The 144,179-nt window shown below is 41.9% G+C and overlaps 2 protein-coding genes across 3 annotated transcripts; both read right to left on the bottom strand.

Moving 5' to 3' along the window:
- Nucleotides 1-69,231: 69,231 nt before the first annotated feature.
- INHBB (inhibin subunit beta B) lies at nt 69,232-75,032 on the bottom strand. The gene is made up of 2 exons (XM_059476066.1): nt 74,630-75,032; nt 69,232-71,963 (listed from the first exon to the last, which is right to left on the bottom strand). Exons 1-2 carry the CDS (start codon nt 75,030-75,032, stop codon nt 71,188-71,190), a joined length of 1,179 nt encoding a protein of 392 aa, XP_059332049.1. The 3' UTR covers nt 69,232-71,187.
- Nucleotides 75,033-92,104: 17,072 nt separating this feature from the next.
- Nucleotides 92,105-139,498, bottom strand: RALB (RAS like proto-oncogene B). Of its 2 annotated transcripts, none has more exons than XM_059475454.1 (5): nt 139,482-139,498; nt 102,864-103,020; nt 101,563-101,771; nt 98,662-98,839; nt 92,105-96,526 (listed from the first exon to the last, which is right to left on the bottom strand). In XM_059475454.1, the coding sequence occupies exons 2-5, from the start codon at nt 102,975-102,977 to the stop codon at nt 96,407-96,409; spliced, it is 621 nt and encodes a 206-aa protein (XP_059331437.1). In that variant the 5' UTR covers nt 102,978-103,020; nt 139,482-139,498; the 3' UTR covers nt 92,105-96,406. The 2 variants fall into 2 exon arrangements, with proteins under 2 accessions (XP_059331437.1, XP_059331436.1); XM_059475453.1 differs by lacking the exon at nt 139,482-139,498 and adding an exon at nt 118,491-118,643.
- Nucleotides 139,499-144,179: the final 4,681 nt, after the last annotated feature.

The following is a 144,179-nucleotide window of genomic DNA, read 5'->3' as shown; positions in this document are numbered from 1 at the left end:
TGGTCAAACTATCAAATTAGCTGGTTGATTTATTCATGTTCCGTTGCTATTCCTACAGCCGTCAGAAAAGGGTCCAAATGCAATTTTTTTTTCTTGCTGAAAGATGAGCAGGGGGTTCTGGGATGCAGTAGATAAGACAACGGAGTATAAAGTCAAAGGATGAAAGACCCAGCTTTTTGGAAGGTTTAGAAACATTGACAAGTAAAGGACTGCATATCATTCTTCATGAAGGCACAAAATTACCAAAATAAGATGCATAAATTGCTAAAAAAGAATATGCAAGGGTAAAATAAATCAGAAACTGAAGAAAACCTGAGGAGCCACAAAATTGTGCTACTGCTACCACTGTTGAGAGACAGCATTTCTAAAAGAAGTTTATTCAATCTCTCCACTGACTTGTCTCCAGGGTTTAAGAGTTTGCTTAGTGCTAGGTCGATGCTTGGTCAGGCTATAACGCTTCATGGTTCTTGACACAGCTCTGAAATAGAAGCTTTTACTCTGGAGACAGCAAACAGCATAGAACAGAAGTGGCAGGAATTCATATTTCTGTACCATAGGCATTCATTTCTCTATAGTGCTCTGTTTTGCAAATAGTTCAAGATTTTGAAGCTTCAATAAGCAAGTGCCTGGGGTAAGGAAAGAGATGCACATAGGTAGATTCTAATTCTGAGGATAATTTGATCTCTAATGTTTTAATCTCCTCTTATTTGCACCAACCTGAAGTTCTGTTTCCAGAATGTGTATTAAAATACAAGTTTAACCTGAAATCAAAATACATTACTTCTCCAAAACCTTCCTCCACTTGCATACACCCTACAGCTGAATATTCCAGGAAAGTTGCAGAAAAATATTGTTTGGCCTTTTTTGAGTCATACCAGATGACAAGCACTCTTTTTGGTGCATTTACTCTTTTGGGTATTTTTGTGTTTGTATTTTGCTTGTAAAATTGTGTGGTGCAACCACAACAGGCAGCATTGCAGGAAGGGACTGAGCCTCACGTGCCTTATGTGGGCATCATTGCAAGCAGGGAAAGGGAGAGAGACAGCTGATGCCCATGATAGCATCAGAAAAGAAAGGAAAGATAGGATGGAAATGTAGGTTTTGGAAATGCTTCCAATTCTTTGAGCAAGACACATCAAAAAATAACCCTGAACCATTACCCATGCCAGGAGATCATGGAAAGATCTGGGAAACACATGAGAGAGATGGACCTGACTGCCAAATGCTACAGAAGGTTCCTGCAGCCTCCATCTCCATCACCTGAGCGACAGACTAGCAGGGATAGCCAGGACTATTTTTAGCTAACAAGAAACGGGAAGCTGATAATGTGTTAATCACAGCACAAATCACGGATGCATGCACTAGTTCCAAGGTGTCATGCATATGACGAATGCAAGCACAGGGGGAAGTGGAAGGAATCCGTACACTGCTGTGAGGAGCCTCAATAATAAATGAGAGGAATTGGAAGTGCCTGTGGATGCCAGTTTGGAAATATCAGTGTATAAGTGCTATGTAAGTACCTTGCTTAATTACAGCAGTACTTGTCCCTTGTACTTCTGGGGTGCAAACTGAGGCCCTTCTCTTCCACTGGTGCTGCTGCTCATCGCACACCAGCCATCAGCTCTCTTGTAGGCACCCAGAAATATTGCACTGCTTTGCTTTGCAAATATTGGGGCCTTCTCTGGCTACCATCAGGCTGTGAATGGCAGGAGAGCCACCAATTTAATTGAGATCAGGTGTATACATCACAGACTAAAGAAAGGATATCTTCCATTGCAATGTGCTTTTAATAGTCTTACCCAGAGATGGGGGTGGGGGGAAGCGCCAGATGCGTTATTCTGCACCACAGATAAAAGATTGAGCCTGAAGAGATGGACTTATTAAAAACTGCACCCTTCACCTAGGAATCCAATAGGATTGATTGTACAATCAAAATGACTGTCCAGTTACAGTGGAATTATCCATACATAATACCTGAGGGAAAAACTTATCTTTCACACTTCCTGTCTCCAGTGTCCCAGCTTTAATATACCACTGAAATTTGTCAAGATTCTCCTTCAGCATGCTGCATCCCCTGTGACAGAGTGTTTGCTTTGGATTTTCCTAAGGTCTTTGTTCTACAGAAGGCAAGCTGTATTTGAGATGAGCATCACTTTATTTACTAAGTATTAAATAACTATTTCTTTCTCTTTTTTAATTTTATGGTCATCATTTTGGAAAGATGCTTCCACGCAAAAATGAACTTTTTCCTAACTTGTAGAACACTCACCTTTATTCACTCTGGGATGGAGTAGCTGAAAGAGAATTTCCTCTCTGGACACAGAAATGTTGCCTCTTTCCAAGTTCCATTTTCTCAGTTGTTGAGTGATTATCAATTATGTAACAGTGACATTTTGTAAAGTGTCATCTGTGGGTGGTAGTGAATTGGAAGTAAGAGAATGTCTTCCACAGAAATGAACTTGTCAAGACTGGTCATTAGTTGGGTTTTGGGGCCATGGGAAATGCAGAAGCAGTGATAACAATACTTCCTTTTTTTGCCCACCTCTAGAAAATAAAACAATGATGATTATATAAAAGCCTCTGAACCTATTAGCAAAATATTCTAGAGTACAGTATAAAAACATTTTTGTTGCTAATATATCAAGTTACTCAGCAATTAATTTTATTGTTTTTCTCAAATACACAGTGAATAGTTCAGTTCTGTACTGGAGTGTCTCAAGTAGCCAGAAAGTTTCAAATTCCTATTCTAACTCTTACCCAGCAAAGACACTGCACCAGAGTATCTTAAGCCCTGGGTTTATGCCTTAGTCACTGGGATGTCCAGTCTTCCCAGACATGGGGGACAACAAATAAAGATGTGATCTCTGTCCTTGTTTCATTTCTTCCCCAACTTCTTTTTCCATAAATTCCTGAAAATTAGTATTTTCAGCTTTTCATTGGCATAAAAAGCTATTTCGAAAAGCTTCACATCTCACAAATGTTTGACACTCAGCCCTGTAAGTGTCAGACAACTTCAGTCTAGAAAAGCACTGCCACTTTTAAACCATTGGAACAACTTACACCTGCAATGGTTGATATTTCTCTGAAAGATGTGCTCCAACGTCACCACGACTCCTCAACTGGTACCAGTAGCATACTAGACTAATGCAGCACATAATTATTACAGTGACACCCGACAGCTTGTGCCATGCAGAAATTCAGATTAGCTGATCACCCTTTCCCAAGAAAGACTTTGCATATGTGCTGTTCATGACTGAATGAGCAGAATACTTTCCGTTGTATGAAGCAATTACATAGATTTAGCTGAATGCTCAACCTTATGATGGTGGCATATGCAAAACATCTACTGCATGAACCTGTTGCTGGAATGAATCAGGCCTTCAGGAGGTAAAGCACCTTTGGATTGTACTCTCATAGGACAGCACACAGTACATCTAACAATAGCTGTTATGTTTCAGTTCTGCATCTATTCAAATTACTTGACCGTAAGCTCTAAGCGAGGCCAAAATTTATTTCTTCAGTTAAAATTTCCTTTATGCTTTGCAAGACTTGGCATATTCAAAAAGAAGAGAAAAAAAATAGTAACAATCAACACCACCTCCACCCCCACCCCCCAGTTCACACTGTAATGCCAAATTGAGCTGTGGATTCACAAAAAAAAAAAAAAAAAAAAAAAAAAAAAAAAAAAAAAAGTCCTGGCTGTTTTGTCTTTAAGTAACAAGCTGCTGTCTCTCTATTGTAGCCAAGATTGACACTTTACCATTTCCCACAACAGTCTCTCTAGTCTCATTATTTTACCTGTTGTAATTGCTCACCCATTTCTTCTTTATATCATCCTGGCTCTACAGAAGATTCCTGCTACCCACAATTCATTACTCTCAAGAAATCTTTCCCTATGAAGAGTTTGCATAAGAAATTCCTACATGGCATTTCATGCACCTTGATAAGGTCTATTCACATTTCTGACACCAGAGATTGCTCTTCAGTTAAAATCTATTATTGTCACATTATGAGCCTCTCCCATTTGAGAGCTCAGAATACTCTAAACGAATTCCCCAGCTACATAAGGAAGTATTATGATTTTTCTTCCATCTGTGCAGAGAGGGTATCTTCACCATCACCCTACTCCTCCAACGAGCTCCATTTGAATAGAAGCCTCTGTTAGAGTCAGAAAGACACAGAAGCAGTGTTTGTTCAGAGGATTACCCATAAAGCACCTATTCCAGGATCAAGGCCAGTGTCTTTTTCAAAAACTTTCCCATGGTGATATATCAAATCAGAGGCAGGATAAGGAACAGAACTAGCATCTCCTGACCCCTGCTGCTGGGCTCTAAATGCAGGAGGCTACCTTTCCTCTTTTGAAGCAATTCATCACTTCTGCAATGCAATGCCTGTGTAAGGCTGGTGTTACATAACAAACTCGCATCATAAAGTTAAATTGTCATTGTGTAAAACTTACAGAAGATTTTCCTTTTGAGTTCATGCTTAAAAATAATATCAATTATCTTGCCTCAAGCTCTCTCCATTTTCTGATAAATAAGTTTGGCAATCATGATAGAACTGCCAAACAGAAATAAAGAATTCATTCCTTCAGCTGATTACTTTTCTGGGAAAGCATGTGTGCCAGACAGTTTAAGAACTTGAGTGTTTCGTTTATACAACATTGGCTCATCTCTATCATCTTTGTCAAAGACATCTACAATTTATAGCTTACCACAGGTTACCCAGCTGGTTCAAGTTGTTTTGTCTTTTATAAAAAAAAAAAAAAATTACAAAAAAAAACCTCAAACAAAAACCAAAAAAAACACCACCTCTGAACTTTTACACTCCTGTGTGTTTTAGCTGTGAGTCCTAAATGGAGTCTCCCATGAATAATTCAAGTTCCTCAGTTTCTTATTTTAGCATCAAAACTGTAGCAATACGTGACTAAAGGAAGTCTAGCCAAGATACTATGGAGCTCTAAATCAATGCAAAAATGAGATTAAAGATAGATATTTCCATTATAACAATGAATGAAAATATTGTTACATAGCTTGTTGAAACAACCTTTTAAACAGTAGTGCTTTATTTAAAAGCAGAAGAAAAAAAAAATAAAAGAAAAATAAGCCACTTTAACCTATAATTAAGTAGGTAAACTGTGAAGAAGGCTACAGCCAATTTTGGAATGCTACTTATTTGGAAAGGTTCCAATATCAGCAATGGTGAAAGGATATAAAAGGTGATGACTATATTTGTATTGCGTAGCAATTATTTTTTTCAGGAACGGTATCAAGAGACAAACAACAGGTTTTTTCCTCATTACATCATTCTCCAGATTGTACCAGTTTAGCAAGTTTAGTCTGAGGAGGAAATGATTCAGATTTCATCACTGCAGCCTAATTCAGCTTTTGTTACTTGTTTGAAAGAAGAAGAAAAAGCATACATGCAATTTCTAACCACATCAATTGAGTTAAAAGATGACTAATAAAAGGTCCTGAACCTGTTGCTGTTATGATTGAAGGAAATTTTGCCTCAACTTCACTGGTGCAAGATTAAGTCCCTATGCAACTTAGATTTCATATAAATTTTTTACCTACTTGGGGCCTCCTGTTACAGTAGAATATTAAAATATTTTAGGCAATACTTTCTAGCCTAAGAAAATTAATGGGATTTTAGACAATAAATATAACCTATCCAGCACCAATGCAAATCAAGACAAGCCTTCCACAGGTAAGCATTGTGCTTCACCATGGTAGGAGAAAACCCAGTGTTGTTCTGCAGAAGCTCCTGTGTAAGGCCTAGGTGCAAAGCAGAAATAGTGCAGAGAGATCCATGCGTAAACATTGCTGCCCACCTTCCCCACCTCACTCCTTTAAAGAAAGCACTCATCACATTTGCGTCAGCTGGGAAGTTCGGCTGCCTCCCCCTTTCCCCACACATTCTGCAGACCACTAGCATGTTAAGTAACACAGGAGCTAAATCCAACTTGTTACTTTCTTCTGATGAAATGAGCCCTCAAATTCAATTCTTTGCTTTCTCTCACCTAACTGACCTTGGAGCCAAGAAAACAATACATATTTTTTGAAACATTTTTCATGCTACCTTTATTTTAAGACAGAGTTTTGTTCTCAACTACTTCATTTAACTGATAATGTTTTTCCTTAATTTTTGCATTACTCTGTCACCCTCTACTTTGCTTTTATGCACTGAAGGTAATTTAGAAGAGTTCTGATACTTCTTGTTCAGTTATCATCTGTGACTAAAATGCTACGTTTCTCATAACATTGAGTGAACCCCTTTGATTCATTAAAATGTGCTGCTTTAAAACACATATATAAAATATCAAGAAACTGCTTCCATAAACTAATTGAAACTCTTGCAGTTTCAATTACTCTGTATGGGAAGAGACAAAATATCCTTTTGTTTTACTGTCTTGGACCAACTTTTTATAGCCCTCTTTTACCTTGTAGTGCCCAGTACATCAGAAAGCAGGTTTATATGAAAGGTTCCAGTTATGATTATGTCCATATACAATCCAATATTTTATGCTCCTTCTAAACCTTTCCTCTTATTAAGGTTTGTAGAAGACCATCAAGCACAATTTTGCTTTCCAACCTCTCTGGTCATGCCTGGTTTTCACTTACTTTAACTTGACTTCACATAACATATTGCCACATCCTTTTTGCCCCTTAATTTGATTAAAATTTGTATCCCACCCTCTATTGTAATTCTTTGTTTCACCCACATCTTTGGCAGATGTCTCCCATTTGCAAGTTCTTCATTTTCCATCAGTTTCTCGAGATTGATTATTATCCTGATTTTCTTCCTGTAAGCCCTGAAGTAGGTTCTATTTTGATTGGTGCTTCACCCAGCTTTCCTGCACACTCTTCTCTTCCTCAAATTTCTACAAACACCTAACCAAGCTTAACTTCTCTCTACTCTGCCACACCTGCTTAGCTACACTTTGCAGAACCTGAGATTACCTCGCCCTCCCTGCACCACATAACACTGGGAAACATCCAGAGAAAACTATCAGAGAGAGACCTTGTGTTGAAGCATTCAGAAATTAACTCTCTAAAACTCTCACCCGCACCAATTACTTTGCACCCAGCCAAAAGTCACCAAGCTGTTTTGAGATCATCCCATATCCGACTGTAATAACCTAGCTGATGATCAAATCTCCCATTCCTTTGTAATTACAGTGTCTGTGATGACCTTAATACCACATGACAGTTCTTCTAACCAGACAAGTCCCTTCACTCCACCTTATAGCCACCCAGGATTGAGGTGACGAGCAGCAAAGCGTTCCCTTTTACCATGTCTCAGTCTCAGATTACTGGAAAAGCTTTAAAGAACAACCCTATGAATGGCTGTGCAGGACTCGAACAGTGTGGTATGGCAAGCCTACCAAAACATTGGCTAGAAAGGTTATGACTGCTCTTTATAGATAGATCACAGAGACAAGCATCATGGAGGAAGAAGAGCTATTTAGTCAAACAAAAAACTGGGACATGAGAACTGGGTATGAACTTGTCATGAGTTAATGCACGCTGTGAGTTGAAGGTAACTACCCAGCACGTGTGATAGTCCATCACTAAAAGGCAGGAGGAAAGGATTAATTTTTTTTTTTCTTACAGTGTGATAAATAGATGTGGTTATCTCTAAAACAGGAAATTAAATTCAGAGATGCAATAGATATTTCTTCCAGTCCTTCAGTCATATTCTTTGAAAGACAAAAGAAGGGACCTTCAGTATATTACAGAATGTCCCTTGCTGTATGTACATCCAACTCTCCACTGATCACTCAGCCTATATACTGAATATACTTTCTCCCCATTAGTCTTTCTCTAATGCTTACTCCCTCTAGCATAGCTACTGCCCCCTTCTTTGCATGTGAGAGCATTAAGTGGCTAAGAGTTTAATTTAGCCACATCCAAATTTATTTTATTTGACCCCTCTAGCAAGCATATTTCAGATGGCTTCATTCAAGTAACATCCTCTGAAGTCAATCAGGGAACTCCAATGCAAAGAGCAATTTTGAGGTCAATGTTTCCCAACAGACAAGAAAGAAATATCTAGACTGCGAAGTCAATAAGACAATGGAAACACTTAAGTAAAGCCTGTATTTAAATGCTTTTCATTTTTGAAGCCATAACTACTGGAACCCACATAGAAATTTCTGCTTTGTTTGGTTGTGCATTTTTAAAAGAAACAAAGCTTTTCTTCCTTTAAGAGGTCAGGCCAGGATCAAGCTTAATAGGCCACAGACCATATATCAAAGATTTCAGTATACTTTTGAAGTGGAATTAAATCATATTTCTTAGGTTAAATGTAGCTCATCACAAGAGTTGAAGTCATCTCAGACATCAGAGATCTGCAGGCTATTGAGCTTCTGTTATTAAATATTTTTTCCATTTCAGCTGACTAGTGCCTAAAGGCTGATTGCACAGAATAGTTATAACTTGTTGGGGAAAGAAGGGGCAAACTTTGTCTTCTCCCCAGTTGGATTAATGAACTCATTATATATTACATATTTATGAGCATTATCTAAGGACAGACAACATGAATCTAAAAAATGGCCAGTATAAAACTCTAACAGATTTCAAGGAAGCTTACATGAGTCAAAAAATTTAAAAAATCATTATTATTTTAGACTTCAAATATTTATTGCCTATATTTGTACAGAAAGTACTATCAGCTTTTCCTTTATACAAATCTATTCTTAATAGGTACTGACCCCCACAAAAAAATCAGTAAGACAGGACAGCACATGCAAAAAAATCAGCCTTCCTTCAATAAAAAATAATTACAATTGTAGTATTTGGCTTTCTAATGTAATTAAAAGCTAATTTAATTTAAAGGAGGATACTTTGATTTCCCTTGTTGCATTTTTATACTGCATCCTGAATCTCACATAATTAATTTTAAAGGGACAATTAAAGTCTAACTAGCTTGCAGTATTTTTTCTTTTATAGACTACAAGTGCAAATCTAACAGTTAAACTGATAATTGGGGATAGCAGCTGATCACTTGAACTATGCAGAAATCAGCAAGAGTAATTTTATGCATCTGGGTGAAGAGTTGCCCAACTGTCAAACACAAATAAAAGGTAGAAAACATAAAATCATATTTAAAAGGGGCTGTATAGTTACTTCTCTATTAGACTGGCAAGACACAGAGTAAAACAAAGTGACTGTGTTTTCATTCAGTCTTTAAATGATGCCCCACTAGAAGCATTACATAACCAGTCACAAAGTTTTTGCCTTTAGATCACACACTTAAAGTGTCTCATCAAAATTGCATCTTGAAGGAAAGAAAATCACGACTTATTAAATATAAATATATGATGTTAAAAACTGCTTTTAGTGTGGTTATGTAATATTTATTGTTCTGTGGCTAAGGTCATATAAAGATCACATGTGACAGGTGATGTATTTTTATTGCTCTCTTTATGTTAAATGCCTTTCTACTAAGCTAATTTAAATGTTCTTGTCTCCTTGTTCTGGAAAGTATTTAAATCATGAAGTTCATAGGCACTGTTATACTCCAAATAATTCAGAAGCCAAACCAGAACTATTTCAGAAGTTACCTTTTAGAGATACCATAGTTTGGGTTCAGGTAGCAGAATTCTGTTCTTGTTTCGTGTACCAGACTATTATGAAACTGTTACATTTCTCAGTTCTAGCAGGTCCTGACAGGATTTCACACTTGCATAGGGACTCACCAAAACTGCTATTTCCAAGGCTGTATTTACCCACATTGGAAAGCCACTACCCAGTGTGGTATGATAGCCAGATTATTGCTCAAGAGAGTAGGGCAGCGCAGTAGGTCAGTACAGGGTACAACTCCTCCTTGCCTGCTCCTGGTCCTACCTGGCCACGCATGACCCTCTCTTTCAAAGCCATGACATTCATCAGCGGCTTTAATTACCCCAGCTGACACCCAAGGAGAGCTCTGCTCATTCACAGAGCAGGTAGGACAGAAACATGCTGTGAAAGCACAACAAACTCCCCACCCCTGCACTGCTAATGAGCTTCAACCCTGACCTAAAAGCAGCAACAAATATTGAACTCCAGGTCCGTCCAGCCATGGCCTCTCGGGCTGCAGAGGAGAACAGCCATTTTTTACAGGGATTTATAATTACCATTTCTGACCATTGTAGTAGAGGACTCTGTAGGATAACAAAAGCTACTTGCTTCGTTCTCTGCCAGGAATATTTTCTTGCATCACTAGAGAACAAGTACCAGCTTTTACAAAAGAGAGGATACTTTTGTTCATATCCGACCAAGTGATTTCTATTTTCAGGGCAGACAAGCCACTCCTTTGATAACACCTTCGTGTGGCCAGTACAAATGACTGTGCACCTATATTTGCAAAGTGCTGCCTCTGTTTTGATAAATTAAACATAGTCCAGAGTACTTTTATGTATTCTAAATGAAGAGAGGAACAGATCTTCCTTCCTTTGAAGTTGTGGCTAGCTTCCAAGTCACTTCAAAAGGGAAAAAGTTTGGGTACTTGTTCAGAGTTAACAAAGGTGTAACAGTGGAATTTAGCTTAAGGTATAGGAAAACATTCCCATTAATTAGCAAGATAAGAATATGCCATGTTCAACCCCAAACCACTCCACTGCTTTTGAAAGAAGACAAACTTAGGCTGGCCCCATTGATGCATTTGCTGCAGTAGAGTTTTGTGGTCCTACATCAAAGTTTGGGACTGTGATTCAATGAGGTCAAAGCTTTTTTCAACAAGACAGACCAATATGACTTTCATAAGTGTCCAAAGTACCAGTTACATATACGCATCAGTAATTACTGTATTGTACAGTATCACACTCTGAAAACTCAGTCAAAAAATGTAAATAGGCTGTAAGTGTCAATGCAAATTCTCCCGTTCTGAGAATGTGCAATATGCAAGCATGGGTTATTTATTAATTTTTGTCACCACTGATTGATATCTTGATTAATTGCCAGAAGGCATTGGACCAGGTGTTAACTATGTGCAGATTGGATGCAGTGTTCTGTGAACTTCACGCTGTATTAAAGGCACAGACATGCCCAGTTGGAGCAATAAGCCTTTGTTTGCTTTGGCAGGGCTTGCAGCTCCCCGGGGCCAATGCCATAAAGAGGTTTCTGTTAGAAGCCGCAGTGCTCATTGTAGAAAAATTGCCCCTCAAAAAATTAGCATGGTACAATGAAGGATGCATAATGTTACGCAAATGACAGCTGCTTAGCTGAAACAATAGCTAGGAGATGGCATTTGCCAGGGTGCACATCTCATGTAAATTAACTTACTAACTGTTTCAGGAAAAATAAAAGAAGTGAAGCCCGAACCTGTACGACCACTTCATGGATCCATCCTGAGGGCACAGAAGAACTGCAAACTCCCACTAATATCAAAGAAAGTTGGACGGGGCCCTCAGCCCCTGCCCCTCAGATGCCGCCAGGAGCTGAGCAGGCACGGGCTGCCAGAAGCAAAGTTTGCCTTGTCAGGGCAGAACAAAGCCCTGGAATCTGCTTTACAGGTGGAAATCCCGAGTCATTCCCCCCAAAGCAGCAAATCCACAGCTGCTGAGCCAATACCAAAGGGAGACCACCAGAGCCCCTGTCCACAGCAAAGAGCAGAACTCAGGCTGGAGGTGCACGTGAGCTTCCCTGCTTTGCCCACCTTGGGGAACCAGAGCTCCCCTATGGTTGCAGCTCTAATCTCTAACCCCAGGGATGGGTGGAATTTTCCCTGATTTACGGCAAAGGGGGAAAAGGCCCAGTGGAGCCAAAATGCTTCAAGGGGGAGCAGAATCAGTGCCTGGGCCTTTGTATCCTCTGCGCAGCAGAAGGGACATTGTCCTTGTTCAACCGATTAGAAATACTAATCATTGACATCAAAATCTAGCCTCAGAGTGCAGGCTAAACCAGAAAAGGCTATGCAGCACAAAAACAGAAACAGCATTAGGGGAAAGGGAAAAAAAAAAAGGAGAAAAAAAAAGAAAAAATATAGTTGCAATCTGCTCCGAGTTGAGTTGCATTAGTTTTTGCATCTTTAAATCAAGGAAAGGCCTTGGTTTATTCTGAGCATGTTGGTGGAAAATAAATTCACATGAATGTATGGCATAATATGAGGGAATAGAAACAGAACAGAAAGAAGCATGATTTAACCCCAGAATTCTGGGCCGTAAAGAAAATATGTTGAAAGCCAAGAGTAAAGCAACCAATCATTTGTCATTTCTAAGGGAGGAGAACAATCACTTAATATATGGGAGCTGGAAGGGGGAAGGAGGAGAGCACTGAGCACTGGTTTGATTTACATAGGAGTTTCCCTTCATAGTGTAAGGATTAACACAGCCCCTACTGAAAAGGCGAGAGGGCTCTTAAAGCAAACAAGGTGGTGTTTGGGATTTTTTTTTCCTTTTTTTTTCTTCTCCTTCAGAGAGGGCCCCGTGATACTGCAACTGTTGCTCATCACATTAGCAGTGTGGGAACAGGAAAAAACCCATGCCAGGGAAGGGGGAGAGGGGAGGAGGGCTCCAGGCATGGGGGAGGGGGACATCAGTTGACAGCAAAGCAAAGCAATTAAAACCTAAAATAAGAGGTGGTTGTGAAATGGTCTTTGCATTAGGACTCAGCCAACAAAAATGTTTACTTTGTAACAGAACTACTATGATCTGAATGATAAATCAAGACCAAGTAATTACTCATCACCTATTTGGGGATGGAAAAAAGCGATGACGCCAGGGAGGCAGGGCTCAGCGCGGCCGAGCCCCAACAGCCACGCTGGGAACTAATGCCACTGCTACTGCTGGAATTGGGGAACTGCACTTGCATCATGGAGATCCCCAGGTGCCACCCCGACCTTCCAAAACACTTCCAGTTGGGAACAACGCGAAGCCAGCACCGCTGGATCAGGGTAATGAAGCCTATTTCAAAGGCCACATCTGGCATTATGAGCTCCAAATGTTGAGGTGAGTCTTCAAACAATACTGATGTTGAAGGACAACACATTTTCTGTGGAACTGCTCTTAAACAGCCCATAGACCACACTTGATGCAATATAAAAAGCAAAATTCAACTTGCTGAACTAACACAGAAGCTATGACACAGAAGCTATGATTAAGCACAAAAGCAGATTTTTTAAGTTCTTAAAAAGAAGATGCCCTTGTAAAAATGTTACACTTTGAGGACGAAAAGATTTTAAAACAAACCAGAACAACCACAAACCCCTCAGACTTGTTGACACAGTGAAAATTAACAGCAAGCATATACAGATATGGAGACAAAGAGACACGTGCTAAGAAAGCTCCTTTTGGACAACTTCAGCCATAGGTTGCCATACCAACAAGCTTAAAACAAAGGATCTGATCTAAATCCATTATGGATTTAAGTCTGCTAATATGTACCAGCCTATAACCTGGTCTTGTATCACCAAAAAAGCCAACTAATTTTATGTAATTTAGACAATTATTCTTGTCAATGGACTAGATTATTTTTATAGTAATAAAACATTGGTATAGGATATGTTTCTACATTCATGGCTGCAACGAAAAATTCCTTTAGAGTGTGCTGATGCTACATATAAGAGCAGACCAGCTTAATGGTAGAGCCACAACATGAGCATTGGGCATAGGAATACCAGAATCATCCAACAAAACCCTTCACAACTGGACAAGCATGACATAATCTTGCTCATAGTCTTCTTTTACTGCATCTTAAAAGTTGTGTTTGTTGTACTTTTAGAAAGGTTTTCCAGGACTTCACAGTTTTGTCGATGAATAGAAATCTTTCATTTAATCTTAACCATATTGATGACCAACTTAATGTTTTGCTTTGCTACCAACACTGTTCTTTGGATTAACTTTCCCCCCTCCCTTTATTATTTACCCATGTGATTTGCTTATAGACAGCAATTATTTCCCTTCTGTGCTTTCTTTTTACTGAAAGAGCCAAACATTTTTCAGCTCTACTCATAACACAGACTCTCCATTTTCCCAGTCCTCTATGCTAACCTTTCTTTGAAGCTGCTCCAGTAAACCACTCTCTGCTGAATATGGGTGACTAAAAGTTACATCTTATTTTGTGTATACAAAGCCTTATTTACAAGGATTAAGAGCTCATACCCCCACTGTAAATAGTTGCCTGCACTCTGTTTGCCTTTTTCATGGTTGGATCACAAGGTAGTTCATAATGATCATCTGTACAACTGCTGTGCCCTGCAGTAGTTGTTGTACACTCTGAATGTGTAACTATTACTACTTCTATACTCAGTTTCTGGCTGATAAACTCACATTTTACAAAAAGAACTAATGCTGGTGTTCTCAAAGTCACAACAACCATACAACATGAAATTCCTGGTCATTCAAAACCTAGGCTATCTCAGACAAGACAATGCTTCATGCAGCTTTGATTCCAACATGCAGCTCACTGGAATCATTCCAATGCAGCTCACTGGCACTTTGCTTTTTTTTTTTTTCTCTTTTATGCCCCACAATCCTTCGAGTATTATTCATCTGTCTAGAACCAATAATAAAGTTTTCTTCCCATCACAACTATTACAATACCTGTCTCACAATACCAAATCCTACTTTCTCCTCAACTAATACTTTCCTATGGCACACCTCACTAAACGCTTCACTAAAAAACAAATACATGAGACTTAGCTAGCACAGCTGGCTTGCTGTAAGACCAGCAATAACATCAAAGAATACTATAGGATTAGTCTGGCATTATTGACTTTTGTTAAAAATACACTACATTTTTATCACATTCTCCACTATCGTGTCTGATAATACTTCCCCTCAGAATTTGTTCCAAAAAGTTGCATACCTCTCAGGCCAGACTAACAGGTTTGTAGTTGCCTGGATAATTTTTCCACATTTCCTCAATGTCTATGGATAATACATTTGCTATTCCACAGTCACAACATCAACTTGACAAATGCATTAAAAATCCTCACTGGTGGAATTCCACTGCACACTGCCAGAATTTTCAAAATTTTTTTTTGGAATGCAGACTATCTCCTGCCTGCACCTTGAGTGCATTAAGTTCTTCAGTCATAATTCCACCTGAATGTGCCAGTTTTCACTATATATACTCATTCTCATTGAAAGGTTTGATTTTACCTTTACACTTCAAATGATCATATTTATTTAAAAACTAGAGGTAGAGTATCAACTTACTTATTGGGAAACTACTAAATTTTTGTTTGCATCATTGCTGAGTAAGATCACTTCCTCGTTCCTTGTTCTCTTTTATTTGTATGACTAAAGAAAGTTTTACTATTTAACTTCCTTTATAAGGATACAGGTCAGCTTGACCTCTGGCAATTCTGAAAGTAGTACAGAGGCTCAAGAAAGTTTTTAGCAATCTGTTTTATTCATCTATATGTTGACTGATCCACAGGACTTTCAGGTTTGGCAGGACATGTGGAAGAAAAAGTGATTTATAATACACTGAAAAATCAGAAAGATACTTCTAGCTCCCTCAAATTGCACATCTATTCTGTAGAATAAAGATGACAATTTTGGCATCTAAAATGGCATTAAAAAATCTAATATAAATTGAGTATAAAAAGGATTCACTACTGCAATATCTGAGTAGAGCCAAGACCTAAATTATCATTATAACCTTATTTTCTCTCTTGAAATCATGCTTTGACAGCATGCACATATGCTCCCAAGCACTGTGAGCTTGCAGGAAGGAAAGTAATCAGTGAGGGAGGTAGCTTAAGGTCAGCTCCCTTAATGTACATACCCATGATTATAGCATTGCTCAGGGAATACAAGGCAAATTTATATCCAGGACTGCAGGTCATTTTTGCTTGTGAAACTTCAGAGGGTAAGGGTGATAGGGGTTACTCCATCGCACCCACTTCTTCTCTAACTTTCAGCAACATTCATTTGGAACAATCAAACTTCCATTTTATCGTATCACTGAACCAATGTCTTGAATGAGAGGGGAAATTATTTTGGAGAATTTGGAGTAATACAAGTTGACTATTAAAACTAATTGCACCATTTCCATTTGTACTAATTGTACCTTATGCAACCCACTATCAAGTTCCCAATGTACTGCAGCATCTGATGTCCTCTGGTAAAGTGCTAGATGAGTAACTTACTCTGCCTTAGCTTAACCAGAGTCAAGTCTGGGAGAAAAGACACTTCAAAAGGATTTGTCTTTGGATTTGAACAAGGATTTCTGAAATAAGTTTTATCTGTGTACTCTCTATTAGCAAATTTGTTCCATGCTACCTGAACTGGGTACAAGCAAATGCAGGACTATAAAACAGTACAATCTGGTAGGAGCTTCAACACACGGCCCAGCTGATATGACTGACACACCTAATATGTGATGACAGAAGAAGCACACTTTCCCATTTCAGGGAAACAGGAGTGCTTGATTCCAGTATTGTTAACAACAGCAAACATGTGGGTTGTGTGTCTTTCTGAATGCACCCAGAATTGCTGAGAGTGTTTAGATTTCAGCAGAGGAGAAAGGAAGAGCAAAGCAGCTGTTCCCCCTACCTTCCCATTACCCAAGCGGAAAAGTGAATTGCTGTACTCCAGCCTCAAGGATCATAATTATGAATCAAGGACTTTGATGGTGATATTCCAAAATAAGAACCAGCCATTTTCAGTCTCAACATTTATCAGCAGCTTGGACAAAGTCCAATTCTTCTAACTGAAGAAGGCAACATCTGTGGTCACAACATCCAGGTCATTCCTAGCATGGCCATCAGCACAGATGCATTAACACATGTACCAGACTACCCATCACATTTCTTACTCTCAGCTTCTCTCTCACACTGGGTGAAGTCCTCAGTTTGAGAGCCCTGACTGAGACAGCCTTCCTGCAGACTTGGGATTGTGCCACAGTGCTGCCAAACTACTAAATGAAGAGTAAGGGCAGCCTTGCAAGGAGTCTTTCAAATGAATGACACCATGGTCACCTCAGTGAACATGCAACTTCTGGAGGCTTTCCTCACCCTCCAGCATCCTGGCTGCACCTCTCAGCCTGGCATGCCAAATCTGAACACATTCGTCTGAACATGTTAAGGGATATGTGACAGCCTCAGTCGAATCACAACATTACTGCAGAATGAGGTACATCAACACGAAAATACTATGAGGGTGAGATCACCTTCTCCTCAGTCACTTCAGCATGAGTCCTGCCAAATTCTGTGCCAGGCAGCTGCAAAGAACCCAGAAGCCTTGTGTAAAAAAAGGGCTACTGTACATGCCTACATGCTTCCAGTATTTTAGGTGTTGCCTACCTCCAATTTCAAAAGCATCAGATTGTGTTAGCTACAGAAGGGCTATGCCAAGGTACCCAGCCACAGAATCAATGTCCTGCTTCATCTGTGTGGAGTTGCTTGTACAGACATGCCCCAAGTTCAATATAACCAGAACTAGCAATCAAACGGAAGTTGTGAGAAGAAAACATAACAATAGCTGCTCTTGCCTTGATGTGATCACACAAACAGCTACATTCCCACCATACTGGAAAGTTAAACCAAGATACCAGCTAAGTGTGTAAGTGTCTCACTGCACTCAAATGCCTCTAACACAGCCACAGTTACACTTCAAACAACACTCAAAGCATCAGCCTGGAAAGATTTTATTATATTTAAAATATTTTATGTCATTTCTCTCTAAGAAAATCCTGCAGAACAGACAGTAACATTGTTGTATCAGCACATTATGATTTCTAGCTCAGGTGATGGCTGTGTAGCATGGTCAGACATGGCAATCCTATTTTGTCATTTCATACAGAGATATTGAAACCGCTTTCTTGGTTTTATCCACAAGGTAAATTGATCTGGAAAGTCTGAAGAAGGTTTGTTTAATTGTTTTGAGATTATGGGAGAACAAGGAAAACATTTTTCAATTAAAAAAATTTTAAAAATATTAGAATAGAGGGGTGAAGCCTCCAAATTCAGCACAACCCTCAACTCCTGAAGAGAAAAATCACAGGGTGGGGGAGAAGGAAAAAAAGAAAGGGTTTAAGCAGTTGTAATGGAAAAGACACTTGAACCTGAGGAAATCATATCCTGAGCACCACAGCTATTGAGAGAGCTGCCTCTCCTTCTTTTCTAGGCTTAGAGCAATGTTGAGGGAAAATGTGTGAAAAAGGTTGCAATAGCTTTGAAATATGCAGAGTTTTAACCTGAAAACTGCAGAATCAGAACCATTTTATCCTAATATCAGCAACACAGAAGCACTGCTAAAGTTCTCAAAAAAACAAAAAAAAAAAAGTGGATTCCATCATTGGTGGTTCTGAGCATCTGTTTTGTATCTGTACACTGCAATTGTCCAATACCCCACAACACCTCAACACCACAAGTGCAGTCATTGCTACTGTATGGGTAAGAGCTGCAAAACCAGGAGTTAAGAGAAGAAAATATATTTATGGCATTAAGGAAAAAATTATATATGCTATGCTAAAAGGGCTGTTCACTAAGCATTAGACAGACACTTCATTCACTGTCAAAGAATTTGAAATACAAAGAATTGATGTATATGAAATGTAAAATACTGGAGGGGAGGAGGGAGGGTGAGGGATTTTATCCACATATCTTTCTAAGTAGGAATAGTACCTTAGCCTCAAATTTCTGAGCTCAGGGTTTATGAACAGAGGTCATTAGAGGGCTTTAAGTTAGCCTCACTGCTCCCTTCAAAGTGTGAAAATTAAAATGAGCTATATTGCAAATAACCAACCCTTTTCAATAATTACTACCATGCTACTGCATCTGGAGATATCTGAATGACATATCTCTCCATTACCAAAAGGTAACTGCATTTTCATTTTGACTAATATAATTTTTAAAACCATCATTACCAGGTGCCTTATATTTGGAAAATCTTGAAAGCTTTTAGATGTACAAACACCCTTCCCACTGCTCTTGGCTTATCTTTTATTTACCCTACTGGGTATACAACAATTGATGCTTCTTCAAAGCAAGGACTTCCCAGCTGATTAGCTGTGCTGAGCTGGCTAAGCTTATTAAAGGTGATTAATGCATTCAAGTATTTTTCCCCTCACTTGTTAGTTCAATTTCTTGCTCATTATGCTACTGGTCTTTTTATATTAAAACAGACCACCTGGATAGCAAAGAACTTCATAATCTTGGTCCAACAAGATCAACACCTGTTGTACATGTAATTAATCATAAGGCAGCGCATGGCTGTATTCAGTTAAAAAGCTAAGATTATCTAACAACAGAAGCAATACACCACGTTGGCAATCAGCATTTGAATCCTTAAAATGGAGCTTAAAAAAAAAATCAGAGAAGTGAGTCAGTACAAAGGGGCTCATAATTATTCTCTCTCCATATTTAGGAGTCCATATGGGATTTGTGACGTATAAAAGTCAGCATACAATTTTCTGATGAAAAATTCAGTTCTAAAAAAATTCATATTCTTCTCAAGGCTGAGAAAAATCAAATGGTCTTTCTGTCAATGACATTTTCTCTCTACACAAAGAAATCAAAGAGGGTTAGGATATTGTATTACAGAAAGAACCCAGAGGTTCAATATCATTTACTAGTCTGAACATGGATAGAGAACCACAAAGTCCAATCATATCTCTGTCTTTAACTCACTGTGTGGTTTGGCAAGTAGCTTAACTACTTTGACTACATTTCTTCATCTGTACAATGTGGGAAAAATACTTACTAAGTTGATTAGAATTTTACAGGATTTAATGTATGTAGCATGCTTCCAAATGCTAAAGCCTCATATGAGTATTATTAACTTAGCTATGGTGCATTAAAGTGGAAAATACATGTCCTCTTTAACAGTGAAAAATCCGCAAGGAGGAGATTCACTGTAAAAGATAAGACCATAAAAATTACAAGTGTTTGATTTTCTTTTAAAGAATTACAGCAGCACAATACATCCAGGAAAAATATAAGCCGTACAAACACCAGCAAATGAATAAAGCATCTTATACAATTACACAGAGAGAGAAAAAAAAAAAGTGCATCCTAATCCTAAAGCTCAGGCTATCAGCCTAAATACATCCTATCTGCATTTGATTGAATTTTCATACTGGAAGATCCAACACACTGTTAAGGCAGAGTGAATGAACAGGAACAAAAGGTAAATTAGATCTTATTAGCACTGTAAAGGTGGTTAAGACTCACCAAAACCAATTGTACAATCTACAGTTAGGAGTGGGAACTGAATGGTGAATTAAGCTGAACACAGAGAAAATGCACATATTAACAGTAGCAGTTAGGTCTTTTTCAGGGTCCTCAGGGGTCAGCAGCATTGTGGGGTTTATCACACCCTGACCTTCAAGCAGGTCCCTTCAGAGGGACCCATACCAAGGTTGCCGGCTCCTTTATTGCTAACGGCACACAGGTCTGCCACCTGCATGAGTTAAGTTCATAAATCCCTCCTGATAAATGTGCAGCCCACATTGCCAAGTTTAATAACCCAACTGAAAATTCATTCAAACTTGGTCAGACAATACAATATTTAGTGCAAATCAGAAAAGTCCCAAGACAAAATTCTCTTCATCTTCCTGTTTGCTTGTTCTCATCCATCCTCTATCCTGCAAATTTTCTGATCTCAAAATTCTTCATTCCTTCCAATGCTAAAGATGCACAAATACATACTTGTCTAAAAGCAAGTAGCTGATTTCAAATGGTTTGATTTCTCTCTTCCAGACTGAGAGAAAGCCTTTGGGTCATATAATAGTATAGGACATATATCATACAAGCTGAGGCAGGCAGAAGGTCCCACCCATTCTTCCTGAACAATCCTCATTGTTATCACCTGCTCAGCACAGAACTGCAACCAGCTCATTACCACCTCTGCCAAGAGCTAAGGAAGCAAAGGAACCACTGAACACAGGTCCAATGAGAAGACAATTAGCGATACAAGTATACAAGTATCAACCAAGCTTCAGTGATACTGCATCCCACATAATTTTCATAACCTTCCATCTTGGATGCAGGGAAGGGACTGAGGAACTTACAATCAGTTTTCAGAATTTACACACAGCAAGAATAAACTCCATCCTTTCCACATTGTCCTGTTAAAACAGAAAAAAAATCTCCTCCTAATGACTGACATCAGCAGAGACCCTATGGTGCAGATGTAATAAAGATGGCTTCTGATGATCATGTTGTGCCAGACACTCATAGCAAAGATCACATGTGCAGACAGACACACTCCCAAAATCTGACTGATGCAAAAAGTGTCTGGGAATCTAGACAATTCACATCAGTTTCTGCAGATGTCTCACTTGTTATCTTAAACAAAACCATATCAAAAACCTTGGTGTGTTTAATTTGCAGTTGCCAATTTCAGCTTTTTCACTCTCAGCAAGTTATGGCTATGCTGCCAGTGCTGTCTGCTTAATTCAATCCACTACCCGTTCAGTACAAGCTCACCCTTCTGTGTCTGTGAGAAATAAGCAACGTACATAACATGACAGTGCCTTGACAGTGCCTGCACTTCCTTATTCCTCTGGTCTTCTGAGGGAACAAGAATAACACTGCCGTTCAACTCCCCCCCACCTCCAACATTTTTTTATTTTTTAAAACACACACTGTCACTCAATGGTTACTTTTCTGCCCTTCCTGGATATTGTCTCGCTCACCTACGCAGTGTTTCTATCTCAAAGGGACTTGGGCCCCGCAGTCACCTTTGCCTGTAAGCATTGCCAAGCGTGCCAGGAAGCGTGGGTGGACCATGCGCAGATAACACTCAGATCTGGAACGGGACACACGAGCAATTCACACACAGCAATGAATCAACTGCACACCAAACTCCTCCTGATAAAACCAAACAAGAGATTTGTGATATATTACATTAATATATGATCTTTTTAAAACACTTCCATAACATTACATATAGTAAGTGTAATGATACAAGAGAGGGATACGCCATTTGAAGTTTTTCAAAGAGATACCGTTTCCTTTTACAGATGGAACAAGAGTTGTTTAGATTTTCTCTGCATCTTTTCCCAGACAGATTTTTCACTCTTACTGATAAACAAGGGCACAGACAAGGCAAAAAGATGAAAGATTAGTAAGAGTTTTTTGTATTTTCTGCAGAAGTTTAATTTAGAAAATTTCCAGCAGATAGACTGTATAGCATTAATACAGATCTAATAAGTAATAATAAAAAAACCCTTTACTTTTAAAGAAGAACTTTTGGAATAATAGCTGTTTAATTCTACTGTCCATGCCAGCCTCCTTGTATTTACACTCTGCCTCTGGATAGCTCATTCCCACCTTTGATTTCAAATTTGATACAGTATTTCCCTTTATTTCCTAAACTGCTCTAAACCAGAAAATAAAATCCACACAAATTTTCCTGCCCTGTTAACTAGCCTGAAGACTCTCAATTACCATCTCATCTAACCTTCTCACTGAACAACTCCCACCTGCTGCTCACAAAACACACCAGCTCCTACTTTCATGCACCTGAAGCTACAAGAATCTTCTCCCAAGCTGCAGCCTGAATGCCAGACAAAATGATGTGGTTGTAATGATGCAATTGCCTGCACGGATGGATGTCAGAGTGGAATGATGAAGAGGTAGAACACCTTACAGCTGGGGAGCACAGCTCCAAAGCAGACCAGCCTTGCAGTGCCTGTAATTCTGCCATGCATGGGATGATTGCTCGGGGTGGGTCAGAGGAGAACGCAGAGCTGCCAGCGCAGCCAACTCGGGCATGGCTCCACAAGCCACCAGCCGCCACAGTTGCCATTATGGCCTGGGGATTCAGCAGAGGCATCGAGGACTGAGCTACTCCTTCATTTTACAGATGGTTCATTAACTGGGTGGAAGCACATGAGAGCACTTGGAGAGCAATAGGAAGAGGCAAGGGGCAGGAGAATTAGACAAAAGTTGTTTGGCAGCAGCTTCCAGATGAACTAAAAATCACACACAGCAAAAATAGCAAGGGTGTATTTGCCAGCTGAGAGTGGCCACATGCCAAGTCTGAGGTCTTAAAAATTAACTGCTTTTGAACTATACAAGAACAACAACAACAAAGATCTCTTATTTAAGCTCAAAAGATTTTTCATGCCTATCTAAGCTACTAATGAGGAAAAAGGAGGAAAGAAAGAGACAATATCTTCAAGCTGAGGCTGAGAATCAGAAGAGTCAACCCCTAAGCAATATGTTTGATTATATATTAATATTAGGGTCTTAATTACACTAAACAAAAATTAAGCATCCATTTCAACTTCCCTGATAAATAATTCACACACATAAATACAGAAACCTAAGGAGTTCTCACATATCCCTATTCAGACAACACCTCAAAGCCAGTTTTAAGGCAGATCCTCTCAGGTCCAAGAATGCCAAGGATCAATGAGAGCATTCCCCAACAACTTAGTGTCTGAAAACTGGCTTGGAAATCAGCCCTCCTGAAACTTCACAATTGCCAACTTTTTTATACTGCTTATTACAGTTCTACTTAAACACAAAAAAGTACCTGTACAACATTCAGTGCCTTACCTCCAAAGACTAGGGGTAGTGTCTAAAGCTGATACCTTTCCAATGTAAGGACTTGTACAGAGTCACAGAGGAATTCCAAAAACAGTTTAGGAAGCTTCTGCTCCTTCTCCCTTCCCCCCCTCCCCCCCATTTTTTTCTTCTTTTATAACTAAAAATTACTTATGTACATTTTCACATTTATATCATAGAATTATGAAATTAGGTTCATACATGTACCCTTCAGAAAGCCTAAACTTCAGATAATGGATATCATAAATGCTTGGATTGAGGCAGAAGTATGGCTTGAAATACAGAAAGCTACTGAAAATTTTCATTGTGAGATATTTTTTTTCCCTTATAAGCAAACACACAATTTATCTATCATATATAAATAAAAATTGTAGCATCTTGAATTGCTGACCCAATATGAGAATTCCTAGCAGCTTCTCTTACAAAGAATGTTGCAGAGCCCTTTCCATTTCTACTTTCAGTAAATTTTTCAAGCATTCAAGACAACATTTTGGATGCTCAGCTGTGATTACTTTGCTAAAATGTAATGCTACATACATTAACGAGTTTAATTCTTGGAATGCAAAAATGGTTTCTCTTTCTTTTTAGCCATAATTTGACAGTGAAAATTGCGAATTTACCTCTCTGCCAAAATAAGTTTACCTTCCAACCAAACAGGGCGTTTCTTCCACAGAAAACCATGAATGACTAAACTATGAAAAATGGAAGTTGGCAGGTAGCCTTTCTAAACTTATGTGCTTCCTGACCCTGCCAGAGAGAGTTAAGCTAGGTCAATATGCAAGTGGGAGAGGAAGGAAAGGAAAGGATGGGGTGGTTCCAGAAGTGCAGTCTCCTTTCTCCACAGCCAGCAGCAAAGCAGTGCTCCTACAACACATTTTTGAAGATCACTGTGTTGGAGCTGTTTGCGATAGTCAAATATTTCATTTTTCACTTTCATGAGCCCAGAGATGCAAGCATGGGTGCCCAAGCCAGCTTCTACTCTGCCTGGATTTCTCTAGCACATAGCTGATATTCTGCTCAAAAATGATGTGCATGTTGCAACTGCACGACCTACCCCAGCACTGGCTGCATTTCAAAACTAAGCAACAGGAGACATCTCAAAAACCCAGTAATATGAATCTTCAGCAGTCCTTGACAGGTTCTGTTTTTTGGACAGCTTTCAAATGCAAGGTTCCTGGTCATACGCTGGAAAAGAGAATGGATGAACTCTGGAAGTAAAATTCTTCCCTTTCTATAACCTTCTCACCTTGTTACAGCATATAGAGGGTGTCTTCTTTATTCCCATCTACATTGAGATTTCTATCCCTTAAATATCTACTTCACAAACACACATGACTTTGCAGCACATCCCTGCCTCCTCCAGCTCTGACACCCACTTCATCGCAAGCATGACACAGACGTTTAAGGCAAGAGTATATGGGTGCAGTGGGGACAAGAGGCACACCCTAAATTTCACAAGCAGGATGGAGACCTGCTCCTGAGATCCTTTTTCCCCTAACTGTGAAGGACTACATCCCAGAAAGCTTTCAGAGTCTTCCAGAAATGCCATAGTGCTGCTCACAACTCAGAAGTCAAAGGAACGTTTTGATTTCCCGCATAATTGACTTGACCCATGTTGCCCACAATCACAGACTTTGTCAGCTGATTTGGTTGTTGCTTTCAATTATGTATTTGCTGTGGAAAAGGAAAACAAGACTTTGTTCTCACATATCTCTGGTCCTATCATATGAGAGCACTTATCTCTTACCCTGTGCTTACCTAGGCTGCAAGCTAAATATTCAGAAGCATGTTTTCTTCAGGGTTGTACCTCCTCAAGAGCTCAATATCTCCTAGCAGCATAAACTTCTAATGAAATTAATGAGATGGTTTGGAAGTTGCCTGTGAGAAAGCAAGAATCTCACCAATTAAAACTTGCTGAACTGGGACTGTGGTGAGTTACGACCAATGTGGAAACTGCCACTACTTGCAATGCAACCTTCTTTCATTAATGTAAATGCATACATTTGAACCATAGGTTTTATTACCAGGAACAATTGCATAAGCAGAACATTTCACTCTTATTGCACCACCTCAACTGAAACTACATGAAGAACTAAGAAATTTCTTACAGCAAGTCAGCATCTAGAGAAGCTCCATACCCACGTCATGCAACTTAATAAATGTTAGGGAAGATATAATTTATAGAAGAGGATTATAGTCTTCTCTCAAAGAGTGTTTCCATATACCTAGGAGCCAAAGCACTGTAGTAACTTGCAGGTCAACATCTCCAAGGCTTGGCCACCTCAGACAGAAGTTTAACCTTCTAAAAAAGCACCACAATTCTTGTTTCATGTTTAGCAAGTCCCTGGAAAGCCATCCTTGTAATAAAATGGAATAGCCATGGCTAAACATGGTTTTGAGATTAATGTTTCCCAATGTTTTGCCCCAACTCCACCCCTGAGTATTGTGAAAGAGATGGATGTATATTATCTTCAGCTTGGTTGTGCAGATATGGTCACTCTTCCCTCCTCTACAGCTCCTAGAATAAGTTTGAAATATAAGAAATTCGGAGTTTTCCCTTTCACCACAGTCACTTTCCGCACAAATATTCTAAGACCTACCACTGGGACAAAGGATCAGCCACCCAAAAGTGACACATGGCAAGTAGCATTGCCTGGGTGAGGGGAGAGCAAGATGGGCTAAAGCCCAGCTTCATGGACACCTTGCATGACAGTAAGGGAATCCCCTAGATGCACACTATTTTAAACAGTGTCAATCTCTGAAAACATCTCAGCAACGACCTGATGCAGAAATGTTCACATCATAAGAATGTGGCTGCTCTCTGCCACCATTGAAATGCACTTGTCCAAGCATTAACCTGGTGACCAATTCCCTTCTTGCAAGGAAAGGAAACTAACAAACACACTTCCCAGGTATGGAAGAAGTTTTCTGGTATACCCTCAAGATTTTCTACCTTCTTTTTTACAGGTTTCTTTCTCCTATCTTAATCGTGTCGCATCCATTAGTTGGAGACTCTTTTCTTGCTAAAGTGAAACACATAATTTACTGAGGAAGTTTCAGTGCATTGCAAGTTGTCCACAGTCACATTTGTGGTTTTCTCAGCAAATTCTTTACGTGAAAAATAATCACACCCATAGGCAGCTTTTGCGCAGATTGTTCAGCAACTGATACTTAAGTCTTGTTGGTCAGTTTGAGCCGACCGATTTTGCCTTTTTTTTGGAAAGGAAATGTTTCTTAGAAAAAAAACACAAACCAGATTAAAGGGGAATCATGCATATTCACAAGTTCACAGTTTGTTCATAATGAATATTTTATACCAAAAGATTCCACTCCAACCATTCATCTAAACTTAATGATAAAATGAGCCCTTCTTTGAACATCAGACAAGGGCATTCTCCAAGAGCAGGTGAGAATTAAAGCAGCAGGTCAATTACATGGCAAAGGTAAATTTATTTGCCAAACAACAAGAAGCCAAGCTTTCAGAGGAACTTCAGTTTCCTCTGAACAACCTCATTTTATTTGCTATCAACTTGCAGATACAATGTTAGGCCAAAGAGATGCACTTAGATTTTGCGATCCCTTTGAAAGCTTGTTTTATTTTCCTAGCCCCACTTTTCATCTCAGTTCCAACCTCAAATATGTGAGTGCTCTCCCATATCCTCTGCATTCCACTTCTATAAAGCAGGTATTTCAGTTGTGGATTAAATGTTAATACTACATGATCATTCATGTAGAGTATGCACATATAAAAAATATGTTGTTGTTCATTTATCAGCAGTCAGTTAAGTCTGTAAAATATGAGGCAATCCCTTAAGGCTCCAGGAAAGTTCTCCTGTGCTCTGATATGGCAACAGAATGTTTTTGTTGTATCCTGGTAGACAGGGAAGATGTTTCATTGACAGCAAAAGGTTGGTAGTGGTTACACCTTTCAGCCAAAGGCTGATCAGAACAGAGTATCTGCTCTTATCTGAAATCATCAGTTGTAAAGATTTCAAGCATACATGTAATTTTTATGCAATTTGAGCCTTAGCTTGTAGCTATTTTAGCATTGGAAAAATATCCTTTTAAGTGGATTATTTGCAAGGTGGCAGCTGATCAGAAAGCTAGATGCATCCCACAGAAAAAAAAAAAAAAAAAAAACCAAAAACAAACAAAAAACAGGGACAAATAGTTCCCAGCAAAGGTCAGCTTCCTGACCACATGAATGAGATACCCCACCACAGAGCAATTCCTATTGCATAAGTCAGTTTTAAGAAGATTGCCTTGCTGTTGTCAGGGGATGTGCAACAGATTCACGATTTTCTGCGCTTGACAGCCAGAGTACTTGTCACTTAGTTCCATCTGGTAGAGAGATAACATTTCATTAATGTTCATGCTTAACCTTATAGCTCAGAGCTTTGACTCTGCAAAGTCCTGAGCATTGCTGAAAAGGTGCTGAACACTCAGCACCCAACTAATTTGGCAAGTTTCAGCTGCCTGCAGGATCAAACCTTGATTTTCTTGGGAAAGATATGGTATTTCCTCCCCCTACCTCACTCCTGGATTCTTTCCATTTTAAAACTCTCTCACAGAAGAGAGTTAAAATCCATTGTAATTGGCCAGGTTGCCATTTTCAATACAGATGGTGCAAAATAACTTTACAAAAATATGACTTGCTGAGCCAACTGGACAGGAGATGTCAGTGAATATTAAATAAATGCTTACAGGTCTCTTGGGCAGCAAGTTATATATTTTTGTGGCTTCAGCAAATCAAACCCTTCAGTCTTGTCACCGCATTTAGTATGGATTATCATAGGCCTGGACATTTGGAAACAAATTAAGAAAACAGAGCCAGGACTCCCTGGTTCCCTCCCCATTCTGCCACAGCCTTTGGCTCTGCCTCCATGCACAGACCCCAGGTTATCACAGAAACCCGATGCAGGACTAGCTGATCCACCCACATACAAACTATCCACCAAACAGGCTTCCCTCACAGGAATATGGTCTGATCCTGACCTTGGTCAAGTCACTTAACCTCTGCTAATCCACCTGTGAAACGGAACTAATGAAATACAGGGGTATTGTCAGGCTTAATTATTTAATACTCTTTCAGGTACCTAGAGATCCTTGTGGGAGAGACAGTGTACAGCTGCACAGCATTATTATTTTATTAAATGAAGTACCTATCAGTATTTCACCCTCAGCAGAATGACTGCTGAGACTGAATTGCCTCTTCGCATTAGTAGTACGTCTTGATGAACAAAAATGCATTAAGAAGTGGTGCTGAGGGAAATGAACTTATGCTTCACCCAGCACTTCTGCAAAATGATGTCACCAAATCTTTGAAATGAAGCTTATATGAGTTTCTGGGGAAGGGGCTGCAGTTAACCCCCAATTTGGGAGACATCCTGGGTAGGAGAGGCTCACTGTTTCCTGTAAGCAAAGAGCAGAGGAGCAGGCAAGATTTTCTGGTAGTGTCTTGGTGTGCTCAGGTTTTCCAATCTGATAGTGGTCCAAATAAACTCCTGATCCATTAAAGGGAAGAATACACACAGTCAAACTCCAATGTCATTAATGCACAGCATCTGAGAAAACAAAGACTTCTTGGACAATAAGTTACCCAAATTACAGCCACACATGCTGCAGGGGGAAGGACAGATGGTACAAGAACTGGAGATACAAGAAACAGATTTGTGACCACAAGGAAAAAGAATCAGGAGACATTTTTACCCAGCTAGAAATATCCAATATTTAGCAAAGCAAATACCAAGGAATCCTTCTTGAGGGGAACAAGAAAGAAAGAAAGATTGAAGGGTCAGAGAGAAAAAAAAAATCTTTATGATAGGAATTAAGCAGCTATGAAAGGAGGCCTTTCAGTTTTCCTAAAAGGGCAAGTAATCCTCAAGGACTCCACAGGAGGAAATACAGAAAGAAAATTTAGTGACATGCACAAGGACAACAAGCTGGTATGCTCCCTCCCCGAAACACGACCATGAGACAGAGGCAAAACTGAGTGGGAGGATGAAGTCACCTGGCAAATCTCCACTGGTGATGATACCTTTGGAATAAGTGACACAGCATCCCATTGTATTACATGGCTTATATAAGACTTCAGGGAAATGTAAAGCCCAGATGGGGGAATCTTAGTCCACGTTGTTTTAGACCACCAAAACATATCAGGGAGCAGAATGATTTAATCCTTGAACACTTGTTAAACGGTCAGAATTAAAAACTGCAGTTTGCTAGAAGCTGTCACGGATTGTAGTGAGACATTTCTGAAAATCACAGGTAATATTTAACACAACATTCATGAATGAAAACCTTTACACATAGACTTTCTATTTTTTCTTTGCTATAATATTAAGGGTTCAAAATAAACTAGTTGCCAAACCACATACCAGCAGTTCCCAAAAGGACTATTTGGACCCAAACTCATTCAGCATCAGTGCAGGCAGCCCACAGCCTGTAGTACTAAAAAAGTTTTGTTTCAAAGACAGGGATAATGCTTAGTAGATGCAAGAGATATAAAGGAAAATGTGGGTTTTTTTAATGAGGAACTAATCAGAAGGCCATAAAGCCAATGCTGCTTCCTCAAAGAACTCAAAACTGAATTGCCTCTTCTATTTCTCTGTTTCTGCAGTGTTACTGACAATCTCTGCCTCTACTATTTCTGCTGTTTCTGCAGTGTTACTGACAATCTCTGCCTCTACTATTTCTGCTGTTTCTGCAGTGTTACTGACAATTCAACCACCTCCCTGTAGCAACCAGCCTTCAATATTCTTGCAGTTTATTCTTATGTATGTGAACTACAAAGATTAAGTACTTCCTATTAGAAATTAAAACTTCCAACTTTTTCTATTGATGAGGAAGAAGATGCATTACTAAAAACTGTTAAACAATGTTTGTTAGTGAACAGGTCCAATAATTCATAACTAAAAAATACTTAAGATAGTCAGCTGAAAAATATCTTACTGATGTTATCATTATTTTTTTGAGTGGAACATCAAACCAGTTCCAAAACTCCCAAAGATAAGGGTAAGTAAGTACATGAAGTGATAAATATTCGAGTGGTCAAAAAACCTGTACGTTTTTCAGAGTAATGTAGCCAAGTGGAAACAAACAAAAAGCCCAACAGACCTGCTAATAAAAAATACAGACTGTTTTAATCAACACCTGTCAATGTTATTTCAGTGAAAATAATTATATATAACACACAAATATAAAATCTTACACATACATACACACATATATATAAAATATATAAATTCTTTGCAGAAGTGACAAGATCAATATAGCTACTTGCAGAGAAATGCAGGGATTGCAGCATTTGGTCCAGTGTGACATTTTGACATTAGAATGTCGCAACAGTATGAGCAGCACACATTTCCCAACTAATGTATAATTAGCCACGGTACAGAAAGCAATCACAGAGGGGAGTTCTGAGCAGCTCTCCACATCTGAATGCACATCTAGCTTTGAAACTTTCACTGACATAAAATTATCATGTACAAGACAAACCATCATAAAATGCATGAGACACCCCCCTAGGATTGACAGATAGTAAATAACTGTAAATGCAGGGCTGCTGTACAAAATAATTCACATCAGTTGCTAACTTGGACTCACTCAAACAGTATATTTCAGTACAGATATATAAAACTAAAAGAACAAGAAAAATCTGATAGAATAGAGAATCAGGTACTTCTGCAGTTCTAAAAGCTGATGTTAGAGAAGTCATCCATGGGTAAATCATGCTGCTCTTGAGTTTGCGGGGGACTAGTTTTGCATCTGTAATATTATGATATGTCAAGTCAAAAAATACAGACAAAAATGGAAGTGAGATAGGATCAGATTTTCAGATGGTGTCAGCATAGCACTGCTATACCAGCTGAAGACAGGCCTTGAAGTCTGTAAGGGCCTTTGAGCCACTTGGACAGACAATACCATACAAATGCAAAGTGAGGTATCCCCGCACATTGTGATGAATCACTCCTTTGTTCCTCCTAAGAACAAAGATAAAAAAAGTGAGGGACCTAAGTTAATACAAAAGCAAGAAAAAATACATGCAGATACAGTAATGTCCCACTGAAATATACTTAAATGATCATTTTTCCTCTTCTCTTGCTTCTGAACAAAGTTTCTCCCTCAGTCCAAAAGTCTGCAATACTGATGTTGATCTCTCTTGCAGTGGTAGGGAAGTCACGCACTTAGACATATTTTTGCACAAGGCGGCAAAAATCAGTCATCAGTTATTTGCTGGGTTGTTCCTTTCAGCAAATCAACAGTGCCATAAATGCAGAAACATTTTCAAGCTTTATCAAGTATAATCTGACAACCCCCTCTGGTAAAACCACAGATATAAATAAGCATGTTCTTCACACGCATTAGCCTGCTCCTCATGACAAGACAGGGGTGACCTACAGGCTAAGAGATCCTATATATCTTTCTCCTTGGGCCATCTCAAGGTTTTCACTACTGCAGAAGTTGCACTTTCCTTCCCTTTTATATCCATAGCTAACCTCTATTTTCAGTGTAACATTAGGTATCCTGAAGGTTTCCCTTAGTGCATATATTTCTGGTCCTAATTGTTTTTGCCCATTAAAAAATGAAAAAAGCCTATTATTAAACAAACTGCCACATAATATTCTCCCATCCCCTAGTAATACTTCTCCAAGATAGGAGAGAATTGGTTCCTAAACTGTTTGTCAAGGATAAATCATGTAGGTCCTGACACCTACAGTGTTAAAGGAGGCCAAGGACCCAGCTCAAGCATAAGAATCCCAGTTGTTCACCGCAGTCTGCTGTTAGTTCAGTCAGTTTCAGGCCACCTCCACTCCTTCCAAGACAAGCCTGTACAGAGAGGACCACCTCTACAGCTGGAGGGGATCAGCCAGTGATGCTTGAGCAGTACAGTCAGTGAGGCAGTGACCAACCCATATCTGTATAGGAAGCCAGGACAAAGGTCAGCCACCACACCTAGACACACTGCACCTCACTAAGAACAAGAACCACAAGTGGAAATATTTTTTTTCATCAAGTTGAAAGATACAATGAGCTTGGGAAGGGGGAAGGGAAAGTCAATGAAATCTGGCTGCTGCTACCAGTCCAGTCATACTTACCCCCTTTTTGGATTGCCTATATCACTGCCTATGAAAGCAGTCCCAAACTCAAAGATTTCATGACTTTAATATAAATCATCAAATTACGCAGTTTAAGTGTGTATGGCTCCATTATTCCTCTGTGCTCAAAAGGTTTAAGCCATTTACTCAGAAAGAATGAGAGTGCAGCCAGTCAAGCACATCATGAACAAATACCAGCTAGTTACAGAGCAGAGCTCTCATGAGCAACTCATCAGCTGAAAAATGTTCAGAAGCAATTTGGCAGACACTAAGAAGTTGAAAATAGAAGAGAGGACCGGATTATGAAGGATTTTAAAATGGAAAAAAACAAAGATAGGTTTTGCCATTAGTTATTTGATCATCTTCAGCAATATGTGAAAAGATTTATCCATTTTGATGTCTGTTTATTCTTCTATTGTTCCAGAAAAGACATCTACGTGTTGCTACATGGTTTTCAGTAATAGCATTACTCCTGTCTTAATGCATGTTTTTCAGCCAAACTGTACCTTAATTAAGTTATGTTATCTAATCCCAACAGCTGATGAATTATCTGACATATTTTATACCCTCTGGTATTGAATCTGACAGGACAGGATCTATTACTCTACAAACTCCTGAACTCACATTTAAACTTTCCATTGTCCTGAAAACAAGTTCCCTGCATTTATTGCTTGAAACTCCATGAAGAGATGGTAACACAGAGCAGTGTTCATTTCAGGTCAGGAACTACCAGGAAAGGATTACATACAGCTCAGCATGCACTAACCCATACACATCCCAGCAGTCAGTATGTGTAGAAGAAACAGGTTCCAGTCAGTAGAAGAAACAGGTTCCTTCAAGGATGCAAGAATTTGAAATTATTTCTACCTTCATGACTTCAAGGGCAACACAATATATATTCCTGGTCAAACGTTGAGTTTTGATCTATATGGGTCCAGGGCTTCTGTATGCGAGATTCTCCAGTAAGTACTAAACATACATTATTTGGGAAACTCCTTCTGTAGAGCAGAGTTATCCACAATATCTGAAGTGCCCAGGTGCTATGATGAGCAGAAAGCTGGGGGAGGGGGGTGCAATCTATGTGGCTGCCATTACAAATGGATCTTGAAGTGTACAGATAGCATATCTTCCCTTTTCCCAAAGGGCTGTAAGACACTCCACTGCTCATGATAACACATTTTCACAGGCTACTTTAACCCCTCAAGAAGGTACTTAATGAACACAATAACTAGTCTTCTGCTGGGATTTTGGCCTCCAGATGCTGACAGAAAGCCTGGTCTCTCATAGCCCCTTGACTTTGGCAGGATTTCTAAAAGCATCAAAAAGAATGAACAGCACAAACCCAAACGCACATCCAGATCCAGGCTTAGCTGTGTTTACTCTGGACATCTCTGTTATCAACTGTGAGTTACCACAGGAGCCAAGGATATTGCATTACCATCCCCACTTTACAGCAGTAAAGCTTAAGCACAGAGCAGTTAATGGATTTGCCCACGGTCCTGCATGTGACCCGACCCACCCCCCAGCGAGTCCTGCAGCACTGACCTTGCATTCCCCTTCATTCCCTCATCACAGAGGCATTTCTGCACCATCTCCCACACCTTCTCTCATGCTTGGAACAGCTTTCTAAGCTCCAGTCAGCACACATCAGCCCCTCACCTCATTCAAACTGCTCCTGAGAAATCCCTTTGCCTACAAACATCAAAGAGCAGGCCCTGCACTGAGCTCGTCGTTCACACGGCATGAGAATCTGGCCTCCCGTGTTGGTATAAACAGAGGACCCAATAAAATATAGGTGCATCTAAACTCCAACCACAAATCCACAAGCTGCAGTATGCTGCTCCCTCCTCTTCTGATATCTGTTATATTGGCATTTGTCACATCTATCATTTAGACCAGTAATTCATGATAGAGACCCCAGACTCCGCCTATTTCCTAAATTATACCTAGAGCAAACATGGATATTATACAGCAAGACAGAGTCCCGAGTCTCGTGCTGTAACAACACAGTTACAGTTTCAGACAGCCTGACCAAAATGCCATGAATGCATGAACAAAATGGAAACTTTCTTTTGAAAATGTGATGTCTGGGCACTTTCCCCTGGTTGAACTTATTTTTACTGCGTGTTGAGAGAGAAGCTAAGCCTGCTGAACTTTCTCCAAGACTAAAGAAAGCGTATCAGTCCAGACATGAGTTGTCCCACTGAACAATTTTTCTCACTCTGTCCCTGGGCTTTCTGACCTCTTCCCTCAACCAGCAGGGCCATGCTGGGCTGAAGCTGTTCCAGCACCCCAGTCTGTAGGGGTTAGGGGTATCACAGAATCAAAGCTGCTATCACAAACACGTCCCCAGGATTACAGCATCCTGAGCAGACAGGGCAAGAACCCTGGCACTCTCGGAGCTGCTACCTATGCAAGGAATAATGCAAAGTGTCTCTTTCATTACTCCTGGAATGTACCACAACATGCAGGAATCCTTCATTTCCAGCTCCCGTGGATGTTCTCAGAGCTCCTGCTTGCTTTACACAAAGATGAGTCAAACCAACAGCACAGGTTAATCCCAGGTGTAATTCACTGGAATGACTAACAGGTTGGAGAACTGTTTTATCAACGGGAAGGGAGAAAAAGGAAGCAGCAGCTCCCTGTTTGCTGTGGCTTCAGTGCAAAAGGCATTAGTTACTGACACACAAATCACCCAATTTGCAACTCTCTAAAGTGCAGCTGTAAATATACTTCAGAGAATTATAATGGGGCAAAAGGAACCATTTTGGCAGTGCTGATGAAAAATGTGATCTCTTCACCTAGAGGCACCTTTGCTGCCAGGCCATCTCAGCCCAACCCTGACCTGCAGGGCTAAATTTCCCACAGGAGATGAGAGCAGAAGTTGGTATGTGCAGCCTTGATCTCTTCTGAGTTGCTCAGCTCACAGCAGTGAGTTTTGTTAGCAGTGCTGAAGCCACAACAGAGGCTCCTGCAGTGAGCAGTCATCAGGCACACATTAGTTTAATTTACTTTCTTACAGCTGCTGTAAACTGGGCTGGTTTCACACATTTAAAGAAAAAAAATAAAAAGGCAGCTTAATGCCATCCCATCAGATACCCAAGCCAAAAAAATCATTGGGTTTTGGAGAGAGATTTGTCTTTGGAGGGACATGCCAGTATCAAGAAAACTCCAGTATTTTGGAGCTCATTTGAGTTTGCAATGCTGCTCTTGCTGGACTCCCATGTCTCCTCAGCCAACATCTCCACCTCCCTCCACTTTCAGAGGTGGATTTAATTAACTATAATAATTAATCAGGTATCTCAACTCCACTCAGCCTCAAATGTCACCTTGCAGCACATGCTTCACTCTAAAATGATCTTCATAATAGCAATTATTTCAGGACCTTACAGGACTTTTGGCGCACATGCCCCCAAGTGGACCAATCCATAGAAAATACTAAGTCATCACACCATAGAAAATACTAAGTCATCACATCCACTGAATAAGTCTCCCCCACTGCAGCTCATGAAAGGCATTTATCTCCAGGTTCATCAGCCAACACTGGCAGACCACAGAAATCCAGTTATTTGGAAATGACTAGACTACCACTCAATGCCAAATAACCCCTCAACTGCCTTTTTCTTGGTACACAGAATAATCTGCTATCCAAGGAGGATAGCCAGGTAGGATAAAGCTCCATTGCTATCACCTTCAGGGATCACATTTAGAGGGTCTCCCAAATACTGGAAGCACTGTCCATAGGAAAAGGGTTGTCATTGCCTGTTTGTCAATAAGAATATATTAAACATTTTCCTGTGGTTAAATCATCACAGACACTTTGCTTCCTGAAAGCAAAGTGGAAAAGTGGTAAACCTATATTTTTGTCATAGCAGACACTTGGATGCCCAGCCCCAGCCAGTGCTCCCTTCCCAATCTCATATCTGCTGTGATTATATGCAGAAGGATTAGTCGGAAAAGTCTTGAAGTGCACAGAAAGGTTATGAACAGTCAGTAAGGGAGCAGAGATTAGATCCCATGGGTTGTTAGGCACTAGTAGAGTGCATTTGCCTAAGGCTATTCTGTGTAGGAAAGGCTGTGTTGTGCATGACATTTTGCTAGTTGGGCAGGAACACAACAGGATATCTGACAAGAATATGACAGCAGGGTCTTTATATGGCTCAGCAATCTTCACACGGATCAATGAAGAAGCACTGGTCCAACTCAGACTGAAAAAGATGCCAAAAAATTTTAATTACAAAGGTAAGGGGGAGTGTCCCCCTTTTTCTTACTAAGATTCTTAAACCCACAAAGAGCTATCTACCCTATTTTCAAACTATTCCATGGCCCTTGAGGCTGATATTGCAGACAGGCTTAAAAGCTGTCCGTAGTGTTTTGCTTCCTACCCAGCAGGAAGGATAAGCACAACCTGAACCCATGGCCAAACAGCTCAGGGATTCTCAGAAAACGATGATCTGGTGGGTGAAGAAGATAAACAGAACATAAACCCTCAGCTGGCTGCCCCACAGATCAGCTCTGCTGCAGCCAACCATGAGCAGCTTCCCTCAGCATCCACAGCAGACGGCTGACATAACTAGACTGTAGCAGCAGCTCCCCTCTGAGCTCTCTGCAGCAGAAGAGACTGTGCTGGAAAAATATTCTTCATTCTGTGGGTGGCTACAGGTGCCAGCTTCCAAAGACAAACACACTTGCTTCATCAAGGTCAGAGTTCCAGAAACAATTCATATTACATATTCAGTCGATGCTTTTCTGTTGAAACTAGTCAAACACTGCCACTGGTATTTCCTTTTGCACTGTTTAACTTTTCACCTGAGCCCATAAGGCACAGCTTGTGTGGCCTGATCAGAAGGTGGCATACCTTATGCCATGGGGCAAGTCCTGAAGGTAAAACACACAGAGATCCAAAAGATTCTGCCACTCTCTCAAGTATTTCTTCAAATAGAGGCAAGCGGGACCCAAAGACACCAAAACTGAAAGTACAGCTCCTGGGGCTTCGCTCTGGCTGCAAACCAGAGCATTGCTCCAACCTGGTCCCCCTGGAGAATACTGTGAATGTGCAAGTGGCACCACCATGCCCAGCCCCTGCTCTAAAGGAAGATTATCTACCCACCATGGGCTCCAAACACAGTGTAAGTTTCAGTTGGTAAGGTGAACTGCAATAGCTTAGAAGTCAAATGCTGCCAATTAAGTAAAATTCTGGCGGCCCACTTAACCTCTCATTACAAAAAGCAGAGCATCCTTGAAAATTTGGTTTGCTTAAATTAATTCCAGAATTTTTATTATATAACAATACATTTTCCTGTGTTTGAATAAGTCAGAGATGTTGCAACTCCTGTTTTTTGGCTTAAGCTTACAAGAGATGATGTTGGTCTTCAAGATGTCAGTCCTTATTTTGGGGACTTAAACCTGTGACAATACGGAGAAATCCTAAAAATAAGAACCAAATGCAGCTGACACACAGAAGCCTACATGAGAAAGGCTTGGCAACATTCTTGACAACTATTTTATTTATCAATTTATTTAAAATTAACAGGGTTTGATATTGCATGTCAAACTTGGATCTGCCTATTGAAAGAATTGAGAACAACTTCTACAAGTCAAAATGCTGCCTTCGGGCTTTTAAATGAGTTCTGGGTTTGGGGGGAAGAGTTAAAATCCAAAATGGGGCTTAATTTGATTTTTTTAAATAAAACTTAATGAAGGTTCAGATAAAAAGAAATTAAAGACACTGGTTTGGCCAGAAGCAACTTTTGCTTGTGATGAATTTTCACTCAGAAGAATTATGTCCATTTCAACTTCAACAATTAAGTGCAAAGCAAACTCTTACAAGAAGATACTAAATACAGGAGTCAGGGGATCTTTGCTGCACTTAAATTGTCAGCATTTCTATCTATTTCATCTTCCATATTAAAAAGGGAAAAGGAAAAAAGTAATTAAAACAATTAAGCGACTGAGCAAAACTGGACAGTCCCCAGGGACATCAGCAGTGACTGGCTGGACACAGACTGAGGCCAATCCCCTCTACCAGCACATGGAGAGTGCTGGACCCCACAGCAACCAAAGCCTGTCCTCGCTCCGTTCCTGCACCATCTTGGGCACCCATGGCTGTACCAAGCCACTGCTGCAGGCAAAGGCTGGAGCCCACTGCCCACCAGTCCCTCTGCTTTTCCCTGCCAGGGGCCCATGGGAATATCAGTGTCATGAGAAACCAGCCAGCCCAGAGAACCTGTGGAGCGAGCACAGCCATGTCCCACAACTTCTCCCCAGGAAGGCACGAGAGCAGGGCACACAGCCCTTCGCTTATATAAAGACCACGCACTTTGCGCAACAGAAACCACCCCACTGCAGCACTGCCCCCCGGCGCGGAGCCCGATTTCCGCATCTGCAGCTACACCCCTGATCTTGCCCAAGAGCAGCTGCTCCGTTTCTCCGCTACAGAGAGTGGTGGTTTACTTTGGCATGTCGTTCTTATTTTGTAAGAAGTATTTTGTATTTGTATAACCGTATAATTTTGTAGCTGGAACTTTCCCTTCCTTACTTAGCAGGTGATGCCGTACAAGGGCAAATGGCAGTCATCGGTCTGACATGTTGAGGCTCATCAGTTCTCTGCTGGGAACAGTCTGTTTCCAAGGTCTACACCAGAGAAAGACCCCCATGGCAGGGTTAATTCCAGCCTCACTAAACAACAACTCAGAAAAAAAATCCTATCTTCTGTGGGTTAAAACTGTATCTCAGGTCCCTGCTTAGCCTCTGGGCTCTTTGGAGCTGAGAGGCATGGAGCTAAGTCTTGTGGTTCCTTCTGCTCTAAATAAAAAAAAAAAAAAAAAAAAAAAAAAAAAAAAAAAAAAAAAGCCATATTCACAGACAGCCTGCAGTCCATGGTGATGCTGAGGCTACTTCAGCTGATAAAAAGTTCTTAAGTGCATGCACACAGAGGCAGGAAAGAAGGTGACAGACATCTATGGAGAAAGTAAAAAGACAAGAAAACAAACCATACCCAGTTTTGAGAGCTAAAGCCATGTCAAACTCAATCCAGGAACAAGCCAAAAGTGTCCTGCAGTCCCAGTGGAACAAGCACCAGCAAGAGATGTCTGTTCAGATAAATCAGGAGAAAATATTCTCTTCACAGAGAACTGCTCTATTCACCCAAGGACATGGTTCAGGCTCTTCTTAGCAGAGGCCATAGTTACAGGTCTCTGATTTTGCAGGCAACAGAAAGGCACATGAACTTGGGGCTGTGACTCAGCCCATGCCAGAAGGAGCCCTGAGTCACTCTCACCCACACCTGACCTCCCCAAGGAGACAACAGTTCCAGAGCCAGTTATGGCACCACAGGCTCACTCCTAGTTTCTTCAAGCAAGAGGACAGTTTCAATAAAATCAAATAAACCTGCACCTGACACTAGTTTCTTTCATCATAGCTTTCAAACAATGCCCAGTTCAAAACAGTCTCATTTGTACTTGTTGCATAAAGCCATATATTTTACCTACATGTCACTATGCTATGGTGCAGATACAGTTGCACCCAAGGCACATCAAGGAATCTCAGTTTCTGTCCAGCACACAGATGTTGGAGACTAAGCAGACATTATCGCTGCAAAAACACATTAGATCGCTTGACAAAGGAATGACTTAAATCACTCAAAGACCAAGGGGGAGAGTGACAGTCTTTCTAAATTTACATTTTTTACTCTTTAGCAGGAAACGCAACAAAATCTACATTAAGGACGCGATTGAGATTTACAAAGTGTAAGCACTTGGAGTTACAAACTGCCAGAATTTCAGATGTCAGTGTAATCTCAGTTCAACACTCTTGTGAATGCGCACTACGAGACAGGTTTTACTTATTCGTATCACCCACCAATGAATGCAGGCACCTCATGAGTGGAAAGCCGAGCTGCATTACCATAACACATTGACAGAAGTTTAGGAAGGGGAGAGAGGAGAAGAAAAAAAAAAAACACCACTGAAAATAAACTGGGTAGCATAATACTGGAAAGAAACAAACTGAAAATGCATGAGGAGTTACTAGCACAATAGCCCATACCAGACAGACACAGTTAGAAGTCACGCTTCTGCAGCCTACTAAGAGTGATCTTTAGTAGTCAAAAGTAGAGTGGACCTTGGATATTTTTTACCAGGGTTTTTTTGTGCCTAATATAAATTTAAAAAAAAAAACACCAAAAAACCCCAGCCAACAATATTTTCAGCATCATTGCCCCCTAAATCTCAACGAGCATTTCTGTCTGAGCACAGACTTCAAACTAAATTACTTCACAGATAAAGAACCATATTCAAAGCCAAACAAAAATGTACGTAGCCCACAAGTATCTCCTGTGCAACTGCTTATCTTCGTTTTGATCATCTACATTGATGCAGATATGTTTGGAAGTAAAAAGAACACATTGTGTAGCTTTCTGAAGCTTCAGACAAAAAATTCTTCAATTATTTAATATATTATCCATCTAGTATGCCATTGCTTTTTACCTCTAGACTAAGAAGTTTTTCCCTAATTAGAACTGCAGCTTGTTTAATTTTTAGGGCCACTCCTGGACATCCTTCTAAATCATATTCAAGAAAATGCCTGGTCTCAGGCACAATCGACTACAGGCATGGCTTAAGGAAAAGTCCTGAACAGACCAAAAATACAGAGTGTATCTCTAAGGAATAACTGTGTATTCTTGGAACAGACATATTAAACACAAATGTGAAAATGCCATTTCAGGCTTTTTTATTACGTACTTTCTCTGTAACCGAAAAGAAAAACCCGACAAGATGCAGAGGTAAAATAGATTCTGTGGAGTTGCCCAGAAATGCACCCTCATTAAATGTCATTTTAAGTAGTGCTAGCTCTGCCAGCTCAAAGCATTTAAGCACCATCATGACTTTTCAAGCCCTGAGAATCTTGTTATTTGCCTTATGGCTTTTTCACACATTAAGTGCAATCAGATCACAATTTAAGCCTGACTTCATAACCATCTCGGTAATATTGAGACGCAATAACATTTCAGCAGAAACTAAAGAGACAAAAATACAGAAAAGGAGAGGATTTTAATGTCACCATGATTTGATGGACCAGAGGGTGTGAATACAAAATATTGTAGGATAATAATTAAAATCACAGGAGCTGAAAGTTTTTAGGCAACCTTGTGAAATTTATTGCATTTTCTAAAATGGATTGAATCAAGCTCACATACCTTCAAGAGCAAGGGTATCACAGTTTTCGTCAAGGTGTTGCTGTCACCTTATCATCAAGATTTTGGTTTAGGCCTATTTCTTCCCCACAATTCTAGCTCACACATCTTTTTGTTTACTTCCCTCCTCCAGCACTGCAGCCATTCAGATATTAAAAGAGGGGCTTCCTAACTCGCACTCCCTCTGCTGACTCTCCAGTGGTGCAGTGTATTTCCTTTTTTCTCCTTTTTTTTTTAAATTTTATTTTTAACTATCTATACACAACACTCTTGCCTGTAAAACCATACTGGCACTAACACATGTTTTTCAAGCTGAAAACAAGAATACAACATACTGATCTTTAAGAGTTTCCAGTCAGGTAGGTCTGTGGATTTTTTTGGTGACTTGATGCAACTGGACCGTGTCACTGATTTGTCTCTGTGTTTAATTATGTGTTCTGAGCAAACCAGAGACCATTCACAGTTCCTGTAGTATCAGCATAATGTTTAAAAGCAGACAGCTGCTTGTTCTTTCCAGAGACCTTGATATCATCAGTAGCCCTGGATTGCACACACACCACAGCCTTGTTATATATACATGGTGTTGCATAGTGCTTGACCTAATATTATAGTGATGAGCTCACTCTGTATCTAAAGGATGCTGTAGAGAAGGAGAGGATGAGAGGATTTTTGCCTAATGTGCTTGCAAGGTTGTGGGCTTTGTGGACCTCAAATTCAGGTATGGAAGAGGACCAGGAGGTCTCCTGCTCCATCTTTCTTCACATCGTATATGTGCATGTATATAACCAAGTATAGACAGAAATGCATGCATATAGACAGCTAACCTTCAGCAAGATCCTTTGTTTTTACCCACTTTGCCATCACATATCCCACCTTCTTAGATGGCTGTACTGAGATCATACAAGAAGCAGCTGGAGTTTTTTTTCTTGTTCTTTCACCACTTTATGGTGCAACACCTCTCCTTGCTGCATTCCTCTTATACCACACTGGTCACAGCCTCTCCACTTGGTCACCAGGCTTGTGCCACGCCTGTTTACTTGTGGCCACAGTCTAACCTCTCCTGATAACTTCCATCCATTCTGAATTTAACCTTTTCCAATTACTAAACCTTTTTGTTTTCAACCTCCTCTGCCCTCACCCCCCCTCCCCAAGTTAATTTACAATTAAAATCATAATTTGGCATTGCACCATAAATTCAGCAATTCAGTGAACAAAGGAATCACCCAGTACCTTACAAAACGTGCACAGGCCCATTCCTTAGTACAACACAATTCTGATTCAGTAACTGCTATCAAGAGGATTTTACAAGAAGCTGAGCCAATATCAGGGAAAGAAAAGAGATTTTTTTTTTTCTTAGTAACATACCATGAACATTTGTTAAAATTGAAAGGCAAATTTCTGATTAACCAGATTTATGACCTCTTTAACGTTCAAGCATTTGCAAAAAGTGAGTGCAAAGTTCTGTGCTCATGAATATTCTCCTACATCACATGAGCAAACTGTCGCCCAAGGTAAATTCCAAATTGTTTGTGTTTGTAAAATCGGGAATGCTAATTAGTTATATAAGTCATAATGTATTGTTTCTGTTCCTTAACTTGATGACAAAACTACTTAACACGTCTTAAATTGCTAAGTGTGAAAATTACCGATATACAATTTATCACTCATTTTGGATTGGTTAATTACACAAGTTCCCACACAGATTGCCTATGGCATATTTGTCTAATGATCTAATTATTCCCTGAAGAAATTAGTGAATAACTTTACATGACAAACCTGACAATTTCACAATCTGCTCCTGGACAATTTGTAAATAGATAAGTTTGATGATATTTTGATTTTTATCTATTGGTGAACTAGTCAATCAGAATTGCGGGTCTTCATCACCTCCAGAAAAATCAGACTGTTTTTATTTAAAATAACTATTTCTCCCACAGGCGAACTGGGTCTGCCCCAAGCATTACACATTTGTCTGTTTGTTAAATGGGTTGAGAATATGATTAAAGTAAATGGAAAATAACCTACATCAAGTATGCTTTAGAGAGCCAATGTCTATGGCTTCTCTTTGCAGAAAGCTAAGCAGTGTGTACAAAAATAACATATCTAGAGACTCACAAGGACTGTTCAGAGGTCAGCTGGTCTGTCTGCCTAGGAACTCTGTCCCCTACAACTTCTACAAATGGGATCTTTAGGTCCCAGACCAGCAAAGAATTGAGCATCAGTGTAATTTGCAAACTGAAAAAAAACCAAATACTTGTGCTTTCAGAGCTCAGCTGTACCAAGGTTGATGCCTGGTATCAGGGGCCGTATTCAGCACTGATGCTCACAAGGTCTTTATGGGTAGAGCACTATGATGCTCACTGTGGCTCTGCAAAGCAAGATGTTGTACAAAGGGGTCCTGTAAAACCTTCCAAAATCTGATGCCTTCCCCCTTGGATGGACTGCGCTGAGACAGTCAGTGTTACTGCCACCAGGTCAACTTGGAGCTACCAGCACAGCACAGCCTTGCTGTTACAGTCAGCTTACCAAGAAGCTGTCAAGACTTTTAAAAACACGGAGGCTGCACTTCTTACAGTGTCACAAACATCTTAAGAGGGACTTATGACAGTCAGTCACAATTTAAAAGTCTTCAGGGAAGGATAAGAGCTATTTTGTACTGGTCAAAAAAAACCCCCAAAAATCAAAACAACCCCTGTGAGAGAACCACTGAGGCTTCTTTGTAGCACAAACAAACCTAAGACCACATCAACTGCGAAAGGACATGAAAAACTGGCCTTTTGGAGCAAAATTAGCCTGGTTTGCTTACTATAGCTAGAAAGAGAATGGTTTTCCTGAGTTAGCACTGGGGCACTGACTTTGCATATAAAACCTATTTTTACCAAATATCATGCACTTTTTTACATAACAAAGTCTGACAACAGTCCATTTCGGTGGCTAGGGGCATAAACAGCTGGCAATGGAATACACTTCTAGACACGTAATCTCTAGTCTACGTTATCTTCACTCTGCTAAATATATGAAAAACGGTGTCAGAATACTAAAGGTCACCCTGAAATAAATCAGGGAAAGCATATTCTACCCATATGTAGCCCTGCTCAGTCACGGCACAGATCCTGGCAGTCACCACCACTGCACGGAAGTTGTGCATCTTGGGAGTGGAAAAGAAGGATCACATCTGTGATCTCAAGGGGATGTGATCCCTTACCTATTGCTTTTGGGACCTTGTGAGAATGGGATCATTAAACTACAAGGAAAAGAAATTGGTGATGATCTTACTAGAGAAAGATCTCAGAAAAGCTACGGTGAAAACAGGGTGACCTCATGGCGCTCTTGGATGCAAGGAGAAGAGAAGTAGCTGCGCTGCTTTCTCACTGCAATAGTGCTGTTAACCATGAAATAGCAGAAAGTAACTCACAGGCTAATTCCATCTTGGCAGTAAGGTTAAATATTTTGCTGTGTGTAAGTGCTTGTCAATTTTTTAACTAAATTTTGGATTAGAAAGAAAAACATGCTATCAGAACCTGCATCTTTAAGGACTGAAACCCCGGGGGAGGAGAAGGCTGGAAAGCCTTGTTGTTATGCACTGCCAGTTGGAACCAGACCCAGATTAAAGCAGATTTCTCACAAGAATGTGAAGCATTGAGTGATGGCTGAATACCACATGTATCGCACCTTCACCACCAGATCCTTGCTTCTGTCAGTACCTCCACGGGCTACCACACTGCAGTCCCCACTGCAACCAGCACCATTAGAAACCAAAAAATCACTCAAATGCACCAGACAAATCACTCATCTGCACTTACCACGTGGTTATGCAAAGGCCCTCTCCCTTCCAATTTCAACACTTCATCTTTCATACTGAAAACAGAGTCCAAGCCCTAACGTTCCTGTGTGTACAACACCTACTTTTTTCCGCGCTATCAAACCCGCCTGGCAGATCAATCACAAAAGACACATTCTATTCTTCAGCTCAGCACTCCCCTCCAATCACAGGAACAGGTAGCACTCAGGCAGCAGATTTCTCAAAGCGCATCCAGCTGTGCATGACATAGCTGTTTTTCTAAGGAGGATCAGATAAAACAGGAGACAAAAAGAAACACAGAATATTCTTAGCTGGAAGGGACCCACAAGGATCATCAAGTCCAATTCATAAGTAAATGGCCCATGCAGGGATTGAACTCAGAGCCTCTGAGATATTAGCACTGCCCTATAACCAACTGAGCCAATCTCAGGGCCATGACAATAAAAGCACAAGCAAACTAGCAAAGGGATGTGCTCAGTCAGCAAAAGCTGAGGATAAGGTGCTAACAGAACCTAACAGGAAACAGTTTGGGTAGCATGAAGTCCAATTCCAATGCACAAGAGGACAACACAGCCTCTGCTACCAGTCCTTTGTCTGATGCAGTTATCCACAGTGATGAGCCAGGGGCTTAAGGGAGAAGTGACACTTCTTTCAAGGACCAGATTTTTAATATCTGCATCTGTAGCTTTGCTCTAATGAAAACCTTCATGGCTGTGGTAGGCAGAGCATGCTGCTTGCACCATGCACAGGTGTACTGTGAAAAACAGAGTCACCTTCACCCAAAAAGTACTGTACCCCAGGAGATCAGGCAGACAGCTGTTTCCAGTACTGATATATAGGTCTTGGAAAGATAGCAAATTATATGAGGCTAGGGCACATACCCATCCTAAGGGAGTTTGTTGACTTTGATTGACTTAAGTGAGATGAATCAACAGTATTTGAGACTTATATGGAAACTATGTGCATTCAAAACTGCAGATAATAAAACAATAGCCAGAATGCTCCCAGATGCAAAAAAAACCAAGCTACCACTTTACCTTCTCATATAATAGCATGTGAAACATGTCTGCAAGCCAGAAAACAGGAAAATAGTTAATGTTTTCTGCATTAATGCAGCACATGGCTAACCAGTGGAACTCTCTGACACAAGACGTCATCTTTCAAATGCTTGACTATCATTGGATGAAAGATTTTTAAATGGAAACTAATTGTTGGGGCTAGAAAGACCCAACTGGTTTGTGTCTTTTGTCTCCTCAAAGGCCGTTTTTAACTGGGTCTTGCTGCAAATGGGAAGCTGCAACAAACGAACCTCTAGTTTTAGTCATCACAGCAGTTGCATTTATGAGTTTGTGCTACTCTACATTGAAATAGTGTCTTTGGAAAAAAAGCCAAAGTGCATTAAAAAAATATATCTTGGAATAAGATCTCAATGCAAACATCTTAGCCTCTTTCTCACTAATTCAACAGTTACCTATAGCATATACGAGTACTTCTAACCACATGGTTATTTTCATAATTGCAAAGGTTGGAAGTTTAATTAGACAATCAGAAGGAAGCCCTCAAGCCAGCCCATTTTCTTAAACAGCTTTACCTAGGCAATGGGAGCAGCATTGTGTAATGCGGCGATTTACTCTGAATAGCATAATGCTTCCTTATCTTTTTTTGCCCGATTAATTTCCTGACTGAAGTAGCACATAAAACCAAGCTGGTTAGACAACATGTGTCAGGAGCCACGTGTCCTGTTCAAATTGAAATGGGGAGACAGAACTGAAAGCCCAGGTCTCTTACCTTTTCCTTTCACATCTGTTCCAGGTACACTGCTCTTCCACCATGACACCATCAAGACCATCACCAGACCAGAGCTCTGGCAATCACTGACTATGCCTGACTTTTTTTTTTTTGTTTTTTCCTGAGGGAGGTGTGTTAAAAGTTTATGGTCCTCAGGGGCATGGACTGTGGCTGAAGAAGCCCAATGAAGTGGAACTGGGTTTTGTGATGCAACTCCACAAAGCCTTGATGGCCTCATAAGAACCACCGGGGCAAGCAGGAGACCATTGCTTGAGACCCTGGGCTGCCTCCCTTCACCACTTGGTTCTCAGCTTTATTGCCTCCCTCCCTAAACAGACCTGCATGCAGGTACATGCTCACCCCTTTTCAGGAATTTCATTATTGTTTTCAAGACGGAAAAGAGAAAAAAGCGATCCTGAACTCTGCCAGGGCCTCCGAAGCAGAGTAAGGAGGGATGAGGGCAGCACCGCTGCGGAGGAGCGGCGAGTCCCAAGTGACACAATCCCCCGGCCCAGCACCACGGCCTTACCACGGCCCGGGGAGAGCGGGCGGGCCCGGCCCGAGGGCTGCGGAGCGCTGCCGGTTCCCGCCGGCCTCCCCACGGCCAGCAGCCCACGGCTGCCTCGCCGCAGCCGCGCTGTGTGTGCCTCCGTGCCGCGGAGCATAAACAGAAGCAGCTGGGCCCCGCTCGGCTCCGGCCCACACCTCGCCTCGGCTCGCCACGGGCACCCACGCGCCGCGCGGGCCCGGTGCTCCGGCGGTGCTCGCCACGCACGTGAGCGAGGCGCCAACGACAGCCCGGGCGCTGCCACAGCCCCTCACCCCGCCGCCCCCGGGCCCTCTCCTCCGCAGGCTTCTGCTCCTCTCCCGCCTGGCCCCACGCAGAAACACGGCCTCCCTTGCAGGGGGCTTGTTTCCTCCTCCGTGCCCCCTTCCCCTCTCACAGCACCTCGGGGGCAAATCTCTCTTTCCGCCCTCGTTACCTGTTCTGCTCCCGCTGGAGTCCCCCCCCCACACACACAATTTCCCAGGGAATTTCCAGCAACAGTGTTTAAGCTCAGCCTTTAAAATCCCCTGGGCAAAGCCTGACACTGGGCGCACAGACATTCGCCCGACCTCAGCCCTGTGCACCAGGCTACCCAGCATCCCTGACTCGTTGTACCCGTGAGGGTCTCTGCCCCAGACGGTCCCAGCAAAAGCAGCTTCAGGGCTGAATTCAGTAGGGTTTCACATCTTTTTCTTTTGCGGAGGTGATACTACATTGCCAGCTACGCTTTTTTACCATATGCAACACCAACACACTGGCAGTTAACAAGCTACAACACAGAACCACTTGGCAACACAGAGAAAATGGGCAGAAAATCCCCAAGCAAGAGGGAAGGGGGAAAAAATGAAATGAGTTGACAGCATTAAACATGCAAGAGAGAACTGTAAAGGAGAGGCTGCCAGGGACCAAAGGTGCCCTCCCAGGCTTTGCACAGCACCAAGTGCAGAACCTCAGCAGGGGAAGCAGCCACTGCTTAACCATCAGAGAGGTGAAGCAGCTGAATACTTCCTGGAGAGCAACAGAGGTGAGAAACCAAACCCATCCTAGTGTCAGTTTCCCTCTTGAAATCAACTGATGTGGTAGCCTACCATAGCTAGGGATCCAGAAACACACGAGATGCCCCCCAGCCCCACAGGACCTCTGAATTTCACTGTCCCATATATATGTTAGAGTACAAGCAACACTTATTTGTAAAAACTGTGGTGTGACTGTACCAAAAGCATCTGTGCTGGGCAGCAGTGCCCTGGAAGGCAGGGGCTCAGGCAGTCTGGCTCCACGTTGGAGAGCACGTTGGGCCAATGAAGATGAGCTCAGGCAGTGGTGGAGTCAAGGTGGGGGAATGGAGTTTTGCTCCTGCTGCAGGAATGAAGTTTGGAGCTGTCTTCACTTGTAACACCACATAATTCTAGGTGGCTGCAGATTTATTACTGTATTTTCCCAGATTTGGAAGGCTTCCACTTTTGACCACATAAAAGAAACATTTTCCTTTTCTCAGTATGACCTCCATTTTCTATTCTGAGACAAAATCCATTATAGCAATGCCTGGAAAAGCTACACATCTAATCATTTTCTCTGCGTATTCCTCAGAATTTTGAGATGCGTTTAGCTTGGCCAGAGCTTTTCCACCCCCCAGCAAGAGAAACTGCTTGTGTGATCTTTAATTTTTAAAAGATAATGATGGCTGTGTTCACTCCAGGATTTTTCGTGTTACCAGCTTGATTTGCAATCACAGCTGAAGGTCTTTGCCATGAATTATTTGCCAATTAAGCAGTGCTTGCGTGGAGGCTGTGTATTTTACACCTTGACAGCTATTACAGGCAGAAGGTGACAGGAGCTTTGACTTAAATGCAAATTATCAAACACCGAACAGTCTGAAGCAGAGACCCAAGCTGACTTGGACAGAAGACACAACAGAGATAAATTTGCTGCTGACATTTTATCTTGGGTGAGAGTAACAAAGGTAAAGACAAAATCAAAATGTCCATATCTTCCTTGCTCTTTAACAACTGACTTTTTAATCCTTCCTGAAGACATCCAGAAAAATTATTTATGTTGTGGAACAAGTATTGGAAAAGATATCTACCCTCTGTTACAACTAATATGATTAATATCCTTACATAATCCTTTTTCTTAGGGAGAAGAGAGAGTGATCTTATTACTCCAATCACATTGCATTATTATGTACCTTGGAAACAGAAAATCAGGTATTAAAAAAAATGAAAATGAGATTTTATTATTTATTACAGATATGTTCCTCAAATTCAGTTCAGGATTCTCAAAGTATTCCGTGGGTACTGTCCATAAGCACATTTAGGACCCAAGATGTTCTTCTCTATCCCAGCAGAGACAGAGCAGTTGGACTATTTGTTTTTCTGCAGTTAAATCCTTAAAAAAAGGGTTTAACTGCACTCAGCTAAGCGCTGGGAAATGTTTCATTTTGCACTTGTTTCCAAAAGTGAAATAGAAAAGGTCTTTAAGCTGTTTAGTAGATTCCCTTTGCTTGTTTCAGTTACTTCAGATATAATATATGCAGATTTAGGTATTTCATCAGCAACATAAAGCCTATTATCTATTGGATTTAAAGTCTGAGGTAACTCCCAGCAACCAAATACATGATTTAATAATAATTCTGTCATCAAGTGAAATCTTTCCCTGAGATAGATACTGAAAGCAGCCTGCCCACATAGCAAGATATTTATTTTTTCTCAGAGGCTTTCAGCAGGGTCAGACCTGAAAATGGTTAATCACGTTCTTTTTATTTCACCTAAAGTTTTGAGCAAGATGGATTATAGCAGAGGACTGTCCAGCTTCCTATTTTGTTTGTGCTCTTGCCTGTGCAGGATCACAGAGCAGTGTTTCTGTAATCCCCACCTAGAGAACAACATGAAAATATCAGCTTTTCTCAAAATGTGTAGCAGGAGTTGTTGACCAGATGATAAAGATTTTAATATTCATAAAACTAGAATGTCAAAGAAGAACATCTTGTATGAGAATTAATGTTTCCAAGTCATAATCGTCATTCTCCAAATGCATGCAATGCTGCTAGGAAAAGCCTTGCTCTCTCTCCTTCTGACATGTGGAAGTTTAGGCACCCACTAAAGACTGGGAATTACCTGCTAAAATTGTTCACCCTTTTTTTTCTTTATTCTTGTCTCTGTTGGCCAGCAAGCCAAACCAGTTTTGATTTCCGTATCTGTTATTTGTACATTGTTCAATGAGGCATGGGCTGATTATGTATTTAAAAAAAATATATACTTTGTCACCATCAGAAACTGCACTGGCCAAAACCATAACATTCTGCTGATTAAGGCTGTGCAAATACAGCATCCCCTAAAGCAAGAAGAATGGGCACCTGTGCTCATGGGAACACAGGGAGCAGCCAAAGTCTGACAACTCAGCAGTTCTGATGACCCTGCAGAGGATTATCAGCTCTTCCCTTTGCAGTGGAAAGTTCTGAGCCTCCACAGCCTGCAAGGGAGGGGGGAAAAGCATTTCACATATCCAGGTGATGTTTCTAGCCATGGTTTTCCACACTGTGGGGAGAGGAAAGGAAAGAATGACAGGGAAATTTATCAATTTGTAGACTAACAGTCTCTGATGGGAGGTGACAGAGGATGGATCCAAACTCTTCTTGGTGCCAAGCAATAGGACAAGGGGCAGTGGGTGCAAACTGATGCACAGGAAGTTCCACCTGAACAAAAGGAAGAGCTTTTTTACTGCACAGTGACTGAGCACTGGAACAGGTTGCCCAGAGATACTTTGGAGTTCCCTTCACTGGAGATATTCCAGAGCTGTCTGGACCCAGTCCTGTGCCATGTGTTCTGGGATGGTCCAGGTGACCCACTGAGCTCCCTTCTACCCTCTCCCATTCTGTGAAACCTCAGTTCCCCAGCACTACAATATGAATACTTCACCCTGACCTTCTGCTCTCCAAGGGCTAGAGAGAGCCCTCTCTTGGCTCCCCTCATCTGCAGTTCTTAGAGAAGGATATTGCATGACAAAGACCAAAACATTACCATCCTGTGCTGCTGTGCTCTGCATCTGCCCCTCTTGCTCTAATTTTCATACCATAAGCAGTGGGCTTGTGGTGAATGTGCTGAATTAGAAGAGCAGAAATCAGAGTTCAGTTTCTACTCTAACATACATATTTTGTTTATAACTAAAAGCCGCACTAATTTAAGTTGAAATTATTTTTTTAAACTCTGGCAAGAGGTTTTGTACAGATTCGTATTTCTATTTAGGCTAAGCTTTTTCAGGTGCAGATCAAGCTTGGCATAAAAACTTGAAATAAGCCCTATTTACACTACAGTAGATTGCATTTGCAGATTTCACATCTGAATCCATTTGATTCATATTGAATCTATTTAATCTGCATTTTTATGCCTTCTTTCTATGCCTCTAAGTGTTAAGCTCTGTCCTATTCATACAAGGAATTTCACATATTCATGCTAAAACAAGAAATGCAGGTTGAGGATTTACAGCTCTTTCCCTAATTCTACCATAAAACAAATAGTTAAAATCATCACCAAATACATTGATATTGAAATTACTACTTTTTCCAACAACGCATTTCAAAATACTCTACAGTCCTTACAAAAGCTGTGTGTAAAATCTGGGGGAGAAAAAAAAAAAAAGCAAGATACAAAATATTTGTTATAATTTAGTCACAAGCTGTGCTTTCTACTTTAACTCAGTTTCTTTTGTCTGGTTATACCTCCATTGCATTCCTTTCCTTAGGTGCTGGCCACCTGCACCACATGTTCTCCAAAGGCCTCCGGTTCACATTATTGTGACTTGGATTTTCATTTTTGTCCCCATACTTGCTCTCTTGCTTTGCCATTTTTTCTAGGGCCAGCTTTGCTCCTCCAAGGCAAGTGAATCTTACTTCCTGCACTTTCATTGCTTTTCCATTAGTTTTGATACTTCTTCAACTTTGCCTCCATGAATTTCTTTCCATGCCCCTGCATCTTTTCCCCTCAAAAACAGCAAGCAAAGATGCAGTATGGTTTCATCATCTTGCAACACTCTCCTACACTCTGCTGGTCTAAAAGGTAGAAGTTTGAGGCTTGGAGCACCTTCCCTAGGGAAACATGAGTTTAAGTCTTTCCATCCTCAGCCTTGAGCAGTCATCAACACCTGCACAACAACAGATGTGTGTTCTCTTCTGAAAGCCTTGTCCTCCCCCTCTTTAACAACTTCAAATTCATTATCCCCTTCTTTCCACCCTGCCTCTCCATAGTACCAGTTTCTAAGCAGCTTTGCCTGGGCTTCAGTGCCTCTCCTCATGTGCCACAGGGTGATGGCACAACAGGTACGCCCAGACCTACCAAGGCAGCTTCTCCAGCAGCCTTTGCCTGGTTCAACAGAGAAGTGTCAGCCTCTGGCTGGGTGTCTTTCTGTGTAAAGAACCTTAACATGGGTAGAAATACCTGTCAAGCCTTCTCTGAAGGGATTCTTGCAAACTCCCATTTTCAGCTGTCCCTTTTGTCTGATCCATTGGCCTTTAGCTAGGCCTTACTTCATCATTTTAACTCCTCCTACTCACACAAAGTAGTGCTTGCAGGTTCTTTCCAAGGAATCTGGCATACAGCCTGCCCTGAGCCTCTGCACAAGCATAGCATGTCAGTCAGACAAACATGCCATTGTGTGTGTGTCACTGCGTTATGCAGCTTTCATCCACTGGGGTTCTACAGGGTTCTGCTGCGAAGATCAATTGATCATTAACCACATTTTGTTCATAAGCTCTTTGGGGAGGCACCATATTTTGTTGTCTGTCTGTGTAATGCCAGGAGCATTAAGGTCCCTTCACACCACAGCAATGTCGATAATATATACTCCCAACTGTGCTAGGTGCTATACATAAATAGTGACACCTCATAGATTGGCACTACCATTTTTTTCTTTGTTGTCTGCTAGTCTAGGTAACAGATGATCACAAGACAGGAGAATAAATGACCCTGCATTGCATAGTTTCATGTCCTAAAGACAGTTAAAATCAAGGAGAAAGGACAAGGCACTACTAAAGGAGGTAATCTGAATCACAATAGAAAGTACAGTCATTATATCAGCAAATTAATATCTACAGTAATTTTAAATATTTCACAATAAAACAAAGAACGAGTTAGCCTATAGACTCTAGGCATCAAGATATGGTAAGACACCCAAGATACAGGGTCAAAATAAATGCTTTTCATTAGGGCATATAGGACCAACAGTAGCAGTTATGCAATATGAAAAAAATTGACCTTCAGTTTGGCATCACTGGGAGATCACTCATCAGGATTGGAGTATCTACTCCTACCTAGTTTCTCTTCTTGGGCCTCTCCACAATGGACTAAGAAAATAATGTAGATACATCTCTTTGCCTTATTACAGGACAGTGGTTCAGCTTCTTTGGGTTTTGCTGTGGAATAAACATTAATGAAGTGTGCAACCTGAGGTGCCATCTGAGCAGCACACAGGGGTACCCACAAATTAATATTACCTTCTTAGCAATAGCATAATGTTTAGGGGTCAAACACCATCAAACCTCAGCCCTATTTCAGGTTCCTCTAGCACAGCCCATGCAGACCAGGCTGCAGAGAGGCTCAGAGCTGTGCTCACTGCTGCACACACAGCCTGAGAGAGACCAGGAGCACTCCCAGTGTGCCCAGCATCACCTGCTGGAGGAACTGGCCAGCGGTGCCTGAAGCACAGCCAAGTGGCATGTACTAGCTGTTCCCAAGCTCCTCCCAAGCATGAGATCAACTTTTTAGTCTTACCCAATGAATAGATGTTTGCCAGAGGTTAAAATAAACATTTGCTGGGGTTTCTGTTAGCATCAGATCAGGAGAATTGTCAGGGGCTACTGGCAAGTGTGGAAGCCTCTCTGCAGGGATACCTTTCTTCCCATCTAATCCTCATTTCAGGGTATTCTTCTTAGGGCGCTTCCTATTTTTGTACTGCTTTATTCTGTGGTGCCTCTCACCCAAAAGCGTTACACTGCAGATACCAAACCCCCCCTCAATTCCATAGTTCCTGTACTTTGGGGCAGAGGTTAAAAGCAAACTCTCCTGGTACCCAGCCTTTCTTAGCTGGCTGCATGACACCTCCCAAGCTGTGCAGCAGGCACAGACCTGGGATTAACTGTGTCACCAGAGGTAGCACAGGTTTATTACAGCCCCCCCACTCCCCCCATCTGGGCAGCAGGTACATGACAGGTCTCACACACCAGCAAATCCAGCTGCCCATCTGCAGCAGCCTGAGGTAGAGGGTGTGACAGCACACCTCTGCCTTGGGAGCATCCCCATGAGAAAGGCACCTGAGAAAATGCAATTCTCTATTTGATATCCTGATCACAGAAACAAAGCTTTCCTTCTTCTGCACACCCCACTGGCCTTTCACTGTATGAGGGGGGAAAAAAAAACTTATCGGAACTGAAGCAAATGCCAATTCCAGGATGCTGCTTCCCTCAAAATACCCTCATAACACACCTCTTTTAGGCAGGCAAAGATGTTTCACAAACATACAGAGGTCTTCTTCTAAACATATTACATCATTAAAGAGGAATTACTCCAGCAGAGGGAAAACCAATGTAAAACAAGCAGAAGTGGAATAAGAATCACACCCTTCATTTTATTCTGTGTAGCTTTTCCCCCCCTTACATAAGCTTCAACACTCCAAGTTCAAGGAAAATGCTTGCAATATTTCTACATTATCCTCAGTAATGTGACAAGAGGAATTACAGAGTCCAGGGAAGCTAAGTAACACTGCTAAAACAGTGGGTGGTCTGAAGGCTTGAATAGCTCCTGTGCACTAACACTGCACTGGAGTCCCCCAGACCCCCACTTTGTACCCTGGGCAATTCAACCATGCTCTGCAACACTGGCCTTTTTGTCCAGGACATTCTGGCACCAACATTGCTTAGCTGACTTGAGACATACCCAAGTTCTTTCAGGTGGTCTGCAAAGTTAACTCACCCTTAAAAATTTGTCCTTGGTACCCACCACACCTCCTTCATTCTCCATTTCTGTTGAAAGCTCTAGGCAGAGGCAGGCTGAACATTTTGCAAGGAAAATCTGCTCAGAGACAGCTATTCCAGGTGAACAGGCCTTTGCTGAGTACAGCATTATTTGGGGTATTCTCTAAAAAAAATTAAAATCTACTTTTACAGTAAAAGAGCCATTTGCCATGTGCAATGTGCTGAAATACTTTGCCACAGCAAAGTCTGGTCTAAACATGTTGTTGGCCAATAAAAGGGGGGAAACATGCTGCCAGTAAACATTTGCGTGGTATGTCTTTGAAGGCTTCAAGGCAGACTAAGTGGAATAATTGTGAAGATGTATTATTTATAATACAACAAATCTTCCCCACAAGATATAGGTCTCCATTAACCTAGTACCCAACTGCTTTTAAGTGCATTTTTTAATGTGTTTACCCTGCTAAGGGAGTTATGTTTTATTATCTCCATTTTGCATTTGGGGAATTGAGGTACTGGGAGATTAATAGATTTGCTCGAGGTTACATAGCAAATCTCCAGCAAAGCACAAATGCAGACCAAGTGTCCCAAATTGTTCTTCTCCACTGGATGTATCCATCGATATGCCAGGACACATTAAAACATCAAAGGTCTCTTGTGAGGTGACTTTTTCCTTTGTAATAAAAAAGACCGATGTCATGCAAGCAAGCAACATTGTATTGGAGTCAACAGAAGTTCATCTATTTACAGAAAAACTGAAGCAAGGTCTGGAGCTTTTGTTGGAATATTCTCATTTTTCTGGCTGTCCACTGCATTCAACTCAAATTCACAAATACTTTTTCACTGATGAAACCTGATGCATCTGAAAAACTCCTATTCACTCCTCAAGGTTCACTGATAACCTTTACATTTCACATACTACCATTTAAAGTCAGACACTGCTTCTTGTCTCCCTCAAGCCAAGTGGAGCTGCAAAGGGGTTCAGCTTTTTTAAATCTGCTACACAGTGAAGATGCTGAATGTAGCTATGGGACCCTTGCTGTGGTACAATGGTGTTATGGATTGTTAGGTTGGATTTTCATCTTGACTTATGGGAGGAAGTGGTGGAAGACAGAACCTTAATCTTTTACAGTACCTTACACCAGTAAGCCTTTGGGGGAATGGTCTTATGGGGTTCAGTAAAAGACCACCTTTCTCCCTACATCCTCTCCACTAAGTCAACCTCCCTGAAGATGAAAACTGTGCTGGTCTCTAGCCATGGTAGAGTTTGTGGAACTGGGAATCTCACAGAATCACAGTGTTCTGACTTGGATCCTGCAGCCCCCTCTCTCCTTCTCCCCAAACACCAGCTTAATACCCTCTCCCAATCCTCCTTGCGAAGGAAAGACCCCAATGAGTGTAACAACAACGTTATATCTTTCAAGCGGATGATACCTTCATTAATTTCAAAGCTCCTGTTTAAATATAGATCTAAATAAAATTTGAATGAATAATAGGGCTGCTAACAATGCAAGCAGAATACTTTGTGCCACATGTGCCCTTGTCAGCCCACAGATGTCATAAAGCATCCTGGTCCTACCATAAAAATGTAAAAGAACCAAGGGCTTTGCCTAAAATATCTTGACTAGGGAAGGCAGTTATAGGAGCTTAATCACTTCTAAGACTTAAAAAAAATCCCTTTGGTGCAGCAAAGTGAGTTGCACAAAAGGAGTTCTAGAGAGAACATGTGAGACTGATGACCTGTTTCTCATCAGCATGGAGAGTGGGCCCACTTTAGCTCACAAAATAGCAGCAGCAGCAGAGCCCAGTAAGTTTACTCCACAAGACATCACATCTAAGTCAGCCTTATGACTGGAGCAAATGAGATTTAGCCCTCACTGCAAAGCTGCCACCAAAAAGCCTGCAAGTCAGTTTCATTCAGTGAATGGGCAGTACCTTCTCCCAGCAGGGACACGTTTTATTTTCTAGTTAGGATCAGGGACACACACAGGTAAACAGCAGTAATGCACCTCGAGGCTGCTCCATGCCTCAGCTCACTTTAAATAAATCTACCCCAGGGAGGGGAGGTGGTTTTGAGGTGAAATACAAAATTGAGGAACTGGGATATCTTTATCCTTCTTCATGAAGGTAAGCGCGACATGCAGAACACGATACTCCGCCTCCAGCACAGTCTGGGCTGCTCAAGACACGTTTGACATCCCCTGACAAAGATTTAAAGATTATTCAGTATCAAATGTTCACCACTGTTTTGAACAGCTAAACAATGAATTTTCCCAGTGCCTCTCCTGCTAATGATGAGCGAATAAAGAATCCCCTAGGGAATTTCCCTTCATCTGCTCACGAGTGCCACTTCGCTAGTCACATTTATCTGACAAATCTTACAGATGGCTTGGCACAAGCTCGCAACAAGCACACCATCTTTGGAGCTGGGATTGGCCGCCCCAGCCACGCGACGCTTTCTGTGGCAAACTGGGCGAGCCCACAGCAGAGCCCCATACCAGCTACTGGAGAAATACCCCAAGGAAATTTACAGCTTCACCCAGCACTGCTCCAGCAGAAGACACTGATGATGACATTTTCAACACTGCAGCTACCCCATGAGGAGTAGAGGCTTTTGGCACAGAAGAATTTGTTCTCTGACCCAGACAGAAAGATATCCTGGAAAATGACTCCCATTGAGCCCTTTTCCTGCTGTTTTTGTGCTGAATGCCTTTCTGTTAAAGATGAATTTTCCCCGTTAAAATAATGGGGAAGAGAATATAAAGACCCATCTGCAGACCACATTTTCAGAGAGGTTTTTGTTTGTTTTCCAACATTGTCTGTGAAACATTGGTTGAGTCTTTCGAGCTCTTTCCAGATGTATACTCTCCTCGTGCTATGTACCCAACTCTAATTCTAGTTGGAAAGCTATTTGACTCAGGCAAATGAATAGCAGGATTTTAAAACAGATACAAATAGTAAAACTAGGGCTTTGTACAATCCCATAGGTACTATAGATGGGACCGTCCAAACACAGATCCTTCTAATCCACCAAGAAAATGCCCTTAAGACCTGTTCAGAGTCAGACTTAAACCCATAAAATCCAGGAAATTCAGAGATAAGCCTGGATATCTGGACTGATATTCTGTCCTCAGTTCACCTTACTGGGTAAATGTTAATGAATGCATTTGTTTATTCCCCACAGTTCTATGCAGGGAATATCAACAATCTGATATTATAGGAGGAGGTGAAATTTTTTCTTCCGTATGTGTGTGTAGGAGTTGCTCAATATAATTTATTCTCTTTCACAATAAAACTATATAGCTCCTCGATCCTTTCAGAACTACACAGGGTCTGTCTTGTAAAGTTTTGGAGAAGAAGCCTCAAAGGAAAATCAGTTATTACAGGAAACAGGACTGATTTTCAGTACTCTACAATCTTGCCATTCCATTCACACTAAGCAGGTATTCCAATATAAAACATCATCCAGGTGCATTTCACAGAGGTTCTGAACCCAGACCTTCACAGACATCATGGGGCCAAGTTTACCAATGATAAATGGAGGAGAACTGGAGCACACAACACCTCTAAGAGCACTGACCCACATGTGCCTGCTGCAACAACCTGCAGGGCAGAGCTGTCACATCAGGTACAAACAGAAGAATGGCCATACCAGTCCATCTAGCCCGGCATCAAGTCTCCTATTGCTGGCTCCTGGAGCAAGCCAGAAAGCAGCAGAAGCCAGGGAACCACTTATGCTATTTCCCTCACATTTCTGCTAGCCTCCAGCTATTTTCAGATCAAGGTATTTCCTAAGCCAGATGTGGTTTCTAGCTACTTAGTAATCCTCTGTGCATTTCTTTACACAAACTTGTCCAGTCATCCTTTGAACTCTAATAAGCTTTTAGCCTCCACAACCACCTTTGGCAGTGAATTCCTTGTGTCCACTACCAGTTGCATAGAGAACATCTCTTTTTGTTTGCTTTGAGCCTGCCTGATTCTAGTTTCATTTAATGACTTTAATTGATACACTGCCACAGAACAAACAATCCCTGCCCACCTTCTGACTTGAAGGATTCACTCCTACCCCACCAACATCTCATCTTCAGGCTGACGAGTTTCAGCCTAATCAAATTTTCCTCATGTGGAAGGTTGTGGCAAATACAACTGAAGTACAAGCCAACTATTTTTTCTGTGCTTCTGAGCTCCCAATGCACCCTTTTTACTTCATACTCAGGAAAAACTGTCTTTCCCATGTTAGAAGGAAGTAGGTGGCAGGTTTGTCATTACTTTTATAGGTAATCTGCAAAGTGGAAGAGAAGTAGACCAAAATCTCCAGGGCCTGTTCTGACACTGGGGAATGCAGAGCATTGAGCCTTACCTAAGCATTGAGCCTTATTCCCAGTGACTTCACCAGGTATTGGACAAAGTTCACTTAGGATTTCTTTAAATTTTATGTAGCAGTCACTTTGTCAGTGAGGGGTACCATGACTAATACGTAATCCAGGTCCTGCTACAGTCACCATGTGTTTGAGCTCTAGGGGTGCTCTGAGCAACATGAGTCCCAAACTCCTGATATTCTCATTCCATAAACTACAACTGTGAATTCAGCTTCCAGCAGAAACATTGAATGAAACCCACTGTCACGTTACCCACCAAAAGAGCATTGTACGTCTTCACTACTATCAGCTGTTCTTCTCTCACAGTCTCCAAAAGACAAAAAATATGAGAGTTTAGCCCAAGAAAAGATTTCTGCAGGATAAGAAGGCAGATGTGGCAGAGATTTTGTGAAGTCTGCTAAAGGTTTTGCTACTGCCAGCCAATTTGATGTAAAAGATATGCAGATACTACTGTGATGGGCAGCCCTAGAAGCCCCTAAGATAAAACTCCCATTTATAACAAAATTCATCCCTGGTAAAAATGGCACTATTCCATTGAAATCAATAAGGTTGCACCTGTGAATGCCAGCTGTGAATTGAGTCCATGGTTCTCAAATGATGTAAAGTGCTTCAGGAGGAAAGATGCTATATTTAGGTGCCATATTATTGCTATGTAGACATTTTCATAACCCCTAATTATGGGGCTTTTTTTGCAAGCTCTGTAGTATTAACTGGATTGGATAAATATATAATTAGAGAGTGTTTCAACATGCACACTCTTGATGCTAGAAGCTTTATCAGCTCTTTCTTTTCTTCATGATCTGTTTTGCTTTTCTTTTAAAGCTGTTTCTATCAATTATGGCAAGATTTACTCAGAGCCCCAATAAAGGGTCACTGCAGACATCCCAGCAGAATAGATCTACATTTATGTTCCAGAAAGACACCTCTGACTTGTCATTGTATGACAACATCGCCAGAAGCCAAGCCAATCAGAAGAATAAACCAACCAAAACAACAACAGAACAACAGCAACAAAGAACTTTTCAGAAGTTCCCTGACCCCAAACTGTTTATAGGCTAAGCATTTCTACTCCAACAGCTCCAACAGAAGATCTGCTGCCCAAATATTTGCTGGATCTCACTCCACTCTTACCAGTAGACAGAAAGGAAGGACCCAAGGAGGTTCTTCACATTCTGCACAGTGCCAGGGATGCACAAACAGCTTCAAAGATCTATAGATAGGATGTAGATACAGCCCTGTCTCAAAAAGTCACCACCCTAACAAATTAGTAACTTGCCCAACTGGAAAAAGGTAAGCTACCTTTTTTACAGCATCTGCTTTGTCAAATTAAAAGATACCATTAACAATTAAAATCCAACTAGTCCCACAGGACTAAAAAAAAAAAACCAAAACCAACAAAAAAGTAGCACCAACATTTTCCTTTCTGGGTGCTGAAGAGACCTGCATTACCATTTATTGCAAACCAAAAAGAGGCCTAAACAAATACGCTTCTTGGTTTTCTGATCAGGTATGGCCAATGAAGTGTCAGATTCTTTTAGATGTGTTTATGAAAACTTTCCTCTTGCACCAGCTTATATCCAGTGAGAATTTGAAAAGCTAAATTACAAGTATAAACACTTCAAAACAGATGTTAATAATAGAAAGAATTAAGAACATTGCTGGAGTGACACAATACGGATGCTGTATTATTAAACAAATGGCTCACAATGGTGTTATGACATGACTCATAATGCCTGATGCTGTGAACATACTGCAGAAAAGAACAATAGCTATCACCAGCTACAGAAGTGCATAGAGCACCAGGAGCCTGACTGCTGACTGATCTAAAGCAAGGGGTTTGTCCTCCAGCCAACAGGATAAACTCACACCTGGTGCAAATGGGTGCAACTGAACAGAACTCATGGAGTAATAGCACCTTCAGCTGAGGCTCTGATATTGCACCAAAAGTACTACAGGCTTTGCTCTGTACAGTCTTGCAGTCTGCTTTTGACTGTAATTGACTGGGGAATTCCAATTTGGTAGGATTTTGAACCTGCTTTCCACAGGTGTGAATAACTGAATCTAGCCCTACATTAACATCAACAGATTTTTAAACCCAGCAAATCACAGAGCACATCTAAATGTTTTTTTAACATTCAATATCACCTTGAGAACATCTACCAGAGGCAGCAAACTGGTGACCATCAGCACGACAACTGATTTGCCATTCCTTTTGTTGCTTTATCTGCTAACTATGGATTGCAACTGGTGATGCTGAAAAAAAAAAAGATTACTCTAAGAGCTGGCACATCCACAAGCTTAACAGACAAAGGATGGAATCAAATCCTGGAGTGCACTTACAGCATGTGCTCCCCATAATTAAAAGTCTATTTGTGGCATGCAAAGTAGAAAAAGCTTTCATTTAGGGTAGAACTTAAACACAGCATTACTTTCCCTGGTTGATGCAGTAACCCCATTCAAGGGGATACAGTCTGGAAGCAATGTTCTCCAAGATGCACATGTCTAAATTGTCAAAAGGAGGGGAGGAGAAAATGAGAACAAAGTGGAACCCACCCATAAAATGAAATATAGGGCTTGATTCATTGTCACACACTGGTAACATAGTGATTCAACCACTGTGGTGCACAGCTAAGAGGAACAGATGTGGTTTAAATCCTGCATCTCTGTGCCTATCATGTACTTGATAAGAAACACTCAGCATAGAGACTTAGATGGGTTCCACTCCATCCAAGTGCCACCCAAAAGCTCCCAATATAGGAAGCATGGCCAAATGCAAGGCTTGTGGTCAGGGCCCTATGGTATTCCAGCCCCTTCTCAGCTTTTACTCTGGGGACCCCTGGCAGCTGCCCTAAAGGCAGCCTCAAAGTTGCTCCAAACTGTGCTAAAGACCAAACCAGTTTCTGAACAATTTCAAAACATGAGTTGAGCAAAAGTGGTTTGCTGCACTCTCTTGGATGTGGAGCAGGCTGGAGCAGAGCCACATCTGAGAACAGAGTGCCTCTCTCCAGCCAGCACAAGGGCACCTACACACCACACACTGAATACAAACCAACGATGGGGCACACAAGAGACAAGAAATCTAATCAAAATAGTCAGTAGCTACACTGCCTTACTCCAATCTCTCATCAGGATCCCCCAAAATAAATTTTATTACAGGGGCATTAGCATGGCAGAAGACAATTTGCTTAGATAAAGCTTTTTGTTTCTTATCTGTGTGTTTACAGGTGAAATGGTGCTCACCCATGCAAACATGCCACCCTGCTCAAGCCAAACATACACAATGCATATAAGACATAAGTAAATACTTATGAGTCACTGATAACCACCTCATAAATTATATGGTCTTATGAAGTATCACTGCTAAAGATAATGCATACAATTGGATACAAAATACACATACACAACTCTCATTAAGACAGATGACATTGTTTCCTTTCACAAGAGCCCATAGCCTTAATTTATAAAGTCCTGAAGTATATTTGATAACCTTGGAGTCGCAACAGCTGAGGATCAGTTCCAAAACCTGACCCAAAACCAGGCCATACGAGACCAAATGAGATTACAGAGGATATAGGGAATAGGATATGGCACAGGGGGGTCCAAAAGTCCAAGAGGCCAGTCTGCTTCAGCTCACTGGAGCCAGATGCAGTATTATTTATAACTCTTTGTCCTCAAAGGGATACTGCCTTCAGCATCCAACTCTCCTACCTGGCTCCTGCTGCACTGCCCAGGACCGGCTCCCCCATCAGTGAGTGAGGAGCTCAGCTGCGGCTGCAGGACAGCACGGCTGCGGCTGCTGCAGGACAGACAGCACGGCTGCTGCTGCAGGACAGACAGCACGGCTGCTGCTGCAGGACAGCACGGCTGCTGCTGCAGGACAGACAGCACGGCTGCTGCTGCAGGACAGACAGCACGGCTGCTGCTGCAGGACAGACAGCACGGCTGCTGCAGCTCTTCCCCAGCTCCTCACAAACTCCTCTGTGGAAATGGGCACGAGCCACTCCAGCCAACAAAGTGAAGAGGGGCGAGATCAGTCCAGCAGCCTCCACTCGGGCAAAACCTAAACGCCACTTTGGTACCACTTGACTGACACAGCCCAAACACTGCGTGTTTGTTTTGCTGACACATAGGTTTAAGTTTGCTCCCCAGCCACATCTTCTTTCCCCTTGGATACAATAGTCATCTTCATAGCACTTATTATAACATATTGCAGCAATAATGTGTAATTATCCTCAAAAACAAAGCAAAAGCTCAAGATAAAAATAACAGGCACTGAGCACACTTACCAGCTGGGGGAAGGCAGTGAGGCAGCATGAGCTGCAGCCCTAAAATGGCTGTGCTGTAGCCTGATTTCAAAGGCCAGACTGCGGGAGAGCACACAGGGAGGTAAACCCTCTCCAAAAGCAGGTCCAAAATGAGAAAGAAATAGCAATAAACTCTGTGGAGATGTCCTTAGGTAGACCAGTGCCTCCCCTGGGGGCTGTGCACTGGCAGCTGGGTTCAATGATTGCATTTGGGCCAGGGCAGAACTCGAAATACACAGCACCTGGGAGGGCTGATATTTTCTGAGGAGAGGTCCATCAGGTGGTTATCAATCATAGCTCTCACCCTGGGTCTTCCTTGGTCTGACCTACGGAAACCAAATCAGTTTCCTTACCTGTTTTTCCTGTTTTGCTCGATGTGCTTACTTCGACTTTCATAAACTCATAGAACGGTTTGGTTTGGAAGGGACCCTTAAAGATCATTTAATTCCAATCCCCCTGATATGGTAGGGACATCTTCCCCTAGACTAGGTTGCTCAAAGTCCCATCAACCTGGCCTTGAACACTTCCAGGGATGAGGCACCCACAACATCACTGGGCAACCTGTTCTAGTGCCTCACCACCCTCAGAGTAAAGAATTCGTGCCTTACAGCTAAGCTAAGCCTATCCTCATTCAGTTTACAGCCATCACTCCTTGGCTATCACTACATGCCTTTGTAAAAAGCTCCCCTCCAGCTCTCTTGTAGGCCCTTTTAGGCACTGTAAACCTTCTCTTCTGCAGCCTGAACAGCCCCAGTGCTCTCAGTCTGTCTTCACAGGAGATGTGCTCCAGCCCTCTGATCATTTTTGTGATCCTCCTTAGGACTCTCCAACAAGTCCATGCCTTTCTTATGCTGGGGGCCCCAGAGCTGGATGCAGACTCCACGAAGGGTCTCACCAGAGCACAGGGGCAGAATAACCTCCCTCTGCCCCCAACAGATACTGCAGAGCCCTCTACTTCCAAGCCCTCACAGCAAAGTAGCCTGAAAGCAAATTATAGAAGGGGAGGGAAGCAAAACAGTTTCAATGACCAAAAAGTGGGAGTCTATGAATTGAATAAAGTACTAGTTTAAAATTCTCAACAGCAGCTCACAAAGACAGTAAATCTGATCAAGTATAAAAAAGCTGTACACATATCTCAGGGCTCTGATGGCTTCAGGATCTCCCAGGTCATATGGTGTGTGTGTGTAAAAGCTTGACATCTCTGCTTTGTACAGGGAGGGCTGGTTAGAGCTGCACACATTCCAGGAGGGCCTCTGTTGAATAGAATTGGCCAAATCAGATTAAAAATGCAATATCTATGGTGAAGGCTGCAAGCTGCCTGCTCAGAGATTCCACTGATGTGAACCAGAAGTTCCTTGCATGTGGTCAGGCCCTAAATTTGATACTGGAATCTAAAAACAAATTAAGATTCCCATGTAATATTGACTCCTTTTTTTTTTTTCTTTTTTTTTCCCAGAGTAAAAGATTTTACAGCATGGAATGCTATATGCAGTGGTTACATGAGTCCAAGTAATTGTACCAATTATATAATTTGATATAATTGCACTAATTACATAAACACATAATAATGAAATATAAGTTATTCCAAGAGCTAAACTGGAAGAACATTAAAGAACCTAAATCTGCTCCCACTTATTCTAGTACAAATCAGAAACAATTCCCTTGAAATCAATGAAGTTACCCAAATAAAATTGGCCCCTACTGTTACAAGCAGGCATGTAAAACCAGCTTTTAGTTCAAGGTTACTGACTGGGCAAGCAAATGAAAGCTACTGGGACATTTTTTACTGAGGCAGATTGCTAATTCCTGGCCAAATTCCAGTGTATGTAGGGAGATTCATGACAAAGTTAGATGTCTTTTGTTCTGATCTGTCACCCAGTATGTGTGGGTTCTGCTAAAACTTTTAGCTGCTGATTCCAAAGGAAAAATTACTTCTTTTGGAAACACTGAGAACTGAGAATGAGCTGGGCCCAATCAGGAATTCCAGAAAACTGGATTCAGGTGTGTCTTCATTCAAATTGGTGCCAGCCTGAATTACTTCTGCAGACTTTAGGGGAATTACTGTGGATTGACATCAGCATTAACTGAAACAGACTCCCCTCTTAGACAGAAATTTGTATTTCTGATCCATTTTGCAAAATGTTCCCCCACCCTTCCCAGTAGATGCCACTCCATACAAAAATTATCCTTAGGAAGGATGCATTCAGCGAGGGGTTTCCCTCTTCTCTGGTGGCAGGGCAAGTGCAGCAATTAATTTTCAGCTGCTGAGTTCATCTCTCACAAGTGACAAAGCAAAGAAGGTGAGAGCCGGCAGTTTTGGAGCAGGTGTCTATTATGTGTGGAAATACGTGATGTATGCAGAGTTAATCCCACAAGTGCTCTGTTGCATCGCATTGTGACAGTCACCCTGTTGACACCGTCCTCACTGACAGCAGTGGCAGGTCCAGGATGGGGTTTTGCCTGGGTTAGAATGTTTTAAAGGGTGAAGATTCTCCAGCTCCAGAGGTTGATTCTGTCACACTGATTTAGCATTTACAGAATCGAGTTCAAAGCCTATCAAAGACGAGAGAGAGTCACCAGGTCACCTTTGGGTGGGGGAGTATGGATGTGACCCAGCTGTTTTTTGAGGTAGAGTACCTAACCTGGCGTAAAGCAAATGAAACTGGATGCTCAGTTTTATAAGGATGGAAATGACAGATGGGAACACCCCAAAATTTTTGAAAAGCAGCCATCAGGCTTGGCCATCTCATTTTTCATTTTGCCTGATTTCAAAAATGCAGGAGGTGGAAGCTGCACAAAGCAGAATTCCTGCACTCCCCTGTAAAAAGCTGGCAAGAGCAGTAGCTTTGTCACGTCTCTGAAAAATCAAGGTCAAACTGTCTCAGATTGGTCCCACAAAATTAAAGACGATTTAATTTCATTTTAGCCTCAGAAATCTGTGTAACAGATTGCTGTCAGCACCAGGATACAAGAACACCTCAGTGTCTGTAGAATGCCCAGAGCAGCAAGTGACTCCATGCTGCAGAAAACTCCAAGCATGTTCAGTTCACATTGATTTCTAGAGTTTTACACAAAATAAAAGGACCTGGGAGCCTGGACTATGATCCAGCTCTTCCCACTCCCAGATGATGCCCCTCACACTATCCTAATATTCATGCTCTGTCCCATAAACACTGTGACTCTAGCTACAAATCAGGGAGCAGAGAAGGCAGGGACAGGGGAAGAAAGCTGGGAAATACTTTTATACCTTAAGAAAAGGGGTGCTTTTTGATGGCCTGAATGAAAGAGTTCAGGATCCCGAGCTCACTTGTGGGTTTGCAGCAGGATGCAGAGCGCAGTTCCTGCCCCTCGCTCCTGGCCAGCCCAGGCTCGAGGCATCCTGGCTGCCAGCAGCTCCCTGTGCCCCAGGGCTGCAGGGCCAAACCCCTCACTGCGACACCCTGGAGTCCCAGTGTCCCATGCAGGGTTTGGCTTTGACCCCAGGAACCAAACACTTTCAATTAAGAATGAAACCTAACTGGAGCCAGCCTCCAGGGCCTTGCATTTCAAGGGGCAAAATTTCTTAATATATCCCATTTTTTAAAGGGCTGCCCAGTCTTATTTATAATGATGGTGTCATATTAGGGCAAACATGCCTTCAGAGTGAAGGGGAGGGTATTGGCCACTGATTTCAAGGGGAATTTATTGAACTCATCAGTAGCCCAGTTGATCCACAGAATGAAAACCAGGGAAAAGGCTGCTGAGAGGTGGAGCAGTGAGTGGTTAGTGGCTTTGACAATCAATGTGCAGCTCGAGGTGGTAAGAAAGCTGTGAGATATTAAAAGAATTTGATCTGGAGGACAAAGTTCTGAGCAGCAGATTGTTGATACAGTCACAGCAAATTACTCTGCCAGGTCTCCTGTTTAACCCCAGTGCCTGGCTGTGAGGAGAGCTGGGCAGAGCTACACCTGAATGTGAATTGTAACTAGAACCCATCATTAGTTGCATGATCCTGCTTCTTCAACACTTTTCAAGTTTCAGGGTCAGATCTAACATTTGCTAAGTCAACAGAGGTCCTTCTGTCAGCTTCAGCTGGCATTTGCTCAGGTCTCCAGGAGGAAGAATTTATCTGTGAAAATTAGTTAAATCATTATCTGGATATATGTGCAGCTGAGTACTTGAGTATTTCTTACCATTTTTGAGGGCTTATTAGTAAAAGGGAGATATTTTACTAAAAAGAAAAAAAAAACCCACCCTTTTCTTAGTGTCAGCTAGTTTTGGAAAAAAAAATTAATTAAACTTACTATTGGTCCTTTATTCCTGGAAGTGCTTTCCACATTTTTTTTTCTTTTTTTTACTTCTTCTAAGCAGTCAGGGAGTGACCCAGAGAAGAAGTTACATTCTTACACAGCAGGTGAACCAGGAACTCGCTGTAAATGACCTGCAGGTATGCGGAACAGCGCCGTTCCTATGTCCAGAGCCCCTGCACTGCTGCAGAGAGAAAGAAGCAGATGCTTACATGTATAGACAGCAATAAAACTGGAGTGTAACATTTTTAGGATCGCAGCTGAGCTCTCAGACAAGGCTTTCTGCAATGACTAATATGACTACGGTCTAATGCGACAGTTCACCGTCTGCAGCCTATTCAGTCCCGAAAGTAAGCAAGTTCCTCCAGATGTTACACACTGAAAAAAAAAAAAAAAAGGCACATCCAGTTTTCAATCTTTTTTATTTATTTAAACTGTACACAAATGTAAAATACTTCAACAGCAAATCTAAGTGAAAATTGTTTGGTTTAAATTATTATGGAACAGAACCTAAAAGGAACTTTATTAAATAAACATAAAAATTGGATTTAAAGGATGCACATATTGTAATGTATTCTACAATAGTCACTTTTTTTTCACTCTACATTCCATGTGCGTATGGTATAGAAAAGACACTGAATAGAACAAACAGAATCCATTTTGTACCCTGAAACAATTGGTAGGCCTCGTGAGGGATTGCTCAGTATGACTACATGATATATGATGGCTTTGCCATCTCATAAAAATTATAACTAATATGTTGGCCTCTTTGGTTCCAAAATTTCTGTATAATACATTTAACTGTATTCATTTTTTGCTGCTATAAAAATAACATTTTTTTTCAAATGGCAGTTTTTGACTAATCATGCAACTAAATCAGTGCAAACATTAAAAGCAATCATTCGCTTTAAAAAAGAAGCAAAAGATTTAATTTCAAGTATAAAAAAATATAAAAAAGTCATATCATAAGTCCAGTTTTGTCTAGTATGGGTCAACACTTTAAATTGCATAGCTCATGCGGCACCTGTTTACCTAGATAGTGAGCAAAGATAAGTGCACTATCAAGTACCACTTTTCAAGGCATTGAAATTTGCAAGTGCTATTATACGTGCATTCAAGCAGTTTGCAAGTGCTATGCTGTATCATTATTTTCTGATCTTTATGGCCATCCTTGACACCTCCTGGTAAGGAAATTGAAAGCACTCTCCTCTCTCCTCCTTTCCAAGACTTGTAAAAATGTTCCTCGCCTGTTATTAAATGCACTGCATTTCCCAGAACGTCTCCACTCTGTCGCTGTCACTCCTCTTTAGGGTTCATTGGTTTAGCCGCGGTGGCCATTGCTTGTTTGCTTGTCCCCCACGTGACGTAGCCTTGCCGAGTCCCCCACTGAAGAACACAGATTGCAACTTTTGACTTTTTGTTCTTTGCACAGTGAGAGATGCCAACAGTCAACACAGTCCAGATATGGTATCGATTCCCTTTTCCAAGACACGGCGGGTGTAGCCAACCATGGGTTGCTAGTGGGCAGTAAAAGCATCGGATCACGCCAGCCCGGCTTGTGACTCTGCAACGGCCAGGTGTTAGAAATACAGCAGTTTCTTACATGTCTGTCCCCTTTTCTCTCTCTCTCTCTCTCTCTCTCCCCCCGATGGAACCACAGGATTCCTTGCTGGAAGTGCCGTAGCAAGAAGTGGGTATCTGTGATGTTTATGTTTAGATAAATTTAAATTAAGAGGAAGTGATCGCCTCCCAAGGCAGGTGTCCTGCAGCTTCCTGTTAGACCTAAGAGGTGAGAGTCGACTTTTTTTTTTCCTTTTTTGTTTTTTTTTAATTTTCTAAGTTTGGTCATTTTTGACACCTGCGTGCAAGAATACGTTGTGTTCTCACAGTCTGTGCTTTTGCCTGAGCAAAGGGAGCTCATTTCGGTCTGGCTTTGCCGGCAGGCGGGGAAACAGCTGCTCAGCCGTTCACTTGTACTGGCAGGCATTTAGGTCCATCGTCACTGGTCACTGACTTTCTGTGCTCATGTCCCTTTTCTGAGCTGCCTCGTGTGTGTGTGTGTCTGTGTGTGTCTGTGTGTCTGAGCGCGTGTTTGTGTGTGTGCCCACATTTTGTGAGTGTGTGTGTCTTTAAGATATTTCATAGCATTAACTTATAAGTGATAGAATATATAAGTGTCCATGATCCACAAACTGCCACTGTCCTGACACCAAAGTGAAATGATTATTTTTTTCTTTTTTTTTTTGTCAAACTTTTCCACAGTGACTTTCCAACACTGATGCCTGGATACACAGTGAAACTTCCTCCAACACCATCTTGTACGGGAATGTTTCTCTCTCTCTCCCTCTCTCTCTCTCCCCCCCCAAAACACACCTTAAATCAAGCACAACCACATTCTTCCACAATCATATTGGGAACGTCCCTTTTCACAATGTTGTATTCATCATCAAAGTACAGCATTGACATTGTGCTAAGTTTGGTTGGAATGCAACAGGAGTTCACGGTGCCCGGGTTCAGCCCCCGCATTCGGTACTGATTCACGACAGCGGTGTGAAAGGAGGAAGCCGACCCCGGGACACCGGCCAAGTAGGCCGGGCAGCTCCCTTCACAGTAATTCCCATAGTAACCTGATGGAGCTATGATCCAGTCATTCCACCCAATGAGTCTAAAGTCAATGTAAAACTGTTGCCTGCAACATAGATTGGTCCTGCCGTCGCACTCCAGGCCTCTTTTCCGGATCCTGTGTTTGTTATCAGCGAGGCGGGCTTGCACCACTAAAAAAGGCCGGTGGGATTCCTCCCCGGGGTCCACATAAATTGGCAGCACTGAATACTCTTCACAGCCCTCACATTGAACATCCAAGTTCAGTCTCCTTTCTCCTCTCTCAAACAGAGCCTGGATCGCCTCTGTCATGGGAAAAGTGTGCCAACCACTTCTTTTGAGATCAACTTTCTTTTCAACCACATTCCACTTGTTGCTAGTGTCCGGGTCTTGGAAATAGACTTTGACTCTTACTTTTCGCCTGCTGCCTTTCTCTAAGACATATGGAAGCAGCTTCAAGTAAAGCCACAGGCTGGCTTGAACGACAAACAAGTTCTGGTTCCCTTCATTTGAGATGAAGAAATAGAGGCGGACTCTAGATGAGGCCAGATCGTCTGCAAGATAAGGAGAGATCAGCAAGATTAAGTCAAAAAGGAAATGTTAGCTTATGTGCCATTCTGGATTCAGGGACAACACTAGAGCACAGCAGATCGAGCGAACAGTGACAGGGGCTGTGCCAGTCAGAAGGCATGCACTGCATCAGATATCCCCAATTTGCAATTAGAATTAATTGAAAAGGGGACTTCTCACAGTAGCCCTCAACATCGGGCTGTAGTCGGATGTGTCAGATCCACAGACATCAGTAAGGGTTTTACAGAATATATGTTTTTTCCAGAAAGCAAGAATTAAAGATGCTGCAGCAGCACTTTGAAAAAGACCGGCACTAGGACTAGAACTCTGCTATCTCATCAGTTTAAGAATAGTTTTAACTTTCAGCTACCTGCCAATTCTCGTGGGGAGAGCTCTCTCAATAACCACTAAAACGCCAATGCCAAACCAGGGATTTTGTTTCGATTTGCACATATTCTCGTTGCGGTTTAAAGGAGAGGATTCACGAGACAGAACGGAAAATATTTCAGTAATGTGCCTGCTTGTCCAACAGATCAAGCTAGCCCCCACTTAGTCTGGTAGAATATCAGCTATTATTAATCATTTCAATCTCTGCCTTTTCTCCCCAGAACGATGAGCTCCCATACGAGGCAAGGCAATGGAGCGGTTGTTCCCGCTGTAATGCCGTTATTGGCTGTTCTCAATACGCTTTTCAGCAACACCAGAATTAAAGGAGAGAAATTGTCACAGAAAACCAAATGTCACCAAATGTCTGACATAACCCCTTATTTGTAAACAGAAGAGCCTGCTGCATGAAACATTTCAGAAATACCAGCGGCCTTCCTGCAATTTTGTAATGAAAGTCTAACTAAATTTGGCGTAGGTGATAAATGTGCCGGCCTTTATGGCTGAGACCATAATTCTGGTCCCTGAATCAAAGCATCCCAATTGCTATTTAAAATTATTGCTGGAAAGGCATTTTCTCATCTGCCCTTATCGGTTTTGCTTCTGTCTGTACAGAGCTAAATGTAGATTTTTTTCTGCCTTTTCCTTCCCTAAGAATCTTTAGCATTTTTGTCAATCTCTGAATGGGATTTTTTGCGTAGTCGGTGTCTTCATTTGTTACCCTAGATGCCTTTCAAATGTGCCTCCAGAGCCCATTCAGTACCTTGTAATAGTTCAGTGACAAAAATTTTCACTGTGTTTGTCTACGTTTTACATAAAGTCAATTTTGGAAGTGTTACAAAAGACAGCGATTGACTGAATACCAAATGGAAGTACAAGCCCACCCCCGATCTCCCAACGACATCCTATTAAAAAATAATAACCCCCAAAATGTACAGTAAGAAAGCCTTTCTCGTGTTAGTAAGTACACAACTTTTTCGTAAACTGTGGTGACAGTGACAGAAAAAGAACAGTACGGTGCTGCTGCACCGATCCACATCACTTGTGTTGTGTGAGATTGTGTGCGCTCATAAATTTTGTATGTGAATATAACAAGCATATGTATAATGCAACAGATCCCATAGATACTGTAAATGTATATGCCTTTGGTAAGTGGGAGGGTAGATAAAGAAGATGAGTGGGCAGCATACAGGATAGAAAGAGATTTATTTTGTGGACAAATGATACATAGATGCCACAAGAAGATAGAGAGAGGAAAATGAAACGAGCAATAGAGTGATGAAGGAAAGGAGAGATGGGCAGATAGACAGGAGAGAGGTAATTCACAGAGTGATGGTGTTCCAGCCAGATGTGCAAAGTTCACGGGGACAGTGGTTAAACTACTGGAAAGCTGTGCTGAAGGGATTCGGTGACATGTAACTGCAATGGCTGGACAGGACTGAGATGGCTGGTACTGTGGGGATGGAGGGCAGCTAGTAAACGGACTGACAGACAGACAGGAGACAGACACACTTGGTAGGACACTGCATGCAATGGACAAACAGACAAGGCCAATACTGCAAATGAAAGCTAAATAAATGGCAAACAAACGGAAAGAGAGGATGGGCAAATGCAAGCCTCAACAGACAGATGCAGGCAGTGAACCAGATGAATGTGCAGGGCAGACAGACAAGGCAAGGGATGCAAGAGATGGAGCGGGACAGGCAGAGGAGGGACAGTGGGACACGCAGGGACAGAGACAAGCCCCGGTGCAGCGGGAAGGACAGCCGGAGGGGAGCCGGGGGCACAGAGGCCGCGGAGGGATGGAGGGACAAGAGAGGGGAGTTGCAAGGCACAGCCCGGGGAGAATCCCGGGCACAGGGGCACAAGCAGGGAGGACGGGAAAGCGCGGGCAGGGCCGGAGCGTGACGGTGCGGGGCAGAGGGGAGAGCGAACGAGGCGGAGGACAAGCGGGTGAGCTGGGCGGCCAGGTGCCCGTACCAGGCACAAGGACAGGCGGGAGGACAGGCAGGGTGCGCAGGGGGGCCAGGCGAGGGCAGCCGGGGAACTGCTACGGGTCAGGCAGGCGGAAAGAGAAGGTGTGCAGGAGGACAGGCACGGCGAGAGGAAAGAGTGACAGAGGTCGAGCAGGGGGACTGACAGGGGTCGAGCGGGGGGAATGACAGACGGGGCGAGGCAGGGCAGCGGGGAGCGCGGCAGGGCAGGGGCCGCGGCGGGTCGGGCAGGGGGCGCGGGCGGCGGGGGCGCGCGGCCGGGCGGCGCCCACCTGTCTCGGCGAAGCTGATGATCTCGGAGACCGGGTCGTGGGCCGGGGGCCCGGCGCTCGCCTGCCCGTCCAGGCTGGGGATCTCCACGCGGCCGTCCTCCCGCACCTTGCCGGCGTGCAGCTTGCGCAGCGCCGTGACCATGGCCGCCTTGGGCACGGCGTGCGTGATGTTGGGCCGGTCCCGCATCTGCAGCCGGCTCAGGATGTGCCTCTTCACCGCCTCCAGGAAATCCCCGTCCACCTTGCCCGGCTCCTCGGGCCGCCGGAAGCCGCAGGAGGTGCATGTGTCCTGCGGGGAGCCGCCGGCGGGGGCCGGCGGGGTCGGGGTGGCCGCGGCGCCCAGCAGGAGCAGCCCGCAGGCCAGCAGCGCGGCCAGCACCCCCCGGCGAACCGCCCCGTCCATGGCGGAGGAGCGGGGGGCCGAGCTGGGGGCCGCCCCGGAGCGCCGCAGGGAGCCCGTCTGCAGGCAGCGCCGCTCCGAGCGCTCCGCGGCGCGGAGGGGGCGGTGGCAGCCAAGCTGGGGGGCCGCAACCGCTCCGCGCAGGGGGGGAGCCGCGGCGGAGGGAGGGGGCGCCCGGGGAAGCGGCGTGTGCCGCCGGGGAGGCGGAGGGGGGAGGCTGCACGCGCAGGCACCGAGGGCGAAGTTGGCGGCGGGGGGGGAACAGGCTTGGCGTGCACGGAGAGAGCCCGGCTCCACGGGGGAGGGGGACGGCAGCAGGTGAGGGGGTGGCTGCGGAGCCCGGGGAGGAGGGAGGGGGAGCGGGGAGCGAGCCGGAGGTGCGAGGGGATCCGGGGAGCAGGGGAGAGGCGGCGCCGCTCTGCCCCGGTGCCCCGCGTCGCTTCAGAGGGGCATCCCCGGGCGCTGTCGCTCGTGGTCCATCGCTCGCTTCGGCAGGTCCGGGCGGGCCGCGGAGAGGAGCTCTCTAGTCCAGCGTCATTGAGGGGGGTCAGGGAGATAAACGAAGCAGATTTATATACAATCCAATTTATAGCCTGGAAGGAGGGGGGGGGGGAGAGAAATACCACTTGTACCCCCCCCGTTCACTCCGCCCCCGCAATCGTGGGTGCAGGTCTCTGAGCAGGTCGGCTCCGCGCCGCTCGCTTGTCCCTCTTCAGCGCCCGCTGCTTCTCAACGTGCCATCAAAGTTGACCCGGAGCATAGCTGGGGAGGGAGCCGGGGGCGGCGGGCAGAGGGTGCGCGGCTGGCAGCTCCACTGTTGCGAGTCTTCTCCCCTCACCGTCCCACTTATTATTAGCGAGATGCTTTTATTTTCAAAGCAGCGCGGAGGGTCCGGAGTCCGGCGCGGAGGCGGTGGCGGCGCCCGGGGACCCCCGCCGCGGGCAGGGCACCGCACGCTGCGCGACGCGGAGCGGAGAAGCGGCGCGATCCCGGCGATCCCAGGAGAAGCTGCACGGATCCACTCGGTCAGACCAGCTCTTCGGCTCGCTCCCTCGCTTGCTCTTTTAAACAATATCTCCCTTGTTGGTGGTTTGGGTTTTATTATTATTATTGCTATTATTATTTTAAGTGTGATTTTTGTTGTTGTTGCTGCTGCTGCTGCTCCAGTTAATCTGTCTCCCTCTGCGTCTTTTTGATCTTTCGCTCGCCTTGTGCTGGCTTGAACGCTGTGTTTTGTTTTGTTTGGGTTTTTTTTTGTTTTGTTTGGCTTTTTGGTTTTTGTTTTTTGTTTTTCTTTTTTTACGCGTCTGATGTTCCCTCTCGGATCCGCAGTGAAAGGTCTCGGGGAAGCTGCTTGCTCCTCGCTTATCTTCTCTGATCTCCTCCTGCTAATTTTTCCCCCCTGCAAAATCACGACATTGTGGCACTTTCTACTGAAACTTTTTATACAGGAGTTAAAACCACGTGGGAACTCCAACCTATAACAGACGCCATGGGCTCCTCACTATTTAGGAGCTTAAGTTAAGTCTTTTGCCCCCTGGGCTATTACAGTAACTTCCTGATGTGGAAATATTAACTATGCTGTTTCTTTAACTCCCCCCGTCCCCTCCCTCTCTCCCTCCCGGTTCCTGCAAACACACCCACCACACCGGCTCGCGTCCCTGTCCCATCGTCCGGCAGCACGGACGGACGGACGGACGGAACCCGAGCGGCTGCAGCTCTGGCCCCCTCCCGCCCCGGCCGGGAGATGGATGCCCCCTTCTGCCCCTCCCCCGGTTCTCCTTGCCTTTTAAGCACTTGAAAGAAGAAGTCATTAGAAAGTTTACCGTCGGTTGGCTTTGCGACGGGGCGGGTTTCTGTTTGTTTGTTTGAATGGGCCGGGTAGCCGGGGCGGGTGCCGGGCACTGTGTGTGTTTTCCGTGGGGCAGCGGGGACGCGGAGCCTGTCGGAGGCAGCAGGGGGAGGGGGACCGGGGCGGCGGCCGAGGGGAGCCGGGAGGGGAAATAACGGGACCGCTGCACTGCCGCAGGGGAGCCGCCAGCAGCGCCGGCCCTGCCCGCGCCCGGGGACCGGCTTTTCCTGCGCGCCTTCGCTGGGCAGCGCTTGGGGATGGGGAGGAGCGGGCACCGGGGCAGAGGGGATGGAGGGATGGATGAATGGCCGTGACACCCCTCACAGCAGCGCTCAGCAGAGATCCCCGCCGGCTCCCGCCAGAAGCCCTGCCCGGGGACCAGCGGCCAGGGACAGGGGCCGAGGGGGCGGGGGGAGAAGCCGGGCGCACATCGGCGGCCGCGGCGGCACCACCGAGGCGGCGGCAGCACAGACAAGGCACCACCGAGGCGGCGGCAGCACGGACAAGGCTCCACCGAGGCGGCGGCAGCACGGACAAGGCTCCACCGAGGCGGCTCCGTGGCCGCTCCGGGCCGGGCCGGGCCGGGCCCCGCGGGGTCGCGCTCACCTGCGCGGGGCCCGCGCGCGCCGCCGCCGCCACAGGGCAAGCCTGGGCCGAGGGCGCCCCCTCTGGGCCGCGCGGGGAAGCGGCGGCGGGGCCGGGCGGGGTCACCGGGACAGCGGCACCGGGACAGCCGCATCCCGGGACAGCCGCATCCCGGGACAGCCGCACCCTGGGACAGCGCTCCGATGCACGGGAACGCCCGGCCGTGGGGGCGCTGGGGAGGTTTCCGCGGGCCGGGCTGGGGTGCCGGGTCCCGCAGAGGCGAGGGGCTGGGGCTGGGCAGCGGGCGGTGCGCGCTGGAGCCGGAGCTCTGCGCTGAGCAAAGGAGCATCTTGGGCTGAGCCTCCTGCCGGGCCCTTCTAATCCAATCTACATTTTTTTTTTTAATAACAAAAAAAAAAAAAAAAAATCTACCTTCAGGAATGAAGACAACTCTCAAGACTTTCATCTTTGTCACCGAGGCAGATGGTGCTTTTCAAGGGCAGATGCAGGACACACAAATTTCAAGCATGACAGCAAAGAAGTCCCTTCTGCTCGTTTCATTTTGTAGAAGAAGAAAATAATAAAACTTCTTATCGATCCCTGGACTGCACTCGAGTGAGAGCTGTTAGCTGTCACAAATACAAGCAACTCAGGAGTGTGAAGAGGGTCAAGTGGAGGATCAGCTCATTACTGTGATTTAAGAATGGAGGGGACAAATGCTATTCTCATCATAAATGTTTTCTTTCTTGTTCTATACTGCAAAAGGAAAGACATTCAATGCTGTGCTTCAAAGTCACATTGCAATCCCAATCTAGTTGTTCATGTTGGGTTTAATATAAACAAAGTCTAATTGCATATACAGCTTTGTAAATCCTCAGCATCACTGGAGCTACCCTGATGAGAGATCAGAATTAGGTACTTCCTCCCTGCCAGTAACAGGTTTTGAATGGAAAGCCTGGAATGTAAAAAAAGAAATAATGCTAAAAATCCAATCACTCTGACATCCTGTGAGCTAATAAGAGCACGTGAATGCAACAAGCTTAGTACTTCACAGTAATTAATTTGACAGCAAAGAGCTAACAAGAAAACAACAGGCAGAGCAGTAATGACTGGTTCATAGAGGTCACTGTCAAACAAGAAATAGGTGCAAACACAGTCCATCTCCCTTTGGAAAAAACTATTTCGTTACCCCAGTGAAAATGAAATGCCACAGAGGGAAAATACAATGGGTTTAGTGGAGATAACAAATCTGGCAAGGTATTTCTACAGTAAAACAAGGTGGAGGTTTTCTTTGATACATGTGGGGATTTTTAATCATCCCTGTTACTCGCTGTAGTGGCATGTTTTGGTTTTTGCATTTTGCCCCCTCTCAGTTAGCCAAAGCCATTTTGCATATTCAAATATTGGGAAGACTTGTCTTCTCTCACAATTACTAACAAACTAATACTCTAATAACCTCTATTGTTATTTAAAGTGTGTCCAACACAGCATTCTGAAGGCAGTTCTCACACAATGGACTTTCTCTGGCTTCTTCCTAGAGAAGAACTTAATCAAACCTCAGATGCTTTCAGGCAGAAGAGCCTTCGGGGAGAACAATCAGGGTTAACAGAAAGAAATGTGCCATCTGATTTCTAATCTTGCTCAGGGAGCATGGCCTATTGATTGAGCCATAAAGCTCTGTTAATTTTAATATTTCCTCAGCTTTCAGTTCTTTCCCTTGGGCATAAACTTGTTGCTTACACACAGTGGCTGAGCTATCAGGGAGAGGGTAGCTTCACATTCCCCGACTCGGCTCTCTTCCCCTCCTCCCCTCCATTCTATTTGTTCTGAGCTCATCTGCGTGAGGATACATTTTCACACACACCTTCTCAAACCGGCTGCTATTCATCTGATTCAGGGTCATGCTTTTCCATACATTAAATGCAGGGGAAAACTGGGAAGGAAATGGCTGGGATTTGTGCTTGACGGGCAAGCACACGATTAGCCAGGGAGCCCTGCTGTGAGAAAGTACAGCGTCGGAGGGTATTTTCTGTGGAATCATCCAGTCTCATGACTGGAATCTGATGCCTATAAAAAGCTACTATATAATGAAAACAGGATAAAGTGAGATCCTCAGGCAGTGTAAGTCGGCATGTTCCCGAGACATCCGACTGCTGCACAATCACGGAACAGGTCAGCTTGGAAGGCACCACCCGTGGGGCCATCTGATCCAACCTCCCTGCCCAAACAGGGTCCTCCTAGACACAACTCTTTCTTCCTTTATAACCTAGATATTTGCTTATGCACATTTTTCTCAGGGATAAGGAGGCAGGAGTCACTCTTGGAGAGGCCAGTCAGTGCAGCCCTGAGCTAGAAACTGAGCAGGAGGTGATGGCACAAGGCAGCTCCCTCAGTGCTCTGTGTTTCCACCATGCCCTCAGTGGGACCATGAACAATTTACATTAGCAAAGGATCTAGCCCTTCACCTTTAGCTAAAGCACCTTTTATGCACTTAAACCATTAATAATATCTATTAGGTAACCTTGTTAATCCCTTTGAGGTAGGATTTTCTCTACTGTACTGATGGCTGAACTGAATAAAAGCTTCACATATGAGAGGGCCTGGTTTGCACTAGAAATGCTTCTCCTTTGATAACCAGCAAATACAAGTTTTACTAGCACAAGCATCTTTTTCTGCAAGCGTTTCCCAAATAAAATAGGCTATACTGGCAAAAGCACTTTTTTTTTTGCTCATATAGCTGCATCTATATGGGGGATTTTTGCACGTAGTGAAACGCAATCTGTTTTAAATGGCACTTCAGAAGAGCATTGCTATCCCACAGAAGTTTCAAGGCTAGACCTTGAAGTATATACTTCTGCCTCGTATCTGAAAGAGCTTTTTACAAAGTGGCCATTGTCATCTTGCAGGAAATACAGAGAAACTGAGACACACGGATTGGGAGTGCTGTGCTCTATCTGGAATTTGTGTTCATTACATTCTTTAGCTTCAGATGAAATTATGTATCCGTAATCAGACTCATTCCTCACTACGCAAAATTTCTTCTTGAACAACTGTGACAAAGACAGTGGGTGTTTCAAAAGCAGCATAGTTCTGTATGAAAGAAAAGTCCTATTGAAAATCAGGTAGGTAAATGCCATTCTGAATGACCTAGACATTTTCTGAACTGTCAAATGTAGACCAAACTCATTAAAAATAAAAACACTAAGAGGCTAATCTGGCTTCTTTGCTCCTACCCATGCTTCTTTAATTGAAAACTGTTTGTTAACAGAGATTTGTTCTCTAAAAGAAAGGGTCCTACTCTGAACAGCACTTAGAAGAAGAGGGGTTTAGCAGACAGAAATGAAAGACCTGACCAAACTGGGAACTCTTCATCTAAAGCAGGTACAACGAGAATCTGAGTCACAGAGAAATACAGTAGAGCCCTCAACAGGTTTTGAAGAGCGCCTCTTGAATGCCAGCTTTCAGCACAAGTGTCAGGCAGGATGGGGGACATGGGGGAGACAGCAGGACAGGGTGGCAGGGATATACTCACAGCCTCAGCCTCCTCCTCCTGCTCCCAGTGCACCTGCTTCAGCACAGCTGCGGTCCCGCTCCCCTCACCTCAGCTACCTGGCTGTGCTTCATGGGCAGTGTGTTGGCTGGTTGGTCCTCTTCAATGAGCCCTCCATGCTCTGGGAGGGTTTGCAGCCGAGCCCCAGGTTCCCTGTGGGAGTGAGTGTGGCTGAGTGCCGTGCCCGTGGTGCAGTGCAGGCAGGTCCCTGCCTCAGGCCGGTCTCTGCGCACAGCAGTGTCCCTTTGCCAGAAGGGCTGACCTCAGGGATCTGCTCCAGTCCCCAGGGTAAAGGGACCACACGCCAGCGGGTGGATATCCCCTGTGATATTCAAGAGCTATCCTCTGCTTGTTGATGGCCCAGAGTGTTCTTGCTTTGCTCGGACAGTCTGTCCTCTGCAGTCCAAAGCCGTAGCCTTATAACCAGGCAGTGACTTCCTCTGAAGTTGCTTGTATTGACCTAAATAGGTTGGGGCGGGTGAGGACACACAGAGAACATGAAAAAGCTGTGCTGGTTGCCCAACAAAGAAGTGTCTGCTTTGTGGTGAGCACTTTTAACATATAAGCACTTTTAACATGCTGTAAGGAACATGATTTTCATGTTTGTTTAAGTTCACACCAAAAGGCTTGCAAAGTAGCAAAGTGGGTAAAAATAAAATCTGCATTTAAGTGGTAAACAAAATAGTTAAAACCTGACTTTTTGTAATTTGAACACTACTTACTGAGGCAGCGTATTCAGAAGTCCATGGGTGCTTTTCTTTTGTCATCCACCCACGATTAATGTATCTGATAGATCCAGAAAATGAACTTTAGTGTGGAGCAATGTTAAAATCAGCTGTCCTGAGAAAAGCAGTGGTTATCAGGGAGTGGTGACAAGATGGAGATGGTTCCCTCAAATTTTAAATGAAGCTCAGAGGCAAAAAATGGCTGGTAGCTTTGCAATGCCCTAAGAGAAATGGAGTACCCGAGTCATTTCACAGTGGATTATCAGTAGTATTCCATGAGTACCTGAACATAAACTTTTTTTTCCCCCACAAGCAAGTAGCAAGTAGAGGAAGTCTCTACACCTACTTCCTGTGGACAGGCTGCAGCCAGAAGTCCTGGGCTTAGGCCTGAGTTTCTCTCTCTTTACCCCATTTTCACTAGCTGTTAGTTAGGATGACAGCATTCAGTCCTTGTAAGTTGCTTTGAAATGAAGAAAAGAGGCATACAAGAATTCATCTTTTCCATGGAGCTTGACACAAACAGCATGGCCTTTGTGCTGTGTGTCAAAAGTAATTTTCAATCTGTTCATAGTTAAATTGCAGTTTTGTTTCCATGAATCTTATTATATTAAATGAAAGCTGTTGTGCAGTTTGGCTGTTTGCAAAAGAATGTCAGAGTGAGATTTGGAAGATGACTGTGATATGGTTTACTCTCTGCTAGGGCCAGGATCAAGGCACTCCTGTCAGAGCACCAAAGTGCCCCAGTTCAGGCAGGGAGCGGCAGAGCAGTAGCACTGTCACAGTTAGTGCAGCTCTGCAGATTCAGCCCAGCTGAGAGCTGCCCCACACGACTCATGCTCCTCTGCCCGGTGCTATTTGGCCTCTGCAGGCCTCCAGCTAGAACGTTCAGACTGCCTCACCCACCATGTTTGCTGTATGAACACTGGCTCCAAGCAAGGTCCTCTGCTACCACACTAAATCACAGGAGAAGGTCATTAACAAAAATTTCTGAATCACCTTTTGCCCTGCTTAGCATCTATCGGTCATAGGTCAGTGCCTGAGTATGCTGCAGGATTAAAACAAAATGGGTTGCAAATGCTGTATGAGTTGGGTGCTAACCTCTGCCATTTCTTCCAAAATATGTGAAAAAGCACTTACACTGTGACAGCTTTTTCACTCTCCAGGCTACAAGCAGGTCTTCTTGTTCTGTTATTTCCGTGCCATGATCTTCCCAGAAGTGGGGGAGCTTATTAACAAAGAATAACCCTCAAACTTCTCCACAGCCCTTTGCCATTTCTGAGTAATAATCATGCCCCCTCAGTGTTTACAGCTGTGGTTAAGATCCTTACAAGGAACATTATTAAGAATAAATTATACTATGTGGAAGCATTACTGTGAAATGTACTGATACCATTATACCAGGATAAGAAAATAAACCACCAGTTCAGAGATGGCAAGAGCAGAAGCACAGGGATCATGTTAAGCAGACATTGGGTCTAACAAACATACACAGGTACTGAAGCCTTAGGAGGATGCAGGGCTGAAACAGGAAAGTGTGTTGTTCTAGGGTTTTTTGCTTAAAAGATGAGAGAGAGGGCCTAGGGGAGGGGAATGCATGAAAAAGAAAAGGATGAACTTTTTTTTTTTTTTTTGGCTACTCCACATGGGGTTTTCCTCTGTTTAAATGCTGAAGGACAGAAAGATTTTAAATTAAAATCTTAATAAATATAGCCCTGAGGCTAGTAACATTATTACATCCAAGATGATTACAGCAACCAAGCCACAAAATACATATATATATTTATTTGAAGCATAATAAGCCTCAGTATTTAGTTAGAAGAAGGCTAGGCAGCTAACTGACTTCCAAATTAGTGAATTTTCCATTCCATTCTACCTAAAGTATAAACCAACATGGCACCTGGTTTGCAGTTTGTTTCATTTCTATACAAGATAACATTTTTACTACTTACATTTTAGATCTATATAGGTATATATTTTTCAGATCATATGCATGAGAGTTGGGAGGAAGAAACCCAAGTTTGTAATAGGAGATATGGATAATTATTCAGCTTTGTTGTGAAAGAAGAACCTAGGTCTCCCAGATTGCCTGAGTGAGGCATGTTTTCCTTGAGACATTTGCCTTTTTCAGTCAATCCTAGTCTCAGTATTAAGATTCTGCACTCTACATGTTTGTGTAGAGCATTGGGGTTTTTTTAATTATGGAAATTTTTTAATAAAGGATACAGGGAAAATATGGGATACAAAGAAAAGGATACAAGCTGATAAAGATGATTAAATCATAGAGCGACTGCGGAGTGGGTCATGAAGTGTTATAATCCCCAACTCCCCTCTGCTTTCTGCCTCAATGTGTTAATGCATCACACTTTAGTACAGTGACACTTTCAGCCCTAGGTGGAAATTCACACATGATGAAGAGGTGGAGGAGGATTTCCAGATGGTCAGACCTCAGGGAGTGCGAAAAGGTGGGGGGAGGAAGGGAGAAACTGCTGAAAGGAATCGGACTTTGGTCACATCAGTAATTTCCAGCTGAAAATGGAATATTAAAAAAAACCACCCAAACCCCAAAAAACAATCACTAAGGATCCCATACCAGGGCCAGGTGCATTCAGGTTTGGACATTATGTGTGATAAATCCTCACCAATACTGGTTGTGAAAGATCCCTAGGAAATATTGGTTTGTGTGCAACAGAAAGGTGTCAGCTTCATTTCTTTGGCCAAATTTTATCGCTGGTACTAAAGAACCATGACACAGACCCAATTAGTTGTTTTATTCTCCACATTTCCTCTTTACTAGAGGTTATTGTAAACTGGTACTTGCTCTGAATTGTGCACAAATTTTCACTCCATCAGATGCTGCACTTGGCTGTTGCACCCTTTGGGACCCTCTTCTGCAGGGCCACCTCTACAAGAACAGTGAAGGGCACCGAGAGACAATGCAAGGCCTGCATCCAGTTGGTCCCAACACACCCCAAAACAGGCCCCACTTTCCCTTTAGGGGAGCATAAGGCAGCAGCTGCTACCACACAGCTGGACTTCTCTAAGATGACCTCATTTACTGTGGTCTTTCGGGGAGAATGGGAAGGTAGTCATGGGCCAGAGTTCAAGGGGTCTGGTCCTTCAGGGTGAAAGGTGCTAGAGCTGCATAAAGAATTAGCAATAGATGGTATTTTGTACAGCCACAGCTTTTTCCAGATGTCAGGGTTAGAGAAAATTTTAAGATAACCAGTTATTTAGGCATCACAGCACCCCTGTATTTTGTGTGCATGTGTGTTAGAGATATTCATAACGACATAAAAGCTGAGCATTAGGTATGATGGCTTGGACTGCATTTCTAAGGGCTCTTGTTTCATTCAGCTTCAGGTGTTCCTCAGGTCATAGGCATTCCCCCACCACAAAATGTGCACTCAAGCTGCCAATGGTGTGCACACTGGAAAGGTGCTTTTGTTTAATATCATCAGTATGATTGCATGCTGTTTACCTGTATTTCCTGGACAGCAGCTAAGTAAATTGACCACAGCCTGGTGAACTACTGGAACAAATATCATGAGAAATGAGGCTGTTGCACAGATCTCACTTTGGGGAAATGTTTGGTGGATGTCCACTCCCTGTCACTCCCAGTACAAATCATGTTGTGCATGCAGGTCAGGACAAAGTTCATGGAGACAGAAGACACTTATTCAACTTCTGCTAGAGCAACTTGAAATTTGTGAAATGTGTGGTTTTAGCCGCTGCTGAATTCCTATCCCCATTAATTGACTTTCCATGTTAAAATCACTTGTGTCATAGCAAAATGCAAAGAAACCTTGAGCATCTGATGTGGCAGTGACTTCCATGATGATATATTTAAGATGCCCAGGTGCCTGTTGCTGGCTTTAGTGGCAAACCAAAGGCCTCCAAGCCTTGTAAAGCCTGCAGCATCCATCTTGGACTAAGTCCCTTACAATGACTAGATGAACATCTCTGACTTTCTTTCCTAAGGACTCAGTGCAGCAGGTGTTTTCAGTCTGCCCACCTTCCAGATCAGGTGTCCAAAAATGCAGCAATAAATACAATTTTTTTTTTCTTCTCTGTTTCTAAAAGAGCCCAAAGTGGGTGGAGGATATGGGCGTAGGCTATTTTTATTCATACCTTAATTTAGTCAGTAGTCCAACAGTTCATGAAGAAGAGCTGGGCTCAGTCTTCTTTTCTGCCTGACAGGAATCCCAGGGAGCATGAGAGGCAGCTCAGGTGTTCTCAGAAGGAGCAGGCCATGGGGTGGTGCTGGGACAGGAGCACTCCCCAAGCCTCCAGCTGAGTCAGTGCGTGACTAAAGGGAGCAGGAACCCACAACTCTGTAAACAGACAGTTCAGAGAGCCACAAGCCCAGGCCTCCCTTCTTCTCACCCTGCTAGCCAAAACATTTGGAACTAGCTAATTCACATGAGACCAGCTTTAAGAGGATGGAGGCAGTCCCCTCCCTGGCAGCAGGCATACCCCGGTAAGCGCACTCTGCTGGGAGAGGAGACATACACATTCCCCAGGGCAGCAGGGAATTGAGCCATGTGAAATTCCCCATGTTCAGCACTAGCCTTTTGAGTGCCGAGCACAGTGTATACAAAACACTGCTGTGCTGCCAACCACCCTGCCTTTCCCTTGCATGAACGGACCCACGCTGTGTTCCTGGAAAAAAGCCAAGAGAAAGCCTAAATTGTGAAGCCCAAGGGATCCTCAGCCCCCAAGCGAGGTAAATTTAAGAGGCTGTGTTGCCCATGGCATGCTCAGGCAGAGGAGCAGCCTCTTGGTTTTGGTGTCTGCCATTTTGAGGTAGAGCATGGCTCAGGAAACATCACTTCAAAAGGCAAAGATGTGTGGCGGCTGCCAAGAACTGGCATTGCAACACTCCCCAGTGATGCCCAAGACCTTTTCTAAGCCTGCTTCCAACAAACTAAAACATCACTGTCGTTGCCATGCTAGCACTCCACAAAGCAAAAGCAGAGGCAACTCCCCCAGAGTCCAAACCCCTGCACAATAAATTCTGTACAGACCCAGCTCTGCCCACAAAAGAGGGACTACAGGAGAGCAGAGAGATTGTGAGGTACATGTGCCAAGTGACTCTCTTCCCCTCAAAGTGACAAGGAACAAACTTGCAGGATTAAGCCAGTAGCAAAATTAGTCCTGCTGGAACTTATTTTCTGTCTAGGTAGCAAGGCTGAGCTTGTTTAACAGTAATGGTTAAAGGACAATAAAAGAATACAGGGGTAAGTAATTTAGACAAGGCAAACCATTAACTGCCTGTATTAAGACTTGAAAGTAACCAAGTGGTTGGTAGCTGTCAAGACAGTACTTAGAGCAGAAGTGGAAGAGCTGAATGAATAGAACAATAAATTGGTAGAGCATTTGCCCATAACATGGGACTGCTTCTGTGAACGATTACAGGCATGCACCAAGGCAGGAGTAAACAGCTCCCCAGCCCCACAACTGGGATGCTTTGTTATTTAGCACAGACCACCGGGTGCACATCAGAGAAAACTTCATCTTCTTACTATGTACTTCCAGCTTTTAGAGGTTATACTCTGTTTTTAGGCTTTTGACACAAATACATGCAAAAGGCCTTCCCAGCAGGAAGTACACAAATCCTTTAACTGGGAAGCCAAAATTAACAGTCTTGCTAAGACACCTTTCCTACTCTCACCCCTCAGTTACTTCCCAAAACAAGAGGAACCGCAAAGGAGCCTGTGATGACTGAAAGGGAGACTCTGCCAGCAGCAGAGTTTCCTCTGTGCATGCGTCACTTGCTGCAGCCTGTCTGGGGTGATGGTGCTGTCAGCAGGAAGGGGTTACCAGGAGAGGTGGGGCTGCAGAGCTCTTCACCTTTCACTTCCCTAGCTTTTCTGCAGCTAGGAACAGGCTACAAGTCCGTTCCAATTTCTGCATTTAGGATACGCGTTCATAAACTTTTTAAATTTGAAGTCCTGGGAAAGGCTTCTTAGCAAAAGAGAAAGAAAACAAAGTGAAGCACACATCCCTTTGTCATACACTTGCATTTCAAAAACTCCAAATCTATTTAATACTTCTGACTTTACCCAATTTGTGTCTCATAGGGAAGACTGTTTCCCTGGAATCTATATCCCCATTTCTTTCCAAAAAAGAAGAACAAAAGATAAGTTTTAACTTGGTGTTGATGCAATATTCACCCCACCCAGAACCAACTTTGAAAGCTCATGTAAAAAACATGAAGAGTAATTTTTACTTAGCTCTTGTTATGAACAATTCAGAGATAAGAAACAAGGCAAGACACGTCTCAGCTGCAAGTGTGAACATGATCTCAACACTGCAACATTTTCCTTGCCTGGCTAGAGATGGCTTGGCAGCATGAGGTATATGAAGGTAGGTTACAGGTGACAAGAATGTAAAAGCCTGTTATTAAACTAGGTGTAAGCAGTCTTGGAACTTCATTAGGGCCAGGGAATTCAGCCCTGGACATTGCACCTGCTTGATTATCCACTATTAAACAAATGGCTGTAAACTTAGTTTCAAGTTGGAGAGGATTCAGACACAGCTCTTTCTGCCCTCTGACTGGGCAGCGGATGGAAAGCAGTTTGTGTCATGGATAAAATCAATGTGCTCACCTCTTTCAGGAGAAGAGCTAAGTCTTCATCACAAGTTTTCACCAGGTGCAGCATACAAGTCATTTGCTGTCCTCCAACTGCAACTATAGAAGGGGAGTGAACTGCAGTGTGTTAAAGGTACATTTGGGCACTGACCTATTTTTGTTCATCTGCCATGGGAGAGACATGTGGAAACATTGTGGTTTGATGGATTTGATTAAAAATATGCTAATGAATAAAGAAAATTAAGTGCATCCCTTGGGCTCCTGGCAAGCTGCCAAGACAGACACTGGGACCACCAACAGGGGATCCTTATGTTCCGGCTTTTGCAATCCTTCAGATTCCTACTGGAAAGGATGGTGACCCAGCAGAAATGGGGCTCAAAGTTGAGTGGTTTGCGTGTCCTGCCTCCAGTTCTCTCCAAATGCCACAATATTTTAAAATTTATGCCCCAGGTGCTGGAATCAGCAAGCATAAGAACATCTTTGTTTTCATTGAAAAAAGTACTTCTGCCATCATTGTTGAAGAAAGCAAGCTTGCAAACACGAAGCAAGGGTACTCAAAATGCTTGGAAACAAAAAGACTGTGAAAGAGAACTCCAAGTTCATTTTCTAAAGCATCTCATTATTTCTAAACCAAATGCAGTTTTGGAGGCCTGACTTATGGTTTTTCAAGCTCCTGAGGCAAAGCTGCAAATGTGGCCTTTATTCCCACGCAGGAGCAGCTCTGCCTGCCCTCCTCCCTCCGTACTGTTCAGGGAGGGAAAGGGGAAAAAAAGAAATCAAAACCATTCAAGCAGGCATGGTGTTACCCTCTGCTCCATGAGTGTTTCGTGCCCTACTGTCATCATTCAAGCAGATTTACTCAAGGTACCACATTAGAAAGTTCTAACCTGACTGCAGAAGTAGGTGAATCACATTCTGCTGCCATTCTTCAGGTGGGAAGCAGCTTTCATTAGCAAAGTCTGAAGCATCCAGCTCTCCTAGTGCTCATAATCCTTCTGTGAGTAGCTGTTCTTCCCATAGTGTGATTCATTCTGTTGTCCTGCAGTCTTCAGAGCTGGAATGAGGCAGCCAACCATAGCTGGAGATGCAAGTACTTGTCACACAGTGGCACTGCTCAGCACCTAATTGGGGTGCAGTCACCAGGAGTGAAAGGAAAAGCAGGGTTCATATTTTATCAAGCTGCCTGAACCTAAGCAGACTTAGCAAACCCTCTGAACAGGGGGCTACAGAGAAATGAAAGCAGAGACCCCTCAGTGAAATAGGCTCTTCCACACCAATGACCAGGGCACAAACTAGAAAATTAAAATCAAACACCTAGTCCATCCTACAGACATTTTTTCAGCAACCTAAAAGGTTTGGGGTTTCATAGCACCAATTTCCAAGCAAGAAACAGTTTTAATTTCTGATTCCTGAAGCCGGTCATTCTGGGAAAAGACACTTCTGTCAGGGAGGTCTGTGTCTGACCAGGACCATGTCTCTCTAGTTCTCAACAGCCTTTTTAAAACTGATGAGCCAAATTTCTAGGAGTAAAACTGCAGGGTATCTTGGGGAATGTTACCACGATGGTTTTCATTTAGAAGCAAGGAAGAATTTGGCTATTTTTTCAGATAATTACTCCTTCCCACAGTCCACAGTTGTTTTCCTTGTTTACAAGTATAGAATTGTAATGCCATCATTTTGTGGGGAGAGTAATCATGTTACAGAGCACTCTTACAGACCACAGGTTGAAACACTCATCCAAACAGCAGGTTCAGTTTGTTGTATGTGTTTTCCTTTCTAGAATAAAAACACAGCACTATTAAATGGTAGGGAGTAACTTTCCTTGTCTCTCAATGCTACATGTGTGCACAAGTTTGTCCTTGAATTCTGGTATTTGGCCTATGAAGCTAACATGCAGCAAGCCTCCGATACCCAAATGCTAGGCTTTAAAATCAAACTCCATAAACTCTGATTATATCAAAAACATGATTCTGCCTCAAAGCCAAGTAACAAAGCTCATTGAAGGGAACTTACTGTAAGCTCTGGAGATTAATCAACTCTATCAGGAAGGCAAGTACAGAGCATGTGATCCCAGTCTCACCTCAACATTTTAGTTCCAACTCCCTTTGGAGTTACAATGCTTAAGGAGCCATTTGCTGCTATATCCCTAGTAGATCCTATTCCCATAACAGACACTGAGTAGTTTGGGGGAGGAAAGACCATGGGCCAGGGGAAAAAAAAATAGGATATTCTCTGCCCCGCCTCCAAATTAAGGCTTTATATTTCAAAGAAAGCCCAGCATCTTTAGTCACCCATAGAAACAAAACATTTAGTGAAGTACTGCACAGTCTCAGGGAACAATAAGTATTCTTTCAGGCATGCAAATCAGTGCTCAGAAAGCAGAACAAACTTACACTTGCAAGGCAAACTGGTTTAATGCCAGAAAAAACGTAAATCCACCATCCTCATGAGAAATTGGGTGTTCTGCTGCATGGAAGAATGTTTAGGCAAGATTTAACATTAGCATTTGCATGCAAAAGGAAAATTTAATTTTAGAACAAAGTCTCATACTGCATGAGAGAATAATACAGCCAAGCAACGAAACCAGAAGAATCTAGCTAGTGTGGATTTCTACATGTAATTCAGGTGGCAGATAAATAGCAGCAACTTGTCTGCTCGTCTGAGCATGCTGAACAGCCCCTCTCCACAGCAGAGCTTCTAACTCCTAAATCCACAAGATGGAGCCAGCAGTTCTCAGGAAGAGGTGCCTGTGCCATCCCAGGAATTGTCAGCACTCAGCTCACAGAACCACACTAAAATGTTCTGGTTGGGGCACAATACAGGCAAACACGAAGGCAGAAGCCAAGCTATGCACGAGTCATCATCCTCCTGTTTTATCCTGCTGCAACCAAAGGCAAGCCTGCTCCTCACAAGCATCTGCAGACTACCTGAAGGTGCCAATCTGGGCTTTGGGTATAGCAGTGTAACACAACTGTGCTCAGAACCCTCTCCTGCCTCCTACACGACGCTTTCCATGCTACCCTTTCTCTGCCACAGAATATTTTAAAAGTTACTTCACTGGGAAGGAGAGCAACATAAACCACCGTGGCAATCAGAAACACAGGGCAAACACCAGGCAAGCACCATGTAAACAAGATTATGTAAATTGCTGTAGTCTTTGGCCAGAAGTCATCAGCTAGAGAATGTTCCACTTCCAACTTATACAGCAGTGGTGACAGAAACTGCCTGAAAGTTTACTTTGAATCCCATTGTTCTGCCACTCCAAATTAAGTGGCATTAAAGAGCAGTGAGTCTGTCCTGAGCCATCCTGCCTCAGAAGCATCTCAGCTTCTCTCCTGCAGTTCATTCACCACAAACCTACACAGAGAATGAGTCTGGCACACTCAAAAGACTAAGGACTACTTTTTCCACACAGTGTTGCTTACTCTCTTTTCAAAGGCTCAAGACTGTCTGAAGAAAAGACAAAGCAACTCTGTCATTCATATAGCTGATACAAGCTGTCTGATCCAATTAAGTTCTGGAAAATCAACTGTGAATGAACCAAACTACTATGTCAATTCAGTCCTGAAAAACATGCATACCATTTCCAGAAAGCCAATGATGAGTGTCTCAGTCACCTCTTCCTTCCCTCCCATAGCCTGCAATATAATCTTGCTACATATTTGATAGAAAGGTTAGTTACCAACACTGAAAACCAGTGGCTGGCTCATCCAAGAATTTGGGGATTAGGTATGCTTTTAGAATGCTGTAAAAATCAATAACAAACAAATATGAAGCTCATTTTTTCTTTTTATTATCAATAGTAATACAAATCAGTTGTATTAGCATGATAATGAAAAGTGACCAGTTTTACAGACATTAAAAATGTTTGTGCAAGTTAGAGACAAAGCTCTGAAGCTATGTAAGGAAAAAAATAAGAATTTACATTGTATAGTATAGCATACATAGTTTAGAGGCAGTTTCATTAAGTCTTGCAATCACAACCACTTCCTCTACACTAAACTTCTCACTTGGTGTTAGAGATAACACCTTCCCCTCCCAAGAGGAACACCTGCCATTTCCATGAAGTGTGGAGATTACAGTGAAAATCATAGCTTTTTTATTTGTTCCTCTTCTCTCCTTCTCCCAACTATAAAGTCAACAGGAGGTGAACACTGCAACATATGCTTATAGCAATTAAGGAAAGCTTCTGTCTACATAAGCTCTGAGCTGAACTGATAACAGTATCCTCTTTTTGAGCAAGAATTGATAGACCTGTCAGGCCTAAGAACTGGGTTAATGTTTTGAAAAGCTTTAAAAAAAGCTCTGGGTGAGCATTTAGCTAGATGCATATCCCCCCTACACACCTCTTACTGCATTCCAGATTGTAGTTTTGTACCTTGGACCTGAAGTATTCTGGAGCATTATACTTAAACGAGATAGGACTCAACTGGAACTTCAGATGGTTATCAACATCTTACTGAAGTTTAATGTCCAGTAAATGTATGCATACATCTTTCTCCTCATCAAGCCAAGTGTTCCCCTAGAAATTGCAGTAGAGGTGTATCAGTCTGTATAAGAACACATAGGGCACAAGTCATTGAAAACACACTTCATGCTGCATCTGTACTCCCACCTGGAGAGATGCTCCTCTACAAGAGTCAAGTCTGCCTTTGCAGTCCTGGAGTCCTGTATACTTTTCATAGAATGACTTAGCCCTTGTTATAACAGGGGCCTGTTTGCTCTGCTCAAAGCAGAAGGAAAACTGGAGCACTTGAAGCTAAGCCACATAAGGAAGATTGCACATAGCAGTAAACAGTTCCCTGACTTCGTGTTAAGCCATTGCACAAGAATAATACTTGAATGCTTAAGTGCAAGTGCATAGTCAAGTCTCGCATGACCTCCAGCTGCAAATATCCAGTTACCTGCCTACAGCCATGCTCCAGAATGATTTAAGAGCACATTTTACCAACAAAGAGAAGCCGTGGTTTTTAATTACCCAACGTGCAAAGGCTGATAGAATACATCAGCCTCATTCCAGCCTTCAGTCTCCTCAGCTACACAGCAGGGCCAGCAGGCAGCCACGAACCCCCTGCTGCCCAAGTCATCCCTTATTTGATGTACCTGGCCCCCAGTTACTCAAAGCTCCATTCACACACTCACAGGATGCTGTGCCATGTTATATTCACTCCACTCAACCCACCTGATGGTGATATCCATTGATGTCCAGTGAAGCACACCTGGAAGCCATTCAAGAACCCCCAAATCATACTGCCCCTATTCAGAAAGGGCATATTCAGGCACTTCCACCATGAGGTGGAGACAGCAGGATTTCAGTCCAGGGGACCAGCTTTACTGCCTTCCTGTACAAGTCAGAAAGCTTGCTGCCCACTGCTCCAAGGTAGCTGCTTTGTTTATTGTGTTTTCAGCTGTAACTGGCAAGTTAAACTGCGTTTGTCGCAAGTACAGAAGAGGAAAACTGAAAAGCTGCTTTTTTAGTCTCCAGGCCTAGTCTTTCTGGAGCAGGTGACAAGAGCAGAACACTGAAGAGATGCAGCATGAAGCCATGAAACAGCAAGCACCCTCTTCCAAGGAAGTCCACCTCTGTGGCATAGCTTTATCAGTTGGAGAAAAAAAATAACCTGAGTGAAAACAGCACATGGACTGTAAGAACACCAGTGAGAGACTTGCAGTTCTGAGAAGAAATTCATCTGTCCTATCAATACTGTCAGGTACTTTAAGACTATAGAGATCAAAGGTCAAGGCATTCAAGTCTCTTGAGCCAACATAGCTGAGCTGCTCATTGTAAGCTTTGCTGAATTCATTATTCATACAGTAAGGTCAGTTTATTCAATTTTGTTATACACATTTTACAACCTGCCTCGGAGGAGCTTGACCTAGATAAGCTTGTAATGTGAACTCAACTGTTGTTCATCCTTTAGGTTAATTAAGGACTTAAAGGTTAAGTCTCAACTAAAACCAAACCTAACTGAGTTGCTTTCCTCCAGAAGAGGACATTCATTTGCTGCAAGGACAATAAACAGTCAGAAATGGACTTTTATCCATGGAAGTTCAATAGGACACTTCGTTAGATGTGTTACAGCTCCCAGTGTCCTATTCAGTGCTTAGGCTTTAGACACAGGTGACACAGCTCAAGTGACAAGTTCTGTAAGCCAGCAGGCTTCCAGCTTCTGCTTCAAAACACTACTGGGCATTACAAAACCAACTTCACAATCAATTATACTGTTCACAGAGAAGCATTTCCAGAGCTGGTTAACCTTTCTGTCTGCCCATACAAGATAAGAGTAACAAAGAAGGAATTTAATTTGACAAGAATGAATATTACAGCACCTTTTATTTAGTACAGTTTCCCAGTCCAATGAGTTGCCTGACAAGATGAACGAGTGATGGAAGACAATGAGTTTGTGATAAGTCCCTGTGAAACCTCAGGTCAACAGAGGTTCTGATATAGATCACATCTTTTTTTCAATGTTCAGAGACAGAATGCACAAAAGCAATCTAGTTCACGCGAAAAAATATTTTTCAACCTCAAATTACAACACTAAGTACTGAACAGTATTCCCTACTCCATCTCAGGAAGAAACACCATTAGTTAATTTAGTGCTGCAATGAGCTTCATTGAACAAACCTTTCACCAAGCAACTGTTTTAAGCATCCAGTTACTCTTCAAGTTTCTCTATTCCATGGAGGCAGAAGGTAGCCACAATTCATTGAGAAACTCCACAACCAGAAGAGACTCCTCCTTTTCCACAGTGACAGAAGAGATTTTTGGCAACTGCACTTCATTTAAACTGCATCAGAAAGTTCATTTCATTCAGCTGTCAACAGAACCTGCTAAGTACTGACTTTTCCACTTCTAGACTGTTTTTGTTCAACAGACATGACCACTACTGCATAACTGACAGCAAAACTCATCATGTGCTAGGTTGCTGTGCATCAGAAACAGTACATATAAAATTAACAGTGAATAACAGATGTGGCAACTTCTTAACTTCATTTGCTTTTTGACACCATACAGCTCACTAGCCAGCTAATCATTGAGAGGTAACATATATGCCTCACCTATTCCAGGCCATGATTGTGTGATGGGACCCACTCTTATTCAGCATTTTCATCTACAGCAAGACAGGAGACAGATGCAGATGTTTTCACTTTCCAACGTTATCATCACAAGTGTTCCAATATAAACATAACTGATTATTAAATCAACACCTATTTCCACTATTCCAGTACAAGGTAAGGGGAGGATGACAGATGTGGAGTGTAATTGAGTCAAGACAATACATGGAAGAAACCCAGGACAGCATTTCAGGGAGATGGTGATAATACTATTCCTTTTGAAGAAAGGCTTACAGTCATTTTCTCACCCCATACCACTAATTTAAGGATGAGAAGACAGACCCCAGCAGGGAATGCATCTAGCCTGTTTTAAATATCAATTTTTGCATTTCCTAAATAAGTCTGAATTGAGTCCGTAGGCTTGATTCATGAATGCTGTATTGACTAAACAGAACACAGAATAAAGTTTGTTTTGAGTTGACTCTCAACTGTCAGTTGCTATTTCTTACATGGAGCGTGGGGAGGAAGTCAGCAGATGTCAGTGTAAGAAATATCAGTGACAACTAAGAGAAGATGGAGACTCAAACCCTTTACTAGGTGTCATCTAGCCTTTCTGCAGTTTGCACCATCAAGGAGGGCAGCAACAGCAGGAAAAAGTGTTTGAACCTGAACAGCTGTGCTGGTTAAGGCCAATAGAGGTTCAACAGAAACACACAGAAACATTAGAAGGAAGTTAATACAAAAGTATATTGTGTAACCAAGCAGAAGGATTGTAGTTTTGAAACTATTTCTAGTTTTGAAAGTTGGAAGATGGAGCCCATTTCAGTTTAAGGAGGCAAAGGTTTTGTTGGATACTGGAAATGGTTGCAAAGTTGTTTTCACATTTTGAAGGTGTGATATGCAAAGCAAAAGATAAGGGAGTCAATACAGACTTCCTTTCATGAATCCAGCCCTATATCCTTAGTGGTATTTTATCCGTGCCACCTGTAGATAGATATTTACAGTTCCAAAGCATCACAGTAAGCAACATCTTTCTTTAAAGCTTTTCTTGTTCTTGCCACTTTTCTTGCCATTCTTGTCTTTGTTTTCTGACATTTTCTTTGCTCTTATTTCTCTCATTAAATCAAAGAATACCTAGGAGGGAAAAACAAAGAAAGATTAAACAGCATCAGCCACCAGAAAGCAGATAAAAACTACTGTATTCAGCAGCAAATAAAGATGCAGAACCACACTGTACTCAACACAGCAGAAGTAAGTCTAGACAAAGATTCCTGTGACAAACTCAATATCAGAATTATGTAGCGTGTCAAGCAGTGACAAAAAACCGCACAATCTTACCTGGCTAGCAAAACATTCAACAGTCCTGTTTTAAGGGATTTTTATTAAATACGATTCTTGCACAAAAGCAGCATTCAGAGCTCATGAGAACATTTGTCTGTGCCTAGCAAACATTTCCATTGCTGTTAACTATGGAAAGCAGTGAGTCCAGTCTTTTCCACGCAGCTACTATTCTGCTTGGTCTATAATTACAAAGGTGCAGCATTCAAGTGACAGGGCACAAAAAATTCTCAAAACTATGGTCTAGGAAAAATTCAGAGAAAGTCATGCTTCCTTTCATGTCTCTCTAATTTTTTTGTCCAAAACTTAGGCAATTTCACCCCTGTATTCCTGATGTCTGAGCACATAACACTTAAGACGCAAGAGCTGTTTTGCTGTACAGTCCATGAGTATTTATTTTTAGGATTATTTTAAAATAATATTTTTTAAAATTATTTTTATGATTACAGAATAAGAGTTTAGCATCACTGTGTAGAACTAAAGTATGTTTTTTTCCAAACAGGGAACTCTCAAGCCTTTGGTACTTGCAAACAAGACCATGCTACTGATCAAAAGTAGATTAGTTTGTAATTCAAAACCCTCTGAAGTTTTTTTTTTATTCTGCCACAGTACTAACACACAATCACAACAAAGAGAAATACCTTGTTGTACAATGCACCTAACAGTGCTTATACAGAGGACAACCAGTATGCCACATGAGCTAGCCAGTGAAGACCTGTAACAGCAAATCTAGATCACCATGCTAGTACACTTCAGACACACAGCTCCACTGCTGTTAATCCCAGCTGATCAGAAAACGAGTCTAAATATAAAATAAGCTAGCCATTCATTAGTAATATGAGATGCTTACAGGAAAAAGCAAGTCTAAATATTCATGTTTCACTACATCACCCAGTTTATGCAAGTGACTGTGACTTCACCAAACTGAAATTACGCCACGTTCTTTAAATCAAGAGGTCTCAATTCAGGAGTTTCATATACTGCAGTTTTAATGAGAGGAGCAGTTCCTGCCAGTAACTTGTGCACCAACAACATTTCCACTAGTGAACTAATATAGAAGAACAGGAGAAGATATTCTCCTGCTCTATTTTGTCTAGAAGAATATAGCTAGCTGCAAGTGTTCTTTAACTAAAGAGAAAACTGCTTAAAATTTGTAATTTTTAAACAGTTGCATATTAGTAAGACACATTTGGAGCCCTTAGGGTGCAAACAGTAATTTCATATAATGTTCTGTGAATTGGTGAAGTAAAAAGGCACCCTTTTCTTCAAGAACTCCTCACTACAAACAAAATAAAGGGGATGACTGAAATTGATTTGTCCTCTATACAGGACAAACACTCCATAGTAATAATTCATTTCTCTTCTAGAATATCCCACCACCACTGTTTATGCAAGAAAACATCAGCAGAATAACATGAGAATAACTGTCCTATACCACCAAGGACAAGTCAAAACGGGACAGGGACACAACAACAAGTTCTTCTCACAATTCAAACTAGTCTTGGCAGAAAACAAGAATAAAATTTTTAAGATTAACCACATTACATGTGGCTTTATAGGGAAGGGGGAATAATTTCGACTTGTCCATAGCTTGTTATTTATTGGTGTTATAAGAAAGACACACCCTACAAACAAAATAACATACTTAGAGAGAATCCTTAGAACCATTTACCCAAAGGACTATTGAAAAACTATTGGTTCAGATACAAACAGTTAAGACAAGACAATAGCATTAACTTGTTCCAGATCTCAGGTTCCCTTAAGCTAGGTATGTGCCTAGGTGCACACATTCCAGTAATTTCATTGGTTTTTGGTATTTTTTTAATAAACCAGGCTTTCAGAAACCAAACTGTGGACTTGCTTTTGTCCAGCAAGAGTCAGCTACTAAACAAGTAGTGATGATCTAATTGAGCAGATGTCACTTCTCTTACCTTATCTACATTGGCCCGAGTCTTGGCAGAGGTTTCTACGTACTGCACCCCCCACTCTTCTGCCTTACTTCGAGCCTCTTCTACAGGCACTTGTCTGCGCTCCTCCAGGTCAGATTTGTTCCCCACTACCAGCAAAGGGATTTTATCCTCTTCAGCCTTCACACGCAGGATCTGTTCCCTAAGGCACGAGGTATTAAAAATAAAAATATCTGTGTTAGTAGTAGCAACAAAACTCTCACACTTTTATGTGGAGTGGATCAAGTGGTCTGCACATTACTAGTGCTTGCAACTGGGTATTTCACAACAGTTGGACACACACTTTAAAATGATTCCAAGATGAGCATAGTAATGCTATGGGCTTTACACTACTGAAAGCCTCACACTTCCAGGAAAGCAGTTTTATTATTTAGTTAGTGAGTAATCAGGCTCCAGGAAAGAAGACTACTACGGCAGAAGAGCAACTGGCAGCAGGAGTTCACATTTGAATGAGGAAAAGAGTACAAGTGCCATGTTTGCCAAGTTCCACCTTGGCATTCAGTCACCATCTTTAATTCAGTCTGCATCATATCTCTATCTAGGTCTGGACAACATCAAGTCTTTGCCAAGGCAGTAGGTTGCAAACAGCCCAGTAGCTGGCAGAGATCATTCCTAATGGCTACCTAAACTTTGCCCAAAGGAGAGAGTTACTACACAATTCTGAACTAAAATGCTAGCAACCTTCCTCCTTCACAGATTCCAGGAAGATATTCACCTGCCAGCATTAACCTCTCAAGCTACAAGGATGTACAAGTGTCCAGGAAAGGAGATGGAGTGATGTTACATACCAGTCTCGGTGTTCTTCACTGGGGTAAAACACAAGCTGAAACCAGACTGACACAAGCTGCTGTCCATCTAGGATGCTGGAAGAACTCTACCACTCTAAACTATTTTTAAATAGTTATGAAGAAGAGCTAAACAAGGCATGAGTACAGTGCTACACCCTCTCATCTCACCGAGTCACCACACTACTTCAGATGCCTGCGTTTTCCATCTACAAAATAACAATGTATGGAGAGTACATGAGACTCTAAAATAGCATTAACACTGAAGCAGACAATCTGCTGTTGCATTTAACTGCATCTTCACACATTTTCAGATTAAAGAGGCACTGAAAGCAAACACTGAATGCATAGCATCAGCAGGAGAGCTAGGGTTTAAAGACAAGCCTATCGCTTGTTCAGTACTCAACTTTTTCTCAGCGTTAGGATTCTGGAGCCTTTTGATCTGCAGTAAATAATACCACTCTGCAGTTTGGCCTGGGATGCTGGTGACTCATACCACCCATTCCCCACTCCTTCCTGGACCAAGGAGCTGGTTCTTGCATGTGAGCCTAAATATTCCATTTATTGAATTTCACTATTTGTTTTACTTCTGAACCATTGAAAAGTAGGAGATTCTGCATCACAAAGCTCTTAGGCCCTTCTTGCCCATCTTCAGGGCTAGCATTGCTTTTTCACTGTTTGCTGTGCTGGAATCTTGAACCAATACACTGTTAACCTAGTTAAAGAAGTCTGACAAAAAAACCAAACTGCCAAGATAAATACTCCTACTCTCATTCAAAGCCTTAAACTTTGGGTTTGACATTATATTTCACTTAGGCACATAAGCCAAACCCAATTGCTTCCACTTGTCTCATTTTCTTTGTGTTCTTTGAGTGCCACCTGATCTTTTCCTCTATCTTACATTAGGAAGAGTCCTAGTACTCAGTTTTGCAGTCCTGTAACAGTTGAACTGCTGGCTCCTGTCAGAGCTCCAGTTAGAGCAAACTGAGCTCTGCTTGTGTGTCCCATGCCTGTCAGCCTTCTGAAGCAGAACAAAGTCACAGAACTATTATGTGAGGAAGGACCAGTATTTTTGTATCTCATGAAAGATTTTGTGGTCACCCAGTACTGTTGAAAGAGTATGAGATGTTAAGTTCTGGGGTGCAAGGGGAGTTTGCCTTAGCTTTAAGAAAAACCTAGAAATAAGTGTCCTCAGCTACAGCACTTCCATTACCAGTTAGTATCTGTTAACCTTGTTAGGGAACATAAGGCAGACTGATAAAGAGCTTTTATTCTGACAAGCATAAAGAACTCCTAAACTTTCCCTAGGCTTTGGGAAGTTTTCCTTCAAGTTGCATAGCTATTCCAGGCAATCTCTGGTTTACCTTCTACTGAGGCAACAGGTATCATCAAAAAGAGTTAGAACATTTGCCCTGAAGAATGTGGCTACATGGATTCTAAAACCAGAGAAGTGGTTTAAATCCTTTTCTATTTACCCCCCACACTACCCAAGCAGTTTCTGTGGTCAATCTGGTGCCAATTTTTACATCAGAACTGCTAATCCCAAGAAGAAAAATGGAAGTGCTTACTACTACCCTGTGTCTTTCTAGGAATACGTCTGCCTACAATAGCAATGCTTGGCTGCCAACCCTTGCTTGGCACCAATCCATACCTGAGAGTGGAGGCTAATCCTTCCCTTCCTTAGAGCACCTGCTTCTAGCAGTAAGCAATACTGTGTCTGAAACCTAGCCAAAAGACAGACTTAATTCCAGAAGTACTGCTCTAAGATAATTAAACTTCACATCCATGAAGACTGAAAATTGGCTGGAATATGCCTGTTTTAGGAGTCCAAGAATCTGTTACTTGCCTGAAGTTGCTGCTGGCATAGTGTACTTGTAAGTTGCAGGCATGAAGATGACTAAAGCCAGAGGCTGAATACTGTGGTTTAGGTTACCAGCTACTGAGAGCAAAATGGTCAGGTGTCACTTTTATTGATCAAATGGTAACAGACAAAGAATAAAGAGCTCTAGCTTTTAGGCAGGGTTGTCAGAGCAACACAGGAACTGGGTAACTTCCCCTGCCTAGGAGAGAAGCTACTCACCGAAACTCTGCTGTTGCTGTGAAGGATTCGTGCTCTGTTATTGAGAAGACAAGAAGAAAGCCTTCCCCACTGCGGAAATAGTTATCTCTGATAGCTGCATAATCCTCCTGTCCTGCTGTGTCCAGAATGTCTATCTGAACTTCTTCACCATCCAGAACTACTTTCTTTCTGTAGCTGTCAGCCTTGGTAGGTTCATAGTCTTCTACAAACTGACAAGAAAGGGATCAGTGTTTAGAATTACTGTCATACAGTCTCAGTATTTGTCTATCTTCCTTCTTTCACTTCCGTGACATTTAAATTCCCCAAAACCTTCTCATAATTCAGTCAGCCACTAAGTTCCACCACTTTTTTTTTAAGTATTGCTATTAAAAGCAAATTATTTAAGCCCTTAATACATCAAAGAGCCAATTTGCCTAGTCAAGTTTTGCTACACAGAACACTCAGCAATTTCAGTACAATTTAAGAACGGAGTTGCAGTATAAGTTAAGCAACGTGCTGGCATTATCTAGATCTCCCACTTTAAGAAAATGCATTTGAATGTACTTCAGGAACAGATATTTTAACAGGTGTAGATGAGAGCATTCAGCTGCTGAACATGAAAGCCCGTTCCATAATTACACCGGCACATACTTTAGTCCATTCAGAATTGATCAAATCCACAAAGCCACTGCCAATTCAACTTAGTTCAGCTGCACACATCCAGCAGAGAAGTAGAGGTAAAGAGCCTCTCAGTCTCAGAACACAACAATTCAGCCCAAGTAAGCTGGCTGGCTTTCATTAATGACTACATCATGTTCAGATATTTACACTACTATAGCATGTGTGGACAACCTATAGAAAACACTAACTTTTGACCTATAGGATCATATATTCCTTCACATACTAATGTGGGCTGCCTAATCTAGCTTCCTGTAAACCAGTATGGAAGAATTCATGCTATGAACATGCCTACTTCATCACCTGGCTCAGAATGAGCTAGAATGTTTACTTTGACTTCAGCCTTAACTGACCTAAATTACAAAATTAAAGTTCAACTCCAAGTAGTAATAGCTTCTGTACACAAGCACCCATACATTATGCAGAACTTCTGAAGACAGTTCTTTCACAAATAAGCATTAATTTTGTCACCTTTAGCCAGAGATGTTCCTAGAGGACACATCTCCCAGCTTTCTACATCCTGCTCCTGCCAGTTGGGTCATCAGGTCTTTTGCTCATCCCATTTAGTTCCCCTGTCCCACAGAAAAAAGCTTAGCAAGCCCAATGAATCTGTGCTTTAGAGAAGCTGAACCAAAGTTACTTACCTCATCATACATAAACTGAAGTGTGAGGGCAGATTTACCCACACCTCCACTGCCAACCATAATTACTTTATGGAGGGCCAAGGAACTCTGGTTCTTGCTCTTGCTGGCAGCCATTGTCCTGCTTGCCACAGACGAAGTGCCAGGCAACCAATCAGATCTGCAGAGAGAAGCAGCACAGTCACCCTTCCATGACATTGGTGACATCAGGGTAGCATGCAGGTGAAGTGTCTCACAAGTGCTGAAAGACCAGATTAAAACCCTGCCCTGCAAGCCTAAGGAATGGGCCACTCCAAGGCACTGGCATGCAAACCATGCCTAAAGTATGAGTAGGACAAGGTATTAAAAGAAATGCCTTCTGTTTGTGACAACACTATGATGAATAAAAGTGTCAAAGGTTTTTAACAAGCTACTCTTAACTTGTAAACCCAGCCTACAAGACTAGTGCCTAGAGCAGATTCTAAAGAAAAACCCAGTCTTTCTCAAAAGATATAAAATTAAGTGGTTTTTATTGTTCTTGTTATAAGGCATTACACCTTTCTAAAATATTTCTTTAATGTTGATACAGCCACCTTAGATCTGCTCATAGGCAGAAATCTGGCTTTTGATCTTCTCCCTATGTAGGCTAAGAAAACAGCAGAGATACACAGTAAACGGGCAGGAACAAGTTGCAAGAGCTTCTAGCAGAAAGTCTCGTGACATGGCATTACCATTTATTTCACACTCTTCCTGCCTTTTGATGCTGCAAATCTAATTTGCTTAGAAGAAAAATCCTGCTTTACTGCAAAAAAAATCTCAGTTCTTATTCTCCGCCTGATGTTGCTAAGCCATAAAGGAGTAAGCTTCAATAAACAAGCCCTAGCCAACAAGCCTCTGTTTGTGTGTTATGTGAGCCTAGTAATGAAATAACTGGAGGCTCCTTAAAAATAATACTGCCTCTTTTTTTGGTTGGTTGGGTTTTTTAAGAGTAGTTGGACACAGTAGTTGTACCAGAAGCACAAGCAGCAGCTGCCACGCTGATTAGCACAGAACAGCATCTCTAAGGACAGCACACTGAACACAAAAGCAGAAATAAGTGAAACAAAGATATGTCACCAGTCAGTATTTCCACACAGAATATTAATCTCAAATATTACTATTTCAGACACATGATGTGTATATGGTAGATGGCAGGATAGAGATTCTTGTGTCCTTGGAGCACCACAAAGAACCCCAGCTGTTCATATCCCAGCAGAGAGCTGTAAGGAGACCAGCAGACCATGCAGAAAACACGGCTACAGGAAGTGGCTGTACCAGCCCTGACACTTTAATCCAGAAGCAATGGACCTTCCAGGAGTCTCAAATTTACCTGGACACAATTACTCTAGAAAAACACTGCCACAGCAGCAAGTGCTACTGTATGGAAACACAAGGCCAACAGTAGAAGTTACTCAGTAGTATTTGGAAAAAGCTTCAGGACAACAAGCTGGCCTACAGAAAATTAACAAGAGACTAAGGGATCATCAGCCTACAAACATGCCATAGGATTATTTAGCTTGGAAAGGGAACCTTTGGATACTGTCCAGTCCAAACCTCTCCCTGAAAGCAGTTTGCTCCAAGCAATCCAGTTTATGTGCCCTGTGTTCTGAGACTGACAATTCCATGACCAGTCTGCACAACTGCCCTTAGAGTACACTGACAGTAACTATTTTTTTCCCCTTGTCATGACTTGATGTTCTGAAAAGCAACAAATCAAACTACGTTCTCATTGACTCATGCATACAAGAACAAACATGCCAACAATCAAGAAGTGCCCTCAGGACAGCATTTTCAAACATCTGAGCAGCAGTACTTTTCCATGCAGAGTTTTTTACTCACACCTGTTTGCTACATACATTTAGTACAGCAATGCAAATTAATCATCTTTAAGTGCTCATTCTGGGAAAAACACTGGTAAGTGAAGACAGATATTTTCCTCTGGTAATCTTCTCTATTATGTTACACATCAGCTCCCTCATCCAGGACACTCCTTAGTACAGAAATGGGGCGTGGCAATTCCTATTTCTGCACAGGTTCTCCCTGTACAGCACAAGCATATATTTGTTGGGGACAGTGAATTCAGCCATTGCCACAGAGACTGATTTTTAACTCTTAGTCACCAGACAGGCAGGAGAGGAAGAGAACATTTCCCTGCCAAGGGAATGTGTAAAAACACAACAGGCAGCACCCAAACTCCAGAAGTAGTTGCTTTGCCTGTTGTCCACATGGTCTACAGATGGTAAATCAGAATTCAGCTTGCTTGGACATAAACACCCAAGAAACAAGAGCTACAGATTGGTCACACAATGAGATAGTTCAGGGACTTTTAAGTGTTCTAGAAACAACACAGCCTGCCCTTAACTTGTAGAGAATGCTGTTTTGTCCTAGCTCAAGAGTAGTCTGGCTTTCACAGTAGTAGATAAGCTGCTTTCTGGAGTGTGACCCTTAGCTAATTTTCATATAGTTGTGACTGGTTTTAACCTGTGAGTATTCTTCCATCAGACACCCTAACATTGTGGTAACTGTGGTATTATCTAATATAAAGTTTTCAAATTAGACATTTTTCTGGTATCACAAACAGGAATATGTAATAGGCAGCAGCACTAAGTCCACTGTGCTATGCAACAGCAATAAAGGCATAATTTACTAGTAGCCAAGAGAAGACTTTTCTTTCTGTCAGTACAAATACCACATCTTTACATGGTCATGGTAAATGAATAGTTGTATTTTAGGAAAAATACCAACAAGCTTGTGTTCATCATAAAGGCAAGTGGAGAGAATATTTCAATCCTTCCTTCTCTGCTCCACCCCAACAATGGCTTGTAGAAACTGCAAGGTCAGCCTTACACTTTGATTATGAATCAGGTAATAGCGTAATATTAAACAAAATCCACCCAATAGCATAAAAATTTAGTTTGACTGCATCTAAAGCTCTTCATGGCCAAGGCACTTGATCTTCCCTGCAGAGCTGTTCCAAGTGCCACTCAAATATTTCAGAGGATCAGGACTACAGGGACCCTGTGAGTGCAGCAGAATGCCCACAACACAGACCCTGTGCAGGATGCACACAGTGAGTCCCAGAAGCTGCACACAAAGCAGCTCCTCTCTGGTGGCATCAGAGGGAGCCATGCTCCAGAACAGGCAGTGAGGAGACAAGAACAGAGGACAAGGCGAGGCTCAAGCAGTGTGACACAGGATTAACACAGTCAGTATCAGTGCAGAAGTAGCAGTGCTCACACAACAGGCTGACAGCACATCACTGCTTCAGAAAGGGGCATGGTGAGACTATAATGGGAATATTCTAATGAAACAACAAGAGAAGGCATTGTAGCCAACTGTTTGTTTATTTTTATCTCCACTTCTGCAGCCCAAGAAACAGTTTACACAACATGGTTCAAAGCTCACATCTAACAGTTCCTTGAGGTTAAAAAAAGTAAAAAAACCCCAAAATCTATTAACACAAGTGGAAGCTCTCTCGTCTGTTATCTCAGAGCATGCAAGGATGAATTTTCTTCCTATTCTGTACATTAGGTATCCCGGAGGCAGTCAAGACACTGACATTAACTCATCTGTTCACAGAAAAACAAATCTTGGGAAATCCAACTACTTCTCAAAAAAAGGAGCAGTGTCTAGAAGAACCTGTGACAACTGCAGTTGCTTTAAAACATTACTCAAATCCCTTCAGTTTAAGGAGCACAGATTTAAGGCAAAGGGTCTTACTGCATATGCTGAAGAGCACACTGAGTAGGTGTCCAGACAAGACACCTAATGCTGGGCTAAGATGCCTCCTCTCCCCTACTGCTCTTTACTTGTTGTTTGGGCACAGTTTACTTTCCAGCAAGATTCACCCTCCTCTGAGAGGACAAGAAGCAATCCATTGGGCAGTCAGTCAATCTATTAAATTTCCATCTGTCACTTTACCCTCGGGTTTAATGACACCATGTTGAACTTCATATGCTAAGTGTCATAAGCTGTTAAAAAACCCAAAAAACAAAACAATAAACAAACAACCAGAATACCTACCACGCCCCAAACCTTCTGAAAGTTTATTTGGGGGAGTGAGGTAGGGAAGGTGGTTCCTTCTGGTTACCATTCACCCTGCTTTAAAATAAACTGCTAGACAGATGCCATGTCTAGCAAGGCATAAACTTTACAAACAAAGAATAAACTTTTTCTAGCAGTCTTTCTTCTTCAAGAAAATAGAAGTAATTACCTGTTTCATTTATTTTCAAAGATAAGGACTAACCCACTGACTTGATGACGCTGCATTTATTCTATAATAGGTAACACACAGCCCTATGCACAATAGGAGCTTTGTGAGGCTGGTGGAAGATGCTCTTCAGATCAAGGAAGGAAGGTTACACCAGCCACAGGCTGCCCACATGAAGCACAGAATCTACAATTCAAACCACAGGAGTTACTAATCAGCTGTTTTGATTTAGACTTCTGAAGATCTCTACTTGGCCACAGGACTAATCAAACCATGCCACCTTCAATGGAAGATATCTAACCCTACACTCACCAGCTACTTCAGCCTTCCCTTATCTGTTTAATTACAATTCCTGCAGGTTAACTAAAGCCTCCTGAACAATGTTTTGCCATTCTTGAAACTGAGCACTTCAAGGCAATTGTTTATCAACACCTGAGTAAACTGCTTTTCCTCCACCCTCTCAACCTAAACAGTAAAACTGCTCAGAACACAGTTTACAAACAGGACTGCTTTACCTAATACCAAGATTCAAAGACTATGACTGAATAACTACATGTATTTCAAATCAGACCACACTTTCACATCCCTGTTTATTTCACATGCATTAAGATGACCACAGCTGCAGAACACTTAAAGAAAAACACTCTTGTCACTTCACAAGAAACTTTGCTACAGTTCATCCAAGTACATTAAAAAAAAAAAAAAAGAGAAGCTTCACTAAGTCTACCTGGTTTCCAATAAATATTCTGCTGCTGTAATAAAAGAATCTGAGACCCTCCAAAGGCTTTAATTGGAATTGCTGCTAGCTCTTCCATTCAGTTTGAGATTTAAAACTGAAATAAAGCTCTAAGCTCAAAATTGCTGAGATCAGCCCTTGTTCTCTTGCTGTGCAGCTGATATCTTTGGACATTTCTTTTCATTGCTATCCTGCCACTGAAAGCAGCCATTCTTTGGATTTTTAAACAGGATTCTAGAAACCCTTAGCCCAATAGCTTGACAGAAGAGCTTTGTTAAACCCTTCCGATACCTACTTTTAAAGGAAAATCTGGGTATTCAACCTATTATAAAGACTTAAATATGATGTCATCAAAAGGCAGCACAGAAAGAGCAAGATTTTGCAATGGCATTTTAGTGATCCTCATTTATCAGAATATGAATTGGAGGCTTTGAAGTGTTTGTTTCTGTGATATGCCCGTAAGAATGCAGTCATAGAAATTCCCTGGATCACAAAACTAATTAACAATCTCACTGAGCTATGAACTGTAAGAGCTCCTCAGCCATTCTGAGGTTACCCAGAAAATATTGAAGTACTGAAATTCCATTAGATTTCAATGGACTGTAAATGCTCCAACCGGTAATTCAACCAAAAAAAACCATTTGAGATTCAGGCATATTTAATATGTCACAGAAAATTTTAGGATATGCAGGTTGAAAAATTATAAATGCTAGTCTGTCCTCTTTTGCTGTGCTAATATCTTACCTTTTGGCATATATTCAGTTAATGGTTTCCAAGCTAAACTGAGATCATGATGTGTTTGGTAGAAATTTCTGCTTGGGATATCCTCATATCCTTCCCCCACGTAACGCTGGATGTTTCTACCTTCTCAGTTGTGTTTATAGATTTTTCTGAGCCATGTTTAACTGAATCAAAGAATTCATTCAGCTTGAGATGACTCCCAGAGCACACTGGGGTAGTTTTGCAGTCCCCATTTGTATCACCCAATGCTGCCATCACCATCCCCCGTCCCTCAGTCCCCTCTTTCTTGCCCTGGGCTGTTCCAGCCCATCTCCTCCTGCAGCAGAGCCATTCAGCACAGCCCACTGGGCCTGCCACTCACATCTGCAAGGCCACAATGCCTCAGTGCTGATGTGAAGGGAGTTTGCACAGCTAAGGCCAAAGAAGGTTTAGCAGCCAAGCAGTTGCTTACATAGCTGCAGAAACAGGGCAGTGCCCTGGCCCTGATCACAATTCACTCCTCAGACCAGGGGCAGCCACCCCCCTGCTGCAGGGGCCAGGCTGAGCACTGGAGTGAAACCCAAACCTCAGATTTGCTTTTGGCAATCAGGCATTTTCTCTCCCCAAGATCTACTAGTAGACTTGCAGTTGCCACAATAAGGAAAGGAAACTCAAAACAGATTTTGAAAACTTAATACTTTATAATATCAGGATGAAAAGTAAGAATTTAAAGCAAGGAGCTACTTTGCTCTGTACACATGAAGGGATCTAACCTCTTTATATAGGCTAGATTCTTGTTCAAAGTGGCAACAACTATATCCCTAAATCTTACAGAAAAAAAACTCAGAATAAATACATTTACTTGATACATTGAAAGTTACATTACACCAGTTTCAGACAATTATTATTAGTTACTAATCCTGCCTAAATCCCCCAGAACTGTGTGTACACTTACAGATACTGGCTATCACAAATATGCTCTGGCAGGAGCTACATATATACTGCTAACAGACAAATGAAGCAAGACCAGGACAAGCAAGTTCACTTTCTTACAGCAGTTAAAGGTTAAACCAGACGCTGAAGCCAGGTCATTATTGTTCTCCATCTCCTACAAGGCTGGGGAAATGACAGGCACATATTGAAGAACCATTTCAATTCAGAATTGTTTTTCATCAAAAGAATCAGACTGGAGTATTAGCTTCAATAATAAGAAAGATTGCAGACTGTGAGATGAACTTGTACTGCAGGAGAGTCCCTAAGACTTGCTCATCTGGAAAACATCACAGGGAGAATAAAACCAGTATTTTTAATACAGCTGTGATCAGGAGCCCTCTCTGCATGCATGAAGAGGACACAGATATCACACTAAAATATTCTAACAGTATCAATAGCATCAGGCATCCAGCCACTGGATACCAGCCAATTAAGAATCCCTACTAGTGACCCTGGTCTCCATACTTTTCACTGTTCCACACATTTGCATGCAAAGCCATCTCCAGCTCTTCACTTAGACTAAAAAAGTTTAATAAGATCAAGTGATTTTGAGAAGAGTAGACTTAGTATACAAAATATTTTTTGGCACCTACAGTTAATATGTACAACAGGAAGAACAAGAGATACCCAAGTGCACTGCTTCTTTAACTGATCATTGTCCTTGCAACCTACAAAGTCTATCAGGCTGCTCTTTCCAGCAGGTTATGGCTAGACTTGGATAATTCCATCTTCCAAGGCTCTGTTTAGATCTGGACCACCATAACAGTGATCCATTTTAAGTACACAATACCTGTATATACTCACATTCCCCACAATCCCCTCCATCCCTGCCAAGCACAGCTTAACTCTTACAAGTTTTCAGAGATGCATCCATGCAGCTTGGAAAGCAGATCTAACAGCATTTAACTTACATTTACTTACCGGATTAAATTCTTAAATATATGCCCTCTCATATCATTCAGTACAGGACCATTCTAGATTACTCATTACAAATAGAAAGATATTACCTTACACATCAGCAGTAATCTCAAGCCAATAACCTTGCTAAGAATAATCTTGATGTCTAAGAAAAACTGGAACTAAATCCTGTCCAAGTCTGTAGCAAGGTTGCAACCTTCAAAGATTTAGTCACGGGAAAGTACCAGTCTGATCCATTGCTCAGAAAAGCAGCACTTTAAAGCAACCCTTTAAAACTCAGATCTTAGGCTGAAGTTAAACATAAGCAAACATATATCCCTGTTCCTAAGGAACTTAAATATCTGAATTTGTTTGTTCAGGGTTTTTTTGGGGGGATTTTTTTGTTGTTGTTGTTGTTTGCTTGGTTTTGATTGACTGTTTATTTTTAGAATTCCATCAGAGTGAAAGAAAAACAGCCAAGTAACTTGTTTGTGAGCAGTAGCTCAGAGAAGAAAAAGAACTTCCCTCCAAGGGTGCTTTTAAGGCACTGGAGCACACACTCCCCCACCCCCCTGAAAAAATCACATACATATATATATATAAGTAAATAAAGTTGCAGTGTCATGCTATACAGCTAATGCTCTTAACAGCATCAAGAGATTGTCATTGCATGCAGGCAGCACAGTTATAACACCTGCCTCACTGTTGCACAGATAGCATGCAAGCATCATAGTTACACAGAGCTTTATGGGGAAATAAGTAAGAAACCACTCTCCACATTATTTTCCATATTACTCAGTACAGAGCAGCTAGTAGGGCATATGTAGCACCAGACAGAATATACTCTTTATTTCAGCAAGACTGTGACCTGGAGAGAAAGTCATGAGACAGCAGGGCCTTTACAGCTAAAACCACTTCTTCTGTAGGGAGATATCTAGCCAGACCTCCCCAAGTTCTTTCAGCGAGCCTCCGAGTCTAATATTAAACACCCAGAAGACACATTGCAGACAGACTACAGCAGAGAGGGATCTACCATGTTGCTCTTACCCTGCAAGATCTTGCTAGAAAACCTGTCAGAATTATTCTACAAACACAAAGACTGAGTTAATACCATTAATCAGTATTACTATGCTAAGAGTTTGTCACTGTGGTGGTAACAGTCTAGTTGCCTAATTACTCAGGGTGAATTATGACAGCACTGTTCACACTAGTTAATTTGGCTCATACCAGAAAAGTGACACTCCAGACTTGCTCAAGAGTCTCACTCCCACTGACTTGCAAAGTGTATTTCAACTACACTTCCTTTGAAAGCTCACCCATGCAGAAACATGTCCATCTTTGATACACAGCATACACAAAGTCCACCAAAGCACTAAGAGACAGTGGTGACATGCTTCAAATAATCTCATACCAATTTTTAACTGGATCTCCAAGAGCCTAACAAATTCAACAGCAAAGTCAAACACGTCAGATCACACAATCAGGGTCTTAAGTGGCACTCTGGAGTTCAAAATAACCAAAATCTTACCTCAATATGAGGTTACAACATGTTCAGTTGCTTCAGTGAAAAAGCTCAGCTATATATTCCACAAGAAAATCATCACCACCACTGATTTCACAAACTCCAACAAATGCCCATTTTCACCCAGAAGTGTGCTGCAGAGGTGCAGAAGCTCTCACTGCTGTTACCCAGCCCCGGGGCTGTCAGACCCAGCACACAGGTCTCACAAACACGGCACCACACACTGCAGACAGACCACAAGCTGCTACTGTTGCTCCCCCAAAGGATGTACCTCAGTAGATGATGCTTCCCTAGTGAACTGGATGTCTGGGATAAGTCACAAGTCCAAACATTATTCAGGTAATACCCACGGAAGCAACTGTCTCTGCTCATTCAATTGCTTGCTCACAAACTGAACTTGCTATCTCATGCTCACATCTCCATTTGGGGAAATACAAGCCACTGCTGAGACCACACTTGATGCAGACAGGCAAGTAATAACCCCCATCCTGAGCTCACTTAACCACAGAATCCCAGCTCCCTAGGAGGACTCAGGGATCACCTTCCTAGAGCCTGTGAAGGTACTTCCACTATTTTAAGCACTTCACTGACTTCACTGCAGAGTTCACAGATGAGTACAGTGAGTCACTTAGCTCCCTCAATCAGGCAACATCACACAAGTGTCAAGCACTGAACCTTTCCATCTTTCAATCAATGCTTTTACATCTCACAAAACAACAACAGTGACATTTAGCACCCATAATTTAGCTGCTGTGTTATGTCACCTTTAAATAGACTTCTTCATTCCAGTTTCCCCAGTGAGGTAGAGAATAGCATACCAAGGTATCCTGTACATGCAAGAAGCTGCCTTTCTACTGGACTAGGAGCAAATGTTTTCAATAACAGACAGTTTTTCAGACTACTGCATACATATACTTTACATCAAAGCCAAAAGCAGTATTTCTGTCTTCAAATGGGAACTGCATTAGGACACCAGTACAGGGGTCTTATGCAATTTCAGCAGCCCTATAGTTAAGAAGACTAAAAAGCTGTAGAGAGCTTTACTTATGGGAGAAGTGCTATCCTTGCTCTCCCTCATAGAGTGCTGTGCCTACCACTATAAAAACATTTACAGCCAAATCTGTGCTCTTCAACACAGCCTCCAGAGTGCTGTAGAATTAGGAGTGGCACAATGTAACATGCTTGGTAACTCTGGGTTTGGGTGGCAGACTATTAACTCAGAACCACTTAACTTCAACACAGAGAATTCGGACACATTGAGCTCAGGACACTTCCCTTTATGACCTAGCAAATGACAGGTCACATGAACAAACAGAACTAGTGCAGAATATAAACTGTGCATTTAGTCTTGTGTGCTCCTGGAGACATTTCTCATCTCTGCAGAGCACTTAACCAGAATAAAAAAAACCTGCTATTCTGATACACAGCCAGCTCATCCCAGACCTCGTGCCTTTCCTGGGAAATCAGCACAGCAGGGTGCTGCCATACACTAATGCATGCAGCACAGAGAACGAGCTGGACATGTTGGGGTCTCTGTGTAGCTGCAGGGGCTACAACCTCACTGGGACCACAGGGATGAGCTGGGATAGCTCTCATGGCTACAGTGCTGCTGTGTGGATGGCTACAGGCTCTTCAGGACAGACCAAGGCAGGAGAGTTGTGTTTCCCATCAGAAAAGCTGGAGTGCACAAAGCTCTGCCTAGAGATGATCATGAGCAGCAGTCAGCAGGAGCACTGGACTGGGCAGTCTCCACAAGCGCCTTCAGCCTCAGCAACTTTAAGTCAAGTCTGTGCCCAGCACTGCAGTTGCTACAATCTTATCTGTGGGAAGGCCCATTTTTCAACTTGCACAAGCCAATCCATCGTGACTAACGTTTCATTAGAAACTTTATCTAATACTATAAAGATGCACAGTATCACCACCAACTGGTCTGCCTAATAATTTTTTTAATTAGTTTCCTTCCATTAAAACTTCAGAACAGATTCAACCAATAAAGCCTACTTTGAATTTAGTTTGCCTTATAAGACAAACTTGAAATTTCCAACGCCTGCAGAATTGTTTAAAAAATTGGTTCTTAAATTGTTTTAAAACATGATAAAGTGCAAAGAAAGACTGGAATGCATGCTTGAAACTGGTGCTGTCTTTTGAAACACCATTTCTTTAAATTTCTTGGCTATTCTGTTTTATGACATGATAGATAAAAGCAGAAAGCTGCCATAAAAGTCAGTCAGTGAGACTTCTTGGTGAGTACACTAATGAGAATTCCTTACCTACCCAAAATGAGATCTCACAGTAAGCCAAGAACACTAAATAGCAGAAGAATACCATCATGGAGAGGAGTTTCTTACTGCAGCAGCAGTTTAGTGGAAAGGCTGTACCACAGATTACTACATACTTTATAATTAATTCATTTTAATCAGGGAGCAGCTTCCCCAGTTAGTAAAATCACATCTTTTCTGGAAAACTGAGGCAACTGGCATGCAACTTGATCTAAAACTACTTCACTTTTTAAATGTCTGCTTTAGACTGCTACCCAAAAGCATCCTCTGAAGCAAGGTAGCCCTAACCTTATAAAACACCTACTAAAAAAAAAAACAAAAAAGCCACTTTAGTGCTTTAATGTGTGTTCTGCAGAATGAAGTCCAGGGTTCAGGCAGATTATTCCTACAAATAATATTTTAAAGTGCTTTGTCATGTTAAGTATAAACCTGTAATATAGTACTCTATAACAATCTTGTCTATAAAGTGGGATTCTTTCCTCTGTTAAACCTGTGATTCAAACCACCAGCTTGGAAAAGAAAAAAAAAGTCACCAATATTAAATCCAAGCTGGAAACATTCTTTAATATATCCATCTACCATGCCCAAAATAGGGCTAAGTCTAAGTCTCCAGTACTCTTCTGAAAAATAATCTTTCACTCCAGGTAAAAATATATATAGAAAGAGCTAGAAACCAGAGAAATCACAGCATCTGCTTAACTCAGCATGCTCTCAGCTTCCCAGCTCTATGCTTTGCCTTCAAATTAGATTGACACATTCCAAATTTAAGAAGAACATACTAAAAACTCAAGTTTTGCTGCATTATTTGCTGGCCTAAAACATTTTACACTAATCACTTCAACTGACAGCAGCACTAATTCACAAAGTAACGGCTGACAGGATTAAGTCTTTAACAAATGCTTATAATCCCAGAACTGATTTTTTTGGTCTTGGACTTGTGATCCAGCAAAGTTTCCTAGTCAGGACTGCATTTCCATTAAGTCTCATATTGGTGTAATCAACCATTATTCCTTTGTCAAGCGCTTCAGCAAGGAGGGCTTTGGGCTCAAGGTTCCACAGAACAGAGCTGAAGTTCTAAACAAGCACTTTGTTACCATAAAGAATCGAGCAGCTACTTACACATCAGCCTAAATAACATTCTCACATTACAAGACTCCATGACTTTCATTTTGACAGGTCTTGAAAAACACATTTGCACATCTCAAGCACAAGAGACAAAACAGATCCTCTAATATTACTATTAAAGCAGTATTTGGGAGAACATGAAGAGATAAAGCATGAGTTATGCAGACTTATCTTGCTTAAATGACAAGACAACTTGATATTTCTGGGGCAGGCATGGAGGAAGTTGGTTAGTTCTGTTTAATGAGCTAAAAGAGCTACTAACAAAAAGACTGCTCCACAGCAGCTATTAGCAAGGACTTCTAAAATACATGTTCTGAACCTCTTATCAAGGAGCAAGCATCAACTGTATCATACAACAAAAGCCACAAAATTGACTATTACCACAAGGAGAGTGAAACAACCAAGACAGTTTGTTGACCTTGCTGCTCCAAGCAAAAGCAGGCAACAAGCAATGGAATCTTATCACCACTGCTTGACAGTGATGCAGAACAGTTAGCAGAGACATGGGGCTCAAAGGTGGATGAAAAGAGAAAACCCAAAATCTGCAGGTTTTTATCAGTAGGAGAGTATTTCCAACTCAACACAGAACGAGTTTGAGAATATAAGTTGCTATATAACCTGGTTGATAATGAGGATCAGCTCATCTCCCAAGTGAGCCATGCAAAGTTACTGGAAGTCAGGCACCCAGGGAATCAAAAGCACCAAGCACCCACATTTCTCCACTTCTGTGGCCTCCCCAGCCTCTGCCTTTCACTCAAACCCCCGACACCACTACTGCCATCCCAAAGTGCTTGCTACAGCAAGAGGCACAAGACACCTACTGACTGATACCAGTGTGCACTTGCACTCCCATGGGTGCTCAGTGCCTGCACAGCTGTCAGGAGAAACAGGCTCCCTCAGTGCCCCTGCTAAGAGAGGCTATTAATTCACATGAATCCGTTGTGTAATAGAAAGCAATTCATTTAATCAGTCACATGGAGCTTGAATCTAGTTAGTAGGAAATGATTGAGTCACTGTGCAATTATCCACTTGCAAGGAAAGTCAGCAGGTTTACAGGACAAGAACAAACGATGAACCAGAGTCCCAAACCATGATGCTAGAGCTTGTTGCACTGTTTCATGTGGCCATTTCTGCTCCATTCAAAGGACAATTTTGCTCCATGTGAAGCTTGGACCCCAACAGTTCCTAGAGAACCGAGTAATTTTATCCAGCATTTGGTCAAACAACCGTAGGTGCAAAATCAATTAAGCAGCTGAAAAAACCTTGAGTCCAAATGAGGCACTAGATCACAGAAACTATAAACCATCCTGGATTTCAGTGTACACTTCACACTGGTCCAGGCAGTGTCCCATCATTACTGACTTGATTTGATCAAAATGCCTCAACTGCTCTTCTACTGAGATTTCCAGTACCATTGCACTGACAATTAGAGACAAGTTTGAGAGTTTTAAAGGATGGCCAAGAAAGGATATTGTCTGGTCAAATTAAGCTTTCAGTTAAGAGCTTTTGTGAAGCATTCTTCCTAAATCTTTAGACTAGAAATTCCTCTGCAGTATATACATAACGCTAGCAAAAATAGGTCAGTTTCACTTTCTTTCAAGCATGCAAAACAGAATCAAGTTGGCTTACTCCAAAAGAAGTGAAAATAAACAATTTACTACTAAAAGTCAAACACAGGAAACTTGTTTACAGGACTAGTCTGAAGGCTATCTTATTTTTAAATGAGGTATTTAATAGAGGAAAGAAATGCAAAACATTTCACCATGGTAAATTGGTATCATCTGATCATAAGCAAAAATCCAAGTAGTTAAAATTATCCTAGCAAGTTTGCTATGCATGAATAAGTGCAAAGATGCTATTGTCAAGGAAGATTGAGCTGTTACTATTAAATTCTCTATAATAAAATTATTTTCAGCCTTCAAGCACATCACTTCCAAGAACCACAAGTCTGGTTCCGATTTGTTAGTTCCTACTCTAACAACTTTAATTGGGGGATGGGAGGTGGAGGGTCAGGGCATGGAGTGTTTAAGACATTAAGAAAAAAAAGATAGCTTTTCTTGAAAATCATGTACCTCTGAGAATGAGGACAGGCCTCCCTGTCCCGCAGAAGAGAAACAAGGATCTTGGAACCAGAGAAGTAATGTTAGAACAGTTAAAAAAAAGCAAAACCCAAAACTACTCAGACTGCAGACTTCAGCTTTGACAATGGCAAGGCTGCTCCTTGTGCAGGTGCAGTCTCCTTGTTCCCTTCCACCATGAAAACACCCAGGCAGAGTCAGGACTAAGTCTCCTGCTCTCAGAGCACAATCGACTCAACAGGGCTCCAGCAGAATGCCCGGGTTAGGCCTGCAGCAGCTGTTCAGGAAACACGACTGGGCTGCTTTGTCCCACCTGCCTCCCTGCCCTTCTGCAGGTAAGGTCACACTCGGGCACCACCCTTCCTTCCTTCCTACAACATCTACACCGGTAAGGCTGCGGGGAGGATAAAACGGGCAGAGAGAGAACATACCCAGATAAAACAACACTAGCCAGGAACTTCTGGCTCAGCTGAGACCACCAGCATCCCTCTGTTTATCTCCCGCAGACGAAACCTTATCGCTTATCCGACGGCAGCAAGAGCAGGCAGGGCAGCCTGCACTAACGCTCAAGGCCAGCTCCTCCTCAGCCTCTCCCTCCCCCAGGTCCCACTTGTGGGCAGGAGCCACGGCGGACCCCGGCTCCAGCTCAGCCCGGCGCCGCCGGGAGCCGCAGCAGCGGCCGAATCCACCAGCGGGGCCTCTCGCCTCCCACTGCGGCTCCCGCGCAGGCCCGACGGTCACCGGCTGCCCCCGCTCTGCCCTCGCCCAGGGCCGGTGCCCTCCCAGGGCCGAGGAACCCCCGGGCAGGAACCGTGGGGCTCCTCGCCCGACACACCCGGGAGAGAGGGGCTGCCCCGCACCGCCGGTGGCACCCTCCTTCCTTCCCTCTCCGCAGAGCGCGGACACGGGGGAGCTCAGCCGCGTCCCCAGGCTGCGGCCAGGAGCCGGCGACTCCCGCCTGCCTTCACCGAGGGCGCGGGGCCGGGACGGCTGAGGCCCCCACCGGCCCGGGGTTAGGGTGTGGGGATCCCGAGGCCGCTGCCCGCTCTCACCTGGGGGCTAAGGCCCGGCTCCGCACGGCGGCTCCAGCCCGGCTCCCGTCTCGGCTGTGCCCCCCGGCCCCGCTGCTCCCGCTGCCGCCGCGCCCCGGCTCTCATTGAGGGGGCAGCGCCGCCGCCCGCGCGCCCCCGCCGCGCACTTCCGCCCTCGCCGGCGCCGCTCCCGCCGGGCCCGGCTCCCCGCGAGCGCGCGCCCGCCCGCTGGTCACGTGGCGCTCATGAACCAATCACCTTTGGGGCGGGGCCCGTGAGGGGCGGGCCTGCCGTGTGAGGGGACGGTGCTGCCAACGCAGCGGCCGTGAGGGGCTGCCCGAACCTTGGCCGCCTCCGTCTGTGCCCCCCGAGCTCTGTGCCGAGCCCCGCAGGCTCGGTGTGACCCAAAAGAGTCACAGTCATTTAGGTTGGAAAAGACCTTTGAGATCATCGAGTCCAATCAATGACTAAACACCACTACGTCAGTTAGACCATGTCACTGAGTACCACGTCCAGTCCTTCCTTAAACACCTCCAGAGATGGTGAGTTCAGCACCTCCCTGGGCAGCCCATTCCAATGTCCAGTCACCGTTTCTGTGAAGCATTTCCTCCTGATGTCCCACCCAAACGTCACCTGGCCCACTTGAGGCTGTGTTCTCCTCATGCTGCCCTGGCTGCCTGGGAGAACAGCCCGACCCCCACATGGCTGCAGCCTCCTATCAGAGGCTGTAGAGAGCGAGAAAGTTCCCCTTGAGCCTCCTTTTCTCCAGGCTAAACCCCCCCCCAGCTCCCTCAGCCGCTCCTCACAGCACCTGTGCTCCAGACCCTCCGCCAGCTTCGCTGCCCTTCTCTGGATTCGCTCCAGCACCTCAGTGCCCTCCCTGAACGGGACGCAGGGTTTGAGGTGTGGCCTCACCAGAGCCGGGTGCAGGGGTAAGAGAAGAAGTCTGTCTTAAATAAATCACATATTTTAGTGCAAATTCTACCAATACATGCAGAAATTAAGTCTGAAGTCAGAATGCAAAGGAGTGGAAGTGTCCCTGATTTGGCTCATACGGGAGTGCTGAATACTTTATTAAATCATTGAGCTGCAGTTCTGTCACGTGTGTGCAGCACAGAGCAGTTTTCACTGCTCAGGAAAAGAAAGTAATGGCTATTGCTGTATTTTCTGTGATTATTCCAAGTCTTTATCAGTTGTCAAATCCAAATTGTCTCTGGCCATCTCAATGTTATTAATCACACAAGTGTGTGGTTCTATCTTGCCAGCTACAAAAGAAAACTTACATTTTCTCATTGCTTTAATTTGCTTAATTCTTCTAGGCTTCAGTGTTGACCTATTTGAATTCCACTCACTAAATTTAAGAGTGAATATGTTGGGTAAAATGATTCCTTCTGGAAAAATATGCTTTTCATGATAACACCCCCTTTGGGAAACAATTGAAATTATGATAACCACTGATCTCTGAGGGGCTCAGCTCCTCTGGGACAGAAGTAATACGTTAAGTAACTGTGTTAACCCCTGCTTTCACACTGGGCTTCTATGTGTTCTCCTGCAGCAGAGAAAGGGAAAGAATTAATTACATTCTAGCTCTATCCACTGATGGCTGGGTGAAATTGCATTTTCAAGTTGGAGAGCATAAAAAAGGCCTGTCACTTAAAATAAATGCAAAAAAAATTTCATCCTTAAAAAAGCGATAGGTGAAACAATGGCCTATTGCCAAAGCTAAAAACCATGGAGGAGGAATTTGAAAGAGATTTGCTAAAATCTGTAATTTCAGAGTCAGGAAAAAATGCCAGGAATTGGAAAGAAGGAGTTGCAGAGGCAGAAAAAAAAAGTACTGTGGCTCTGAGAAACAGCTGAGTACTTCAGGATTGCATAAAAAGGAAGTATCTTCTGAATTTTTCCTCTTTTCAATGAAACAACATTTTCTATGTTGTTTGTAAGTCAGCAGGATTTACATCATTCTTACATCATCATCAGTTTATCTTCCTAACTCAAACTGCCAACCACCAGGTTTTAGTTAACTCCATGTGAGGAAAAGTGAAATTATGAAATTAAGGTATTATGAAAGGTCCTGATTACAGCAATTCTTTCCCTTTTAGATTGTATCAGAACTGCACCAATATTTATCCTGCACTAGAAGCTGGCAGACTGAGAGCTATTTGCTATTTGATACCATCCACACAATGAAAGAATAAACAGAGAAAAAAATATTGCCAAATGTGAAGGAATCCTGTTTTACAGCTAACACTTACATTAGCCAATTCATGGTATTTCTAGGATTAAACAGGAATGGTTTTTAATATAGATTCTGGACATTTGTATGTGGTCCTAAGAACAAATTAACAAGCCCAAGAAGACCCAACCAAAAATTAATTAGCCCTATTTACTATTTCTCTTGTAACTGTGTCTCCATGGACGTCTTTCATGCCATGTGGGCATTGTGCTGGATTCATTGCTCTGATGTGACAATTCACTGCAGAGAAACATTTTCAGCAAATTGTACCTGTGATTAAAGACTGCCCAGAACCTGGGAAGCTGAGTCTCTTCAAACTGAATGCAATTCAACTACCCTGCACATACCACAATGCTGACACTTCCACTTTCCCCTTGCAAAAGAGAGGGTTAAGAAATGAACCACATCTACCCTGCTTCTGAAAATTGTTCAGGGGAAACCTACTTCTTTGTAGTAATCCACTCATGACAAAGAACATTTGTGTGATGCCACATTTTGAATTATTATGCATGTTGCCTGGTATAATCTCCATGGTTACAGATATATTTTTTGCTTCAGCACTTTATGAAGAAAAATTCTATAGAACAATTTAGGGGAGAAAAGTCCTTTTCATTGTCATTTATATTGCATTTATTTTATTCTATTTGCTTTCACTTTCTAAACAAGTAAAATTTCAGTAGAGATGGAAAAATTTGTCTCTGGCTGTTGCTTTATCCTGCCATAACATCTTTTAAACTGCAGATTCCTGGAGATGGGGACAGTATTTTTATGCATGTATTTAGTTTCTAATCCACTAAGAATGTAAGAGGGCAGTGTGTGTCACTGCCAGAGTCATAAACAAGAGTAAGTGTGGTGGGATGACTGAACAGTAAATATTTTTTCTTTGCAAAGATTAGGGCTCGTGCTTCCCTTCTGAGCAATTCTAAATAGAAATTAGCTGAAGTTAGTTCCAGAAACTGGTGATGGGAAAAATGTAAATGCCAGATGTTTAGCTCTTTTCCTACACCCTTTGCACACCTGGTTATTCTTTGATAGTATTCATAGGGAACCAGAGGAATGCTTGGGGAACAGAAACACCACCTCTGACTGCATTATCTAGAATGCTGTGATGTCCCATTTGTTCCCAAAACACACAGCTTTTTGCATGTGCAGACTTCAGCTGCCAGAGTTAGTCTAGGCTCAGATCACTTGTAAGAAGAGGTACATGTACATGGTGTGCCCTCAAAGAGAGTTTGTTCTATATTAAAAATAAAGCAGTCAAAGATGATTTTCTATTTGGGCATGGATAGCCTAACAAGAAGTACATTTTACAGATTATTTGTGTACTTAAGAGAATGCAGCTGACCTCACCATGAGTTATGAACTTCAGCATTCAAAAACCATAAAGCAATAAACTAAAATATATCTGAAAGAAGCAATGAAATATGACTCTGCTTTTGGTCTTGTATGAGATGATGGTGTTTTGACTGTACCATTCACTTTATTTTTGTTACTAACAGCCGGAAGTCACCACACTAAAATAAAGTTCACTGTCAAATAACCTTTCCATTTCAGATACAGCTGGGATTTGTCAGGATCATATCACAAGGTCATTTTTAAGGAGATTCTCACTGACATTTTGTGAGGTAAGGGATTTCACATTCCAGCTTTACAAGTGTTACACTTCTGATCGTCATGATTATCAACACCATGACAGATTTAGGGCCTGATCTTGGAACTTTTACAGAAGGAGCTAAGTTTATTGTAAATAACTTGATAGCCAAGAATCAAAAGAAAATAAAGGGTCTGCAAAGAGTTAGAAGAGGTTGTTCCATGGCCCAAAGCCAAGATCAGTTACACATATATAATTTTTGGCATGCCATTTTTTAAAATGCAGCTAAGATTGTGGTATTTTCATAGCAGTTTGTTTAAAGTACTGGACTACTTTATCATAAGGAAAAAACCCAACAATGTTCACCTTACCTGTCACTTTCTGCAAATTAAGCATATTAATTAGTTCCATACTGGACATAGCCATGAGATTTTTTTCCCCTTTCTTGCACCTGTATGATAAATAGTCAAAAATCATTACTTTTTTCACTCTTGTAGTTCTTTTCCTCTTTCAAATAACACCTGATTTTGCAGCTGTTTTTTGTAGATCATGTTTCCTAACTGCCAGTCACTCTCCTTCCCCTTTGGACTCCCTCCAGCTGGCTGATGTTTCCCAAAGTGTACTGCTGAAGCAGATACATTAAGTGAAGCTTCACCTGTTAAATGCAGAGTAGAAAGTGTGCCTTAGTGTCTCACAGATCACACTGAGGCCAGTTTGGTAAAAACATGAACTATTACAAAAATGGCTAAGGCAGGAGGTTTTTGTTTTAGAATAATAAGCAGCTAACAGAGTTGAGGATTTACCTCCCTGAGTTGGACAGTGCTACCTTGTTGAACAGCTGCTGTTGGAAGGCAGTGTGAGCATACTAGAAAAAAAATTCATGCTAACAGATCTTGTCCCCCTTATTTTTAAATCAATTTTTCCAGATTAAAATATTGACAAATATACTACATTAATAATGAAAATTACTGGCTTTTATAGCAGCCAGCATCCTAGCAGTGTGGGAGCAATATTTCAGGAAGAAAAAGAATTTTCAATTAAAATTATATTATTTTTAAGTACTTACTTCTGTCTACAGATTCTAATTAAGTTGATGTAACTTAGAATGAGGTTAAAATATCTTTCTGAAAATTAAACCAGATAATTAAACCAAACTTTTTAATGTAAAAATATTCTGACCATGAGAGCCCTTAATTTTTAGTCTACTATCTTCATTACTAGAAGTGCAATTTTCCCTATTCCATGTTTAATCACAACATCTTTTGCAAATGTTTGGAAGCTTTGATTTGTTTAAGTTGCAATAGAATTTTGTTTATCTAAAGCATCCCACAACTTAGCAGAGAGATCCTGGCAACTGAATTTTGTAAGACAGTTTTTCATTATGACAGTATTTTACCTATTCAAGAATGGCACTCCTAGAATAAACTCTGACATGACTTGGCTAAAAACTATCAGACTTTTCTTGCACCTACAACATAACTTTGCACTATTGTGCTGGGAAATGTCTAATTAAAAAAGGTCTAAATGGGAACTTGAATGGAAAATCTCTTCTGGAATTTCTGTTTGAAGTGGTTTGGATGGTGAAACAAGTGGCTACAAATTTTGTCAATAAAATTCCTCTTCAGCTGCACTTTGCTACAGATACTACTCTCTAAATTTGCATCATATAACACTTCACTGTTTGTTAATTCCTGTATTTAAACACAGGATGAAAGCCTTAAAAAAGCAGGTAAACTGGGTATAATCCTGTAGGAACTTATCCACCAGTGAAGTTTTTGAGGAAGTTTGTGTGCCTGTGAATACATTGATGTAAGTATTGTATTATTATAGCATTACATTGTCCCCAACTAGAGAGCTTGTTCAGCACATTATACACTCATATGATAATACTGCTGCATTTGAGAAACCTTCACTACCAAGCTGAGTGTTCTTGTGTTAGTTTATACAGCATTCTTTTCTAGAAAAGACATGTTACTTGTGGTTGATAAGTCCACAAAGTCTATTAATACAGTCTACAAAGAGCCCCTCCTCCTTTTCAATGTTAAATTGATAAGAGTACAATATGCTTTACATTAGAGGATTAAGGAAAGCAATTTCAAAATAAGCATGCATTGTATCCTGTAACATTTGGGATTTGGATTGTTTTTTATCTTTTCAGTGAACACACACTTAGGATCTGTCAGGAGAGTCAGAGATTAACTTTTTAGAAAAAAACCTATTTGCTAGAAGCTAATTATATCATTAGTAGCAAATTGTGATTCAATATATTAATAGGTTTAATCAATATTCAATATGCTAACTTGTTAAAAATACATTGCAAATTAAAAATAAAAACAAAAAAAAACCAAAAAAACCCCACCACTACATTCTGTCTTCTGATGCAACTTACAGTAAATCTCCTATTCCTTTGGAAAAGCTTGGGAGGAGCTGCGCTGGTTTGTGGGGTCCTCAGTCTACAAAAGTAATGTACCTTGGCCAAAAAAATAACTGCAGTACACTCTCAGTTCACAACCACAGCATAAGCTTCTCTTCAATCCTCAAGTTTTGCTATTTCATTATGATTTATTTCTGGAATACAAGAAAAAAATAAAACAGGAGCACTGCAGTAAAATGAAGGTTAAAAAGATTGCCAAGATCCAGGAAGTTCTGAGTTGAGACTTCTGATACTGTGGATAATGTGAGCAAGCAAAGGGGAAATATAAGGAGGGAGGAACCTGTGAGGGGAGAGAAAGATGCATATGTATGGAGGTATATGTACATTTCTAATTTAGAAGTTGAAGCTGTTGTGATTTTGCATAACTAAAATAGTGTTTAAGGGACAGAAATACTGTTTGTGCCCAAAAGTCATTGAAGCTACACTGGATTTGTAGCACAAGAGAACTGCATTATGTAGTCACAAGCAAATCCACCCACTCCTCTACCTAGGCTAACCTCCTCAAAAGAAATAACTGAAATCCCAAATTCATCTCATATTTGCAGCCTAAAAGGAGCTGTTTACTGGAAACAGTGAATATTTGCTTTAATTTAGTCTGGCTTTTCCCTTCCCTTCCAGGACTTTGTTTTAAGACCTTGCAAGTTGTGTTACAGATTTGCCTAGAGCAGAATGACCGAAGAATGGCTTCTTCAGACATTTTTTGATAACTACAGTTTATTCAATAGTGTCATATCTTGGCTCTCTCAAATCTTGTTTTCTTGTTTTGACATTTTAATAGATGAGAGCAGAATCTGTGTATATCATTTACTGCAAATCTGCACCTGTACTACTGCTGAATCAGTGTCTGTAGTGCAAATGCTGAGCAAAATAATGGAAAAAGTTCCATCTATTCAGAATGAAACTCTAAAAATTACAGTGAAAAATAAACCTATGTCTGCATCTTCTAAAAGTTCTTGAGAACTATGATTGCCTTTAATCATACAAAACACCTTTGTGTAACTTTGAGATCTTTAGTAAGAAGCTTTACACAACCTTTCAGGGAACAATAAATCAAACTCTGACTTTTCAAAATTGATTCGCTGCACTCAGGCATGAGTTTTATCTTAAAGCTGGATTTCTTGAAGGGCAACAACAGACCTTTAGTCTATTTTTCCTGATCATATTTTCAGTAGCAGAAAATGAATTGGTTTGATCTGGCTCACATAACTACAGTTATTCCCTTTTTTTTAGGTTTTCCATTTTCTATGCAATAGTTCACTAACATTTTAAATGGAATGATAACCAGGTCATGAGATGTACAAGACCTGCTTTTCCCCTAATCTCTGTTTGTGAAAACACCTGCAAAATGCTAAATGCCAATTGATAGAGATTTAATCACTAGAGAAATGGTCACATAATGTGGAGACATGGCCCATAATCTCATTTTTCCATTCTCTGGAAGCAGTGCACAATGCATTAAAATTAATGTGGAATCTTCCTTCAGTTCTTTAAAAAAAAAAAAAAAAAGCAGTCCTTCATGCTCTTTGGAAAGCAAAAGTGCCTTGGATTTGGCCATTGTGGCTGCAGATATCCATCATGTCAGATGCAAAATGCAACAGTCATGTCACGTCCATGCCAGATTCAGCTTGAAGTAGTTCTGCCTTTTCAGTTTCCTTTCACAGAGCCCAAGCAATGTGACCACCTGCTGAATCCTTCTCTGTAGCATGTAAAGGATCCTTTGTCTGGATCAGCTGGGCTTCTTTGACTTCTTAGCTCAGAAACAGTTTCCTTGTGGCTTTTCTTCTACCTCTCCAAGGGTTTTCTTGGGACAACTTGGGAAACTTTCAATTCAGGAAAAGATGGCAAAACTCAATTCCTTCTCCACTTAGCTGATTTGCACTTTCTTGCTTTGTTGTAGATCAATGGAGATAGGTCTAAGCTACCATTTCTAAATACAGTCTGAATCATGGAAGAAACAGTTGCAGCACTATTGTTATTGCATTTAAAATTTCCTGAAACTTCAGGACTCATCTTTATTAAATTGAGCTCATCTTTACAATTCTTATAATTTCTTGCCCAGAGAGACCTGTGATTTTACAAAATTTTTTTAGTTTAAATAAGCCACAGCTAGCTTTCCTGCCATTAAGGTTCCATGTATCTTATAGAAGTTTCATTTCTTAGTTCTTGTCATGCAAACACAGCAATTAAAAAGTAGAAGCAGGTAAAGATTTCAGCATGGAAAAAAAAAATCTAAACTACTGATGGAGAACTATTTTGCAAATAGAAGTAAAAGATTCACTTAACTTTTACCTGTGTTAGAAGAATTGATTACTGGCATTAAAAGTTAGGAATCATTATAATATGATTCCAGAGAGCCTTAGGAGACCTCAGATCCAGGAGTCTATTCCAGTTAAAAGCAAATGAGATTTATTCAAGAGCTTGATGACAGTGTGGGAAACACTCTGTCTCATCCCCAGAATTTTCCAGCTTGGTTTAAAGCTGTCCTCATGAGGTGACTCCACACACAAGATCTTTATGACATGAAGTTTAACTGTTGGCTTTTGACATAGCATGACCCAGGTGAACTACCTGATAATTATCATGTCTGCTTCTCAGGAATGGGTATAAATCAAAAATAATCTTTCCTGTCATTTTCCAAAAGCCATAAGTGTAAAAACAAGGTGTGATTGCCATTATTTGTCCTTGGTTGATGCATCTACAGCATCAATTTCACTTCTCTCTTCTAAAATAAAAGCTCTTTTAATACAAGGGCTGCCCTCCTACTATGTCAGTTGTTACAAAAGCAGCTGTCATAAAGGAGGATACTGCCTGATTTTACAGATCTCAAGATCACAAATCAACAGTGAAAAAGGCCGTAAAATGTATTTCTCTAAAAAGATGGTTTCCATCTCCCTCAAGGTAAATATAAGTTTCTTTTAATCACAGAAGCAATAAGACTTTTTGTGTTTTTCCAGTCAGCTAAAGGAGGACCATGCTCACCTATCTCTTTAGAGACTTCTTTCAATATATAGCCATAATTAAGAGGAAGACCAGCCTTTAAAGCTGACCAATAAAAATTTGTCATCTTTTAAAGATGTACATTCCTTCTCCATCTAGCAAATTTCAAAAATGTGTGACAGGTTTGGATTGTGGAGAGACTCTAAAGTTGCTGCTAGAAGAGGTGTGAAAGCATGCTACTCTAGATTAGAAAGTGCTGAGCAGCACACAGAGCTACGATACGTTAGAAGGCACCACACTTGTGGCTACTCCTGATCTTATTTTAGATCCACACCACAGAGATATTTCCTATTTGTATTTTGGTCCATGTGCATTTTTAGTTCTCTGAGAAGCATGCTTTGTGTTCCAGCACAGAGATTTTGAGTCTGTTTTTATTCTTATTGACTAACATTAATTCTAACTCCATTTCTGTGAATTCCAAACTTTTGACTATTCATTTTCAGGAGAATGTCAATGGCTCATTACTCCAGGACATAACTCATTTGTATTCTCAACTCACTAAAGTAGACTTTTCCAGCCTGCTGGAGACACAGCTCCAGTTATTTGGGTAGCCAGAGCTCTCATTCAAACCCTAAGTTTTGAGTGAACATTTTTCTCATATGCTCCTGATGTTTCCAAATCTACCAAAACAGTCTGCTGGCAGCCTTGTTTTAGTTATATAAAAAAATGTTTTAGTTCCAGCTCTTACTCTGTTCCATGTACAACCATTTCATTCTAATTCTGCCAAAACTTTTCCACTCTTGTTCTAGTTCCTGTTAATAAAATGCAGTGTTTCCTGGTCTGCATCCTGTTAGTGCTGACACAGTCTCCTCATATCCAGTGTGGGTTCATCCCACCAAGGACAGGAAATGTTCTGCTTTGCTGATTCCAATCCAACCAGAAATAATGTGGACAAAGAAACTTTTAAGAGAGATAGTTTAGGTAAGAAGACGAGAGTTGAGAATGTAACAGTCAAACTCAAAGGCACAAAATATCAGAACTGGCTTGAAAGTCCTTGATAAATGGTAAGAGTTATAGTAATGAAACATAGTCTGAGATTTTAGATATATTCACCTAATATCACCTTTCTTCTTTATGTGTTTTTCCTAAGGTTTTTGTTTTTGTTTTTTTGGTGATAGTTTTCTTTTTAAATGTATTCTAGTATGTATAACTTATTACTTACAATGGTTTGAGCACATACTAATTTAAATTTATATTATTTAACAAATGTTTCACAAGTATTTTTGGAATTTTATGTTGCTAATAATAACTTCATGTGGAATCACATTATGAGGTTTGCAGCTTTAAATCTTCCATTAAAGCTGCCATTTGTGACCAATTGTCTAAAAAGACAACCAAATCCACTTCTAAACAGTTAAAACAATAAACTGTGAGATTGACTGTGGTGGATTCTTGAAACATTAATATTACAAAAATGGCTGTGGAACTGGCAATTGCTAGACAAGAAGTGAAGGGCTGTTAGGGCACAAGAGGCTGAACTCTAAGGACTCACCTTGGCTTAGGGGATATGGAAGTTCTGTGTATAAAGACAAACCATTGTTATTCAAACTCTGCTACTTAGTCACATTAAATATATATGAATTTCACAAATTATCAAATGGCCTGCAGGAGCTGTCCTGCTGAAAGAATGAAGGTTCTCTGCTGAGAATTTGAATGGGACATAGTATAAATATTTAAGCCAAGGCATAGCACAAAAAGGGAAAAACTGACCAAGTGTGCTTGTTAAAGCTTGATAAAGGGGGACAAAACAAAGGCAGGTAAGCCCTCAGGTTCTTCATTTCACAGCTCCCTTGAGCAAATTGGAAAGTCACAGTGTAGGAGAGTGAAGTTTAATGGGTACTTTGCACAGCCACATCCAAAATCATGGCTTCTTTTTCCTAACCAAATCTGAATATCCTTCTGCTTCAACAAGGATGGGTAAGGGATTGCTGTGTTAGTGGGGCCTCTTTAGCTGATTTAGCATGACTAGGCAGGATGCTGTCCTTCCTCTGAGATTGCTAACGAGTGTCAGGAAGTATTGCCTTCCTTCCTGGCTCCAAGCTTGCTACCTCTTCAACATCCTATGCCTCTTCTGGCAGGGCTTCCTTGCCAGAGCACATATCCACATGCTGCTACAAAATAGAGGGTCCAGACTTTTCTGGTGGATGCAATAATCTTATTTCTTTCTTCTTCTCTGTTGTATAAATAACCATCATGTTTTATCTAGTAGTGAGAATTTTGGTTGTGAAGGACCAATCTTTATTATGATAAACTTTATTGTGATAATTATTATAACAATGTAAAATTTTGGACATATAGATTAATTACAATTTTGGAAAGCAATAGTTTTGACACCTTTGGGTTTGAAATATGCTGTATCAACTGATTTGGGTATGTTCAATATACCTACAAAAATTTGAGTATGTTCAAAATACCTACACTTGTAGTTATTTTCTTTCAATTCTAGCTGTCACAATTACATGTTTCACCTCTGTAATAATAGATTTTCCCAGTGATGACTCAGAGGAAATAGTCTCTCCAAGCAATTTTTCATGGAATAAATCACAGAAGTTTCCCAAAGTTTTCGCTGAAAAAAATGCTACTGTTCTGCTAGAGAAGGAATTTAATGCAACCCCAAATAAATACTAGCCTAAATATGTGACCAAATGTAATTTCATGAAGTTGTGGCCTCACCAGAATAGTGCCTGGTTTGGGAACCTTTTTACATGGTTACATAGCAGATGTGCACTTCTGAGCTGTATTAGCAGCCTGTAACACAAGGCAGCACAGACTCAGCTTGTCCTGCTGACTAAGCCTTATTTAATGTCTGCATAGTCTGAGATACTGGGAATGAATCTATTAGCTGCAGTATTACTGGCCTCCTCTCCCCTTCAGTCTCTCCGTTTCAAGAGGCATGACCATATTCCATTCCAGTGACTTTAGCACCAAATCTGGACATACACTGAGATGGCAGAGTGGAATGTGACAGCTATTCAAGATGGGGCTAATTTGTATTGTAAAATTACTTCTTGTTTCCTTCTTGATCTTCACTATTAGCTCAGCTGGTCAGAGTATGGTGCTAATAACAACAAGATCATGGGTTTGATCTCCATATGGGCCATTCACTTAAAAGTTGGACTCAGTGATCCTTATGGGTCCCTTCCAACTCAAAATATTCTGTGATTACAGAAAGTTACAGACATAAATGATGCCTTAAAAGGCATAAATGATGCTTAAAGACAAATACCCCTTCCTTGTGGAGATTAGAATCAACAATAAGTAATAAAACCACAATATAAAGAACTACTGCCAGGAGGCAATAAATTCTTTCCAGAGACTATGCTTTCCTATGGGACATGCATGCACTTAGTCATTCTTACTCTACAATCAGTCCAGATTAAGTCCTGCGTTTCTTTTAAAGATGTAAATAGCAACGCCTAGTGGATTAGCACAGAAACACCTTATGGAAGAAATTAATCTTAGGAAAGATTTGAATGAAGATAGATTTGAACGCCAGTTCTTCCAGAAATCTTATCAGAAAAGATTTTACATTCAGAGAAGAATAGTTGCTGCCTTTTCATCACCAGTTACTTTCTGAAAAACAAGCATTGAAGAGAGATAAGGAAACTTTGTTGCAGACAATTCCTATTATCAAATAGCAACTTTGCTCCACCCTTCCCTTGGATCTGGCTTCTTTCAGAGTGCCTGGAGCTGCTGTTTTGTTCCAAGATTACCTTCAGAAAAATCCCCTGCCATTATCAGACATTCTAACAAAAGAAAGAAGTGGATACCAAAGAGGAAAAACATAATTAACTGCCAGTGATCAAAATCTGGAGAGGTACCCTGCTAACTTGACTGAGACAATCAATAGCAGCTCAGGACTGTGATTTGATACCTCTTACCATTCACACTGTCATACTTGGGCAGTGAATCAGGCTTGAGGAGAAGGCTGGGTGGAGCAACAGGCTGCAGAGGAAAATCACTGTCCCTTGCTCCCTACTGTGTGTCCCATCCCTCCTCCCCACCCCCCAACAAGCAGCAAATGAGAACAGTCCTGGTGGAGAGGTGCTGCTGTTCTTACCTGCTCAGCAAAGAGATAAGGCAGCAGGCTATCTAGGAGTGTTTCTTGTGCATGTCCAAGCACTCACAATCATTCAGACAGAAGCACAGCAACAACTTCTCTCTATTAGGGTGCTCTCCTTGCCCACATTTCCTTCTCTTTGGGAGGAGGCAGCAGCTCATCCTGAGAATAGTCCTCACTCCTTTCCTTCTCTTTGGGAGGAGGCAGCAGCTTGCTAGCTGGAATTTCCATAGAAGAGGTGTTTCAAATGACAGAAGATCCTGCAGACCAGGCCAGAGGGCTGCATTTTGAACCATGCTGGTCAAGAATCTCCAAAATGCATCTGTGTCAGCCTGACTGCACCCACTGACTGTGCTCAGTGTTAAGAGCTTTTGGAGATCACTGTTTATATCTGGACATAAAGACTCTTACTCCATCCTCGGTCTTTGTGCAAACCTTCTCTTTAAAACAGGACACTGCTCACAGCAGGGCTACACAACCCTTTCAGGATAGTCTCAGACACTGGGCAACATTACAAAGGAAATTGTCGTCACCCAAGAAATTCACACACAGTTTGTGGCTTTTGGAGTCATCAGTCCTTACTAGAAACAAACAGAGACTAGTACGAACAGGCTGAAGAATTATATTGAACTCATAATTGTGACAGCTGTAGCCAGTTTGATTTTTCCTTGGTTACCTCATTTGTTGTCACAACACTTCATTCTGGAACAGAAACCCAGAGGATAAAGCATGGGATCAGTAAATTAGTAATCTAACTGCACCCTTAGCACTAGTCCTTATGTACTGTAACAATGTGGAGATTTTTGCACAGTATTCTGAAGGAAAGAGTTGTGTCACGGTGCTGAGGTGGAAAAAGTACTGTTTATGATCCCTGTTGATACTCTGTTGCTGCACCATAATTTTAGTAAGAATAATGCTGCCACATAAATGTTTATTTCAGCTGGAATATACCTTGTTTGTTAGACTACAAGAGTAGAAGGAATTTCCAACATTCAAGCTCATAAGATTCCTTTTAAGTGAAAACAGAGACTTGGCTGAGACAAAAACGAAGGACTGAAGAAGTTTGGCATTTAGATCACAGTAGTAGCAAAACCAGATGACAAAGCAGAGCTTTAAAAAGCCTCTCAGATGGAAAGATTTAGGATGGAAAGGAAGTGAGAGGAATGCAGGGTGTCTCTTATTAAGGGGAGGAGATAGCAAACAATGATGCTGTTGTGGCAGCAGAGCTGATGAAGGTCAGAGACAATAAGCTCTGATTTGCATTCTTTCAAAACACTCATACAAAGTTGGTGATTTTTTAGTGTAAGATTAGGGACATTGTGGCCAGGGAGTTTGATGTGCTTGCATGATTGTAATCTGCAGTGCTTTAGTTTTTCAAGCAAAGATCAGTGCCTTCAGCAATTTCATGTAAAGGATATCTGCTTTGCATTAGACTTGCCATAAGCCTTCTGAAGAATTAGCTATAAACCTTAAGATCTGCACTTTACAGGAGGCTCTGGGAAGGGTCAGCCCAAGCTCTGGTATCTGGAAAAGTCACTGGAGGACATGGAACAAGCAATGAGGCTGTCAGGTCTAACTCCACCCAAGAGATACTAAACAGAATATTTTCACTTTAAATACATGCTTGTCTGACCACCTATTGAAGAACTGTGCCAGACACAAGAGACAAATGTCTGAAGGGCATGGGATCATGGCTGGATCTTGTGAAATTAATAAGGGGTAGTCCTACAGGGGATCCATGTTAAATTTCTTTTACAGAAATAGGTTATATATATCTATCTCCTAGGAAACAGTATTTATCTACATTAACATTCTTTATCTAGTAGTAGATATATAGAATATGCCTAGGTTCATTGCAGTTAAGATTTCCCTTCTTTAGCATTCCTACAGCTTGCCAGAATGTCTGCTTCTGCAGAAACAAAGGTTAATTAAACACATCCGCCCATTAGATCAAGGAGTGAACATTATTACAATCTGGCCCCGAGCTACCTTCTTCAGCTGTCAGCACTGAAAGACACTTGGAACTACAAATTAGTCCTCAAGCAAAACTAGTTTCAGCAGAAACCACCTGTTTTATTGAACAGAGAAGGTCTTCCCCAGATTTACAGTTTCGGCTTGTACTCATCTCGCTGTTCCTAGTTCCAGCAAGAAACATTCTAGGGGTATTTTCCAAGTTGTGTAACGATCCACAGTTCTTGGAACTTTATGGTGCCATGTTAACATGTAATAAGGAGTGTTAGAAAAAAATCTTCCTTGTCTGCATTGTTAATGCCATATTTTATAATTAATAGAGTTTAAGGTAACTCATATTGGATTTTTTTTTTAACTTGAATGCTTAGTTTTGCCCCTTTCACTGTGCTTTGGCCAGTAGAAGAGCTTGGGAAATAAACTGGCCAACTCCCTCATTATGCATTTCTTTTCCCTTTCATTTTCTGGCTCTTGTGTATAAGCACCATATTACCACAAATGCCTTCTCAATTCTGTGAATCAAATCTAAAGAATAACACATTAACTATATGAAACTCTTCAGAGCAGCACTATGGCTGTACCTCAGTTTTCCTCTTGCCATCATGGGGAATGAAGTCTAGCAGCGTATACCTTTCACAAACATGTACTGTTACCATGCCTATAATCCCCACTACTTCAAGAACTGACATTCTTAAAATGTTTTCTTTCTGTGCTGAATCAACAGAACAGGGCTGCAACAGAACTGCCAGGGAGCAGTGACCAATAATCTGATTATTCAAAGTAGGCAGGACACAGTGAGGTCTTCTCTGAAAGTAGGATCTTAAATAATGTTAATTATGTAAAAAAGCACAGTACCTACTTAATCATAGAAGCTGGCTTGTATCTATTCTCTTCAATAATAGATGAAGCAAGTATAACTCTTTGCATCCAAAATTCAAGGCCCATATTTTGTCAGAACTCCTCTCAAATGTGATAATGTATTATGCATCCCCCATTCTCATTCAGATTATCCACAAGTAATTTCTGCTTTTCTCACACTGACTCATTCTTCATCCTTATTGGCTGAATTGTTAATGAAACTGAATCTCTACCCATGAACCGAATGTTCATGTATTTAATTTCTACTGGTTTGGCTAGTTTTGGTCAGACACACAGACCAGATTCTTTCCCCTATCCCAGTCAGGAAGAGAACACCTGGGCATTTTATTTTGAACTCTGTTTTTTTAAAATATTGCCTAATGTTTGATTAACGTTTTCAACTTCTCAAACACTATCACCATTTCACTTAATGGGTTAATAATAGGAACTACAGATAAAAGGAGACATGAATGAAGAGCTAGCAAAAAAAATCAGTTATTTGCATTGCTTTCTTGGTTTTGGTTTCAAAGTCTATAAAAGTCACAAAACTGTCTTCTTTGCCCAATTTGTACTGAACAACTCCTGCCTGCTTTTCAAAAACCCTTTGAAAGGCAGCATCTCTGTCCCTGATAGTGGTACACAGACACAGCGCTGTCCTGCAAACTGCTCATCACTTCAGGATATTTGCTCAAATCTCTGAGAAAAACCTCTTACTCTCTAGCAAAAACAGAAAGCAAACCTGGAGTGGTACTCTGATGGATCTTGGACAGCTGATCACTGATTACACAGCCCAAGTGGCAAAGTGCAAAATATGCTCACAGTTAACATTTTAAGAAGATAAACATCAAAGGAAAACTACATGGTAAACTACAAGTATTGACCCTAAAGAGGAAACAGAATGTCCTTATTGGAACATCTCTCCTTAGCATCTTATCTGAAACATTCTGTCTAGCCTGTAATTGAGTAGGTAAGATGTGACTGTCTTCTTTACAAGTACAACATGTTAAATTACTTTAGAGTTGTTTCTATAAATATAGCATGCCAATACCTACTGACTGATTCTGCCACGTAGGAGCTTTATTTGCATTCAGCAATGAAGCAGTTGAATTTTTAAGCTATTTTGTCATTAAATTTCAATTAAGTTGTAAGGCTGCCTACATCACAATATAAAATGTAACTTCGTTACATGTGGCAAAAGTCTTTACAAAAATCTTGGAGCTGACCACAGTCTTTGCTGCTTGTCTCACCCACACTAAAAATATTGTGTGATACAAAGTATAGTATAAGGTTGTGTAACAGACAGCTATGTCTGCACTCAGGTTTAATAGGGAGCAAGCCACAGAAATATTATTCCCTCATTCCTCTTTCCTGAGCCTCTTTAAGTCTTATGCCTATGTACATATTTTCTGGGCCATTTATTCTAACCTATGCACAAGAACACTATTAAACAGGTAACATGGCAAGGATTGGAAAAAATTATATATGTCCTATCAGCATACATAAATCTGTGGATCGTGCTCAGGAAAGCTCTAAAACTGCAGGAGCATTTCATTATCCTGAACATGGGCAGTGTTAATTTAAACAGGTCTGCAAGGATGGCATCTCTTTCTCTACCAGTTTATTCAGAGATGCATGTAGTCCAGTACTGCACTTCTAAGCACATATTTCTTAACATGCTGTTTGCTCTTTTGTGCTTCAGGATATATTTTCATTTAGTCATGACAACATAACCAGCTGTCTATTTTTTGCTTTCTGTGGGCCAATAACCTCAGTGTGCTCCATTAATTAAAGCTATGGCTGTTATTGAGTGAAACAACCCTATACTCATGAGAGTATGAAAAAAGTTATATTGACTGAAGGAGATTGCTCTGAGTTTTAAAAGTGCATTCCTTTTTTTTTTTTTTTTTTTGTGGAGATTTGCTAGATTATATTTTTGAAGTTCAGGATCACTGTAAAGAAAACATATTCAGCTAATAACCTGAAGCAACATCTGAACAAGAAAGACAAAAAGGTCCTAAGCAAGGAAAACTCTTTTAAATGTTTCAGTACTGCTTAGGTGATTAAAACATTAAGCAAAATTTAGAACAATTATTTTAATAGACTAAGGAATTTATTCAACTTTAGAGTTGAGTCTACTTTGATGATTAAAATACAGGGAAAAGAACCAGAAGACAAAGTCTATTTTCAGCATTAGCACTGACTCACTGTGTGATATTAAGCAAGTCACTTAATTTACTGCCTCACTCTGTCTCACCTGTAAAATGAAGGAGCCTGCCTCACAAGTGCTGTGTGGGATTACTTAATTAAACATTTGCTATGCACCTAACATTTCTTGAATGCAAGGTGCTGGAAAGTTTATTTTTGAAGATGTATAAAAACAGGATACAAGAGCAGAATCAGATAGTTTCTGTAAAGGAAAATACACATCTCTTTCATTTGATTCATTCTTTTCTTTGGATTTCTAAAGCATGACAACAACATAATTAACTATTGGACCTGTTAGTCAGCAACACAAGTGAGCTAATTGGTGAGATCAATATTGGCAGCACCCTGGGCTGCTGTGATCACACACTGGTGGAGTTTGCAGTCCCCAGGGATATGAGTTAGGTGAAGAGTAAAGTCAGGCCCCTGAATTCTAGTAAAGCAAAAAAAAATTTCCAGCTCTTCAAGGAGTTAGCAAAAGGAGCTCCCAGTAAACCATCCTCAGAGAAAAAGGAGCAAACCAGAGCTGGCAGACCTAGACATTTTCCATGGAGTGCAAGAGCTCTCAATACCCAGGTGTAAGAAATCAGGAAAGGACGTGTGGGACAGGGAGGAGATTTGAGATATTCACCATGGCTTCATCTAGGGCAAGCGGCCAACCTAGTGGCCTGACTACATCACATATTCTAGAACTCTAAAACTGTGAGTCAAGCCCTTGAAATAAGTTTATAAGTTGAAAAAAATCATTGTCACAAACTAGACGGACCAAACCATAAGTAGGAATAAAAATATATCATTATTCTTCAGTAGATCACACAATCGAAATACTAAGTTGAGTTTTTTCTGTGATGTATAAGCAAGTTTATATCCAATGGAAGTGAATGGCAGTGATTTAAATCCAGAGAAAGGAAATAAATGTTTTTTCTAAAATAGAATTTTTACTCAAATTCATGGCCACACAACTTTGTTGGAACCAAGATCTCAGTGAATTCAAGAAACAAACATTTCTATGGAAATGTGAACATCCACTGTGATATTCTATTAAATGAAAGAGTTACAAATCTGTCATGTTGCAAGGTACAAGATGATTATTAACCAGTAGACATGTAAAAGTACTAATTGGAAGGCATGTAAAAACATCACCAATGAAGCCTATTTGTCAGCTGATCTCTGGACTGAGCAGGGTCAGGTCACTGCAGGAGGCAGAAGCCCGGAGGAGGTGTTCTAGTGGTCACCTCTGGTACAGCAATCTCCGTGCTAATGAGGCTGAGCAGCACACAGCACATCTTCAGCCTCCTGCTACTCTTATCATGGCTGTGTTATAGAAAATGTCAGGTTTGATCTATCATATAGCCAACTACATCAGCAATTTTTTAACCAAAGAGGAGTTATTAGCTCACAGTGCAGTTTAGCAGACAACAAAAAGCAATGCTTTTTACTAACACTGTGCTGTGACCCCATGAAGGAGCTCATCAAAACCATAGGGAGCAAAGTAAAAACACAAACTAATGTCATCAATGACATATGCAGAGGTTATGTGTTTCCTCTATAATTGCTCACATCACCAAGGACTTTTTTTTGAAGACAATTATTGTTATCTTAAGCATTCACAGAAATATCACTGCTGCTTTCTGTTGGTTTCAGCTAATCCTAGATTGAGGCCTTTATGTAAAGCGTGGCCATAAGTCTTTTACAACGTCGGAATGAAGTTAGTGCTTGGTATTCTATGAGGACAACAGACACAGGAAAATTCAGATGCTCTATCTTTTTAAAAGCAACTTTCTAGGTTAATAAAGGAGTTCTACAAATTCATTTGGTAGATATAAATGCATGTCATTTATTTACTTTCATGATAACATTTTCTATGCTGCGAAACATGGATCATACTACCTTACTCATACAAATATTAAATATAATAAGAAATCATGATCATAAATTTATTATTTATATATTTACCTTGTTTCTACTAAATTATCATGCCAGAGACATCTAGACAAAACCTTAGGCTCTCCACCCATGGTAGCAGAGCCTTTAGCTCCACATTTCAGAGCTACAGATGAAGATGGAAAAATGCAGCAGTAACACCACCACAGGCTATAGTTATGCTAAAAAGAGTCAATGACTCACTGTGAATATGTACTTGGCCTGCATGCTTTAGGGATGAGTGAAGATTACTGAAGACAACTCTTTCTTTTATTCTCCTTTTATTTTGCTTATTACTAGCTAGTACTACTACATTCCTTATATGAAACCAGATTAAGAATAAACAAGAGGTGCTTGTCATCCAGCATTAATACAGTACCATGTGCTTGGGCACAGCTACTTGCACATACATTTTAGCAGCTGTTTTTTCCTTTCTGCCTGTCCATCCACAACAAAGAGGTATTGCTGCCTGGCACAATACAGGTAGCTTTTCTACACCTAGCCCACACCTTTAATCCAAGCTCTGCACCCTGAGAGCCTCCTATGTCACTGCTGTTCCTTTTCTCACTCCAGCTGGGCCAGGGAACTCCCTTCTCCACTTCAGTGTCAAATACTGACAGCAAGTTTTGCTTTTACTTTTGTGCCCCAGTCCATGCAGAAATGTAAGCACACAGAGCAGTGATTGCTTTCTGATGCAACTTTACAAGCTGGATAAATTGGTTGCTTTCTCAGCTGATACTCACTGTGCTTAAAGGATCCTTTGTCCTAGAGCAGCAGTTTCTTAAGGAGTATGTATCAGGGAGGCAGGAGGTGGCAGAAGGAGCTCCACTGCAGTTTTACAGGCCAATCCTCATGATGACTGGAGCTGGACTCTTCCTAGTGCCTCAGAAAGTCACAAGAAAAGGGAAGGGCTCAGGATATGATATCATGCACTCATTCTAAAAACAAGGAAACTGTTGTAGATAATTTAAAAAGTAACAGGTTAAAAATCCTGAATGGCCAATAAGGAAAATTACTTTTTAAATTTATCTCCTACTTTTTCTAGTGAAACATTTCAAGAAATAAAAATTACAAAGTTAGAAAACTATGTTTACATCATTAGTAGGACAAGCCTAGGAGACCTATTACAGCTGAGCCACCTCAGAGCAATGCTTGCTGCTGCCTCTGTCAGAGCTCAAGCTTTGAGCTTGTTGCCAGCTCTGCTGAGGCAAATATACCCAGGCCCAACACAGCTGGGTCTGCAGCCACAGCTGGGTCTGTGTAAGCAGCAGGGACCCACGTGTATCCACTCCTTGCCAGCATCCTGACTTGTTCATTGCCTTTCTCAGCAAAAGTAAAATCTTCTAAAGCATCTCAGTGATTCAGGAATCCAATTAATATTTTCTAAAGCAACATAAGCAAACATTAAAAACCTTCAACAGATTTTTAAATCTTATGAAAAGTCATTTTGATTTTGTGCAGATTTGCCAGGTTAAGTTTTACTCCTTAGATCCTTTTCTAATTGCAAGTCTGCTTCAGAAATTATTTGCAGGGATATATTACTATAAATGCATTTACCAGGTCATTGTCTACAGCTTTTAAAAAAGAAATTAATAAACATTTGAAGCAAAGCAGATGTCCTAACTCAGCACAATTGTTCTTTACCTGGATTTAGCTTTTTCTGTTTTTACTTCAGATCCAAAGCAGCATTTGCATGCCTGGAAGCTTCTTTGTCCTTTCCAGCTTTATCAATTTGTCTTCTAAGCCACTCATTTTTCTTTCAAGTTGTCAGGATAATTTTGTTTCTATTATAATCCCATAAAACGCACTCATAGGAAAATTTAGCCCAGATTTCAAGCAAGCAACATTTTAATGCTGTGTTAGGAATCGCTACATTCTCTGTTATGGAGGTCGTTGTGCTTGCCTTTCAAATTCTTCTTTTTGTATTAAAATTTTCCAGTGATTTTTGTTCATGCAACTCATCCCAGACTCAACATTAAGGTCACCCATGAGTGATATTATAGTTTATAATAATTTTCATAAATGTATTGGCTTTTAGTTTAGTGGCTGGGATTTGGAGGACCCCAAATTATCATATTAAATCAGTTTAGGGATCAGGCATTCTGTGTTTCAGTATTTGTCAGTACTTTTGTACTGAGCTGCACAACAGGGTGTTACTCTTGCAGCTCTATTGTTAAAGAAGAAATATTTTGCTGCCAGATTTCTTGTTCTATTTGTACCTTTTGTTAGTGGACTTTCAATTTCAGGAACTTGTTCTATTTAAGAGGATAAGGGAAGAACAATACTTTATAATATATTATTTATTAAACAGATGCTGGTATTATCAATGCTCATTTATCCGGTGGTGATGCATCTCCCAAATAAACCAGCAGCAGCAGTAAAATAAACCACAGCACAGAACCATTTTCTTCATAAAGATTCTGGGGACTTTTTAACTACTTGTACTCTGGAATGAAGGATCTGAGGGCAATGACTTCTCAAATTGTTTATGAGTTGGAAGACTGTGATTTAAGATCACCGATACATTAATTTTTGTAGAATTTGGGAAGTCCTAAAAAAACTGTGATAGAGTTTACAGATGTATTTTGGTTTCTCTGCTCTCACCTTGATTTTTATTAGTATTGTAAAACCTATAGAGGTGATCACCTGGATCTGAGATTTCCCAGAAGTGCAAACACTTGTCACAGCTCGGCATTTGATTTGGACATTTCATGTATTCACACACTGGACTGCAAACCACACCTTTGAAGTGTTCATAGGACAAGAGAGCTGGAACTGCTGCATGCCATGAAGGGGGCAGGGGCACCTCTGGTGTGCTCCTACTCCCCTGCAGCCCCAAGGGGGTTAGTTAATCTCCAGTGAACATCTGGCTGCAGCACCCGGGGCACTGCTCAGCCCGAGCTCTGAGGAGGTGGGTACTGCCTGCATCATGCTCCTACTCTGAATCTGCAGCAAATAAAACAGATGGTGCCTTGGAATAATTCAGAGGAGAATATTCTGAAGACAACACACTCAGTTCTAACCAGGCTTTGAGGTCAAACAGATGAAGTAAGCCTTGGTTAACCACAGACACGTTGGTGTTCATTCTCTTCTTGGTTCTCTGCAGATTTTAGCATCTCTCTGATTGCATCCTGAGTTACTTCAGTGTGAGCATGAGAAGCAGGATAACTGTGCACAGCTCTGTTTTGTTTTGTTGCATTTCTTTTGCTTCTTGCCAGAAAACCATATTTTTCTTAGATTCTTGTGTGTTCTCCTTCTTCCTCTTTTTCTTCAAGATTTAATTAGAATAATGAAATAATTTTGATTAAAAGGAATCACGGGAGATAACCTCATCCTTTACCTGCTAAAAACAGAGCTTCAAAGTTAGGTCAGGTTGCTTAGCACTTTGCCTGGTGTGAGTCTCTCCAAGGGTGGACACTCCAGTCTCCCTGGGCATCCTGTTTAAGGGTTTGACCACCCTCACTGTGAAATCCATATGAAGTATAACTCATGTTCCTCTCTCATGTACATATAAAAGGCTGGGAGGTTTCCTTATGCTAACATACAGCATCTGGTAGAAAACCTGGACAGGGAAGAAGTTTTCTTTTGGGAAAGAAGTGGAAGGGATTTATAACATGGGGAAATGAGGAAAAGCCAAGATTTAACATTCATAGTAGGAGAGACACTGATGAGCAGCAGTAAAAGGAATCATGGCAGTGAGAGAGAAAAGCAAGGATTGCTTCACAGGTCAGGCAAGGTCGTGTGTGGGAGGAGAACTTGGATGATGACAAGGCAGGACCATAACTGAAGTGGTCACCACTCCCAGATTTGGGTACCTCTTACAACCCTAAATAAATCTTCAAGAGTGTGTCATAGCTAAAAATATCTTGCCAGTTCTGGCATGAAGTTGACTGCAGGAGCTTCCAGAGCATTTTCCTCTCCTGGCACCCTGTGCAATTCCAGTTGGATAGTACTTCACATTTAAAACAGTGCTGATCTTTTGGTCTGCTGCTGTTCTGTTCCAGAGAAAGTGGCCTTTTTGAAGAAAGAACTACAGGTTCTGCAGCATGCAAAGACAGGCAACATATAATATTTATACTGAAGCACTGTTTATAGGTAACTCCAGTTTCAATCACAGTTAATTCTCTTAAAGACTGCTGGACTAAAAAAATGCTTTATAGATATATGCAGATATTTTTCTTCATAACAATACCAAGGAGTTGGAGCAGTGATGAGAAATTTTAGTAGTCAGCAATATGAGGTAGAAAGCATTTTCCAATACTGATAAAAAGGAGAACAGAAATTGAAGAAGAATTATTTTCTTTTGCTGATTATTTAATTGTTCAGGAAAATACAGTGTGATTGTTAAAACTGCTCTCAGGTGTATAAAAGCAGTGCTAGCAGCAATTGCACTTTGCAATAGCAGAATGCAAAGAAGAATACAGATGTGTGAAAAGAGGGAGAAGATCTTTAAGAAGGGTGAGGTGAGATGAGTTTGTGTTCATAAGAACCGAAGCCTAGGTGATTTATAATAGGAAATCACTTTTAGTGATTTGAACGTGTTAACTGATGATTCCTCCCAAGACTGTTGTGAAGCAGGGAAGGATTATGCCTTGTTTTGACAGATGGAGAAAAGGCTAAGTTCTTACCAGGAACTTTGCCAGCTCCTTTCAAAGTAGTTTCCAAGGAAGATCTTTCCCTTCAGAAATCTTGAAGCTACAGACATCCTTCAAAGCTTCCCTCCGTTACCATGGGAGAGCAGAGATGGTCATAGGTGCTGAAGGTACTGGCTTGGCCTTTTTGGAACTGACTGGATTCAATCCGAACAAAGAACAAGCAGAAACAACCTTTCCAATGTGATGACTCACCCTGCCAGAGGAAGATTAGTCAATGGAAATTTGTGTGTGCCTGTATTAGTCAGTAAATATGTACCCATGCCTGCACAGGGCCAGGGGCAAAGCACCAGGGCAGTGGGAGTGCAAGGCTGAGTGGAGCAGTCGCAGCTTTTTTGCTGTTGGCACTCGAGCATCAACAGAAGTAAGAACAGAGGAATGCCAGGCTGATTTCCAGTACTGTAACAGAGTTAACATGTGAAGGATGTCAGGTACAGAGTCTCAGCTCCCCCATTTACCCTTTCTGCTCAAAATCTATCCAAGGCATAGTCCAGCCTTTCCCCAAAACACGCTCTTTACGCCTCATCTGGGGTCAGTAGAGGACTGTTAATTTTTCCTAGATTTTTTCACAAGGAAAATTATTCACTCTAAAACTCAGGTAACTAGGTTCATTTTACACTGCCCTATTAATCAGTAAAGTGGTAATGTGGTAACCAGAGTCTCACAGTGGTAAAGGTAAGTAGAGATTTAAGAAGTTTGCATTTAATAAATATTCGTTAAAAAGCCAGTCTGTTTCTTTCCTGCTTCTTCATCCTGGTGATTGACCACACTTGCATCAGTTCATATGTA

This window comes from Ammospiza nelsoni, chromosome 7, assembly GCF_027579445.1.
Source record: "Ammospiza nelsoni isolate bAmmNel1 chromosome 7, bAmmNel1.pri, whole genome shotgun sequence".
In the NCBI taxonomy this organism is placed as follows: domain Eukaryota; kingdom Metazoa; phylum Chordata; class Aves; order Passeriformes; family Passerellidae; genus Ammospiza; species Ammospiza nelsoni.
The sequence above is the reverse complement of the archived record's forward strand: the minus strand, read 5'-3'. Positions and strand labels throughout refer to the sequence as shown.

Coding starts and splice junctions, on each gene's coding strand:
- INHBB (XM_059476066.1), bottom strand. CDS start 75,032: ATGGACGGGGCGGTTCGCCGGGGGGTGCTGGCCGCGCTGCTGGCCTGC. Junction 71,964..74,629: donor CATCAGCTTCGCCGAGACAG/GTGGGCGCCGCC, acceptor CTTATCTTGCAG/ACGATCTGGCCTCATCTAGA.
- RALB (XM_059475454.1), bottom strand. CDS start 102,977: ATGGCTGCCAGCAAGAGCAAGAACCAGAGTTCCTTGGCCCTCCATAAA. Junction 98,840..101,562: donor ACAGCAACAGCAGAGTTTCG/GTGAGTAGCTTC, acceptor CTCGTGCCTTAG/GGAACAGATCCTGCGTGTGA. Junction 96,527..98,661: donor CTCGGGCCAATGTAGATAAG/GTAAGAGAAGTG, acceptor TTTCCCTCCTAG/GTATTCTTTGATTTAATGAG.